The 144,179-nt window shown below is 46.2% G+C and overlaps 1 protein-coding gene across 2 annotated transcripts; it reads left to right on the top strand.

Moving 5' to 3' along the window:
- The first annotated feature begins 58,194 nt into the window (after positions 1-58,194).
- Positions 58,195-119,065, top strand: LOC147700953 (uncharacterized). 2 transcript variants are annotated; one of them, XM_086929783.1, is made up of 3 exons: positions 58,195-58,299; positions 110,487-110,852; positions 116,530-119,065. In XM_086929783.1, the coding sequence occupies exons 2-3, from the start codon at positions 110,516-110,518 to the stop codon at positions 116,979-116,981; spliced, it is 789 nt and encodes a 262-aa protein (XP_086785909.1). In that variant the 5' UTR covers positions 58,195-58,299; positions 110,487-110,515; the 3' UTR covers positions 116,982-119,065. The 2 variants fall into 2 exon arrangements, with proteins under 2 accessions (XP_086785909.1, XP_086785910.1); XM_086929784.1 differs by having other exon boundaries at positions 58,204-58,299; positions 110,490-110,852.
- The last annotated feature ends 25,114 nt before the right edge of the window (positions 119,066-144,179 follow it).

Here is a 144,179-nt window from a genome sequence, read left to right as displayed (position 1 = left end):
GTCTGATGCTGGAATAATCTGTTAGTGAGAGGCCTCCTCTGTCTCTGAAGCGTGCAGGCACACTGCACTGGGGTCTGACGCTGGAATGATCTGTTAGTGAGAGAGAGACCTATACTGCCTCTGAAGCGTGCAGGCACACTGCACTGGGGTCTGATGCTGGAATGATCTGTTAGTGAGAGCCCTCCTCTGTCTCTGAAGCATCCAGGCACATTGCAGTGGGGTCTGATGCTGGAATAATCTGTTAGTGAGAGGCCTCCTCTGTCTCTGAAGCGTGCATGCACACTGCCATGTGGTCTGATGCTGGAATGATTTTTAGTGAGGGAAGCCTCCTACTTCTGAAGCGTGCAGGCACACTGCCATGTGGCACTGTATTAGACCCTGTACGTAGGATGGTAGCATGTAAATGAATTACACAACACACGCAGCTCAGTATTACACATCTTCATTCTCTAGAGTGTAACCTATAACTGAAACATACTGCATGAAGAATTTTATAAACAGAGCCAATCACTTATGTCACTAGACTACGGAGTCCTTTATAACAAACAAGACACTACATCTCCCCCTTTGTTAAATAAAAACATACAGACAAAACATACACACCTAGTAGTTCCTCAACGAGTCGTCAAGACACTCAAATCAGTCTTCCAGATCTTGTATTGTGAGGCTGAGGTCTTCCAGATCTTGTAGTGTGAGGCTGAGGAGACACTGGAGAAACAACTGCAGCAGGCACTGGTGAACTAGCCACTGAGACAGTCCAGGAGTTCTCCTGTCCCTCTTATGGATAGTCTCATTCTGGATGTCTGGAACTAACAGACTGTGAGGCAGGTGCTTGAAATATGAGGAATCCCTCATAATGGCCTTCTGAGGACGTTGAGCATCACCATCTGTCCCTTACTTGTCGCAACTTGCAATGGATCGGCAAAGAATGCAGCATAAGATTTTAGTTTTTGACTCTGCTTGACAAGAACACACCCCCCTTGCTGAAACATAATGTCCCGAGCACATCAGAGCTTATCTCCATAAGTCTTCATTCTGGATTTGGGAGATGAATCAGTGAGTCAAACGTTCTTGACATCAATTGTTCTTTCAGTGATTCACTGGGGCAGTTTGGTACCCATGGCTCTCTCGAACATCAGGGGGCTAGGCTTTCAGCAGTTGTAGAATGAAGGATAGATCTATAGGGACGAATATCAGAATGAAGAATTGACTTGAGCTCAAGTCCTTCTATCCCAGTGCGCTGAACAGCCTTCTTAAGAGTGCCCATAACATGTTCAACAAATGCCTTTAGCCTGTGGCCATAGAACTGTGCTTTTCTGATGCTTAATTTTCGAATGAGTAAAATATTTGCATTCCAGACCATTGAATGGTGAGCCAGTGTCAGATTTTAGAATGGGTCGAACACCACACGTTGCAAATATGCCTTCTAGCCTTTCAATTTCTCAGTCATTAGTGACCGTCAAAAGGACGTCCACTAGATAAAACCGAGAGTTTAATCTTGGATTACCATAAGGTGATTACAGTTTTTAAGGGGTCCAAAGAATTCAACTGAAATTTTTCCCAGATGTGTTTTGGAAGATCCGACATGTTCAAAGGATGCTGTGTTGTTTTGGGAGATGCACAATTACACAAATGTCAAGCTCAGAGCTCTCTCTCTACTCGCTCATCAAGATTAGGGAACCAGACACGGTCCCGGAGGGCACACTTTGTGGTGACAATTCCATGATGACTCTGTGGGGAGCGGGGTCGGGAGAATGAGAGTCGCCACGAGTTGGAGTCTATCTTTAACCGTTTTTATACGGTTTGACAATACCGGGTTAGTCTCAAAAAGGGGGTTCAAGAACACAATATCCAGTAGGGTACAAAACATAAGCTTGGAGTCTCTCCGTTGGGGAACTTCGGGGATCTTCGGTTCCTCTCTTGATTCAATCAGAGAGGGCCGCTGGTCCGGAGATACGCTCGAGAAAAGGAAAAGAAAAGCAGCCACGTTAGGGGCTGGGGTCGATATGTACAACAGGTGAGAGGAGGGTAGGGTAGTGAGGGATCACCAGGGTGCTACCACCATCTATAGCAGTCTATGAGTGTAGGCGGACGGCAATGTACGGCGATAGTGACCACCCTCAGGCTACCCCGTCCCACCCCGTGATTTAAACAATCCCTGAAAACGCCCTCGTACCTTGTGGAGCCACACTTCTCCCCTGGAAGTGTGGCGGGGCGGCTCGTGGTAACGTTGGCCTCCTGGCTTGTCGAGTCTCTGCTCCAGGAGTCCCAGAAGCGGTTCCACGATAGTTCCTCCTTCTTCCTCCGTGGCGTCCTCCTCGTGCTTCGGCTGGCGTCCCAAAGGTTCCGCGCCGACAATCCAAGACGGGGCTTCCTTAAACGCCCCCAGCTCGTCTGATTGGACAGTATCAGATGACGTCCGGTCACCTGATTGGTCGACTGCTGGAGATGCCGGAGAACACGCCCCCAGCGTCACAGAAGCTGGATACAGAGACGAAGGTACTGGAGGCAGAGCCGGGGAAACCCAGGAAACGTCCAAAGGATCCTGCGGACGGGGTGGAAAGGAAGAAACGTTAGCAGGTACACCCCGTCCGTCCGAGTCAGGGAGCTCATCTAGGTCAGGGAGCTCGGCTTCGTGACACATCCCACCCCCAGGATTGACCCGATCGGGGGGAATCGGATAGCGGGACAGAAAGTCAACATTCCCCTGCAAAGAACCCTTTCGGTGACGGACCTCGATCTGGAAAGGCTGCAGGGCCAAGAACCAACGCAGGATGCGATCATTGTTCCCGCTGTTATGTTGGAGCCAAGTCAAGGGAGCATGATCCGTATACAACACAAACGGCCTCCCTTCGAGATAGTATCTCAATTTTTCCACTCCCCAACGGACAGCCAGGCATTCCTATTAAATCGTAGAATACGCCTGCTCCCTAGGAAACAGCTTGCGACTGATAAAGAGCACAGGTCTTTCAGCCCCATTCTCATCCTCCTGGGAAAGAACCGCTCCAATACCAACCCCAGAAGCGTCCGTCTGGAAAATGAACGGTTTGAGGAAATCAGGAGAAACGAGAACAGAGGAAGAAGTTAAAGCGTCCTTTAAAGCTTGGAAGGCTGAAGTCTGCACAACAGAAGGAGTGGGGAGTGCAGCAGACTTGATGTTCTTCCCGAGGAGGTCAGTGAGAGGACCTGCCAAACTAGCAAACTGAGCAATGAATCGGCGGTAGTAACCCACCAACCCCAAGAAGGCCCTGAGTTCTTTTTTTGTAGAGGGGTAGGGTAATGCTTTGATCGCTTCTAGTTTCTCAGTCTGGGGCTTAATCTGCCCATCCCCTAAAAGGTACCCGAGTACATTGACCTGCTGGAAAGCAAATCGGGACTTCTTCGCATTAATGTGGAGATTGGCATCCTTTAGACTGGTCAGTATATTCCCAAGGTGTTTCAAATGGTCATCCCATGTCTTGCTAAACACTACAATGTCGTCCAGGTAGGCCGACGCATAGTGTAAGTGAGGTGCCAGTAGTGTATCCATGACCCTCTGAAACGTTGCTGGCGCCCCATGCAATCCAAAGGGAAGTACAGTGAAGTGGTAATGACCAGAAGGGGTTGAGAATGCCATCTTTTCCATGTCACTAGGAGCAAGGGGTATCTGCCAATATCCCTTGGTGAGATCTATGGTGGTGATGTACCGAGCCTCTCCAAGGCGTTCCAGTAGTTCATCGACCCTAGGCAAGGGGTATGCGTCTTGTTTAGACACCCGGTTAACGGCCCTGAAGTCGATACAAAAGCGGATACTACCGTCAGGCTTCGGTACCAAGACCACCGGTGAGCACCAGTTACTGTGGGAAGGAACTATGATCTTGGATTTCAGCATACTGTCTACCTCGGCCTGGAATGCTGAGCGTCTTGCCTCTGGGATTCGGTAGGGCTTTTGTTTTACCACTGTATTTGGGAGAGTAGGTATACTGTGTTCCGTCAAGTGGGTACGGCCAGGTTGATCCGAGAAGACTTCTGTATGAGACAAGAGCAGGTTTTTAACTTCTTGTTGCTGGGTAGCAGACAGATCAGGATTGATAGGAGCAGCACTGACTGTATGGTTTGTATCGAGTACAGGAGACACCACATTGACTGCCTGGAGGGGTTTCCCTAACCATTTTTTAAGTATGTTGATATGATACATTTGGGTTTTGCCTCTTCCTAACTGTACCAAGTAGGTAGTGCGTCCTATTTTCCTCAAAATTTTGAAGGGTCCCTGCCACTCCTTCCTCATTTTATGTGTAGAAGAGGGTAATAGAATCCAAACCCAATCACCTACATCCAACACCCTCCACTTCGTACCACGATCATATAGGGTTTTCTGTTTGGTTTGAGCCACCGCTAAATGCTCGTGAGCAAGTGTCCTAAGTTTGTGTAGCCTGCTCTGTAGTTGCCTGGTATAATCCAACAGGGCCTCAGCTTCCTGTGCTCCCTCAGTCTCCCAACTATCTTTAGTGATTTCAAGAAGCGTTCTAGGGGGTCTCCCAAACAACAATTCAAATGGAGAGGTCCCTAGACTGGACTGTTTCTGGCTACGGAGCACAAAGAGGGCCAGGGGCAATAACTGGTCCCAGTTCTTCCCATCACCCGACAACAATTTTTTTAATGTTAGCTTAAGGGAGCCGTTGTATCGCTCAACCAAACTGTCTGTTTGTGGGTGATACACAGATGTCTTAATGTGTTTGATGTTTAATTGTTTGCATACCTGTTGCATCAAACGGGAAACAAAGGGGTGCCCTGATCGGTAACGATCTCCTTTGGAAAACCCATGCGAGAGAATACCTCAACTAACCTTTGGGCTATCGCTGCTGAAGTGGCTGCTTTAAGAGGAAAAGCCTCGGGATATCTCGTGGCGTAATCAACCAAGACCAGGGCGTACTGATGTCCTCGGGAGGATTTCGGCAAAGGGCCGATTAAGTCCATTCCTATACGATCAAATGGGACCCCTATAATAGGCATGGGTACCAAAGGGACAGGAGGAGGGGTGTAGGGGTTCAGTTTCTGGCATATTCTACACTCCTGACAATATTTTTGTACCTGGACGTAAATACCTGGCCAAAAGAAATGTCGCAATATGGACTGACTCGTTTTTTCTACCCCAGAGTGGCCAGCTAACAGATGAGCATGACCAAAAAACAATATCTGATCACGAAAATCATTCGGGACCAGCAGTTGAGGTTCAGCGTCAGCCTTGGCGAGTCTATAAAGTAGGCCATTCTTTTCAATAAACGCGGGATAACTTCTGGTGGACAGATCTTGTCCGTTTCGTGCAACCTGCCATGCATTGGTGAGACTTGCATCGTTTAATTGGGCAGTCCTAAAATGGGTGTCCCTGGCCCAGGGTTCTGCGGCTAACAAGGTATCACGGGGAAGGGACAAGTGGTGATGGGTATCTAACAACAAAGTGCTGAATGAAGGGTTATGGGTCCCTATGATTATGGGTTCAGGTAAAACAGCCATAACTCCTATGACAACTTCCATGTTTTTCCCTGAAGGTGTGTACAACGTGACTTTGGCTACAGGATACTCCTTAACGTCCCCATGGACAAAACGGATACTGACCCGTCTCCCCGCAATGAGAGAGTTGTGGTCTACCAGCTCTTCTCTTATAACTGAATGTTTGCAGCCGGAATCTAACAATGCTCTTATACTAGTACCGTTCAAAGAGACCCGTACATAGAAAGTGGTTCCGGTTTCTTGAGCATACAGGATGGACCTCGGGGCATAGCTCACGTCCATAGGTTCGTCTTCTCTTTCTTTTTTTTCCCGACAAAACCGAGCAATATGACCCCACTCTCCGCAGTCATAACATTGAGGTCCTGAATTGGGAAGTTCAGGTCGTTGGAACCGCACCTTTGGTGGTTCTGGGATAGGTTTTTGGAATTTTTTATCATTTTTGACAGGTGGCAAGACTTTAGCGTTTTTTTCTGGTTCCCTCATATAAGGCTTACCCTGAGCCCGGGCGTAACAAGTCGCCATTTCTATAGCATGCTCCAACGTTAAACCTGCATGTTGCTTAAGCCACCTATGAGTGCTATAGGGAAGGGCCTCGATGAACTGTTCAAGATATACTTTGTTCATAATGGCATCGATGTTTCCTTCATGGGGCTTTAGCCATAAGTCCGCTGACTCCTTTAACTTGAAAAACAAGGTTTTGGGTAAATCCCCGGGTGACCCTTTCTCTTGACGAAACCGAAGTCGATGGGTTTCCTCGTCTACCCCCAACCTATCGAGGATATACGGTTTCACGACCGCATAAGCAGTTGTTCCATCCCGGTTCACTGTCTGATAAGCTGCCTGGGCCTCACCAACTAACAAAGGCGCCAAATAGAAGGGCCACCTATCCCCAGTCCAGGAACTGGCTCTTGTCGCTCTTTCAAAGTTCAAAAAGAAAGTAAGGGGGTCCTCGCCTGGACTAAATTTCTGTAGCGGTACAACAGTGCCCGGAGGTGGAGCTGTAGCCCTTCCCTGTCCTAACACAGTCATTAGTTGTGTTTGTCCCTCCGCCAATTTTAGAATGTTATCGGACTGGGTCTGAATGGCTTGGGAAAACGCAGTCCGGTCTGCTTCCATTTGGGTCAAAAGATTCTCCATTCTGTATCGGATGGCGTGGTTCACTGGCTGATCCGAGTCACGGCACCACTTGTGGGGAGCGGGGTCGGGAGAATGAGAGTCGCCACGAGTTGGAGTCTATCTTCAACCGTTTTTATTCGGTTTGACAATACCGGGTTAGTCTCAAAAAGGGGGTTCAAGAACACAATATCCAGTAGGGTACAAAACATAAGCTTGGAGTTTCTCCGTTGGGGAACTTCCGGGATCTTCGGTTCCTCTCTTGATTCAACCAGAGATGGCCGCTGGTCCGGAGATACGCTCGAGAAAAGGAAAAGAAAAGCAGCCACGTTAGGGGCTGGGGTCGATATGTACAACAGGTGAGAGGAGTGTAGGGTAGTGAGGGATCACCAGGGTGCTACCACCATCTATAGCAGTCTATGAGTGTAGGCGGACGGCAATGTACGGCGATAGTGACCACCCTCAGGCTACCCCGTCCCACCCCGTGATTTAAACAATCCCTGAAAAAGCCCTCGTACCTTGTGGAGCCACACTTCTCCCCTGGAAGTGTGGCGGGCGGCTCGTGGTAACGCTGGCCTCCTGGCTTGTCGAGTCTCTGCTCCAGGCGTCCCAGAAGCGGTTCCACGATAGTTCCTCCTTCTTCCTCCGTGGCGTCCTCCTTGTGCTTCGGCTGGCGTCCCAAAGGTTCCGCGCCGACAATCCAAGACGAGGCTTCCTTAAACGCCCCCAGCTCGTCTGATTGGACAGTGTCAGATGACGTCCGGTCACCTGATTGGTCGACTGCTGGAGATGCCGGAGAACACGCCCCCAGCGTCACAGAAGCTGGATACAGAGACCAAGGTACTGGAGGCAGAGCCGGGGAAACCCAGGAAACGTCCAAAGGATCCTGCGGACGGGGTGGAAAGGAAGAAACGTTAGCAGGTACACCCCGTCCGTCCAAGTCAGGGAGCTCATCTAGGTCAGGGAGCCCGGCTTCGTGACAGACTCATGTGCCACTTCAATGACTTGCTGTCGTAAACTTGCAGGAATGACAATTCTTGACCCTCAAAAGATAATCCCTTCTTGTGTAACTGACAGTGCATCATATACATTCTTGAATTTCTGATATTCACTGTCGTTATCAAAAGGTCGAGCATGTGTTTGCCAGGACTGATGAATAATAATCTCTTTGAGGATGAGCATATTCCTATCTGCATTGGTAACAGCACTTATTTGCTCCACAGACACAGCTTCAGGAGTGCAGGATCTTATAATGAAGTTAACGTAGGCTTAGGCCACTTTTGAATGGGTGCCATAACACTGTATGTGCACTTGAAAAAAATAGTTGGCAGGATTTTGATCTTTTCTTGGCCTATGCACAATAATGCAGTCATAATCTTTCAGTCGCATCTCCCACCTCTCAATGCGAGAGGACCTTTTGGTCTTTGGATTGCCAAAAGTAGATAGCAGTGGTTGGTAATCAGTAACCAGTGTAAACTGTTTCTCATACAGAAACCCATGAAAGTGTTCGTAAGCCCACACAACAGCTAGGCTTTTTTTCTCAGGTTGCGAGTATGCTAGTTCAGTCTGTGACAAATTTAGGCAAGCATAGGCTACAATATGCTTTTGTGTGTTTGCATGTCTACTATGTTTGGCAAGAATTGTGCCCAAACCCACTTGGCTGGCATCCACAATAATCTATGTATGCAATTTTGGATAAACATAAGCCATTTAAGTAGCATTTTCAACTGTATGCTTAGTTGTCTTGAAACTGTGATCACATTCACGCAACCACTGAAATGAAACGTTCCGTTTAGTTAACTCTCTCAATGGGGAGCTCACAGTGGCAAAGTCAGGAATGTACCTGGAACAGTAGTTGGCCATACCAAGATAAGAACGCAGCATGATTAAATTTTAAGGAGGGGAGGTGGATGACAAATCCTGAACCTTGGCTGGATCTGGAGTAATTCCTCCATCCAAGAAAATGTGCCCAAAGAATTTCAGTCTTGTTTTGTGAAACTCGCTCTTTTCAGCATTCAACGTAAGACCTGCATTAGCCAGTTGGTGGCACACTTGTGTAAGGGCTCTTATCATGTTCCTTTCCTGTGGCCCCAAATACTAATATACCATCACTATAATTAAAAGCATGTGTGGCAGGCTGTATAATGCAATGAATGACATCTTGGAGAAGTTCAGCAGCTGAATCCACTCCGAAACTCAATATTTTGTATCTGAACAAACCAATATGAGTTGAAAAGGTAGTAATATACCTGCAATTTTCTCAAAATTGAAGCGGATTATATCCTTTGTTCAGCTCAAGACAATTGCACCGTTCAGCTGGGTAATCATATCGACAATGTGCGGAGCTGGATGTCGTTCTCTTTCAATTGCCTTGATTGCTTGACGCTTGTCAACATAAATTCGCATAGACCCTCCACTGTCCTTTTTAGGTACCACCACTATCTGCGACACCCATGATTTATAATGGCAGCATTTAAACTAACTATTATTCATCACAGGCATAGCAAAGAATTATGTGCCCATGACCTGAACCATTGTGCTTCTGTTAAAATGTAAAATCTGATTGTCTCGTTTTTTTAATCAAGCTATGCCTCATCCATTTTTCACCTCTGCTCTGCTTCCAGCCCGGATCTATCCTTGACACAGCATCTGTATAAACAGGAGTAAAGAATCTAGATTGGGGCATTATAGGCTGTGTAAACATGCAGACTCAGTGCAAAAGAACAGCTGGAATCTGCTCGAGGGTTTTCAGACAATGGTAAAACCTTAAGTAAAGTTAACCCAGATAGCATATCTTGATGTGCAGCTTCAGTGCGTGACAATTGCACAAGGCACAAAGGCTGTCGATTCTTACCGTTACCTCCTTTGTGTGTTTTTCCCAAAGTTCTATTTACCTCTGGGCGTCCCTTGTTTGTGATCTTTTGCTATAAAAACCCTTGTAACCATCGTTTGGCGCGCTTTCTCCCTGAGTATCTCTATGGTGCTTGTCGGATGAGGCCCCATTCATGAATGCTAAATAAAGGACTTATGGTTTGTACTTCGCTCCAGTGTCGATTCCTCCTTACTTGTTAAGAACTCGTGGACTAAAGGGTGACAGTCGATTATTAAGAATCTACTTCCACAAACTGGCGCCTGAAGGCTGGGCTCCATCAAGGGCTTGCAGTCAGACCAGGGGAGGAGATCGTGTCTGTAAGATGAAGTTCGCTGAGGGGCGTGCCACCTGAAGAGACTAATGTTTCCTGTGGTCCAAGGTGATTTTTCAGCTCTCCTACTCAGATCCTTCTGGCGGCTGCTGGTCTTGACTGGGACCTTCGGACGGTCATTTTCTTTGGATCAGGGAGGATCGACAGGAGGGAGTTGAAGACTACACATATGGTAAATCTGTATTGAACCTGTTCATTTGGTTAGAATTGTTTGATATTTGCTTGGAATTTATTTGTAATTTGCTTGGTATTTCTTTGGTATCCGTTCGGATTTGCTTGGAATTTTGGGGGGGAATTTATTTGTAATTTGCTTGGTATTTCTTTGGTATCCGTTCGGATTTGCTTGGAATTTTGGGGGGGAATTTGGAGTCTGTTTTGAAACTTGCTATTTGTTTTGACTAACATTTTTCCTTACAGGTAATGTGAGAATATTTTTTATTTCGCTCTGTTTATACGTTTTTTTATATCTTATATAACATGCCTGTACTTATTACGCTTAGGAAGTTTTGTTGCTGCTGCTGCGATAAGCAGAGCATTTTGGAAGCAAGTCAGCCCGCGCCACCAGAAGGTACGCCGCATTTTGAGATGTACATCAAATATGGTATTTGTCACATCATGTATAATGCATTGTGGAACAAATATACAAAAGGGGTTCCCCAGTTGCAAACCCTCACAAACTTGAGTATTTAGAGAAACACTTGTTTAAAAAAAAAGTTATTCCAGCTATGTTTGACAGTTTGCCTATGTGGAGGAAGGAAGTAAAGGAGCGGCAACTCAAGGCAGAGATGGTACAAAGGAAGCAAGAAAGGAAGACAGAGTATCAGAAGTATAAGGAATTGAAGGATAAGGAAGTTCAGGAGAAAAAGGAATGTTTCGATAGAGAGCATAGATTACTAATATCTGAAGAATATGTAGTCCGACCAACAGTAACAGCACAAATCCACCAAGAAGATGTGGATTCAGACATTGAAGGATTATTGATTGAACGACCCCCACTCCCATATGTACCTTTGACACCTTTTCCCCCTGGACCACCAAATGTCGTTCCCCCTGTACTGTTGTATGTCGTTTTAGATTCCGAAAGAATTTTCCTAATTAATGCCCTTATATAGGTACAATTGCATTGCCCTTATATAGGCATAGAAATCCAGACCTTATTTAGGGATAACCTGTGCTACCCAAATACAGGCACGCTACTTCCATCCGTTCATCTATGTCACAACGAGGTATAGAAAAAACAGATTCTCAAGTTGTTAGGGACTTCCCCTTGCTTGAATATTGATTTCTCCAAGAACTCGTTTATTATGCATGAACAACTATTCCATAGGGATTGTTCCATGACGTTCATCTGCCCGACTTTACGTCAAAGCTGGCATTCCTAAACACCTTCAAGGTATAAATATACCTTCACTTGCTATGGCAAAGTACGGTGTGGTGTGGTTTGGTGCAGTTCGACTACCTACTTGCCCGACGCAGTTCGCTACAGCAAGTGCCGAAGGAAGCCTACTCTCCAGCTGATGCACTAACAAGAAGCTGACATCCTCCTGCTGAGAATCCAGCTCCAGTGTTTCTGACTCCCCTTGCGGGGTGTTGGGAAATCGAGTCCCAAGACAGATATACCAACCTCTTTCATTCTAAAGGTATGGAGCAGATTAGAACCTAGAGAAACCTTTGGCAATTCTTGGCAGAACTAAAACTTATGCTAAGCAGCACTTACTTCTTCCATGGTACTAGACCTGCGTTAGGTACATTGGGGTAGGCGTATTTTAGAAGCACCAGTTGAGTATTTTAGCATGTTTTATTTATGTATGTATTTTTACGTGTCATAGCACCAGACAATGCTATTACAGTATTATTGTATAATAGTATTCTTGCTGTACGCATTATACTTTGCATTCTGTGTAACGATTGTAGCAGTTCACCTCTCTTACACGAGAAAGAAGACTGTTCAATAAACCCTTTTATTGAAAACGCCCGTCTCACTATTTCTCTGCAACTCTGTAGAAACGGAGCATGCACGATTGACTGAGTGAAATAGTTATCTATTGTTTCCACAACTCTGAAGATATTTGTTCCAGTCCTAGGGAAACAAAGTTGTCATGTTTATGCGGTTGTCAGAAACTAATCCCTTCTTGTTTATTCGAGAACGTTTCTAGTGACCTCTGAGTTAGTCGGCACACAGAATTAAGTTTAATATACTCAATAGAGACATACTCACCTCAGTCCTATGTCAAATCTATAGTGTATATTATTACAATGTGCAGAGCCTATTGGGAATTTAGGAACTACACTACATGGCGCCCAACGGTTTGGTAAGGCACTAATTTAACACTAGATACTGAAGCAACTCAGTCTTGCTTTTCTCAGAGACCCCATACTCATAATATTCCAATAGATGTCTGGAGTGGGTAAGGGATAATATCCGCCGTAGCTGAGTGGGACGAAAATCCTATATATTAGCTTTTTGGTTTGTTCAACGTTGAAGGATACAGTGCTCCAAAATATTGTGCACCTTATCTTTGTTTCCTTGAAACTTGCTCTGCAAACTTTCAGTCAACAATATACGGATAGCAACAACACCGAAACAGGTGGACCTGTGGCTGATTCAGTCGATCAAGCCCTTAATCTTTCAGGTTTCCAAGAAACCAACGTGGATGCTATAGCAATCCCTCTAAATTTAAGGAAAGTCATCACTATAAAATGTATAAAACATGGCCTATCATCGAGAGGTGGTAGGGCAGTTTTTGTGATAGAGGCACATGAATATCACCAGATAGAGGTATTCTATTCATGGATGGTCTTCCCTGAAACAAATCCAGTAACACATGCGTTTCACTTCTACAAAGAATATGAACCACCAGAGGAATACATTCCTTTTGAGGATATTGAAATTCCACTCGCATATCAGGAGCATGAGCTCTGGTTTAAAGGCACCCTAAAACATTTAAATCACATTACCAGGCTCGGTCCACTAGGTAGACCAGGAGCAACATGGTCGGCTCTAGCCGGCTACACACCTGACCCTGACATTGAAGCAATGTCAGACGATGAATTACTAAGTAATATACAAAATTTAATAGAATTATACAGTGAAACCCAAACTGTCTGAAAGTCCTGAAAAGGTCTTTACTAAAATCACTCCTACTCCTTCTAAAAAGAAGTGGGAAAATAGCAAACAAACTTATAAAGAGAAACGTTCTCATTCCGGAGGTAGGTCTCCTCAAAAGGAGCCCTCTAAAAGGAGGTATAACCTCAGGAATAGGGATAATTTGAGAAAACCTGATACACATTCCTCTCGTACCTTTCAGACTTCGTCACAGAAATCCGAAAGAATAGGACGGTCAGAAAACAAGGAGGAACGCGTGAAGTCCAAAGACCAATAACACGTTCAGAAAAATAAGAAACCTCAATTTACCAAAAAGAAGGTAGCAGGTCTAAAAATCAGACATGCTCAGGATCTTGAAGACAATTCTCAAGAACGGAGAATGGGCTCAGACAATGTTGCACAGCGCAGCAGAAGTCACGATAGCTCGCTAGAAAATGAAGGATCTTCTGGAGAGACTGGACTTGAATTAATTAATTCAAGTTGAAACTGCAGATACCAGGGTTAGCTCCCATACAACATACCAAGAAAAATCAAAGCACTCTTTTGGGAGCGACTTTCTAAGGGTTATGACATTCTTCTAGCTGAACAAGACTGGCCACCACAATTTGTCAGGGAGTGCCCACATGGCGAAGACATCATTATGCAAGCCTTCTCGAACCATATTCCAATACATTTAAAGTATACATATGCCAGGAAATGGGCAGTCACCCAGGGCCCAGCACTATACAAAAATCATGTAGGATGGGATGAGGATTCACCGCACCATAAAATATAGTTAAAAAAAATCAACCAACTGCACAAAGCTAGTAGTACCCAGTTAAGCAAGAAGCTAAAAAACTGGTCAGGGAGATATTCGATGAACTTGAATACCAAGGGGTGATTGAAACATGCACCTCGTCAATGAACAATCCTTTGTTTCCTGTAACCAAACCAGACAACACATATCCTCTAGTATTGGATTACAGACACCTAAATTCTTGTTGCAAAACCTTTGTAGTACAAAATGCACACAGTACAGCACTGATGAATAACATGTGCAAAAAATGTAAAACCACATTAGATATTTCTAATGGTTTCTTCTGTCAAAACGTTGCACCAGAAAGCAGGTACTTGACCGCTTTACATCCAAGATGGATACAATGGGTTAATTCTCTTGCTGCAACAAACATGGAATACGTTTTTGACCCCTACTTGAAAACTCAAGAATTTCTACAATACGAACAAAAATGTCCTCTGCCCACTGAGATTCTGCATCTAGAACATTACGGATGTATAATTTATACAGACGGATCACCACAGCCTGCAATTGGGGGAAAACAAGCTTATAGTGCAGCATGTGCGATTGTTAAAGGTCGCTGGCGTAATGGTAAATTCCGACCTATGGTCACTAAAACTCAATCTTTAGGAGATTGTACAGCTCAGTGAGCTGAACTACAAGCATTCAAAATGACGCTTGAAAATACAGATCGCGAATTCCCCACACTCATAGTGTGCGTTTCGTATTGCCGCGTCCAATCTTATAATGAATACTTGCAGACATGGGTTCAAAACGGTTTCAAAAATGCGAAAGGTGGCACAATCAAGCAAAAGATGCTTTGGAAACAAGTAGTTCTATTACAGAAAGAACTACAAAAGACTCACGTGAGCCATACACTGAGTCATCAGCGTGATGGCGTTCATGTTGAAGGGAATTCATTGGCTGATGAAGCCGCGAAGGCAGCTGTGCAAACGCTTCCGTAGCTGCAATCACTCATCAAAAACAGAAATAGATGGCGAAACAATGCTAGCTGTCAATGCCATGAGCAAAGGCAGCGGTGCAGCATTACCTCTAAACTATCCACTCGAATATTCATACATAATTTATGCAAACTCCGTCCCTTTTGCTTGAATCCCTGGAGTGGGGAAAGGGTAATTCCAAACAGGGAACGTAGAGGAGCTTTGATACAAGAAGCACATATGGGAGAGGTTCTGATACATCAAGGGATCTCAAAATCTCTAGTAGAATTAAAAGACATATACTGGTGACCAGGGATGAATGCCCACATTTACGAATTTGGAATTAATTGCGATGTCTGTTACAGAGATCATAGCATAGAGAGCCACCAGATGCCTGACTACAGTGTAGCCAGCCCAGTACAGACACCATTGTTAGACAGCATTACACTTTCTACACACAGACGTCACCATGGACGAATGTGGTCCCACAACTATTAGGACAAGATTCATTTGGATGTGGCCTCAGCGCTGGGCTGACGCCTGAACTGTCATAAAAGATTTGCGAGTCTTTATCGGCACATAAGCAATCGGCACGCTACATTCTGACCAGGGTCCTGCGTTTAGCTCCTGAGCTTACAAGGAGGCCATGGCCAATCTGGACTTTGCATTGCGGTACTCAAGTCCATTCCATCCTGAGGGAAATTCGGTTGTGGAAAGACAAAAACGTGACATAAAGCAATCTATAACAGCAAGGGTATTAGGCTCGGGTGACGGGTGGGTCAAACATCTAATAAGTGTCCAACGTAGTTTAAATAATCTGACAAGAAATTTTCAGGGTGAAATCACTCCATATGAAATCGTTTTTGGTACTAGAATGATTGTCGAAGACTTTGATCGTCATACTTCAGTGGTAGAACAAAAAACCCTTTGGTATCAAAGACCGTTTGTCTGTTTTGCAGGAGTTAAATGAAACAAGAAGAAGTCTAAGCAACATATTACAGAAGCCAACTACCACTGAAGAACAAGCATTTGCAATGCAATAGGTCTCGCAGTTTTTGGAGTTTGAGCCATTGGCATTGTAAATGGCAATGTCTTTTATTTATGTGTTGGTTTTTAAAACGTTTTAAAAACCAACACATAAATAAAAGGCAGTGCCATTTACAATGCCAATGGCTCAAACTCGAACAACTGTGAGATCTATTGCATTGCTAATGCTTGTTTATGTATGGTTCGCTCATTAATGGTTAACTTCGAATTACATCTGTAACATAAATAGAGGTTTCCTTAGTAATTGGATGACAGAAACAACATTATTGTAGACTACATAATGAAAATATATTTTTAATTCACAGGTCGTGACTTTACAATATCTGCATTTAGTCGGTTAGATCACTCACTCACTCACTCTCTGGGATAGGTGCACGCCCCACGGAGGCAAGTGACGCCCAAGCACGAGGGGACAGGCTGTGAAGTGGCACTGTGGGGCAGTACGGATACACTGTCAGTGGTCACGTGTCCAGTAGCCTCTGTCTCCTTGTGATCACTGCCTGCGGGTCGGTAAAAGCGCTCAAGGGTTAACACCCCCACAGAAAGTAAGGCGTTGCTTGGGTCGGCCTTGCACACAAGTGTGTCTCGGGGTTTCTTCCTTCTGGGGTCCGGTGCAGAAGGTTTTAGTGGCAGGTGGCCCCTCGATTATTTCATGCCCCAGCCTCTCTCTGCCCCCTCCCCACGCCCCCCCCCCCCCGGCGTGCACACAGCTGTACACAAGGCTGGGTGAACAGAATGGATACAGCTCCGCTAAGAGGTGACGTGTGCACTATAAACGCTGTGCACTCACTGCACACTGCAGGACGTGCACAGGGGTCACAGCGCACAGTTGCACAGGCTACATTCTGATTTACACCGTGCAGAGTGCACGCTGGGCACCGCACACATACGCAACAGACACGGTTTGCTGAACAGTGAAAACGTGTTTTTTATTAACAATGTCGAGTGTCATATGCATTTAATATTTCTATATTGCACAACCATGCTCTAATATATACTGTATGTATGCTTGAAATACACCTGGTGTACATATTACCAGAGACAATGGTCCTTTGCTAATAATTGCCCACAATAAAATCAATTTTCCATGCTAAAACCGGTCTTTTAGGTGTGTGCTTGTCTCCTTACGAACTGCTCGCCTATAGCTCATCTTTCCAATCATGTGTTCGCACTCTTTATTATCCATCTCTCCTGTTCATTCAGTCATTCACTGTGCCGCCTATCTGCCTTTCATCCAGCTTTCGCTTAATTCCCTCTATGCTTTCATCAAGCACTGCTCCCTGCCATCCGCCTCGCCATTCATTCGTCCTCCTTCCTGTATGTCATCATCTACCCATGCATTCATTGACCCTGAAGTCTATCCATTCTTTCATCCTTGAGTGGCCTGTCCTGCTGCTTCTGTCTGCCCATGTGACCCGTCCAGCTCCTGTCGGCGATGCACCCATACATTCACCCATACCGCAGACTTTCGGCGTGTAGTCCATCTGTGAACGATGTGCGCCTCTGCCTGTTCTAGATATCACTGCAGGTGAAAGATACACGCACGTACAGGCGCACGCATTGTCTGCACACTCGCACGTACAGGCGCACGCATTGTCTGCACACTCCTTCACGCACAGGCGCGTGGCGTGACAGTACAGCGTGCACGTGAAACCATGCACGGATTGACTGCACCTGTCCCTTCTCACGCACAGGCACATGGCGTGACAATTCCACGTGCACGTGAAAGATACACGCAGTGCCTGCACCCTCCATCACGCACAGGTGCGTGGCGTGACAGTACAGCGTGCACATCGTGCACGTGAAACATGTACGCATTGCCTGCACCCTCCCTCACGCACAGGTGCATGGCGTAACAATACCGCGTGCACGTGAAAGATACACGCAGTGCCTGCACCCTCCCTCACACACAGGCGCGTGGCGTGACAGTACAGCGTGCATGTGAAACATGTACGCATTGCCTGCACCCTCCCTCACGCACAGGCGCATGGTGTGACAATACCGCGTGCACGTGAAAGATACACGCAGTGCCTGCACCCTCCCTCACGCACAGGCGCGTGGCGTGACAGTACAGTGTGCACGTGAAACATGCACGCTTTGCCTGCACGTTCCCTCACGCGCAGGCGCATGGTGTGATGATACAGAGTGCACGTGAAAGAAACACGCATTGCCCGCACCCTCCTTCAAGTACAGGTGCGTGGTGTGATAATACAGCGTGCTCGTGACTACGAGAACTGATGTAAGCCAGCCTGTTTATCTGCGCCGCGCGCCTCGTGAAGAGCGCCGCGCGGCCCTCTGCAGACTCCCCCTGCATTCCAGCAGGCGCCCGTCGCGATCCGGTCTGCATTGGCATGCTGTGGAAACAAGACCTGGCCGCGCGCACGATATCTTATGGGGAAACGCTGCGCGTGGCCAGGTCTTGTCTCACTTCATCGGTCTCAGACTGTTGAGGCGACTACTATAGTTCTCGCTTGCGAGAACGCGCTTTCAGCGCGTTTGTCGTAGGCGAGACCTAAAAACTACCTGTCACAGCAAGGCCTGTCTGGATTCCAAAGATTGGGGATCTAGTCAGAGAGAAAATAGCGGATAAGAAGGAATTTGGGCCTTCTTACAGAAAACCAGTACCTGCCTTAACAATCCACGGATCAAGGACAGTGTTACTGCCGCCCCTTGCTGGAAGAAAGGAGAACCGGTTCATATCAATTGGCCTGGTAAAACCACACCATGTCACTGATAATAAGTAGTAGGCCCAGTGGACTCCAAAGGTGTAGCAGATGACCAAATCTCACTACTATCCAAGAGGTTCAAACTGAGAGACTCATCACCTTTGAAGAATCTGCAGTAAGAAAAGAAGGACTATGCAACAAAGCCATGGAACTTGTGCCTCTTGAAACCCAAATAACAGTTTGTCAAGAAACTCCTGTCTACCAAGATGTAGCATCTGTCTATACTAATATGTCAAGGGACCAAGCAGCTCCAGCGATTTCAAATAATCCGGATGCAATACCAACAATTGACAGAACTGCCTCTGGCTATTTCATCGATTTTTTTTTTCTGAGGATCCAAGTAAGCCAGAAACAACGCCAGCAAATAAAACTTTCAAGGAACAAGTAGCTGAACTTTTTCACCAGCTTGCAAATACATATCTGGTATCCCCATGGTTTGAACTTTGGATTGTGTTAGGCGTGCTTTTTCTCCTACTTTGGCTCATTCTTGTTTTAAGTTTGGGAAAGCTGATAGATGGAAAATATATTAAGATGGACACAGCAAGTAAGAACATCAACTTGCTCCTGAAGCCACACAAATCATCTCATCGTGAATAAAGAGACCAGTCATCAGTGAACATCACAGCCGTTCCTCTACCTGGTGGTATAGCATGGGACAGAACTGATTATGTCATTTATGGTCCGGTAGAGCTGTTGAAGATTCCACACCAATTTAAGGTTTCCTTGAGTGATTTTGTTTCACCCAGCACATTTTCTGATAATTGGGGCTTTGAGACTGTTAATAACATGATGGCAGACTTAGAAATGTCAGCAAAATTTACAAAACATGAATACTTAGAAGGTTCATCAGATTATGAACAAATGTGTTGTTTTTATCATTATGCTCATCATTATTTGCACAAATCTGCGAACCCTAGAAATGTTTTTACTTATAATCAATGGGAACATTGTCCAACGCCACCAAAGGGTAGCTCAAAAACATTTTATGAAAAATTTCCATACTTCTCAGGTTTTAATGTCACAAATCCAGAAACATTTTACTTTAAAAATGTTAATAAGACAGGAATGAAAAGTATGTTGACCAAAACTAAGCAAATTTATTCTGTGGCCTTTTATGCTCAATAGTCCACATTAGGTTTTGACTTTTAGAAAGACAACATTGAGACAAAAACTGTCTGGGGCACAAAAGACTGGCAGGTGCAAGGTTTAGAAGCCTTATTCATAGCCTGCAATGTTCCAGAACAAATAATGTTCTTAAATGAAACTGTTCAACAGACATCTTGTCTTGGCCTTGCTAAGATAAAAGACTTAAACAAACCGTCTGAGATTCTAACTTTCATTTAGAATCTCAGACGGATAAAGACACGGCCCAGCTCATCACGGACCTATCTGCTGTAGAACTAGAACAACTGATAATGACTCCCACACATGAGGCAGGGCACACGCTTGACGGTATTTTCTCTAACAACCCTTTCATTACCGTGAACAAAGTACTACCTCTCATTTGGTCTGACCATTCCGATATACTTTTCGATATCAAAATCAAATCAAAGTTAGGTAAAAACGTTTCACACGATTCTCTTTTAACCACCAGAGACTGGCGAAACTTAGATTATAACCATCTTGATCTGATTCTCACCGATGCTTTCGTACACACAGAGGGGGAAATAGACCCAAATATTGCGGCCGCCACTTACACCTCCATTCTGGAAAGGACGTTTCAAACTCTAGCTCCGCCCAGAACCTCCAAACGTAACAGAAAAATTCCTTCTGCTCCATGGTTTACAGAACAACTTAGGCTACAGCGTCAATATTGCCGCAACCTAGAGCGTAAATGGCGCAAACACTATAACACATCAGATAAAACAACCTACAAAGCTGCACTCCTTGTTTACAAGCAGAAAATAGCCAGGGAAAAAAACATCTACTACACCACCCAAATAGACCAGGCGAAATGCCGAATGAAAAAGCTTTTTGATGTAGTGAACCACCTCGCAGAACCAGCCCACCCTCCAACCGAAACTTCACAAAGCCTATGTAATAAATTAGCTGACTATTTCTCAGACAAGGTCACCTCTATATTTAAGGACTTCATTCCCAATCCAAACACCAGGGTGCCTATGAACACCCAACCAGAGCTGAATTCAGCTACTTTCATGGAATTCACCCAGGTACACTCTCACCGTATTCACAAACTTATCTTATCAACCCAATCAGGCTCCCCTTTGGATCCTTGTCATCCCTCTGTACTTCATTCCATTTCAGATACCATTGTCACACCATTGACTCACATTTATAACACCATGTTTTTATCGGGTATATACCCGAACATCTGGAAAAATACTATAATAAAACCGTTACTCAAAAAGCCCTCACTTGATCCATCCGAATCTTCCAGCTACCGTCCCATCGCTTCATTGCCTTTTCCAGCCAAGATCCTTGAATCTGTCATGAATGAACAACTATCTGACTACATACAAGCCAATGACCTATTAGATGACACCCAGTTCGGTTTCCGACAAGGTCATGGGACAGAAACGGCTCTGATCAAGGCCGCCGATGAAATCAGAACTACAATGGACAACGATGGTCAGGCTATTTTGATTTTGTTAGACCTATCGGCGGCTTTCGACACGGTCGATCACTCTACTCTGATCGGCCGTGTCGAGGCCTTCGGCATCAAACACAAGGCCAAGAACCTCATAGCTTCCTTCCTGGCCGACCGCAAACAGGCAGTGAAGATGGGTCCATTCACCTCACCAACATTCAAACTCCCTTGCGGTGTCCCTCAGGGCTCCTCGCTAAGTCCGACCCTTTTTAACATTTACGTGTCGGACTTGGCGAGGGTAATAAAAGCGTATAACATCAACCTGACTACATACGCCGATGATACCCAGCTGGTATTATCCATTCACAAAAACGGATCCACCATAGCGGCCAACTTTAAGGACGGTATGCGAGCCATTAGCAGTTGGATGGCCTCCAACTGCTTAAAACTGAACTCTGCCAAGACAGAGGTTATGCTGTTCGGCAAGGTTCAGCCTGCCTGGTCCCCCCTGTGGTGGCCAGAAGAGATGGGCACTCCACCTGAACCGGTTAGCAAAGTGAGGAACTTGGGAGTTACATTCGATGATAAACTCCTTTTTCATCACCATGTGAACTCTGTTGTTTCATCGTTATTTAACATCCTGCGAAAAATCAAGAAGCTCTTGCCATACCTCCCCATCACAACAGGCAAAACGCTCATCTCAACTTTGGTGTTTTCTCGCACCGATTACTGTAACGCCCTTCTCCTCAATGCGCAGGAAAAAGTAATTTCCAAATTACAAATGATTCAGAACGCTTCTGCCAGAGTTCTACTTGGCATTCCAAAATTTGCCTCTGTTACAAAACATTTGGCCCAACTACACTGGCTCCCGGTCAGAAGACCTACTAAGTTCAAGTCCTTGTGCATTGTATACAAGGCAATAAACAACATGGGACCCAAATTTCTCAGAAACTCCTTAAAGCCCCTCCCAACTCGCAGAACGCTTCGTTCCAACACGGCTCTCCTGCTTCAAACCCCCAGAACAAGGAAAGTAAACTGGGGAGACAGACGCTTCAGTGTTGCAGCAGCAAGATTATGGAATTCCCTTCCTCTCATTATAAAATCTAGCCCCACATTGCTCACTTTCCGAAAGCAACTTAAGACTTGGTTGTTTTCTCAATAAGCCCTCAGCTTATTAGACTCAGAACCTACTTGTCCTTAAGATACTGGTACTATACATAGCTCTTAGCGCCGAGACACCCAAGGGTAATTGTAGCGCTTTAAAAGTCACATAAATAAATAAATAAATAAGCCCACACCTGATAGTAATGGAACTACAGATGAGGAGGTACACGTGAAATATATTTTACAACAGAACAGAACTAATCATGATAGGAAAAAATGGTTAATCTGGCCCACAGACACGAATAGCTGTCAAGATAGATTCCTGAACAAGACACAAGGGTTTACAGTAACTAGGCCAGATCCAAGATATGTCCAGAGACAACATCCAGGGATGGTAACAACTTACAGTGTCTGAAAATTGTGCCTTGAGTGGCTACAAAAATCCGCACTCCCAGGTATAAAACAACACTTAACTTTACTTAAAGATGGCGTTGATTTGAGAGATTTCTTACAAGGACCTCGTAATCCACGTCATGAACGTTTCATATACACCGGTATTTATGCTGCTTATAATGCAGCATGGAAAGTCAAGCAAATGGAAACTGCAGAACGAATACGAGAAATTGATCGTAATAATTTAGAGAAAGCTCTCTCTGTAGTTGACAATGGGTTAACGACTCTGTCATCCAGAATTTTTTCTTTGGACAGCATTGTATCCTCTGCCATAGACATAATGGAACAGGACTTGCTCATGTTACAACAGAGACAGTCTCAATTGCGTTCTATAATGCTGCTAGGCTGGACGTTACAAAACCTTCATTCAGGCTATGTGACTTGGCGTCTAATCAAAACCACGTCATTTAACTTTACAGATAAACAAATCTCTTTGGCACAGAGGGGAGCAGACTATACAGTGCTGAGCTTAGAAAAACTGGAAAGATTACCATTAACCGTTTCTGAGAAACCAGCAGTGGAATGGATAATACATGAGACCATCACAATGCTAGTGACGATTTTCCAGTTTCAGTATTGCTTAAAACACATACCAGCAGGCCTGTATTAAAGGTTGGGTAAAAAATACATAAAGTCGACCTGGGATTTACCATACACACACAAATGTTGAAGTGGGGAAAAGGAGGTATTTCTTAGTGGTAAAAATTGCAAGAGCACACTGAGCGGTACACTTTTATGTCAGGGTATTAATTTACATGGAGCCTGCGATGGTGCTTCGACCAACTTACCCTGCCACCTGCAAGGTTCTCCGGCAGCAGTGATAGATCCAATGTTTAGGCAGCTTTCCAATGGGAGCTACATATTGTTGAATGATCACAGCTGTTGTGGAATGATGCCAGGAATAGCCTATCTCGTTAGTGTGTCAGCCAGGGTCACTTTATTTAAACAGTATTGTTTCCTAAAACTAAGACAGAGGGGGAGTCGCCGCTATGGCCTTCACTGAACATCTCTTCTATACGAATCGATACTTTAAGCAGAATGAAAGCTATTCTTTTACAAACAACTGTGCCACTGACCTCGTCCAAGAGATGTATGATCTGCAAGTTGCAAGGTCCTCTGCAGAGATACATGCCCTATTATCAACTAACTGCCCCATACACTTCGCAGAAATGTTAGGTCATATCTTAAACATTTCTGATACCAGTGGTATTGTACATGTATTTTAGACGATTTTTTCGGGACTGTTAGCACACTTTGAAGCAGTCCTAGGCATTTTTCCAAACTTCGTGCACTCTGTGTTCGGCAGCCTGCCTCTTGTTTTGGGACTCGTAGCAGGGATACTATTTTTGTTCCTTCTGCTCCGTTATGGCAAGTCCAGCTACCAGCGATACCCAGATTACCATGGAGAACACTCTTCTGGCAATACAGTATTGTGAGCGCATAACACAGATTCTTGGCTTGGCTCGTTTGAGAGATCTGAATACCACGTGGTTCCTATCATTCAGACCAATCTGGCACAATTGCATCTTACCTATTCTACGATGCCTGATTTGTGGAGAGGAATGCGTGTTGGATATTTGTCACTTTAGTCAGCTCTGCCAATGGACGTAGACACTTTGCTTGGTTTGGTAACGGCTCATGCATTGTTGTCCCCAGCGCTTACCAATCCTGATGACGGCATTCATTTAGGTCTCACCAGCAATTCCAGGTGAAGGTGAGATACGTGGACCAACAGGCACACAGATACCATCAACTGCGAACATTGCTAATGCGGCTGACGGTGATGCTTCTCATCTGTGTACGATTGATCTACTTAATGAAGTGGTTAAACTTTCACCTACTGTGGTAGACTATTTCTTTGCCAGCTTAGAAGATTTAATGTTTTCTCCCGACACCGAGAATAACTTTTGAAATTAGCACACAGCGTTCTATCAACTTTGAATTCGACCTTCGTTTTTCAAAACAAAAAATTCTAACTTTGTAACTCTACTTTTCTACGATTTGATTTGACTTTTTTCCAAAATTGAACTTTGGCACAAGGCAATCTGCTTAAAGCAGAACTATTCTTAGAGAACAAGAATTCTTTGAATACTTCCTAAAAACAATATATATATATATATTTTTAAACATTTTTATTTGCATTTTATTATAGAACAACATTACAATCACGTAATCTTTGGTCATCACTCCCATCTTTTCCACCCACCCAGCACCACAGTGCAATTCCCATCCCTTTCCAACAACACAAGTACTTTCTGTAGAGCTCTTTTCAGGTTTGAATCTTTAAGTCCCACACGTTCCCTCATTTGGTGCCTTTGTTCCCTTGTCTCTCCCTTTCCCTTGTGTCCTATTTCAGAGCCCTTCATCTAGTCCATGATATCGTCTCCATTTGCCCCATACTCTGCCAAACTTCTTGGGGCATCCTCTTGCCTTATAGGTGACCCTTTCAGCAGCCATGTAGGTATCTAGCCCCCTTCTCCATTCGTCTAGCTGCAGCGATGCAGACGCTCCCCAGTGCCTGGCTACGTCTCTCTTAGCTACCACTAGGGCCAAGACCAGTAAGATCAGTAGGGGACGGGTGAGGTCCACATCGTTGGTCATACCCAGCAGGACCAATTTAGGATCCAGCTGCAGGGGGGTCTCAAGCACCTCGCCCAATTCACTCAATACCTCCTCCCAGTAGGACTGAATCGTCGGGCAGGACCAGATGGTATGGTAGAAGTCACCTCCGGTACAGCCACATCTCAAACATCGTGTGTCTCCAGCCCTACCCATTTTATGCAGTCACACCCTATCGTAATATGTCCAATGGAGGACATTATATTGGATAAGTCTTAACCTGGACTTAATAGCTACTTCTCTGGGATGCATTAATACCGTATCCCAGTCTACAGTATCCATTTCCCCCACTTCGCTTTCCCACTTCCTTCTGAGGTTACCCATGTCGTCAGTCGATTTATACATCAACGTTCTATACGTGAACGATACCGCCCTTTCTGGGATTTGTTCCTGCAGCAGCCGGCCTGTAAGAGGCGCATATTCCGGAAGCGTTTCCAGTTGGATTTTCTCCGCTCGCCACGCATGGCGTAGCTGTGCATATTTAAAATATTGCATGCGGTGCAGCCCAAATTCCTTCCTCAGTGCTGTGAAGGACTTCAGTTCCCCCCAAGCCATTACGTCCCCCAGTGTTGAGATTCCTATGTCATCCCACCTCTGAAACCCCTTCAATTTATGCAGTTCCGTCAACCAGGCACAGTGCCACAGCGGCGTCTGGCAGGTAGGCTTTTTCTCCCACCCAGTACTCTTAGTTGCTCTGCTCCATGTCCCAGAGTAAGCCTAGTGGCCGGGAGCAGTCACGCCCTCCCTCTACCCCCATATAAATAATATGTACAGGGTCGAGTGGCCATGCTGTGCCGTTTGAGGGCATACGTGGGGTGGTCGGCCGGGGCGTGAAGCCAGTCATTAACTGGGGCTAGGTGTTTTGCCCAGTAGTAAGCCTCAAGATTTGGAAATGAGATCCCTCCGCTATACTGATGGCATTGTAGGGTTGACAGTGCTATTCGCGGCGGTTTCCCAGCCACAGGAAAGTTCTCAATTCCGCGTTTATTCTCTCAAACACCTTTCGTGGAAGAGGGTAGTACTCATTTTGGAGTGCGTACAGGAACCTCTGTAGCGTTATCATTTTAAACATGGCCGCCCGTCCTAGTAGGGTAAGAGGGAGCAGCCGCCACTGGTTTGCCTCTTCTATAAAATTCTGCAATATACGTTCTATATTCTGTTCATAGGATCTGCTGCTATCCAGCGTCACATATACTCCGAGATACGTAAACCCTACACTTGTTGTCTGTAGCCTTTCAGACAAGACCGTCCATTGTTCCTGCCCCCGGGGGTCATAGAGGACCGACTTTTGCCAGTTTATCTGATACCCCGCATGGGCCCCGTATTGTTCCAGCTCCGCAAACAATGCCAGAATCGTAGCATCTGGTTGGGTGATGTATAGGAGGACATCATCCCCATAGTGATATCTTCTCCTCAGCGGAGTCTGTCGACCCCAGTTTAAAGCCTTTAATGCCCTCATTTTGGCGAATCGCGCTCGCGAGCACCTCTATGGTGAGTGGAAAAAGGAGGGGGGACAGTGGGCACCCCTGTCTGGTCCCTCGTCGTACCGGGAAGTCCTGAGATAAGATCCCATTAACCTTAACTTTGGCTCTAAGCTCGGTATATAGTAGTTGTACCCATTTCTGGAATTTGGGGCCAAGGCCGAACGAGCCAGTACACCCTCGAGAAAAGGCCAGTGGACAGCGTCAAAAGCCTTCTCGGCATCCAAGGACAGGAACCAGTGCGGCGCCCCTCTCTCGCCCACCTCCTGTAGCCAATTGTGAGTGCGTCTGAGGTTTAATCTAGTGGCCCTGTCGGGAAGAAAGCCCGTTTGGTCCAGGTGAATTAATTCGGATATTACCGTACGTAGTCGGAGTGCTAGGATAGTCTCCAATAATTTCACCTCTATGTTCAAGAGAGAGATGGGGCGGTACAATGTACAGTCGTCCGCCAGTTTCCCTCCTTATGTACTGGAATTATTATTGCCATACGGAGATCTGGCCGCAGTCTCCCCTCCTGCACCACTTTCTCGAATAGTCCCAGCAGATGACGGGCCAATAGGTCGGCCGTCTGTTAAAAAAATTCCGCAGCGAACCCGTTCGGGCCAGGGGACTTTCCTGCCCTCAGCTTAGCCAAAGCTGCCTTAATTTCGTCCTGCGTAATGCCAGCCTCCAGGTCTCGTTGAGCGTCAGCAGTCAGTGCCGGTAGCTCGATGTTTGTCATGTAGTATAGGGCGTCCTCCTGTGTCCCCAGGTCTCTAGCTTCATAGAATAATTTGTAATGGGTGGCAAACGCCTCCGCGATCTGAGCTTCGGGCCTTACCAGTGTCCCCTGAGAGTCTCTAACCTGTTCTACCCACCGGGCGTCTCTTTCCTTCCTACTGAGCCACGCCAGTAACTTTCCAGATTTGTCTCCCATGTCATATAGGCGATGTAGTGTCGCCAGTGCCTGGGTTTTAGCTTCTCCCGTAACTACTTCTCTATATTGGTGCTGTACATCCGTCAACCTCCTAAGTGTCTCTGTCTCCCTTGTGGCCTGATACTCCCTCTCCAATTCCAATATCTGCGCCTCCAGAGACCCAATTTCATTTTGTAGCTTCCGCCTCTCCTCGGCTAATCTGTTCTGCGCCCTGTCCCTAAGAACCGCCTTAAAGGCCTCCCAGAAGACCGCTTTGGACGAAACTGTGCCTTCGTTTTCACTATATAGACTTTTACATCCGCCCGGATACCCTTCAATATGGTCGCATTTTGTAGGTCCCAGGCTGTCAACCTCCAGGACCCCCTCCTCTCACCATTCCTCCCACGTACCCTCCTAGAAACAATATTGACCTTATCCACAAACAAAACCACTTTATATATTCTGCTATGGGATGGTCTTGACCTTTTTCTTCTGTATTTAAGAGCCATTTCATAAATGTAATTTCCATGAATCATTCAGTTAGCATTACCAATATCATACTATATGCTTAAAATGAAATCATTGCTTTCAAATGCGTACAGTACAAATGCTCATTTTCGTGTACAACCATTTCAAATGTTTTTTATGTATTTTTGGGTGGGATTGTAAACACATGCTTTAGATCGGGGGGGATCGGTGGCAGTTATCCTCCTCGATCTAAGCGCCGCGTTCGATACGGTGAACCACAGAATTTTACTGTATCGACTCCTTAGCCTAGGAGTATCAAGGAGAGCGATAACCTGGCTTAAATCTTTCCTGAGTGATAGATCATTCCAAGTTTTTGAAGGGGATGTTGTCTCCTCCAGTAAACCCTTGGGCTGTGGAGTACCGCAGGGCTCATCTCTGAGCCCCCACGTTATTTCACATATATGAGGCCACTGGCTGAGATCGTCCGTCCATATGGTATTAAGATCATTACATATGCGGACAATACCCAGCTAGTGGTCTCCCTCACACAGAGAGACTGTCTACAATCAGCGCAGGATGATTTGGCGGGCTGTCTTGAGGAAGTTAAAAACTGGATGACTGCTTCATGTCTCAAACTTAATGGAGACAAAACAGAGATTATGCTTCTTGGCTGCTCTGTCTCGCTCACAATTAATTCTATATGGCCCCCCTGTCTGGGTCCGCCACCATTGCCCAAAGACACCATAAAAAATCTTGGCGTCTGGCAGGACAAGTCTCTAACCTTCGACAGCCAGGCAACCAGGCTATCAGCCATCTGATTTGGTCTTCTTAGACTTAAGAAGATTCTCCCTCTTTTACCCTTTGAAGCCAAACAAATTGTAGTTCGTTCAAGGCTTGATTCAGTCCCGCCTTGACTTTGGCAATTCTCTTTATATAGGAGCCCCTGAATACACTCTACGGAAACTTCAGCTGATTCAAAACTGTGCCGCGTGCACGTTGCTTCAGCTCCCCCGTAGGCTCTCAGCCAAGCCTGGGCTGAGGAGCCTACACTGGCTCCCTGTTAGGGAGAGAATCAACTTTAAATCCTTGTGTATCTCCGATCAGGCCTACTGGAAATCAGGCCAGGTGATCCACCACTCCTTAATAACTCCTAATAAACAGCTTTGTTCTACCCATGCTTTTCTGGCTACAGTACCCAAGATTAGGAGAGCAAGATCAGGAGGTAGGTCATTCTCCTATAATGCGGCCAGGATGTGGAATTCACTCCCCCTTCATCTCAGCCCCAATTCCAATCTGTTCTCATTCCGTAAACAGTTAAAAACTTTCCTTTTTAAATAAACACGACTAACTCCCCCCCTGACGACTGGTCTCATCAGGTAGCACCACTTTCTTCAGCGCTTGGACGCCTCAGGCAGCTATTTGCGCTTTACAAAATACCTTATCATTTCATTTCATATGTTTTAAATGCTTAGAATTTAGTAATGTCAAACATAATAAAGTGGAGCGGGTGTTATATAGCATTTTAGGACCCTAGTGTAATTTTCCCGATTCATGCCCTGATAAATCACCTTGTTCTTATATAGGCATAGAAATCATAACCACGACTACGACTCTTTGATGACGTTATTATGTCCAACTGTACTTCAAACTTGGCTCCTTCAAGGTATAAATATTCCCACACTTGCCATAGCAAACACATGGTGGTTTGGAGCAGTTCGACTATCTTCTTGCCCGACACATCTCGCTACAGCAAGTGCCGAAGGAAGCAGACCCTCCAGCAGATGCACTGAGAGAGACGCTGTCTATTCTCTTGCCGAAAAATCCAGCTCCAGTGTTTCCAAGCTCCCCTTGCAGGGTGTTGGGAAATCAAGACCTGAGACAGAGAGATACCAGACCTCCTTCATTCTAAACCAAGGTACGGAGCTGATTAGACCCTTAAGCGAAATCTTGGATAGATTCTTGGCAAAAGAATACTAAAACTGATATGACAGACCCTCTGTAATGTGCTTTTTGCTGATGCTTCTTCAATAAAAAGAATTATTAAAAAAAGAATACTAAAACTTATGCTACACCACACTTACTTCTTCCCTCGTACTAGACTTAGGTAAGGTACATCGGGGTAGGCGTATTTTAGAAACACCAGTTGAGTACTTTTAGTCTTCATTTATTTATGTATGTATTTTATGGCTTAGAAACCATACCATGCTTTTACAGTATTATTTTATAATACTCTTCTTGCTGTACGCATTATACTTTACAGCCAGTATTACGATTGTAGCAGTTCATTTCTTCTGCATGAGAAAGAAGGCTGTTCAATAAATCCTTTTATTGAAAACGCCTATCTCACTATTTCTCTGTACCTCCTGCCACCGCTGTCTTCGCGCCCGGAGGCGCTACAAAGCGGAGCCTCGACCTCCGCGTCGCGGACGCGCGCGGACGGCGCCGGGCGGAGCCCGGGCAGAGGGCGGGCCGTCTGTGGCCGTCCGGGGACGACGAGGGACGGGACGGGCCACTCCCTTTGGTCCGCACAGCTCTGATACCACAATTAGGCATTTGCTCAGGTCAGTGGAGCCCGTGAAACATACTCTCTAAAATCCCTACGACAGCTCGCTGGAGGATTGGTAGAAACCAACGCCACACAAAGTTGTGACGATAAGGAAGGAGACCACAGGGGTACGATGGCCACTCACCCCAATACACGCTCGACCGGGATTAAGCCTCCCAAGAGAACAACCCCTAAGCCAACAAAGGGGGAAATAAAGGAGGCAGCCCAAGTAAAGGGGAACAAACCCACAGCTATCGATCTAATGCTAAAAAAAGTCACAGGGGAAATTGAACGAATGGAACGGAGCTTATCCTCCTCACCCAATCTTATTGCCATCACTCAAACACCCCCCAGAGATACATTACTGACTGATAGCTTAAACACCCAGGGCAGCATGTCTCAAACAAACTATGACACAGCGGAGGTCCCTTGTGCCCAAACCTCAGGGCCACAATCCCCGGAATTTATAGACACGGCCCCCCGGAAAGTAAGGAAGCGAGGAGGGAGGAATAAGGGCCAGCAGAGGCAGAGGAAAGCACCAACAAGAATTAATTCCCCAATAAGCCCTCAAGATTATAACTCATTAGGAAATAACCCACGAGTGGACACTACTCCCCCAGGGTGGATTGAGCAAGTAGTAATAGATATTAAAACACAGTTAGAATCCTTCATTGCGGCACAACTAAAACCCATTGTAAGCAAGGTAGATAAAATAATGTGTGAGTTCTCCAAACAAACCAAGGTATTAGAAAACGCACTTGCAAAAACCTCGGCTGATCACTCACAATCAACCGAGGTAATCACAAATAATAAGGTAAACGCACATAGGGCTCAGAATAACAACTGTGTTAGCCATGATCAACAGGCTATAGTTCAGATCCATGAGGTCTCCAACTCTGCCCAAAACCCCAAAGGGGGTACAAATGATAATTCTATAGGGAGACAACAACAGGGTGCGAATAACACCCAGAGTGAGAAACCTCCCATACAACCACTAATGCAATGGAGACAAGATGAGCGCCCACAGAGAGAAGGGAATTACAATTACTGTGATACAGACCTAGATCCCTTTAACAACATTAATCCTCAGGCACCTCACTTAGATTTACCTCCCGAGGCGACCCCCTTCGTAATAATCTTCGCAGGGGTACCTGAAAATAGGCCTAACGAGAGAGAAACACACCCACAATTGCTCTCAAAAATCTCTAAATGGTTGAACATCCACAGACCCCTAAATAGTGGGAAAAGAGGAGAGATTCTAAGTGTAAGAAGGGTAAATTGGGTGGGGGGGAGAGAGAAAGATATTAGAGGAGACTGTATAGTCGCAAACTTCACGGATACTAGTCTGGTAGAGTACATCCTGAAGAACTCCAACAGGAATCAAACCAGCACAATTCGTGCTCTCCCACTTGGATATTTCTATCCAAGGACACGAAACAACAATCGTATGGAGGACGAGGGTGGATGGTCGCTGGTTAGATCACACCGCCCACGCAGACCTAGACTAGCAAGCCACCTCGAACAGCCCTACTCCCACCGTGATCACCCTCAATGGAGGAATAGATATGCCCCATTTCAATCTCTAGAGGACATAGATTGACTCAATGTCACTCCACCCACTCCAAAGAACTTTATTGGAAGCCCGGCCATTAGCAGCTATCTCGGCCCACAAGTAGGGACCACAGGGGGGAGCGAGGAGAGTACATTAACTAGGGGACTAGACTCACCCCGGCCTCAGAGGGAAAAGGAAAAAACTGCCAAACTAAAACTAAAATTACCATCAGATGGGGTGGAGAGAGCTACTGAAACCCATGTGGCATTAGGCAAAGGAAAGAGGGAGGGCCTGACTATCCTATCGTGGAATGTCGCAGGGCTGGAAGCCAAATTAAAAAACAAGGAATGGCTAGAATTTACCAAATGTTTTCATGTTATAGCGCTCCAGGAAACATGGGCAAGAGACTCGGGCCCATGCCAACTGGAAGGCTACAAATGTTTCTTTAAACCCGCACAGGGTACTAACTCGGGAAGAGCGAAGGGAGGCCTCGCTCTATATGTAGACTTAGACCTGAAGGGTTCTTGGTCATATAATGACTGCTCCTCAGATAATATACAAGCAGTTAGACTTACTCATCAGGGGGAGTGTCTACTGTTCGTGAATTTTTATAATTCCGGACCAGTGGAGGGAAACTACCCAATCTTAGAGCAATTGGAGAGCTGTCTAACTGAGGAATTAGATCAAAGGATGACGGGGAGTGAACCAACTGTTCTGTTGATGGGGGATTTTAATTGCCACTTATGCCCTAAACTATCCCCCTTAACTCCCGACTGGTCAGGTTGCCCTTTAGAAAAGGGCCCCCACTTCTCACATACCAAAGAGGGCACATTATTGATGAAGTTACTAGAAAACTTTGCCCTCACTAAGGTTATGGATCTAGCCGCTTATAAGGCTGGTGAATTCCTAATACCAACCTTTAAGGGTAAAGGAGGGGGCTCTATAATAGATTACGTTATGATATCCGCCTGGGCTAGGGAAAGGATCATAAATACCAGGACAGAGTGGAGTCCCTTTAGTGACCACAACCCTATTATAGTAGAAATTAAAGGGAAAGATCTTATCAAAAAAGTATCAGGGGTGATCCAACAAGTGGAAATCCAACCAACAGATCAAGGGAGACGCCTTAGGTGGTCAGTGATTAACCCTCAAGATTTTTATGCTAAATTAGTCAGTGAAGGGAAAGACCACATAGAGGCTTGTCTAGATGTCACAGTAGAGGGCAGAGGAGTAGTAGAGGCATTTGAACTCTTAACTAAAATTATAGAGAAACTCCTGACAACCAAGAAGCCCGTAAACCTGCAATCCACGCCCCGATGGTTTGATACCAATTGCTCTAAAGCGTTAAGAGACTTAAAACAGAGCCTGAAAATGACACCAAGGGACAAAAATGAAATTACTCGCTGTAGACAAAACTACAAAACCCAGGTTAAGATTAGAAAAAGCACCCTCCAAAAGGAAATTTGGGCAGACTTAAGGGAGGCCGGTGAAAACAAGGATTACATCCAGTTCTGGAAAATAATAAATAAACCATGTTTCCACGACTCAACCTCCCCAGTCATCAGCTCAAACATTTTGCCGGAACAATGGATAGCCCATTTCAAATCCCTGTATAACCAGCAGGATGTAGACATTGGTGACGGAATCTGGAGGGGGCCAAGGGCAGAAAAATTCGAATTATCTCTGGATGAAACTCTTAAGGCAATCTTAGGGTTAACACGAAATAAAGCCCCGGGCCCAGATGGAACCCCCCCGGATCTATTTCTTAGCAATATGGATCTTTGGGCCCCAGTGGTAATGAGAGTATTGAATGCTGCCATCAAAACAGGCCTGCCGAGATCATGGTCCACTGCGGTGATTGTCCCGATTTACAAGAAAGGCTGTAGGGACAGCCCGCAGTGTTACAGACCAATATCGCTCATCGACGTCTCTGCTAAGGTACTGGGGAGGGCACTTCTCAATCGTCTACAGGATTGGACAGACACACATAATATCCTGGTGGACACCCAGTACGGGTTTAGAACTGGGAGATCAACCACCGACCAGTGCCTCAACCTGTACCTGCTTACTGCTAAGTACACTAAAGCGTCTGAAGGTACCATGTACATGGGGTTCATGGACTTAGCAGCTGCGTTCGATAATGTTAACAGAGTCAAACTATGGTCGATCATGTTTAATCTGGGAATTGATCCGGACCTCATCAACATCTTGAGGGAACTCCACTGGAACACCACTGCCAAGGTCCGCTACAGCGCGGGGGGGGTGAGTACCGATCCCTTCCTGTGCTCGGGCGGGGTCAGGCAGGGGTGTATCCTGGCACCTTTTTTATTTTCCCTCTATATAAACGGCCTGGAGAGCGACCTTTTAGCACTGGGAACTGATTGTCCAAAGGTGGGCTCACGTCACCTGCCAGTACTTTTGTACGCCGATGACGCCGTCCTCTTGGCCCGGACGGCGGTCGGCTTGCAGCGCCTAATTAAGGGTTTTGCAGATTTTATGAGAAAATTGAACCTATCTGTAAACATGACAAAATCCTTCATTATGATAGTGGGGAAGAAACCTCAGAAGAAATTTGTATTTAAACTGGGGGATCACGTCCTGGACAGCGTTAAAACATTCCCATATCTGGGTCTTTTATTCGACGAGAAGTTGAAGTTCGCCCCGCTGGTAGAGGAAAGGGCGAGGAGACTTGTCTCAGCTAATGGAGCCATATTAAACTTTGCTCGTCGAATGGGAAGGTGGTCCCCAGAGCAGGTGCTGACCCTGTATAGATCAGTCAGCATCTCAAAGACTATTTACGGATCTGAAGTCTGGGGTTTCAGAGATGCTCAACTAATTCAAAGCGAGGAAGAGAAATTTTTAAAAAATCTGTTAAAACTTCCGCCGAGCACCTCCGCTGCAGTAACACACAATGAGCTGGGAATAACATATATAGCGGACTTGATCAGACTGAGACCCATATTGGCCTGGATCAAAATTTGGCTAAATCCTAACGCGGAACTATCAAGACAGATCATCCAGGATTGCTTGACGAAAGAAAAATCCCTCCAAATCCCCTGGCTGAAATATATCAAAGATACCCTGGGGGAAATAGATGAACAAAGATTATTTCTGGACCCATCCTTGGTGGACATATACACTAGTCACTCGGTACAAGGGCAATTGCTGGACAAATTCAGGGGCAGGAGGAGGGAGCTTGACTCTATTAAATCCTCGGTAGTGGCTCATTCACTAGTCTCGAATCAAGTTGGCATGGAACCTTACCTCTTTTTATTGCATAGTCAGCACGAGAGGTTTTTAATGACCCGTTTTAGGCTCAATTTGTTGCACCACAATTTAGCTCACCCATCAGGGTTTACTCTAACAATTGAGCAGAAGGGTGCCTGCGGCTGCGACAATAGGTCTCCGCAGGACACCCTTCATTTTGTATTATTGTGTCCTTATTTTAAAACACCCCGTCAAAGATTTTTAGTAGGGATTTTAAAAGACTCAAAAATCATCCACGCCAAACCTGCCTTACTGTTTCTACAAAGAGCCACCGAAATGCGAACCTTATGTGCCATTATAAGCTTTCTTAAAGTTGCTTTTAAACTGAGAAACACTATGGGCTGTTGAAATTGGTAGGCAATGGAGCTATCTATTATGTGATTTGGATTCTTTGTATGTCATTTGCACTTTGGCCCTATAACTCTCCCGTTTAAATGTGATGCCCCTTGCCTTTCTTTTTTAATGAGATGTCGTTGAGAAAGTTTATGATCATGTTTTTTTTATTGTGATGTATTTTCATGATGGTTTTTAACCTTCGAAATAAATAAACAAACTGAAACTGAAACTGTACCTCTGGTGGAACGAAGCATGCACGAATGACTGAGTAAAATGTCTATCTATTGTTTCCACGACTCTGAAGATACGCTTTATCTTGGGGAAACAAAGTTGTCATCTTTATGTGGTTGTCAGAAACTAATCCCTTCTTGTGAATTCAAGAAAGTTTCTAGTGACCTCTGAGCTAGCTGGCACTCACAATTAAGTTTAATATATTCGATAGAGACCTAATAGACTTAAGTCCTACGTCACATCTATAGGATACATTATTCCAATGGGCAGAGCCTATTGGGAATATAGGAACTACACTACAGTGGTGTATTTAAACAGTTGGCCATGCATTTTAAAGTTTTACATGTCATGGTAGTGAAAAACTCTTAAATTCGTTTTTCACTACTGCAAGGCATATTTCTCACATAGGATAATATTGGAGTTGCTTTATTACACTTTATAAGTGTAATTAACAATGGGAAGATAAAAATGGCTCATGTTTGGTGTCTCTGGGATCCTAATTTAAAATCCAAACCGACTGTGAACTCGGATTTTAAATTACTATTCTGAAAATGGCACTTCTAGAAAGTTGCAATTTTCTTGCCTTAGGCTGCAGGCACAGTGGCTGTCTTTGATCACAGGACTGTATTGGCAGTTGGGCTTTTTTTATTCGTACTAGACAGCCACACACAATGGGAGATTAAGTGTGCCTGGATGGGCCATCACTGGCAGGATGGGAGGGAGGCGTTGGGTCCAGCCTCACTTACTCCACACAAAGGACTGCATATTCCTCTGTGGTGACTGTGGAACCAGTGCTAGAAAAGCATCCGTGCACTTTAAAGGCATGACTTTAGAAGCTTTTCCCCACTTCCGAGGCACAACTGTGTATAAAAGAAGGACCTCAGGCACCAACTCTTCAGTACACTTCTGGACCTGTGGATACTCTGCCAGGAAGAAGGACTGCTGTGCTGCTGAAATGACTGCCAGTCTGCTGGACTGCTGCTCTGAAGGAGCTCCGCCCAGTTGGGCTGAACTGCTGGCTACTGCCCTCTTGCCCATGGAGGAAGAACTGGACCTGAGTTGAGGTACAACTGGTCCTTGTACCCAGGACCCCAGAGTGACTCTAAGGGCTAGTTTGCTGGCCTCCTGATCTGAGTCTCACGGACTTTAAAGGCTCCCTGGACCAGTCTTTAGCAAGTTCCTGACCCCCCTCCCCCGCCTCCCCCCCCCCCCCGGGCCTCGCCTCCCCAAGTTTTGCTTTTCAGGTCTTGGACCCTCGTTGTGGCTATCAAGGTCTTGAAATGAAGCTTTAGGGCTCTCCATGACCGCAAACTGGTCTGTTTGCACCGGAATCATGCCGCACGCTCTGAACATCAGCACAAGCCGACGCTATCCTGTCTCTTTGCACAGCAAGCATAATTTACCCCTGGAGGACCGCCAACGCAAAGCACCAGCCTGCTGACCACGATGCCTGGCCTGCTCCTCGTGCCATACCAACCACTGCTTGCGATGCTTTCCGTGCTCCCTGTGACCATCCCCAACACGAACTGAACTCTTGGCACGAAACTTAAGAAGGTAAAACTTCAGCTGGACTTATGTGGGACTGCGTCTGGGATTGCGGTCGGCCTGAACTTTTGACTTTGACCCATTCCAGTATGACTAGATAGCCGAGGTTGGTGCTTTAGCTTTTTACGCACTGTATTGCAGTTTATTCTTTAAAAAATTTATAACTCTGATTTAATTTTGTCGTTTTGGTCATGTTTTACGTACTAAATTAAACTTTCTTTTTCTAACATGGTGTGGGATCTTTTTGTGTGGTGTTTTCACTGTTTTACAGTTTGAAGTGTACACAAATATTTTACACATTGCCTCTATGTTAAGTCTGACTGCCGTATGTGAAGCTACCAGGGGGTTGAGCACAGGTTAATTTGGGGTTTGCTTGTGCCTTACCCCAACTAAAACTGTGGTTACTGCTTGACCAGGGCTCACACCAGTCAACCACTAACCCAATTTCTAACATCTGTGAAGAAAGGCCTTTTCATCTCTGGGACATACTGGCAAACCGAAAGCTGCCCTGGGACAAATGCTCAAACTAGATCCACCCCTTTCCTCTAGTGCAATCTCTCCATTTCTATCCCTCCATTATCTCTCTTCTTCTTTCCTCTCTATTTGATCACGTTCTATCTTCCCCCGCATTTCTATCTCCTTCTCTCTCAAAGCCTCGCCGCACCTGCTGCACTTAACATTGGGGGGCTGGAGAAAATGGCAGAGGCACCAGGAGCGGCCCTGGGCATTTCAAAATGGGCTCCTGCCCACCGGGATCCATTCTCTTCCATCTTGGAACAGAAGTTACAAACATTTGGAGCATTTCTAAGGTGGGCAGGGTTGGATTAGAGTTCGTGACTGCCCACAAATGTACATGTTTGAGCATGAAATGCACAGAAATCTGCAGTAGTAAAACCATTTACTCATGCAAGGAATCCCTCTATTAGAACTGCTGACAGACATATATTGAGGTATTTTTGGACGTAAACAAATGTCCATGGCCTAACAGTTGATATACAGAACTATGTATGATAATCGGAGAGCACCAGATTTCAGAGTAGTGCTCATAATTACTTGTGCTTCATAAGGGAACTTTTACGGCAGAACATTGCTTCATTTACTCCTGCTAGAAAATTAAAAAAGGATTCCTAACAGGCGATATTAGTTTTTCTACTACATGATAGACTGCCACAACAGTATACCCTATGCAAGGGCTGAGGCTCTGTTTACCTTGTAATGTTATGAACACCCACAAAAATGTAAGTTTAGAGCCTTTCAAAAATTCCAGTCCAACATTTTTTCCATTTGGTGCTCTATTCCACTATTTAAGGTGGCCACCGGGTACAAGGTGGTACCGCTACAGAGGAGCAGCGACAAATGAGACAGGTAGAAGGCAACCACTACCACATAACTCCCTTACTAACCTCCATGGTTCCTCACTTAAAGCCTAGCCCATTAGTTAATGCAACAGATCAAACACACAGTGAGTAGATACTTTTCTACTTCATTGAGTCTTTTTTATAGCTCTTTAATAGGACAAAAGCACCCCTTGGGAGAAAAAAACATGCAGACCCACTCATAACATGGAGTGTAATTACTTGGATGCACTCTTTGTAATACAGAGCTGATAGCTAGGGCTGCTCCAATAACCTCGTCAAGGGTAAGGACAAGAGAGAAAGTTCCAAAACCCTCCTATTGATGACTGGGAATTGCAGCTTAAACACGGTCCCTTCTGGCAGGACAGCGTGATGTCTCCTCATTCAAGTGTGACAAAATGGTGTGTTAAGAGTCCCTGCTTGTGCTGCATTGGCCCTCACCTGCAAATTTCCAAATGGCAGGGTGTGAGAAGTTGGCCTGATATGTAGTGCTCACTATTCTAGTGATCACTTTGTATCATTCCAAACGACCCTTATTGATGATTGGTTGTAAGTCAACCTTATAGACCAGCTATCCTAGTAGCATGGACAAGAGCAGTCTTTAGGCTAAACTCTAGAGGGCGTGTTAAGCCAGCTGTTATACCATCACATACACCCCTTGAACACCAAGTGAAAGGACACCACACAAGTTGTTATGAAAATAAAAGGATATTTATTTATAACAAGTCTACCCTGAATTCTTTATGAGTCAGGGAGCTAAGCACAATACAAAACTCTTAAGAAAATACTTTAAGTTGCACAATTTACACAAATGCCCGAGGGGCACGAAAAACCATATACACTAAAAGTGGAATGCGAAATAGTAGCAGGTAAGTAACAAGATCCAGAGGCTTTAGGATCGCTAGGACTACACTACTGAACCCTAGGGTTAGGAGCAGGAGGCCTAGGGAGATCGGGTGCAGAGTGTGCACTCTCACGCGGGATGCGGGACAAAGTCTATGGATGCTAGTATTTGTAAAGTTACTGTTTACGGACGAATCCGACTAGCTAGACTGAAAACGAAAAAGGATCTGGACACTTAGATAGTGAACCTACGTTGGAGCACAGAAATTCTCAGGTTACCTAGCCCAGTGGCTGTGGCTGCATAGGGTTCAAAAGACGTCGGGAATCCTCGTTGAAGTCTATGGAGCCTGAAAGAAGAAGTTGCTGGCAGGCGACCAGTGAAGATATTCGGAGGGATCCAAGCCTGGATCGATGATGGAGATGACCTGAAAGCAGAGGGGACTCAGTTCTTAATCACTAGCCAGTGATTAGGTGGGCACCAGGATGGCACCGGATGAAGTCACCTCGACCAGGTGAGTGGGCGACGCTGGACTCTGCTGTCCCTCGGACCAGGAGGCGTTGTCGGCGACCAGGCTGGAGGTGCGAGCTGTCCCACGAAGGTGTCTGCTGTCGGCGATGCTGAAACCAGGATTGGAGCAACAAGCCTTGGCAAAGGCAAGCCCACGCGGTGGAGTCAAGATGGCGTCTGGAGTGGACCAGGAGGGTCCGGGGTGCTCCTCTTTTGGAAGGGAGCAAGGGCCAGTCTGGAGCAACCAGACCAGCGATGTAATCGTCGTGGTTCGTCGTCAGGAGGGCCACTAGCCAGCAGGCAAGTGACCGGACAACGCAGTGAGCAGCAAAGAGCAGAAGGGCCCCACACAGATCTCGTGGATGCTGGGGGGCTGGACTTCGGTGCTGGAGCTGCTCAGGGTTAGGGCTTCTCAAACCCCAAAGCACTCACTCGAGGATCCCTCGGAGGTCGTGCTGGATAAGCGTTGTGCAGGTTCTGAAGATGGCCGGTCCCTCAGGTCTCGTCACACCCACGAATCTCAGCTGGGCTGATGATGCAGGTAGAGGTCAGAGATGGCAGGGAATCCGGGTCTCGTCGAGCTGGTCAGTCTTGATACGGAGGATGGACGTGCAGCAAACCGCAAGCGCTTAGATGGTGCCCGCTGATGCAGGGTGGCTACTCCTTAGCCACAAGGGAGAGTCTTCAGAAAAAGTCAAGAGTTCCTTTTGTGGAAAGTAGTCAAGATTGAGAATTATCTAATTTGGGAAGGGGGCCCGCTCCTACCTTTATCCTAAGAAAAGGGGCTGGCACGCGACTAGGTCCTGCCCATGGGTAGGACCAGGAGGGGGGTGGTTACACCCCTCTCCTTTGTCCAGTCTCTCCCCAGCTCAGGGGCTGAGGTGCCCCTGGAACTGGTTTGAACCGGCATATGCACAGTGAGCACCGGGGTGCCACTTGCAGTCACCTTCCTCTCAGCCCTGCCTACCTGGGATACACAAAACTCTGTCTGGGATGGTGCTAGCACCGCCCCTGACAGGAAACCCTTTGTCCGAGCTCTCCTCGCTGGAAGGACTCCCAACAGCAGGAGGTCAGACTCGTGTCTGTGGTGGCAGCATCCATTTTGTGGAGCTGAGGCTGTGTTAAGCTTTAACCGGGGTTCACAGTTACATACATGTCGTGTCCCTCTAGAAGGGTGGAATGCTAACCCCGTCGCCAGAATTGGCGAGGGGTTAGTATTCCAATTCGTATGACACCTTACTCGACATGTTTTGATAAAGCGATACCAAAGTTTGCAAATAACCGCGAGGATTATAAGGCACTTAAGAGTACATGGTACGCGTTATCATGGAACAGCTATTAGGACTTGGTTCCGCAAGCTGCAAACGGGCTCAGCTCATGCCAGAGCACCATCTCACATAATTCCAAGCACTCTGCCTTCAGGATTGATAAGGCCTGCCATAGGAGTGACTGATAGGAATACATGTGTCCATTTTAGGGTTAGATATAGGAATACTATATCTAAAGCAAAGTGTGATTACACCACCTTGCCCCAGCTGTCGTGCAGCCAGTTGTGTCAGATTTGGATGGCCAGCCAGGGGTGGCATAATACATGCTGCAGCCCCTGGTAGGCCCTGGGTACACCTATGCCCTGGGTACCTAAGGTACACTGTATAGGGACTGATAAGGTGACTCAGTATCCAATTAGATATGTACCTAAGGTACATGGAATCCATTTTACAGAGAGAGCAGGAGGCCTGGGGTCCTGAATAGCAGGGCCCCAGGTCAACTAAGTCGAAAAACCAGCAAAACACCAGGCAAAAAAAGTTGGGGGCAACCATAGTCAGATATCCACCTTCCTACACAGAGCTGTTACCTTCTAAAAGAGTATAAGCGGGCCCTGTAATTCTAAACCAGCTACATTTATTGTTCCTTATTTGTTCAGTGCTGAAATTCCTATCCACAGGCTACCATGATTTCCTGAAATTTCTAGGCAGGGGTACCATGCCTTGGGATCCACCCGGCCGCTCAGAAACTGCAGATCTTCCATACGCTCCACTTGCAGCAGAATCCTTTAGAGGTCACATGTATTCCTTGTGGTACTTACTGTGAGTCTCCCATCTTCAAGATACCCATTGTCACGAACCCCAGTAGATGGCACCTAAGCACTTTTCCCTGGCTGCCTCATAGTGTTCACTGCCTCATAAAAGCATATGTAAGCCATGGTGGAACCAATTAAATGTATTCAATCTTTATTCATATATTCAAATCCATAAAGGATACAAATAACATCATACAAATAAAATTACGGGGCAGACACACTGTAAATCACTGGCAGAAGTATGCCGACCAGTATATAAGGAAGTAGTTTAAAAACAACCATACGACTGGACATAACTACGTTGTAATCACCATTGACTGGATAAATATATGCAGTTAATCATTCTCATACTGTAGATGTTTTCCTTTGTTTTAGTGCATGTAATATATTATCTAGAAACTGCAAAGCAACTTCTATAGTACTTAAATTACATAAAAAATTAAAAGCATCCTTAAAACAAATGTCTGTTAGCAATAAATAATGATTTGGAAAATCTTTTTCTAATATCCGGATAAAAGTTAAAAAAAATAAAAATAAATCTTGAGTAGATTGTACAAATTTACCAATGCCTATAACATTATTAAATGGTGAACAGACAGGTGCATTACGTCTCCCTAGAAAATCACTAATTGACTTCTTTTATCTCCCTTGTTTCTGATAGTAACTGATAGTAACTTTTGTTCGATGTTATGATATATTGTGTATTCTTTTTAGCAGTAGCTCTAGGCTCTTTGATACTGGAGAGTCCAAGGTGCATTAAGCTATTTCCATCAGGGTTGAGATTTTTCTGTACTTTCAATTTCACTTGTTTCATAGACTTAATGGAGGTCTCTATCATGGCTATCTAATTGTTATGGAGGTCACAGTTAGTTCTTCTGGGGTTAGAAGCTCCATTATATCGAGTGGGTCCTTTGAGACAGATGGAGTGAGTTTAGTTTTAGGTGCTGCGCCGAGCATTGCAAGATTATACAAAACTGACGATGGTGAACGATTAGTTGAGCCGCTGGGCTCAACAGCATTAACTTCAGTTGTTGCCTATCATAACACACCTTTTGTAGCCACAAGCCTTGCCTCAACACTGACGATTTCCTCGCTCAGCCTACCCAAGATAATTAGTGATATCATTGGACGTTTTTGCAGCCTTGGAGTTGTTAACCTTGTGTATGTTTGCGCTTCCCCATGATTACACTCAAGATCTCTTAATGCAAGATAAGTATAATAAAATTGTTTCACCACAAACACCTAAATCCACCAACCAAGAAGGGGGCCAGGCCCAGCCTTTGCTGGCCACGGACTGGTACAGATGACCACAGGCTTCGTCCGGGGGACCGCGTCACACACCTCCATGTAGTTGGGCGCATTGGCCAGAGTTTATATAGCAAATTGTCAGTGTATTCTTATAATATTTTGGCGCATGAATTAAATTGTTCAGTTATCTTTTTTCTCCCTGTATTCCACTCCACTTTAATTTTGGAACATCACTTATGAGTGCCCTGATGAAGGTGTAATCCTTATTGTGGTGGTCACCAGAACGTGAGCCGGAGCAGGTTACAGTAGGTGTACCAGGATTTCAATTTCCGATTGAGAAACCTAGTTAATATATACCACAATGGACAAAGTAATGATTGATTAAGACATCTGAATTATACTGAATAGTTCTATATTAATATATTTTAAAACATCATACCCATTCAATACTGAGAAACATATGAAGCATTAGACTGCTCCTATGTATCCTGATGTATTGTCTCTTGCTCCTGTAATTTTTCACCTTTATATGTATTCTGGATAACACAAGAGATATATTATATTGTGGGTTAGGTGATATTAGTATGTGTATGGTACGAGTAATTTTTTTTTTTATAAACCTTTATTAACAAACATGGATATACAATAGAAAGCATGCAGCCACTTAGGGTCGGCTGTCAACATTTCCAAGGAACAGAACGGATGAGTGAGTTACACGGCAACCCGAGGGCCCGGCAGCAATTAAACAAACATGTCATAGCCATACATTGCATCACAGGAGTAATAAGGTCTTTTTCTTTTATGTTTTTTGAAAACCAACAAACCAAGAAACTAAAAGAGAAATAACTGTGGAGGCTAGACACAAAGCTTATACACAAGTGATCCTTCTGGGGAGGGAGTACCGCATCCAAGGCTGTTACTCAGTAACAAGTGAAGTTGAAAAGCTATAGGGAGAGCAGGCGGGAGGGGGAAAGGGGAAAGAGAGCAAGCCAGCAATATTTGAACAAAAATCCAGACAAGAAGGAACATCACCCTAAGGGGAGTGCAACACCTCCGGTGGAGGCACAAAAGGGGTGAGTACAAATCTCACCACGGTACTGATTCCACTGAACCACACCCTCCCCCACTTCTTGGGCCTGCCCCAAGCGACGTAGACTGTTTTTTCACAAAAACATGCACCAGTCCATGTTTCTGGACCAGGCCGACAGACTGGTTGCCCTTGACGACCCCCACAGTTGCTCAATGTCACGCTTGGCGACCATATTATCCAGGGTGGCCCACTGCATCTGAGCCACGTTGTAGTCATTGGGCTCCCACACATTTAGTGGACACCTTTGGGCCTCAGGCAAAACCGAAACACCCGTCACTTCCTCCATAACACCATGCACGCGATTCCAAAAAGACACCACCGCCAGACATTCCCACAACATATGAAGGAAAGTACCCACCATTCCACACCCGCGCTTACACAAGCCATCCGAAGCATACCCCATACGTAACAATCGAGGAGCCGTCATATACACTCGGTGTAGGATTTTCAATTGCACCAATCGCAGAGGGGCCGGGATTGCCACCTCCTTCGGGGAGGATATCGCCGCCTGCCAATCCTCATCGTCAAGTTCCAGTTCATCGCTGGTCCTGGCCGTACGGAGCTGTAAAAGAAGGTCTGCTCGGTCATTTATCAGTTTTTCATATATAAGGGAGATCGTACTGTCCGGGACATGGCCGTCGAGCACTCTGTCCTCCAGGGGTGAGGACTCCGGAACAAGCGTGCCAGTCGGAAAGACCGAGGAAATGGCGTGTCGGACCTGCAGGTACCGAAAGTACTCTTGATTGCTAAGTTTATATTCAAGTTGCAACTCATCAAAAGTCTTTATCCTGTCCTTCCGCCGAAGGTCCCCCACCTTACTAATACCCATGAGGTCCCATTTTTTAAAGCCCTTGGTGGTCCACAAATTGCCTAACCTCTCAGCAGCGTAGAGTGGAGTCGCTCGAGTGATAATGTCCGACCAGCCCATAGCAGCATTAGCGTTGTACCAGACCACCTGAAATACTTTGTTGGCAGGGAGCCAGGGGTAAATGATATACAGCAAACAAACCAGAACAGAACCGCCCTGCTGCGATAGCTAAAAGTGGAATATGGTAGAGTGTCGGCTCCCTTTGTCCTAGGGAGGGGTACGCGACAAGGGTGCCCTCTGTCTTCACTGCTTTTTGCCTTGGCTTTGGAGCCCCTGGCCGCTTGGTTGCGGTGGGAGCCATCACTCAGGGGTATCAGGTGGACTCCCGGTTTTGAAGACCGCATCTCACTTTATGCGGACGACATTCTCCTTTACCTCACTTCCCCTCGGAAATCTCTGGGGGTGTTGTTCGACGTCCTTAGTTCCTTTGGGAGGAACTTTGGTCTAGTCATCAACTGGGGTAAGTACTGTGTTTACTCGCTCACGGACGACACACCACCCGTATCGCGCAACTGCCCAATACAAATTTTGCCTTCTGGGTTCAAGTATTTAGGTATATATGTCTCGCGTGATCCTGCAGTCGGGTATCGGCGCAACTTACTCCCCCCGCTTCTTCACTTAAAAGCAGATGTGAAAGCCTGGAGCAGACTGCCACTGTCCCTGGTGGGCAGAGCAGCTCTCTTTAAAATGAAGTCCCTTCCTAGATTTTTATATGCGCTTCAAAACACCCTGGATCTTGTGCCTTCCAGCTACTTCCACGAGATCGAGAGCCTCCAAAGAATATTGCTGTGGACTGGACGTCCCTGGATTGCCTTGGCCAAGCTTATGCTGCCTTGGTACGATGGCGGTATAGCGTTGCCTGATATCAGATGCTATTACTGGGACTCACAATTAAGCTCAGTCAATCATGCGATGTATGGCCCAGCTTCTAACCCGGCTTTTGCTATGGACAAATGGCTGCTGCCGGGCGGAGACTACAACAGGGCATGTTTTCTTAAATTAACTGAAAGAAAAAGTCGAAAAGCAAATGACAGAATTGTTTTATTAGTTCAAACTGGTGAACCACACCGGAATAAAGGGAGGCCACTTCTCCTCAGACCCCGGCCCCTGCCCCATCTTGCATACATTATTAGGCCAGCCCAGTGAGACACCGGGAATGACACCTCCACACCCTTCGTAACAAGCATTAAAAATGCAATAGGTCTCGCCTTCAGTTAAGTTGAAGCCATTTACTTTGCTATACAATACCATTAGCAAAGCAAATGGCTTTAACTTAATCAGGGCGAGAACTATTGCATTTTCAATGCTTGTTTAATATAGCCACTTTTCCTTCTTACCATGCATCCATACATCCTTCCTTCCATCATTCTATTAATCATTCTCCATCATCCACTCTTCTCTGCATTTGTCTCACAAGGGAAAGCATTGGACTGGATCATCTCGTTCCTCGCCGGAAGAACCCAAAGAGTCCGCCTTCCCCCTTTTAGATCAGAAGCCACCGAAGTCATCTGCGGCGTACCACAAGGACCATCACTCAGTCCTATCCTCTTCAACGTATACATGAGTCCCCTCGCATCCATCGCGCGCCAACACAACCTCAACAGCTGTTTAAAACTAAACTCGGACAAAACGGAAGTCCTCGTCTTAGGGTCATCCCCCTCTGCCTGGGACGACTCATGGTGGCCACCGGCCCTGGGATCCGCACCCACACCTACGGATCACGCATGTAACCTGGGCTTCATCCTGGACTGCTCCCTTTCGATGACCAGACAAGCCAACACCGTCTCATCTTGCTTAAACATCCTACGCATGCTCAAAAAAATCTTCTGTTGGATCCCCACCGAAACAAGAAAGACGGTCACTCACGCACTGGTCACCAGCCGACTGGATTACGGAAACACCCTCTACGCCGGAACCACAGCCAAACTACAGAACAAACTCCAACGCATCCAAAACGCCTCAGCCATACTCATATTGGACATCCCTCGGCAAGCTCACATTTCCAGCCACCTGAAAGACCTCCATTGGCTTCCCGTCAACAAGAGAATAACGTTCTGTCTCCTCACCCACGCACACAAAGCCCTCTACGACCTAGGACACGAATGCTTCAACACGCGACTGTCCTTCTACACCCCCTCCCGCCATCTACGATCGTCCAATCAAGCCCTCGCCGCAATTCCGCACATCCATAGATCCACCATGGGGGGGGAAGATCCTTCTCCTACTTAGCGGCCAAAACTTGGAATTCTCTCCCCACCCACCTCCGCCTTACACAGAACCACCCCTCCTTCAGAAAGCAACTAAAAACTTGGATTTTCGATCAGTAAAGCACCCCCTCCCTCAAGCGCCTTGAGACCCTCTGGGTGACTAGTGCTCTATACAAATTTTGGAACTTGAACTTACATCTATCCTTCTCCCAGTACTTCTATTTCTTCATGTGTCCCTCCATCCACCCACCCATCCGTCCATCCTACTGTCTAGACACAAATCTCTGAATCCACCTGTGGCACATCCGCCATCCAGGAGGGTCACTCATCCGAGAACAATTGTTCTGGAAAAAAAATGTGAGACTCAAGCGCCCCTTGCCAATGAAAAAATGAAATAGATCTTTAAAAAGGTAGATAACATTAAAATTGGAATGGCTGGAGTATACATTAAAACTGCACCAGTAATGATACTATACCAAGGAAACAATGGTTTAACATCCATTACAATGGTAAAACAAAACATTTGGTCATCTAGGCACTGTCCAGACCCCCAGAGTAGCCCTTTATTCGAGGTTGTAATTCCACAATCAGGAAACAGAAAAAAGCGCTAGGTATGCAAATTTACTCTAGCAAACTAGCGAGAGTGACATCACAAGTTTGCCCACTTATCACATCCTGGCCCCTTGACAACCACTGACTCTCCCTAAACTAAAAGGCTAAAGGGGGGAATGGGTGGAGTTTAGAGAACTTAAACAGAATTCCTAGAAGTTTGTTTACTTTCTGTCCCTGATGCTGCACTCAGGATTTCTGAGACTAGGGGTAGGTAGAGAAGTACCAGGACTACCAAAGAGAAAGATAGGGGTAGCACTAGCAACAACTACCCCTCTCTACTCCTATTTAACGCTCATGCCCTTTTAGCTTTAATGAAGCCAAGCAGAAGTTCTGATCCGAGGCTGTTTTTCCGCCCGGTCTGGCTTTGTCCCCAGTGTGTGCAGCACATGTCTGTCTTCCCTGGGAGCCTGGAATGGTTTAAGTGCGGTGGAGGCAGGAGACATGCTTATGGCTCTGTGGCACTATGAGCAATGGTTATTACTACTGCCCAAATCACGGAGCCTATCCATGATAAGGTTGAGCTAAACTCACCATGGCTAATATCTGTGACATGCCACTCGGCAGCCGGCACGTCAACCCACCTTGCTGGCTCATTTCTCAAGTTGGTCAATACGGTGTTCTCAAAAGATCACAGGCCACTGCTGCGTCGCTTGTGTTCCGTTTGTCTAATATGGGAAATCTCTGGAGGAAAAATCAGCCAGACAATTTACAACTGGTTTCAGCTGCAGCATTTATATATACATGTGACCATATGCCTGTGCTCTTCGAATTAAAACCCTGACAGACACCACCATGTGCCACAAACAAATTCCAAGGTACAACAGACTCCTCCACAGTAGTCGAGCGCTTGCCCCAAGCACCCTAAAGCCAGGAAGCAACTGTGTCCAATGGAGACCATATGTAACTGGTCGACTAGAATTTCTACATGAGCACTGTTAGAACTGGCTATTTCTGGTAGGCTAAGGCTGACGCCAAAGCCAGGCAGAAACCACCATTCTAGTCAGGGCAAGGAAGTAACACGCCAAGATAACCACTGCTCACCCCCTTGGTAGCTTGGCTCAAGCAGTAAGGCTAAACTCTGAGGCAATGTGTAAAGCATTTGCGTCAGCGCACAACAGCAACAACATACTAGGCACACCACAAAAGAGACTCCACACAAGGTTATTATAAAAATAACTTTTGTATTGTAAAAACACATCAGATAAAATCGCACATATACATTGTGCCAACTGGCACGGGCAATATTCACATGGGATTATCACAAGACAGGGCCACATGGGCCACTGTCATATTCAGATATAGCACTTCTAGATAAAATGTAGAATATAAAATCACTTCTAGGATAAAGAATGAATGTAACATAAAAGAATAATCAAAGAGAACAACCAGTAACCACTGGTAACAGGAAACAGGACCTTACTAGGACCACCTGTACTAGAAAAAGAAGAACCACCTAAGTATCACACAGCATTTAGGGGTCTAAGAAAGAATACCTTACTCATGATGCAATAAACCTACATTCAGAGGAGTAGAAAAGACAAACACCTAAGAATAACCACATTTAGGGGTACACCAGAACACATTACCCATGATGCAGGAACCACATTCAGAGGAGTAATAAAGAAGAACACATGATGCCATAAAATACATTCAGAGGTGTTCAGAATAGAGCACATGATGCAATAAAATACAGTCAGGGGTGCAGCGCAAGAAGACACATGATGACTAAACATTCAGAGGTGCAGCGCATGGAAAGAAAGGCACGTAATGCATAAACCTACACATTCAGAGGTGCATAATAAATCAATAGCGCAAAAACTCACATTAGCAATAACTATTAAAAAGCATAGAAATCACATTGCGCCAACACTACATAAGCCACCACCTGTGGCAGTCCCTAGGCCAACTGGCCTTGTGGGGCAAGGATGCCCTGAGTCCAAAGTCAGGGTGCGCTGCCATGCAGCGCCAGTTTCAAAAGTACAAAAAGCCTAAACGTGGCAGCTGCCCACAAAGTGCTGGGCAACTGTGTACTAACAAGCTGTGGCAGGGCTCTCAGTAGCCCCTAGAACAAATCTGCGCCACCTGAGCCACACAGGCTCTAAAACAAACATGCCCCCAAAGCGTCGGAGCCCACTGGGCTCTGGAAAGAAGTAGGGGGGGGTTGGAGCCATCTGGCTCAGGAATTCATTGTGCCCCCTAGAGCCCTCGTGGCTCTTAACTAAAATAAGCCCACGAGCCTCCGTGGCTCTGTAAACAAAATGCGGGCATCGTGGGAGCCTTCACGGACTCGTGGACAAGGGCGCCATGAGCCTCGCAAGGCTCTATGTAAATAAAAACATGCCCCTTCGTTGGAGCCTCCACAGGCTCTGCGTGACGTTGGGGCGGCCCACTGCCATCTGGGGCCGCCCTTGAAGCCCTCGTGGCTTCTCCACATCGAGCGCGAGCTCGCGCTACTGCGGGGGTGGGGCGGACACCGACAATGTGTCCCGGCGTCTCTCCCCTGCTCTGCCCCACTCCGCCCGGCCCCAGCCCAGACTCACCGGGCCTCAGGGGCGGCTCCTCCGGGTGGCGGCTCTTCTCCGCTGGCGGTGGGGGCAGGCACCGACAATGTGCCTCGCGCCCCCGCCGCAAGTCCCCGCCTGCCGCTCCTCTCCTCACTCGGGGCTCCCTCTGCACACGGGAGCCCCAGAAGCCGGCCACACTCCTCCTCTCTTCCTTTCTCCGCGGCGGGGGCAGGCACCGACAATGTGCCTCGCGCCCACTCCGCTACCGCTCCGCCATGCTTCTCCTCTTTCCCTCCCCTCGCTTCCCGGTCGCCATTCCTCGGCACCCGGGCTGCGGGGCGGGACTTCCGGCCGGCCGCGCTGGGGTTGGCCGGCTGGCCAGGTACTTCCGGGTCGCCGCGGGCAGCGCGGCGGCCCGATTCAGGCAGGCAGGCGGGCAGGCATTAAAGATATCGGCGTGGGCAGCCGAAATTAAATAAAAGTACAAGTAAGCGAGGTGGGCACTCGCAATGTAAATAAAGCGCTCCTAGCGATAAATGACGACCCACAGCGCAATAATCCAAATAAAGCGCTCTACAGCGCTAGAAATCAGGTAGAGCGCTCCCAGGCGCTCAGGGGGAAGCACAGCGCTTCCTGCAGGCAAATGCAGCTCCTCCATGCTGCAACACGGTCCCAGAGATTCCAAGGGGGCAAGCAAAGTCCCCCCCACAGCCCAGCAAGGCAGAGGGGTCCCCCAGGAGTCCAGGAATGTCCATCAGAGGTCCAGGAGCTGGGCAGGGCCCAGGGATTCCCTTGAGCCCCAGCAGCAGCATGCCCCTGGCAGATTCAAGTCAGAAACAAGAACATTTTGGAAGGGGACACAGTCCCTTCTTATACAGTGAAAAGTCTTTGAAGCCTTTGAAGTCTCAGTGTGAGAACCTGCTGGACTGGTTTAGAGGGAAGTCCCCTTCAGTATCAGGGGCAGAGGTGACAGTCGCCCAGCGGGAGGTGGAGCCAGCTTTGTAGTTAGGCAGGCACAGCCCTTCACTATCCGGTGCCATCTCCTCCCACTTCCCTGGCAGCAGATGCTGCCTTTCATCCATGGGCTGACTCAAGACAACCTCCCGGGCTCTCCAGCCCCTGTCATCCTCAAACCAGACAGTCAATCCACAAGCAGGCCCAGGCACTCTGGGCCAGGCTCACCAGCCAATCACACGCTAGCACCAACGTACACAAATATGCCAACTTCCAAAAGTAGTACTTCTAGACTAGACACAGTCATGCCGCATACATCATTTTGTAGCATTCACTCTCACGAGTTCATACATACCAAACTCGCCCCTGCACTCCCCACACATCAGGAACTACCATGGGCATACATATTCCCCATTCATTCCTGTGGGAGGGCAGGTCACTCACCACACATACAGAGAGCTCAAGCACTTTACACTGTACCACAGTGAAAAAGTGCGCAGAGGCCTAAAATCACCAACACCAGGTTCCATAAACAGGCTAGGAAAAAGCAAAAAGTCTAGGGGTGAACCTGCCCAACGGGCCGGGTCCAACAAGCACCAGTTACGTTACAGAAAGACACACATATATAGGAATGGGGGGGGGGGGGGGGGGGGGGGGGGGGGCAACTACGCTAGTGAACAAGATGGCCGCGTAAGCTCCCGGCTCCGCCGACCTCCGACTCCAGCCAGAAGATCCTGTTATATATCCTGTTTTTGCGCCCTGCCTCCGTGTGTATGAATTAAACTGGAATTGAAAGGTGCAATCCTGATATTTCTACCAGTTTGGTAGACAAAGATACGTTGTGTGGCAGTTTGCGGCCTAGACCAGCCTGGAAGCCGGGGTCTCGAGTAGTGGCCCAGCCGGGTTTCAGTTGAATAACATCGGCCATAGTTGTGTGACAGGGTCCAGTCTTCCGAGGTGGGGAAAAATGTTCCTAGACCGAAGTTGACGATGGTTCGGCTGAATTGGTGAACACTGAAGGAGGGGTGACGACGCACAATTGGAGCGGTGGACGGGGGTCCCTGGCCGGGCGGCCCGGTCAGGGCTCCGCCGGTGTTCGCTGGGTTGGGATCTCCGCCTGCGGTGGCTGAGTCCAGATTGTTATTGTCCCCAACGAGGAGTCCCCCTCTGCAGTCGTCCATTCCACATCCACCTATTCCCCCCAGGGATACCGGGCTCCCTGGGGGCGCGCGAATATGACCGAAACCGAGCGAGGAGTTGTGGAGCGGGCAGAAAGTGCCCTGTCACTACGAACTGTGTTGGCAGCCATAGGGTCTTCAACATCTTCAACAAAGCTGACTCCATCATCGCACCTCATCTCCGTGATGTCATCAACTGCTCGTTCAACTCTGCCACCTTTCCAGAAAGCTGGAAACACGTCGAACTCAGGTCCCTTCTGAAGAAACCCACAGCAGACCCATCTGAACTTAAAAACTACAGACCCATATCCCTCCTCCCATTCCCGGCCAAAGTCATTGAGAAAGCCGTCAACAGCCAGCTCGCCGCCTTCCTTGAATCCAACAACTCCCTCGATCCATCTGAATCCGGGTTTCGAGCCAAACATAGCACCGAAACCGCCCTCATTGCAGCGACTGACGACATCCGAACACTACTGGACAACGGAGAAACAGTGGCCCTCATTCTACTTGACCTCTCCGCCGCTTTCGACACAGTCTGCCACAGCACCCTTATACAACGCCTCAGCAACATCGGCATACAAGGAAAAGCCTTGGACTGAATCACCTCATTCCTCGCTGGGAGAACTCAAAGAGTCCGACTTCCCCCATTCAACTCAGAGGCCACTGAAGTCATCTGTGGCGTACCACAAGGATCTTCACTCAGTCCCACCCTCTTCAATGTCTACATGAGTCCACTCGCCTCCATCGCGCGTCAACACAACCGTAACATCATCTCTTACGCCGATGACACCCAGTTAATCCTTTCCCTCACCAAAGACCCTAACACCGCCAAAACCAATCTTCACGAAGGCATGAAAGAAGTAGCCGAATGGATGAAACATAGCCGCCTAAAACTCAACTCAGACAAAACGGAGGTGCTCATCCTAGGACCTTCCCCCTCTGCCTGGGACGACTCTTGGTGGCCTTCCGCTCTGGGCACAGAACCCACACCCACAGACCATGCACGTAACCTTGGCTTCATCCTAGACTCCTCTCTCTCGATGTCCAGACAAGTCAACGCAGTCTCATCCTCCTGCTTCAACGTACTTCGCATTCTCAAAAAGATCTTCCGCTGGATCCCCCTCGAGACAAGAAAGACTGTCACCCACGCACTGGTCACGAGTCGACTGGACTATGGTAACACACTATACGCCGGAATCACAGCAAAATTACAGAAAAAACTCCAACGCATCCAAAACGCATCAGTGAGACTCATATTAGACATCCCTCGCCAAGATCACATCACCGGACACCTAAAAGACCTCCACTGGCTTCCCGTCAACAAAAGAATTACATTCCGCCTTCTCACCCACGCACACAAGGCCCTCTACAATCTAGGACCCGAATGCCTCAACACTCGACTGTCCTTCTACAAACCCACCCGCCAACTAAGATCGTCCAATCAAGCCCTCGCCGCAGTCCCGCGCATCCGAAAATCCACCATGGGTGGCAGATCCTTCTCCTTCCTTGCTGCCAAGACCTGGAACTCACTCCCCACTCACCTCCGCCTTACTCAAAACCACATCTCCTTCAGAAAAGAACTTAAAACCTGGCTATTCGACAAATAATGAACCCCTTCCCCAAGCGCCTTGAGACCCTCTGGGTGAGTAGTGCGCTATATAAATGCCCGAACTTGAACTAGGGTCACTCCATGTATGTGTTGAAGCCCACATTCATAAAATGATTGCGTGTTTATCTGGAATTGGGCAGACAGGACCGGACCCTGGTCCACTACAAGAATCGGAGCGACTCGAGATACCCAAGAAGGCCACTTCGATGGAGGAAGCAGACCCCGTACTACGGGAGGCGTTGGAGCCTCCGTTCAGTGTTTTGGGTGATGAGAGCAAGCTTGATGCCGCAAATGTACTGTCGGGCCCTCGATCGATGCGGACTATGGAAGGATCAATTGATGCCCCCTTTCCGGAGACTTTTGAGGGGAGCTGTTGTTGGTTTGGAACTCCGTCACTCCCCTATACATCGACACCGCCAAGATGGCGGACGACACAACCTTGCGAATCCAAGATGGTGTGGGGAGTTTTTGGACCTAGAGGGGTTCCCAACATTTTCATCTCTCTGCCATGTCTAGGTTTGAACTTTGCTACAGCTTTTTCATGCATTGACTATCCTGTGGAAGCGACAGTTCGTCCGGAAGGGACTCATATGTCTGATCGGAAGGGTCAAGGATGAGACTGTGTGATTGAGTTTGACTTCGAGCATTGCTGGACACGGGGTTTGCAATTGTGATGTTTTTCCGGAGGTTGGGCGGTGTTTGAAGTTTCCCCTGTTGCGCTAACGTAATTGCAGCTTAATAGACCTCACAACCGTAGTCTGGGGATTCTTGGCTCTGGTGGGGGGGGGGGGGGGGGAGGAGACCAGGGTCGTGTATGATGATGCCCTCCATTTTCTATTTTTCTACTTTTAGTAATTAGTTAGTTGGGGTGACAGGCACACTGCTAGTTGGGGTTAGGCGATTGCCATATGCAGGGGTGTAGGGTGGGGGGATGGGTTTCTTGGGTTGTCTTATTTTTTTTGTTTTATAATTTCTATTTCTTCTCACTCTCCTTCTCTTTCCTTTTCTAAGTATAATTGATGAAACATCCTGATTTTGTTGGTATTCCAGTATCCGGTGCTCATGCTTCTTTTATTATCCTGATTTTGCGGGCGGACTCTGAGGGCTTGCGCTCAATGCAAATTGAATATCGTATTTTGGCACATCCTGTATCTCATACACTAGTGCAGGCGTCTCAACCATTCTGCATTGCTTAGTATCTATCCTGTATTTATGTCTGTTCGCCTTATTATCATGTCTGATTGTATGGCACCTGATATGTCTATTTCTTTTTCTGTTTTGAACAATAAAAAGATTTATAAAATAAATATATAGGAATGGGACGAATAAGTAATTTGCCTGAGACAGGATGTTGAGCTGACGCCGAGACTCAAACTCTGTTCCACAGGTCCAAAGTGGCAGCTCTGGTCATTATACCACATCCTCTCATTTCCAACAGCAAAGGGTGACAGAGATTAATCATTTCCCGTGGCGGTCTGATTTTCGGAGGCTTGGAAGACCACGGCGAGTACCACTAGAGCAGAAGGCACCTCTGCGGGCAATAAAAATGTGCCTATTTCATTACCCACGACTGCCCCCTCGTCTGCCGAAAGCGCCTTGAGGCGGCCCAAGGCTAGTGGTTTATGAATCGATTAATTCCATGACCATACGATTTGACGTGGCAGCGCATAAACCCACTGAGTTGTCGCTCTCTTTTAGCTGGTCGGGCGCAAGTTGGTCTTGAAATGCACTGTCCCAATTTTGATTTTTTTCCCCACGATTTAAGGGACAATGCAACACTCCACTAGTTTTAAAATATCTACGTTTTTTGTTATTGAAATACAAATAGTTCCTGAACTGTATTTTGTCGTAGACCATATATGTACTTGACAAACCCGTGATCGGCTTCCCCTCCTTCCTTTCCACCCAAACACGTCAACGCCGCACTGTGTGTGTCCTTGTCTATATATAGCTGCACTCCCCTCGTGAGCGCTCCAGCAGGTGCAATAACCCACAGAGCCGCCGGGTTTGTGGAAGGAGGCCAGGGGCCAGTAAGGGAGAGGGGGCGACGGCTGAAAAGATAAGCAGATCATAGTGAGGGGGAGGGAGGCGAATGAAAACAAGAGAGAAGGGAAGAGCACGTGGAGAGAGGACATGCTGTTGAAAGCAAAACACGACCCAGTGTGAGGAGCAGGAGACAGATGGGTGAAAAAGAGAGAGTGGGGACTAATGAGGGACAGGGGACCAGCTGAGGAGAAAGAGAGGAGGGACAGGCGAGGAAAAGAGACTAATGGAAAGAAGAGCAGTGTGCAGGCACTGGTAAGCGCGAGGGACAGACGGTCAGATATTAACGAGGGAGAGATGGACTAATGGAAAGGAGAGCAGTGTGCAGGCACTGGTGAGCTCGAGGGACAGACGGGCAGACATGAGCTGGGAAACACAAGGATAGCTGCAGCCAAAGCAGTAACCCACTAAACTATCTACATCAATTACAAATCTGTGACCTGGTGTTTTAAGCTGTGCTCTGAGCTGGCCCATTCACCTTTGTGGCTGAAGAGTTAAACCTCCTGTGCCTACGTTGAGCAGTGCACACGATCCCTCAGTAAATGCATTAACAGCCAGAGTTATTTTACCACATCTATACCTTGGAAGTTGTGGGCGATGTGATGATGTCTGCAGCAGGTGCATTACCCCACTGGATACTTTACAATGCAGCCTGACTGTAACAAAAAGGTAAGCCAGCACAGGTTTACAGTCATGTGTGTCCTTATGGGCAATTTATAGGTGGACTGTCGGACGCTGCATACCTATCTCATTTCCAGCGGCCAGTGCATACTGTGAACACACAAGCATATGCTGCTAGTTCTGGCTACACGGAGAGAGACACTAAATAGTTAAACTACGACTGCGAAAGAGGATCGCGCTGGAGATTGTCTTTAGGGGGCCATGTGTTTGACACACATGGCCCCATAAAGATAAGAAACCTTTTGCGACAAAAGGAAAGCAGGCGAGCCCGTCCAAGTTGGCCATTTGAAAAAGCCAAAGGTACACATCATAAAAAGCCCTTTTCCAATGGCTGGCCACCGTTTAGCATAAAATGTGACGCCAGCCAATGGAAAATTGGGATGGGCTTAAAGCCCTTTACAGAAGTCACTCAAAATCATTAAATCTCGCCCAGTGAGCGCAGCCACGCTAGCCGAGACCTAAAAATGCAGGTAACAGAGGCACATCTGCCTCAGGAAAGGCCGTTTAAGCCACTAATAGGACTCTGGCGGCATCTTAACAGCACAGACACATCCCAGATTGGCCTCCAAGCTGCCCAGAAAAGCGTCCCACAGCGCCAACGGAGATACCGGCCCATCGCCTTACCAATACGACCTTACATGTTAGAAAACGACACGTTTCAGCTCACATCAGTCCCTCTGTCTTCGCCTGAGATAAGAACCTCAGTCGGAGTCACCGAGCCATTCGTGAAGCTTGCGATCCAAGCCTCGCTCTGACGCAGACGTTCAGCGTATTAGGGTTGGCTCCGGTAGTGCAGTAACCCGACAGTTGAATTCGGTTGCAGCGAGCTCCAATAAAGCTTGTCGATGCTGCAAAGAAGATCTCGCTCGGTCTGTGTACCCCGTGGCTGCTCTCTGAGAAGTTGACGGCACTTGCGTTTCAAGCCTCGCCTTGGCATCGCTTCCGTGGGCGCGTCAGTGCCCTGGAAGTGACGTCATGCCGCGTCCTCGGTCGTTTGAGAGCAGTGGGTCCTCTCTGGTCTTTGTGCGGCATTTCTACCGTTCCGGGGCGCTGCAGGGACTCGGGGTAGGGGAGGTAAGAAGAGCGGGGTAGACGTCCTGTCACTAATGTGCATGTAATAACAGCTCTGCGCATACTGTCCCACACTGGATGACGTCTGAGCTCCTAGGGTCAGCATCTAGTGGCCACAAGAGCTGAGCATGTATTACCTCCTTGCCCCAGTGAGCGTGTTCTGTCAGCTCGTACGAGACTGCTCCTAAAGTCACCAGCATTTGCAAGATGAGGATTGTAGCTGTACTTAACGTGAGCCTATGGTACCTGCTGTGATCTGAGCTTCAGGTGTCACCCTCACCCCATAGGTTAGGTAGGGAGTGTCTGCACCTAATATTCCAATATAGCGCCTGCCCCTAATCTGCACATGCAGTAGCTTACCCTGACATGAGTTTATTTTGCCTGCCCCAATATTCTTTATTCGGTATGCTCCTAAAGCGAATATATTGCGTTTTCCAACCCAAATGTATGGTGTCTGTTCCTCACTTCTGTGTAATGCCAACTTCTAGCCTGTGTATTGTTGTAACTAGATTTATCTCCTTTAGGTTGCTCAGCCAGTATGAGTGAGATGTTTGCATGGAATGTTGGTGTGTGTGATGTCAGAGTGAATAGAATGTGTGTGTGCCTGGTGCGTGTGTGGAGAATGTCAGTTGGTGAGTGAGGGCTGAGCAACATCCATCAAGCTCCTGGTGGGACCTAATATTTATCTTACTGAAACCAACTAATAAACATCATACTTGGATCAATTACCTGGCTACCATCTACATTATATCATCATTTACTACAACATTTTGGTGACGAGGATGGGATCTCTGTCAGGTCTCAATGGTAGCATTTATAGTGTCATCCCTATATGGTGTTGAAGTGCACACTTCCTGTATGTGTGTTCTGATTTCACATTCTTTATTCTTAGAATGTTTTCTGTTAAGTAGGGGGTTGCTTGGAGTCCTGGTGGAGTGTGGGCGAGCTCTTCGGGGCAGCAGTGAAGAGCGGAGTACAGCTGTCGTGCCTGTTTCTTAGAATACAGAAATACTACAGATTGGGTGCTGAGCATAGCCCTGAATATTTATGGACCACATATGTTTCCACCAGAATAATTGTGAAAAGTGTCTTAAGTGTATCAAACGTTACATTTCCATAGCCATACGGATACAAAGGTCCATTAATTGTAAATCAATTAATAGAGTGCTTACTACCCTGACCAGGTGTTGAAGTCCTTGATGCCATCATTTATCTTCCCCCCTCACTAACATTCAATGCCTGTTCTTCGCTGTTAGGGTCAAGAATTATAGCGCACGATCTGCCGTCCATCCCACCCAGTACTGAATGGACACACTCCACTACATACAGTTTAACTACAGCTGGTCTACTCATGCGGAAATGGTTTCATATCTGGTGGTTAATCCAACGGTTAATGTTGGTTATTGCGTTTAGTTATGTGCTCTCAAGAAAAATGGGTGTATTTGCTTCAGTTACTTTGCGATAATTCTATTAATACCGGTTAGGTGTGATCATTAGTGAGGGTTATGTGGTCTCAGGTAAATGGCTGATGAGATACACAGGCTGGCAGTATTGGGCAATGTTTGTTTTACTATACTATTTTTATAAAAGTTTTTTTTGTTTAGTTATTAACTAAAATTATTTATTTGACACTGACTGAGAGCATATTGTCAATGCACAGTCAGAAATACTTGTTTTGTTACCTATTCCTATTTTAGCTCTACAGCACAGCAGAACAACCACTGAGATGAGAGGTACTTGCACCTAACACCCCGGATGTATGTTGTGAATGTATGTGGTCAGTGCAGTATATGCATTATACAGATAAGGGAAGCAGAGTGATGAAGGCCTGTGGGTTTCATTTTGAAAGTTCCTGGCCTGTGCACCAGATGTAAGTGATTTTATTTTCCCAGGCAGTAGAAGTGTATTGCTGACATTACTGAAACTGAACAGAGGAGAGCTAGACACTGAAGTAGGAACAATGGAGACATGGCTCCTATAGAACTTCAATTAGATAATTTTGCTGAGAGGGGCTCCTGAATAACTTTCTTGTAGCACTGCCACTTGGTAGGGGCTGGGGATGCAGTTTCTGTTGAGAGTGAGAAGGGTAATGGTGTGCCAACCTCTTGTCGATTTGTAGATTATTGTCTATGTGACTGTTCATAGCCAGCTACAGCTAGAGCACTTCTCTTTGTGTCTCTTTTGTTGGTACTCCAGGCTGGGTACTACCCTACTGCGAGGTGCATCACTATGCACAAAGGTTGGGCTCTAGAGCGTCCTGGAGAGACAGTTGAAAAGAACAGTTCTGTGTATGTAATGCTGACAATATTATACATGACGGCGTTAGGGAACCACAAATGTCGTTTTGTTGTCTTTAATGCTGAAATTATCATTTATATTATTGGAAAGAACTTGGAATCACGTTGCAGCAGGCACACGTTTGTACTACTATTGACTTTTAAGAGGAAGTAATATCCAGATATCTAATATTGAGTATCCTTGTAACAAGTACTAGACAAGACTAGACAACAGAAATCTAGTACGACAGTCCAGCTTTAAAAAGTTGCAGAACATATGCACAGGCAGGAGCCAAGATTCAAGGAAAATTCAAAACTGTTACAAGCAGTCCAAATGTAAACCTAGAAGACAAGAAAATGTAGAGCAAGATAGTTCGTAGAGTATCGGGCAGCGCTAACTTCGCTGCTATGACTATAAGTGAGATCAAAGCTGCGGGCAGTATCACACCAGTGGTGGGATATTTCTTGTGCTTCCTCAGCAGTTTGGAAAAAGAGGCTATTATTGTACACAACCAGGGGAAAATATTCCGAGATCCGAAGTGGCATCCAAATTACTTCCAGCCAGTGTACTCCCATAGTAAATAAACAGAATAGCCTCTTTCTCAATTTTTTCTTAATACACTTTTTATTGAGGTTTGCACTTTTGCACAACTTATCAGAAATACAGTATCATCATGTGAGTTACAACTGTTACATTATGGTACATTATAGCAATCTGCAGGATCCAGTCCACTCTGTGATTAGAGGAATCAACAGATCTAGGTGGGACAACGGGGTGCTCTCTCGTCAGGGCTTGGAGCAAGCATGCTGATTGCACGACTGATGCCTTAAACCTTTTCAATGTGAGACTCTGGTGGTGAGCTGTGAGTTATGTGTGCCTTCGAAACAGTAATTGTGTGGGGGAAGGTCAGGTAGCAGCACATGCATGGGTGGTATGCAGTGTAGTGTGAAGGTGACAGGGAATGGGTGGGGCTGGGTACGTGGCAAGATAGCGACTTGCAGTCATGCCATTTCCTGTCTGCCCATGGCAGGGATTGTGTAGGTGGGCCAGGGGCATGTGCGTTCTCTGGGTAGTGGTCTGGGACCGGCTGAGTACAGTGAAGGGGGGCAGTATTGGGTGGTCGAGCGGGTGGGGGTGCGTCCTTGCGTGCTAGTTCTCGGAACTTCATGAACATGGTGTCCCACACCGCCACAATGGGCATTTTGCAAAGGCGGCTCGCCTTCTCGTAATGTAGAGTGGTACTTTCGGCTTCTTCCCAAATGTTAGACGGGGACCCGGAGGGTCGGCCGAGTACAGGGGGAGAGGCCTCCGGTGAGGGCCGTCTCCGGCGATCGTACAGACAAGTAACTTCCCCCCCACAGATGGACACCACACAAGGATGAGTTCAACACACTTTATATAAGATTCTTGAGGCAAGGTGGTAAACGATACAGGGGGGTCAGGACACGAGGATCCTCCAATTCTAGTCTCTGTAGGGGAAAGGGGTAGCGGGACAGTCTTAGTACCGGTCCGGTACCGGTGCGGCAAGAGGGAAGCTCACAATCCTCGAGCTTGGAGGTCCGCAAAGATGGGCCGCGGCAGCTCCAGCAGGCTAGGACGGTGGTTCACAGCGAGGAGGGCCGCGGCAGCGCCAGCAGGCTAGGAAGATGGTTCACAACGAGGAGGGCCGCGGCAGCGCCAGCAGGCTAGGACGATGGTTCACAACGAGGAGGGCCGCGGCAGCGCCAGCAGGCTACGAGATGGTGCTCGACGAGAAAGGCCGCGGCAGCGCCAGCAGGCCAAGACGATGGTTCACGTTGAAGAGGGCCGCGGCAGTGCCAGCAGGCTTCGGAGATGGTTCACAAGAAAGGGCCGCGGCAGCGCCAGCAGGCCTCCAAGGATGAGTTCCTCACGGTGTCTCTCGACTCCAAGATACAACTGCCTTCCTGCTCTGGAGCTGCCCCAGTTATAGGTCTGGTCTCCTTTGATGTCCGGACCCTCGCACTTGGAGGTCGGGAGGTCTGGGATGAGGGAGTCCAGACACCCAGCAGGGGGGTGGAGCCAGCGCCCGGGGAGGCCAGTGGCGATCGACACCTGGCGGAGGGGAGCCATTGACACTCCTTCTCCCATTGACCTGCCAAGTGGTCTCTTCACCCCCTAGGTGGATGGTGGTGCCTCGATGTCGGGGCCTGGCCAGGCCCAGGGTTGGGGTCGAGCCGAGGCCACGCGGCCTTGTTCTGTAGTGTCCAAAGATGGTGGCTGGGCCGGGGCAGTGGTGCTGACGGGAGCCCGGGCCAGACGATACTGGGGTGTTCGGGGGCTGGAGTTCCGTTGTGGACGGGTCGTGGGTTGCCCCAGCGGGTTGCCGGGATGGTTCTTGTCGGGGATACAGGGAGAGCAGAGGTCCGGGCCCCGCCATGCGGGGAGGGAGCGGGCCGTCCACGAGGCCTGTCCAACACCAATGGAGAAAAAACTTTTGTTGCTGTAGCAGGGACAGCGGCTGGGAAGCTCACCAATGTAGTGTAAAGGTGTGCTTGGCCAGAAACAGGGCTAGCCTCGCAAAACAGGCTCGGGCTTCGCTGCCCATGTGTTCGAGTGAGTGAGTTCAGTGACTGTGGTGAGGGTATCGCGGATGACATGCCAGTAGTGTGGAAGGGCAGGGCCCTCCCAGAGCATTTGTTGTGAATCAGCGGTACGGGAATGGCTTCTGGGGAATGTGAGATTGGCTGTTGGGAATATGAGTGTAACCTCGACGGTCTTCGGTAGGCCCTGTGTAGCCCGTATATTGAATACTCAAGGGCCAATATCCATTCTGAGACATGGAGCGTGCACCTAATATCGTCCTCTCGCACCTGTCTAAGGGGCTCTGGTCTAGAGGGATCCCTTTGTGTTCCATGAGGGATTAGTTTAGCCGTGCAATCAGGTGTAGCCCGGAACCCATGGTGCACTGGGTGTGTGACTGCATAGGAGGGGGTTTCCTCATCAATGGTGTGTCATAGGAGGCGGCTTGTTGACAATAGTTAGCCATTCAGGAGGAATTGACTGAGGGGGATATCATAGTTTTGTTGAAGCTAGTCGAATGTCAGTAGGTGATGGTTACGGAATAGATTTCCTATTGTTTCAATAGATCGGCCGTGCCAGGTGGCTATGTCCTCCAAGGTGAAGGAACCAGGAAATCGTGGTAGCCCTCCTAGAGGGATCTCAGGAGCCGCAGGACATGGCGTGTCAGGTGTCAAATCCAAATTAGACATCCGCGAGCTACAATGACCACAATCGATGCATTTTAACTGAGGGCAGCAGGAGTTGGCGTAGAATATTTTCTCAGTACGAAAACAACAGCATGCTGAGCAGAAATGAAAAATTTCGAAAACAATGTTTGTTCAGTTTACCAAAAAACCTTATGTTCTGAGATCTGATGCGCACTTAGGCTGGAGGATAGAGTGGATGGGGAAGTGCAAATAGAATCCGTGACAGCAGTATTAAGGTTCCAGGTTTCACTTTTATAAATCACAGCCTATGTTGCTTTATTGAGAGAAATAGAAGGGTAGTGCCTAGCAAACAAAATAAAATGCATGCATGTACCGGCTTAGAAATTGTACTACAGGACTGACAGGCAGTTCAGGCGCAAGCAGGGCTTTTACTCTCGAAAAGAAGAACACCAGCAAGGACAAATTTAGTGCGCTGCTCAGGGTGGATGTGAGAGAGACATGGTTAGACAGAAACACAAGTAACAAAATCAACACACTGAAAAAACATAGTAAAACAGCCAAATATCAAGACAGAAAAGAGTCACAGATGTGCAGGAGAAACAGAGAAACTGAAAGGCAAAGCACAAGCCAAACGCACCAAGAAAGCCACAGAGAAATGGAGGCGGGAAAGGTGTAGGCTGGCGTGTAGAAATACAGTAACAGAAAGATAGAAAACGGTGAACTGAGAGGGCAAGGAAAGAGGGCTGAGTCGAGAGTCCAAAGGAGCACCGATCAAGAAACAAAAGTTCATGTGTTGCAGAAGCTTTAACCTGGCAGACTGTGCAAAGCCATTTAATAACTAAAATCAACTGAAACTGAAACAAAAACACATGCACTCCATGTAAAATTGGTGCCAGCGCCGAGCATACAACATCCTGGTAGGTAGCAGCTCTGCCGAGGCATTGAGGCTTCGTGAATGCAGGAAGCGGGCTCCACTGTCACCCGGTGCCAGTCACAGGCACCTCAGAGCTACCCTTAGTGCAGTGGCAAGGGCAGTCCTTTGCAACCAGTTCAAGCCATTGAAAAACAGACCCTTTAGATGCAAAGTCCTCAGCGGCTGTCCCTTCTGTGCCAGGCTACACCCACATTGTTGGTATGGAGTTAAAGGGCATAAATATTTGAAAGAAAGAACACAAGTGCCATGGGACAGGAGACGAAGAGATAGAGACATAAAAAAAGAACAGAGCTGATACGGTGTAATGGAGCGCAGGATTACAGACACTCGTGACACAGAACAACGTTAAAGCTTTTAATAAGCAGCGAATACAGGAAACAAGTCTGCTCGGCTGACAATCACCAAAGATCTGCCAAGCCCTGGAACCCCCAGCATGTCATTCCCTTAACATTCTATGCGCCTGCATGCCATGCCCTGAGGCGTCACACACACCCGCTTACAACGAGCAACACAACCCCCACCCCCTTATTGCCAAATAAGAACAACGGCCTCATCCCCTACCCTAAAAGTATAAAATTGCAAAGATGTACAAGTTTGAACAATCATAGGAATGAGGAAGAAGAGAGTAAAAATAATCTCAACACATAAAATCAAGGAAAGGCAGACAAGGAAGAAAGCAAGAGGAAAGAAAGAGAAATTAGGATGAACTAGAAGAAAATAAGTAATGAAAAGAGAGAAAATAAATTACCTATGTACCCAGTATTTCATAACCACTCACAAATCGATAAAAGAAAGAAATCTTTTGTTCATCTACCCCACAAAATAATATATATATAATATAATCAGCCTTGTGAAATTCTTCGTCTCTTGCACCCTTCCACTGCTGAAGAATTCACCTTAAAAACCTTCTGGCCCCACACTTCTGGAGTCCTGGTTCCACTGATCTCCCATGTATTTGTCACTTCTTTCTGCTGTCCTTGCACCAGAAAAAACACCATCCATACTTGCACTATTCTCCTCGTTGCCTTTCAACCCAGTCACACCCATGCAGCTTCAACCCCACTATTTTGCACAACTTGAACACCATATAGGGCTGACAATATATATGCCACCATTGAGGGCTAGCATATATATATATACACTCAAGTTAGAAGTTGGCATTATACGGTAGGGAGAAAAATACACTATACATTTGGGTTGGAAAACATAATATATTCGGTTTAGGAGCAGACCAAATAAAAAATATTGGGGCAGACAGAATAAACTCATGTCAGGGTAAGCTACTGCATGTGCATATTAGGGGCACAACTCCAAAATGAACATGACACCCCTGCCAATCAAGGACCCAACCTAACTATTAAGCCAAACTATAGGGGCTGTAAAGGTGACATCCCTGATCACCTGCTGATTGGTGATGGAGGAAAACATTTGTGACAGCAAAGTGAAAGAGCCAATACCAATCTGTGCCCGTGTGATGGTAAAAAAACTGTGATGACACTTATCTGACATTGATGAAAGAAGAGCCTAAAATAAGGACTGTAGATTTGCAGATGCAAGCACAAACACACCACCCAAAAAAACAGTCAACCGTGCGTTGCACGCTGTCTTTTTACGAAACAATCTGCTTTAGATCTTGTTCTCCTTGATATTCAGTATCTAAAAAGAAAATCTTTGTTGTGCTAAACTCAAACATGAATCTGATGTCATATTCATTTTTATTGGAAATGGAAGTAGGCATTGTAGGACTTGGCCTTTTTGGCTAAAGTTCCCTAAACATTTTTGCTTCCCCCGTAGACCGTTTCCCTGACATAGAGTGCCAATTTAGATGCTTTGGGTACTTTACCACTACAGATCAGGATCAAAGTACAAGTGTTCCCTATGTAAAATGTAATTGTAATTGGTTGGCCATGATTGGTATGTTTGCCTTACTAGTAAAGTCCCTAGTGTTGTAGACTATGTGTGCCAGGGCTAGTAATGCAAAGGCATGTGGAGAAGGGAACTCAGGCCTGCAGTGTAGGGCCTGCGCGCAGTTTGCTAAGTTAGCATGTTGTCCTGACAAGCGCAACCACTTGTCAGGCCTGAGTTTCCCTTTTGCATACACATTGGGCACCGGGTAGGTCCCGGATAATCCCTGGGCAGGGTGCAGTGTAGGTAAAAGGCAAGACATATACTAAGGTGTGTTATGTCCTGACAGTGAAAAACACTCCATTTCGTTTTTCACTGCTGAAAGGCCATCCTGCCCATAGGACAGAATGGGGAGGCTGGGTGTTGTGTTTGTTAGCATAGTTTCCTGTAGGTTTATAATGGAGAGACGAAGTTTAGTATAAATGAACTCACAGTGTCAAAACACATATTTCTGTGAAGGTGGTTTTGTCACTGTGTGTTCAGAAACCTCTACTAAAGAAGGAGCAACTGAAGAGACTGCTGTGGCAAGACCAATCATTGCTTCGTGATCTGGGGCTGGTCTGCAGTTTGCTGTTCTAACCAGGGGAGAGGCTGTTGGGACTGTGCTTGGAGGCGCTGGGTACCCCTTCTTGAAGACTGTGCTGTGTCTTGTAACCCCAAGGGCCCGAGGTGAGCTGGCTCCCTGTTTGGGAACACAGGAACATAAACGTTTCTGGAGAAGTCCCAAGCCACGCGGTGTGCGCGTGCTTTTGCAGCTTGAGACCCTCAGAAGTTGTGTCTAGTGATCGTGGGCACGCAGGAGTAAGCTGAGTCTCGGACGCGCAGAGTGCGGGTCGTTGTGCAGTCAGGGTGTTGGTGAGGAGCGCCTGGTCGCTGTGTGCACCGAAAGAAGAAGTGAGACTCGGTTGCGCAGAGTGCAGGTCGAGGTGCAGGCCAGGTCATTGGTGAGGAGCGCCTGGTCACTGTGCAACAGGAGAAGAGGTGAGACTCGGACGAGCAGAGTACGTGTTTGGGTTCAGCCAGGGCGTTGGTGAGGAGGCCTGGTCATCGTGTGCACCGGGAGAAGAGGTGAGACTCGGAGGCGCAGAGTTTGTGTTGTGGTGCTGCCAGGGCATTGGTGAAGAGCGCTTAGATATCGTGTGCCCCGGGAAAAGAGGAGAGACTCGGACGCGTAGGGTGCGTGTCGAGGTGCAAACGGAGGCGTTGGTGAATAGTGCCCAGTCATCGTGAGCACCAGAGAAGAGGCGAGTCTTCGACGCTCAGAGTGCGTGTCGAGGTGCAACCTGAGGCGCTGGTGAGGAGTGCTTGGATAGTGTGTGCACCGAATTCGAAGTAAGTCTCCACAGTGCTGAGGGCGGGTTTCGGCGTCCACTGAGACCGCAGGAAGGAGGGCCAAGTCATTGAGTGAAATAGCAGTGGCCCGGACCTGTAGCCCCGGAGGAGCTGAGCCGCCGGCCCGAGCTTGCCATACCCCGTGACGGAGTTCTGGATCAAGGCCCATGTCACTGAAGTAGGAGAGGAGAGTGGGGTCGCACCCCCCAGGTAACATGGATCACCACCTTGGGTGGGGGTGCGGGCCCGGAGGGACTCTCTCTCGGCCTTTCGCGTCTGTCAGCTGCGCAATCCTGTTCCTTCGGCTCGGCTCTCGGCCTGTGTTGGCCCAAGGAGGGGCAGTACTGGGGCCTGAGTGAGAAGCAGTACTTTTGTGTCATCATTGATCCATATTGGGGGCATTGTTAACGGAGCACCTAAACTGTCGTATTACACTTTGCATTATTGCTGCTATCGAACTGTCGTATGACTCCTGACCTAATTTGTGCCTGCCGAACTACATGCTTGGTGCGCTACGCACTGCGTTATTTTTCCCTTGCAGAGTACATGGTTGTAAGGTGGCGCATTGCATTATTTCTTCTTCGCACATTACCTGATTATAAAGTGGCGCAGTGCATTATTCCTTCATTGCACAGTACATTATTGTAGCGTGACTTATTGCTTTGCTTCTTCCTGGTACAGGGCATGCTAATAGTGATACGCATTTCATTATTCCTTCTATTGCAAAGTACATGACTGTGGTGCTACTTAGGGCATTGTTTCTCTTTTGCATAGTACAAGAGAATATTGTTACGCATTGCAGTATTTTTCTTTTGCAACATGTGTGTTTCCAGCAATACGACTTGCCGAACCTTTTGGAAACGATTAGAAGGGAGCTACCTGTTGGTTAGAAGCAGTGGTTGGGATTAGAACCTACCAACCCACCGGAAAGAGTACTACCCATTCTTATATGTTTATTTTGTATTGTGTGGTCATATTGTATAACTTCTTATATAAATATTATACTCATTTTTTTTTTATCTCTGCTGCATTATCGTTGCCTGCTCGATTTCTCATTGTGTGCATTGGACTTTGCTAGCGCTTTCACTCCCCATTGCTCCATAGCGCTTTGTGCCCCAACCTGATTCGGTGTTGTTATTGTTGCCTTCCATTTTGTTGGTTGTTGTCCTGCCTCAGAGCCCGTCCTCTCCACCCCGCACCCGCCTCCCAGCTGCTCCTCCCACCCACGGACTTCTAAGGCTCTCCACGCCCTCATTTGCGCTGTGACCGTCCTGATACCATCGGAAGCGGTCGCTCCCCACGCTCCCTGTCCTGCCTGGGTATCGTTGGAACTTACTTTCATTGCCTGCTTACAGTTCGAATTGCTACCTGCCTAGACCGCTGCCTGCTCAATCATAACAGCGTGTGCAATTTAATTTAAACAGCGCTTTACTGTTATTTTATCTCTGCTGCATTATCGTTGCCTGCTCGATTTCTCATTGTGTGCATTGGACTTTGCTAGCGCTTTCACTCCCCATTGCTCCATAGCGCTTTGTGCCCCAACCTGATTCGGTGTTGTTATTGTTGCCTTCCATTTTGTTGGTTGTTGTCCTGCCTCAGAGCCCGTCCTCTCCACCCCGCACCCGCCTCCCAGCTGCTCCTCCCACGCTCCACCCCTTCCTCTCTTCACTTATGTCAGAACAGTCCACGCGTAGCGTTCACGCGCTGCGGACGCGCCCCATGCGCGCCGATGGTGCGCCAAAGGTAAGCCCGCCTACGCCCGTACGCGCCTGGACCGCGCCCAGCGCCAGACCCCCTGGCCCCCGCCGTACCCAGCCCACTAGACACATATGATGCCGCAACTCTCCTCGCCCTCAACCCCGGACGCACACCACAATGCTGCAAAGCCACCCCAGGACGTACCCACGGCCCATTCGCCTGTCACACCTGCAAGTTCACCTGCTTCAGGACCCTCACCAAATCCACTTCCTCCAAACATTGCTCCTACTCTAACCACCTGAGGTGCATCCTGCTGAACACCCGCTCGGTCCACAGACACGCAACTGAACTCTGGGACCTACTCGACACTGCGTCACCGGACATCGCCTTCCTTACAGAAACATGGATGAACACATCATCAGCACCCGACATCACTATAGCCATACCGGACGCTTACAAGATCATCCGAAAAGACCGCACCAACCAAACAGGAGGAGGCATCGCCATCATCCACAGGAACACCATCAAAATCACGACCAGCATCGACGATAATCTTGCAACCGCCGAACATCTCCACTTCCAGATCCACACCGACCCTAGGACCACACTTAGAGGCACCCTCATCTACAGGCCTCCAGGAACCCGCACTCAATTCAGCGATGACATCACTGACTTCGTCAGCCCACATGCCCTCGCCTCCGAGAACTACATTCTATTAGGAGACCTCAACTTCCACCTTGAAAACAAACACGACAGCAACACTAACTCCCTCCTGGACAACCTGGCCAATCTCGGACTCAAACAACTTGTGGACACCCCCACCCATGTAGCCGGACACACGCTCGACCCTATCTTCACCTCCAGCAAGCACATTTCCTTCGACCCCACCACAGCTCTCCATTGGACGGACCACAGCTGTGTTCACTTCAGCTACAAAACCACCATGACCCACAACCGCCCACAACCTATTCCTCGGAGAAACTGGAACAAAATCACCTCCGACCAACTCCTCACATCACCCTCCCACCCTCTCATTGGACCCAAACCAAGTGGCCACCAAACTCAAGCAATGGATCACCCACAGCGCTGACGAATTAGCACCCCTGAAAATGCACCAGATCAATTCAGACAGCAAAAAGGCTCCCTGGTTCAATGATGACCTTATAAAGTCCAAGAAGCTATGCCGCACCCTAGAGAAAACCTGGAGAAAAAACCCAACCATCGACAACATGGCCACCCTCAAGGCGGCCACCCGCAAACACCACCAACTGATTCGATCCACCAAGAAATCAGCTTTCAAGGATCGTCTCGACAACAACGCCCACAACAGCAAGGAACTTTTCAACATCGTCAAAGAATTCACCAACCCCGCCGCAGCATCTAACGACATCACTCCCTCCCAAGACCTCTGCGATGCGTTATCCTCCTTCTTCTACAACAAAATTGCCGACATTCACAACAGCTTCGAGAACACTCCCTGTGAACAACCCTCCCCACCCTCCTCAGATCCCACACCGCCAACTAACAACCTCAGCGCCTGGAACCCAATCACCACCGAAGACACCATCCGCCTAATGAACTCAATCCACTCTGGCTCGCCAACCGACCCCTGCCCCCACCACATCTTCAACAAAGCTGACTCCATCATCGCACCCCATCTCCGTGATGTCATCAACTGCTCGTTCAACTCTGCCACCTTCCCAGAAAGCTGGAAACACACCAAACTCAGCGCCCTCTTGAAGAAACCCACAGCAGACCCCTCTGAACTTAAAAACTACCGACCCATATCCCTCCTCCCCTTCCCCGCCAAAGTCATTGAGAAAGCCGCCAACAGCCAACTCGCCGCCTTCCTTGAATCCAACAACTCCCTCGATCCCTCTCAGTCCGGATTTCGAGCCAAACACAGCACCGAAACCGCCCTCATTGCAGCAACAGACGACATCAGAACACTACTGGATAACGGAGAAACAGCGGCCCTCATTCTACTCGACCTCTCGGCCGCTTTCGACACAGTCTGCCACAGCAGCCTTATACAACGCCTCAGCAACATCGGCATACAAGGAAAAGCCTTGGACTGGATCATCTTATTCCTCGCTGGGAGAACTCAAAGAGTCCGACTTCCCCCATTCAACTCAGAGGCCACTGAAGTCATCTGTGGAGTACCACAAGGATCATCACTCAGTCCCACCCTCTTCAACGTTTACATGAGTCCACTCGCCTCCATCGCGCGTCAACACAACCGTAACATCATCTCTTACGCCGACGACACCCAGTTAATCCTTTCCCTCACCAAAGACCCTAACACCGCCAAAACCAATCTTCACGAAGGCATGAAAGAAGTAGCCGAATGGATGAAACATAGCCGCCTAAAACTCAACTCAGACAAAACGGAGGGGCTCATCCTTGGATCCTCCCCCTCTGCCTGGGACGACTCTTGGTGGCCTTCCGCTCTGGGCACAGCACCCACACCCACAGACCACGCACGCAACCTGGGCTTCATCCTAGACTCCTCTCTCTCGATGTCCAGACAAGTCAACGCAGTCTCATCCTCCTGCTTCAACGTACTTCGTATTCTCAAAAAGATCTTCTGCTGGATCCCCCTCGAAACAAGAAAGACTGTCACCCACGCACTGGGCACAAGTCGACTGGATTATGGTAACACACTATACGCCGGAATCACAGCAAAATTACAGAAAAAACTCCAACGCATCCAAAACGCATCAGCGAGACTCATATTGGACATCCCTCGCCAAGATCACATCACCGGACACCTAAAAGACCTCCACTGGATTCCCGTCAACAAGAGAATTACATTCCGTCTTCTCACCCACGCACACAAGGCCCTCTACAAACTAGGACCCTAATGCCTCAGCACTCGACTGTCCTTCTACACACCCACCCGCCAACTTAGATCGTCCAATCAAGCCCTCGCCGCAGTCCCGCGCATCCGAAAATCCACTATGGGTGGCAGATCCTTCTCCTTCCTGGCGGCCAAGACCTGTAACTCACTCCCCACTCACCTCCGCCTTACTCAAGACCACATCTCCTTCAGAAAAGAACTTAAAACCTGGCTATTCGACAAAAATTGAACCCCCCTTCCCCAAGCGCCTTGAGACCCTCTGGGTGAGTAGTGCGCTATATAAATCCCTGAACTTGAACTTGAACAGGGCTATCTCAGACGGTGTCCTAACTTACCCTAACGTTGAAACGAGGGGTTGGGGACTTCCGCCTCCAGCAGTTGGTGGCAGCGGTGAGGGATAAGGACCCCCACTTTCAACAGGCTTGTATAAGAGGAGTTTGTTCTAATGATAGGTTTCTTTAATTTCAAAGAGTAATTCAACAAAGATTGTAGAGGTATTAGAAATTCGTTCTCACACACGCAAGACTTTAGGTTTTAAGGTGGATATATTGATCACTCTTCTATCACCTATCAACAGTTTTATTTTTTGGGGGGGGTTGTGGGGGGTTTGTGCTTGCATCAAACAATCATCACGGTTTTTTGACCATCACAAGGTCACAGATTGGTAATTGGCTCTTTCACTTTGTTGCCACAAATGTTTTCTCTGTCACCAATCAGCAGGTGATCAGGGATGTCACTTTTTCATCACTCATGATTATTACAGGTTTCTCCTTAGATGTGTATAATTATACCTCTAGACATGGGGAACTTCTAATGTGATGATGTACACCAGTGTATGTATGGTGTTACATCGGTCTTTGGTTTGTGTTTATACAGCCTTGAGAATGTTGCAGGACGATATCCCAGTATATGCGACAAAACATGTGTCGGCTGAAGAGAAACTATAAGAATAAAGAAAGAAAAACAAGAAACTCAAAATACTGTGTTAATGTTAATGCATAGAATGTGCAGATAAATGTTTAGATACACTACAGACGTGGGCTGAGGATTTCCTTTGAGGGTGATGTGTGTAAAGGATGAACTATGATGATGTGAATAAATCTCTTGATCACCAGTGTGAGAAAGAAGAAGTTGTTAATCAACTGGCCATACAGAATCGCAAAGCTCTACATCGCCAAATATTGGAAGACTCTACGCCCTGACAGGTCAAGGTCGAAAGGGAGGTCCTGTTCCCTCATTCTAAGTTGTTCCAATGGCAGTTCTTTGTTGCTGTCGAAGTCTTCGGTAGGTCTATAAGAGATCCAGATGGGAATCCGATACAGAGGAGAGTGCATCGTTCGCATTTAAAAGTAGATGAACCGCAGGTCCCAACCATGGCGATGAATTATAATGTCCTCCTAAAGGTCCTTCAGCCTGGCCAAACCCCTACCCAACCTCTTCAGTCCTTTAATGAGGCCTTCACGGATACGCTGTTGGGCTCATGGGTAAATCTATGTTCCAGTTCCCCGGTCGACAGACCGGTTACTCGTCAGCACAGACCAGTTATGTTATGTTAAAAGGATTTTTACTGCGCACGGTCACCAGACGGTTTCATGGCGCTCATAGACAAAGCAGGGAGGATAGGCAGTGAGGTTTATTCATAGGCTAGCCTAAAAAGATGGGTTTTGAGAAGTTTGCGGAAGCATGTGTAGTCAGAACAGAGTCGTATAGAAGAGGGAAGGGAATTCCAGGTTGAGGGGGCAAGGAAAAACAGGAGCCACCATGTTTTTTCCGTTTGAACCTGGGGACGATTAAAAGGTTGTGAGCAGAAGACCGAAGATTCCTTGAGGGATGTGACGCTTGAGGCTGAGGGAAGTGAAAACTGGGGCAAGGGCAAGGAGTGACTTGAAAACAGTGCAGCCCAGTTTGAAAATACATCGGGAGGCTACCGGGAGCCAATGTAATCTCCTCAGCAGGGGCGAGACATGTTGGTACTTAGGCTGTTGAAAGACCAGTCTGGCCGCCTGATTTTGCACCAGCTGAAGCCGATGGAGATGGTAGGCAGGGATCCCCACATACAGGGAGTTGGCGTAATCAATACGGGAGGTGACAAGGGCCATGATGACAAGTATGAGAGCCTCTGTGGTGAGGAACCTTCGAATTTTACAGATTCTGCGCAGATGGTAAAAGCATGCAGAAGTCACGGCGTTAATTTGAGGTCTCATGGACAGATCACTAGAGTGAATAACGCCAAGGCTCCTTACAGTATTGACGGGACAGTGTTGGGGGGGCCTAAAGATTGGGGCCAGAAACTGGAACTCCAAGGATTAGAGGACCCTCCTGTTAATACCAACTCCGTCTTGCTGGGATTGAGCTTCAGCTGGCTAAAATGCATCCACTCAGAGATGGCAAGCATAGTGGACTGGAAGTTGGTACAGGAAGAAGGAGAAGAGTCGATGGGGAAGATTAACTGCAAGTCATCCGCATAGTTAAAGATGGTGACTGGGGTGTAACGGAGGGAAGCTAAGAGGGGTTGCATGTAGAGATTAAACAAAAGGGGTGAAAGAGCAGAACCCTGGGGGACACCACAGGTGAGTGAGGAGTAGGGGGCAGAGAAAGTTGATAGATGAACCGATTGAGAGCGCTGGTGCAAGAAGGAACTGATCCAAGTTAGGGCCAAGCCCTGAATGCCCGCGTTTCTGACCGGGTCGATGAAGATGACGTGATCGACCGTGTCGAAAGCTGCCGGCAGATTTAATAGGACAAGGGCCTGAGCCAGATTCTTGTCGGCACCTTGTCTCAGCGCATCCATCACGGCCACAATGACAGCTTCTGTTGAATGGGCCGGTCTAAACCCGGCCTGCTGGTCATCATGAGTTGGTCTGTAAACCAACGCTGAGCATCATGCGGGCGTTTGGTTTTGATGGTTCTCATCGGGGCAACCACATTGCTCGCCTGTGTCAGCCAATTATCAAGAATGGCTGTTTGAGTGTTTATTAAGGTGGAGTCGTTGGGGATTGTAGTAAGCAAAATAGAGGGAAAATGAGAAATATCGGCTCGCTTCCAGTTGCGTGCCGTGAAGTTGGTGGTGGGAGGGGGACGGGTAGGCAGTGTGAGTTTGAGTGAGAAGGAAATAAAAAAGTGATCCGACCAGGTACAAGGATAGACTAGGGAAGGGGAGATGTCAAGATTGGCCGTCCAAACTTGGTCGAGAGTGTGACCTTTAGTGTGGGTAGCTACTGAGATGTGCTGTTTACAGTTCAGGCCATGTAGCAGATCTGTAAATTCAGCAGACAGATTGCTTTCCCCGGGGTCCTTTGGCCAGTAGTTGAAATCGCCTATTATAAGGATTTTGGCAGAATTAATGACTAGCTGGGAAATGAGGTCGCCGAATTGTAGGGAAAATGAAGGCATGTTATCAGGAGGACGGTAAACAAGGACACAAATAAAAGAGAATTTAGAGGAGCTGAATTTTAGCGTAAGAATATCGGTGTTTGGAATGGAGGTAGTTGCTAGGTTTGAGAAGTGGAATTGGGAGCGAATGATCGCAGCAACCCCCCCACCCATTCTACCCGTCACCCTATTGGACTGTAGGATGTAATAGCCTGGGGGGATGGCAGCGAGGATGTCGGGGGTGGAGTCGTCTGTTAACCAGGTCTCGGAAAGAAGAAGGATATCAATATTACTGTTGTCTAACAGCTGGAAGACTTCAAGTTGATGCTTGGGTAACGATCGAGTATTAAGGTAAACAACAGAAATAAGATGGGACACTGGTGGATCATCCACAGGTGACAGTGGAAAAGAGTTGTTACGAGAGAAGGGGGCAGGCACGTCTGGGAGAGTGGAGTGTGAGCAGTGAAATTTAAAAATACCACAAGCTTGGGCGGTACCGGCGGCGCAGGGGTCAGGGGGCCCAGGGCGTTGGAGGGAGTACAGTTCCTGGAAAGAGTATGTGATGTGACAGGCATAATGCGTGGCCGCTGGACGCGGCCGGGCGCAGACGGGTTTATCTTAGGCGCAACTTCGGCGCGATGTCGGCACTCGTCCGCTGCGCTTCCGCCAGGCCACCATTTTATACAGGTGGAAAGGTGAGCCGCTAGACCGCTAACCTGCAAGGTGGAGAGGCAGGGCGGAAGTGGTGCGAGGGCTGGAAGTGGCGCTCGATTCAACGACCCTCCGCACAAACGGCACAATGCCGGGGCGGAACGGGGTCAAGAGCGTGAGGAAACAGGTAGGAGATTTGCCAAGCCCGGTGCCCAGTAACATGAAACAAAATACACTTTACACAAAGGTTTCAATTTCAAAATGCAGCTAGGTAATCAGCTTGGTGAGGAGGTTAAAAATACAGCAGTAGCGCAATCACACACTCGCAGCCTGAATCGCCGTGTTTGTCTGTGGAGAAGTGATGCCACACTGGAACCTTACTGGAAACTTTTACATTTTCTAGTTAGCCCTGCCTCAAACCCCCTGTGCCTGAGATATACACGGAGGGCCAGAATTCTTAGTACTCCTTCAGATGCAGCTCGTTCTAATTGCCCAGCCTCATGAAACCGAGACTTCCCATACACAGTATCACAAAATTTGTTATTTGGACTGGCCTGGCCACAATTGATTGCTATGGTCGGTCTATTGACATGAGTTTGGTGCTTCAGCACCATGCCTGAATGAGCTCTACAGGCTTCTCCAGGGAAGTCCAGGCTTCATTAATGGATGTGACATTTATTGGCTCTTGTCTGTTTCGTGAGAAAGCAGGTTTGGCGCTGGAGTGATTCTAAATGAGCTGTGAGACAGCTCACTCTTTCTACACATGCTAGACAGTTACCCCGACAACTTTTGTATATTTCGAAGCTATCCCAGGGTCTTCCAAAACCATCGCATCAGGCCCTGGCACAGGCATAGCAAACTTCTTAGCCTTTCCAGGCCAAGGCTGTGGGTCCCAGAGACAGTTCTCAGGACAACAGGAGCAACATGCAGCTCAGGCCCCAGCCGCTCAAAGACCCACGACTTTAAAACCCCTTTGGTATGCCCTTTCTGACTGAAGCCACTCTTTAGGAGGCCGGATCAGTCATTTTCTGAGTAGGTGGCAAGCCATTATGTCTGACAGATGGGTCGTCCAAATTGTCGAATGGAGCTACGCCCTCCCATTTCTTTATACCCTGCCGCACCTTCCACTGCCATCAGAGAGGCTGACATAGGACCACATGTCTGTTTTGCGATAGGATGTGCATTCCCTGTTTGGCCAAGGGGACGACAGAGAGGGCTCCGCACATTGAATCATGAACTGGGTTTTCCTTCTGCTACGTTATTTTACCAAAGAAGGACGGATGCCTTTGTCCTATCTTGCACCTTTGCCCTTTCAAAACCTTTCTGCAAAAGAACACGTTCAAGAAGCTCACATTGGCTCAGGTTCTGTCTTCCCTGGAGACTGGCTTGCAGTGTTGGACCTGCAAGACACTTATTTCCACATTCCCATTCTGTAGGCTTCCAGGTGTTACTTAGAGGTCACAGTAGGCCGGGAGTATTTTCAGTTTGTTTGAGTTCCTTTTAGGTTTCACCAGTACCCTTAGGGTAATCACAAAAGTGATGGCGGTGGTTTTAGCTCACCTTTTCGGAGGTCAGGGGTTCCAGTCTTCCCCTTACCTCGACATCTGGCTGTTAGAGATAGAGAGGCAGGCTCGCTACAGGCAGACATCGTTGTGTACCACCCAGAGACAGCATTGAACTAACATCGTTCAGGTTCTCTACCTACATGTCAAAATTACATCTGACTCCTTCACTGATGCTCCCATTCATCTTCACCATCCTGGATAGGGTGCAGCTTTGTGCCTTTCTCCCAGATTGGAGAGTTCAGGACATTCATGCTCTAATTCAGATTTTTCATACTTTATCTTGGATTTCTGTGAGGAACACTGAGGCTACTGTGACTGTTGGCCTCCTGCATCCTACTGGTTGATGTTGCCAGTTGACACATGCATGCTCTGCAGTGGGATCTGAAGTCCTTGTTGGACTAGGCAACTGGGAACCTATCAGATTCCATCAGGTTTCAAAAGAAACTGTAAAAGATCGCAATAGAGGCTGTTTGACTGTGATTGGGCCAGACCCCTCTCCTTATCACAACAGAGGCTGACAGTAGAGACAGACGCTTCGCTGCTGTTGAGGAGGCTATCTGGGAGAGGTGAAGATCGGAGCGCTCTGTTGTGTGGTGGATACCAAACTGCACAGAAATCTGTTGTGTTTGAGCTTAATTCACCTAGTGTTGAAGGCCTACTGGGCAGCCATCAAAGCCAGGCTAATACAGGTATTCAGAGACATTACCAACACCATGTGATATTGCATCTAGCAGTTTGAAGAGGGATTGCAGTGTCTGTGCGAGGAATCTTCGTCTCTGGAAGTGGCTGACTCTCTAGTTGTGCACCATCTAACAAGATTGGAAAATGTCAGGGTAAACATACTCAGCAGCTTAGCGGATCACAAATGTCAACTACATTCAGAGGTGGTGCAGAATATCTTCCAGCATTGGGAAGAACCCTGGCTAGGTCTTTTTCCCCACCACTGATAACATGCTCTGGAGTGCCCGAAAATCAAGACATAGAGTGGAACTTCAGACTCTTATTTACCTATTCACCTCTACCGGTTCGTGTTCTCAAAAACATCAGGACACACCAGGATAGTGTGGTACCCGAGACTCATGGGCATGAGCATCCCGTCCTCTGATCTAGCTGCTTCTTCGGTAAAACCTTTTGTCACTACAGCTGGATAGGATCTTGCACCAGGATATTCACAACTCACACCTTCAGGTGTGCAGATTGAATGTCAGCTGTTGATTCCAGTTGATCTCCTTCCTGAGCTTGTTGATGTCATCCTGGCTGGTCCGCACCCTGTCACAAAGTCTGTGTATGCTGGCTTCTGGGACAAGTTTGTGGCTTGGTGTGGCAAACTCCAGACCTCCCAATGGGCCCATAACTGGTCAAACTGTTGGACGTTTTGTTGTTTGTTTTATCTACGGCCCAGCAAGGGTTGACGCTTTCCAATTTTTATGGTTGCTGGGTCTACCTTTGTTGCTCAAATCACCTATTTGGCTGAAGTTTCTTTAAGAGTTAAATCATTTGCTTCCACCATCACCCTTTGTGATGCCACAGTGAAACTTTAATCATTTTCTTTCTTTTTTTGATGGCGTACCCCCCTTTGAGTCAATACACAGTTGCCCACTATGCCTTTTGAACCTGAAAACGGTGTTGTGGGTGGCACTTAGCTTATTGCGTAAGCAGCTGCAGGCCATTTTGTTTCAAATACCTTATACAACCTCTATCCAAGACAAACTTGTACTGAGGTCTCGAGCTGCATTCCTGCTGAAAGTAGTGCAGGCTTCCACCCTTCTGGCTTTCTTTGCCCCACCTCACTCCTCGAAAATGGAGGAGAGACTCAATCTCTTGGACCCCAAGAGAGCCCACATTTCTACGTCGATCATACCAGAGACTGTCAGGCAGAAAATCATCTCTATTGTGGGCTTCACCAGAACAATTAAAGTTGTATTGTCCTCTGCATGAAATATGCTTTGCTTTAGCTAAGGAGCAGCTACCTGACTGATTAAGAGCTCATTCCACACAAGCCAAGCCTGCTTCTACTGTGTTGGCACGCGGAGGGCATGTCAGGCTGCTACTTAGGCATCAGTGCGTACGTTCACAAAGTACTATTGTCTTGGCAGTCTGGTCTGTTTGGATGCACATTTTGCCAGTTTGGTTCTGCAGGATGTTTAGGTTTGAGCCATTCCACAGACACACCACCTAGGGAGGCATTGCTTTGGTGTCAATTCACAAGGTGAGAAATCTGCGGTTAGAAGAACCCATCAGAACAATAAGTTACTTACCTTCTTTAAAACTCTTTTTGGTGGATATGCTACCTAACTGTCAATGTTCTTCCCAATTCCATGTCTGTGGTACGGAGTCTTTTTCCATCTAAAAAGGTTCAAATCTCGACACCTGCACACTGGTCTTATGGCTTTTCTGATGGGCTTCGCACCTAAAGTAGCGGACAAGCCTAAGGAAGCAACTGACATCAGCATGCATGTGTGGCACCTATAAGCAGCTCAGTAGTTGCTTCTGGAGGGGAACAATGTTAATGAGGAGTTGCAGGATCTATCTGTGCGCTGGAGTACTGATTTGAGGTTTCTGGATCCAGTATCACTCCAGGGAATATTCACAAGGTGAGGAATCTGTGTTTATACAGTGTTTCCACAGGAAAGAGCATTATCAAAGGTAAGTCATTGTTAGTTTGGCTGTACACAGTAGATTAAATTGAGGCATCCAAGGTTTCACTTTTTCGATGTGATTTGAATGAAATGAGACATAGTGAATTTACAGTTGTATAATTCTGAGCATCATAAGGATGTTGGGGGTAGTCCATGCCAAGTTCAAAGTAATAGTTCACTGAAAGGAGCCTCATTTAAACAAGGATGGGCAAGATTGGACCTTGAGCTCCTTGAACTACTCCATGCAATGTTGCTACAGGAGAAAGCAGGGGAGCTTCATTTGGAGTTCCATATTTCTTTGCAGAGAGAAGATGAGAACTATTTAATGTTAGTCTTCAGTACTAATACTTTTCTGGAGTGTGTTGAGGTAAAAGTTAGAAAAACGAAGGGTGAGAGACTGCCTGTTTTATGTTTTGAGCCCCATGAAGAAGAGGCGTTTTGCCTCGAAACGCGTCGGGCAAATGAAAGACTGCAGGAGAAAGGGGAGTCCAGGGGCTGAAAGGCTATGTCTAGCTGGATAGCATGGAGCGTGTGAGGGTGACTGCTGGAAGCGCAGGAGCGCATTTGCTTAAACTTGGATAATACACGGCTGCCCCTGGCCGTGCAGCAGAGCACCATCCCTGGCTGTAGTGGAACGTAGCACAGCGCAGGGAGGCCCCGCGTTGCACTCTGCATCGCGTATAATAATAATAATAATAGGGGCATTTGTAAAGCGCTGAGTTACGCGCACCGGCGTGTCCCCGCGCTGACAGTGAGAAAAACATAAGACAGGGAAAACAGTGCTGGCAGATCAGGATTATCTAGTAAAAAGGTGAGTTTTTAGCTTAGCTCGGAACTTCATTTCCACTGGTATGTGGTTCAAACGCCCGAGACAATGATGGCCCCTGAACCCTCGAGCTCTCCCCCTACTCAAGGGCATAATGACTTTGGCACAATCTTCAAACAAAGCAGGCAACCTGCTCAAGGTACGATTTTTACTCTCACCAAGGACTACGATAACCATGATTCCTACACGCCACGCCCACTTAGGGCGGTTCCCTCTAATTGAATAAAAGTTAGAAAAACGAAGGGTGAGAGGACTGCCTGTTTTATGTTTTGAGCCCCATGAAGAAGAGGCGTTTTGCATCGAAACGCGTCGGGCACTTGAAAGACTGCAGGAGAAAGGGGAGTCCAGGGGCTGAGAGGCTATGTCAAGCTGGATAGCATGGAGCGTGTGAGGGTGACTGCTGGAAGCGCAGGAGCGCATTTGCTTAAATATATATATATATATATATATATATATATATATATATATATATATATATATATATATAATATCGGGCAGCATTCTGAGAGCAGTATAAATAATCTCAAAATGTTACACTTTGCAAATGCATTATGCAGGTTGAGGTCACGGCTTACTGCAGTTGCTTAGTGCTCTCATCCTAGTAATAAAGGCTTTGCTTTACTGAATCATAATAATATACTTTTGAGCAACTTATACATATGGGTACAACCATGCTAAACTTTCTACATTAGATAGGCATTTGTCTCTTTCTCCAAATAACTTTTCTTAAGTTGATCCTTAGATTTAGTGCATTCAGTGTTATTTTCAATTAGAATAATTTTGTGATCAGACCATGCAATACAACTTGTGCTTCTCTGCTATGATATAGTCCAGGATAACTCCTTCCATATATGTAGGTAAGAAGAGAGGATTAATTAACATTCAGTATAGAAATAAATGGCTCACTTTATAATTCCTACTGGAATTTGAAAACTCCCAGGAAAATGTTTGAGCTGAAAGTTTTGGTAAGCATTTGCATGTGATTGAGACACTAGTAAATTCCAGGTGACTTGAAGGGACAGATTACGTTGAGTCTTGTAGACATGAAAATAGACAGTCGGATATCTGTAGTCAGGCTATGGAATGATGGGTTTTGAGTGGAGAAGGGTATAAGGCAGATGTTTTTTCTATAAATAATTGGTATACCTCCCCATTTCTTGCCATCTTAGTCTAGGTGATTGCTGGAGATACACACTTGAAGAATAAGTCCAGTAGTGAGTTGAAAGGAGGTGTTAAACGAGAGTTTGGTTGAAATTCGCAGCTAAACGTTATGGTAAAGAATCGTAACATGAAGTGCAGAGTAGTGAGATGTAGCAGAGCGACAGTTAAGAATCTTTTTGGTGCAATGTCTTTGTAATGAAGAGTTCCGCGTACCACGTTGTTACACAAGTTGTAGTATTTATTGTAAGTCCAAGGTCATACACCTCGGCCATGCAAGCGTGTAACCTTGTGGGTATACAAGGAGGGAAGGAGCTGCTAAATGGGTCTTTGCACAAGAGTTTTATTGGGTGTTCTGTACAAGAGAGTGGTTTCTACAGTTCCAGTCTTAGATATAGTTCCCAGGTACTGGCTATAACTTCCTGCTTTGATTTCTTCGGGAGGTCATCTTGGCCGGTCCTCTCGGCGGGCCCGGTGTATGCAGGAAAACAAATGAAAAACGCGGCAATTACTTCACTGCCTGATTTTAAATGATTATGGGGGGAAGGGAGTGAGGGTAGCTATTGGGTGTAGAAGAGAGCGAACCACCGTCACCAAAATAACTGCACAATTATGGAGCCCAAGGTGCGGTGAAGTGCACAAAGCAACTGGTGTGTCCTGGAGCCTCCCACTTCCACCTTTACCGGGTTCCCCCTTTTGTAAAGTTTAGAAGGTTACGGAAACGACCCTGTACCTGCTTGAGCCACGCGTCTCCCTGCGCGTGGCTGGGCGGTGCATGGGACCGGTGGCCTCCTGGCTTCTCCCGCGGCAAGGTCTCTCTCTCCCGCTCCTACGGTCCGTGGATGCCTGGCTCTGCTCCGCGTCCTCCACACCTTCTTCACGTCTGCTTCTTCTGCGTGGCTTGCTCTCTCCACGGCACCACAACAGCTCAGCGTTTTCCGGGTCCTCCTTTTCTTTGGCGTCATCGCTTGGGGATAGGCTGTTCTCCATTGACGTCAGAGGGGCGGATTCGCGGTCAAGAGAATCCAGACTTCCCTTAAAGGTCCCAGACCATTCCTGCAGGAAAGATGAGAAGTCTGTTACGGGGAAGGATCCTAATGGGTTTGTGACCCGGTGACACATCTCCCCCCCTAGCTTTTCCTATTTGGGGGAAAGTGGATAACGGGACAGGAAATCTACGTTGGTCTGTGACCTGCCAATAGCCCTTGGTGAGGTCAATAGTTATTATATATTGGGCCTCACCAAGGCGCTCAATGAGTTCATCTACCCTCGGGAGGGGATAACCGTCCTGTTTGGAGACTCTGTTGACAGCCTGAAATCATTACAAAATCTGGTACTCCCGTCCAGCTTCAGGACTAATACAATCGGAGACGACCAGTTGCTTTTGGAGGGGACTACTATACCTGCTTCTAACATCTTCTGAACCTCAGCTTTTAGCAACGCTCTTCGTGCTTCCGGGACCCAATACGGCTTTTGTTTCACAGTTACCCCAGCAGGGGTAGGGATCGAATGTATTGCTAAGTTCGTTCTACCCGGCTGATCCGAAAAAATAGGAAGATGTTTCAGTAGGACGTTTCGTAGTTCTTTTGACATATCGTCGGTCAGATCCGGACTTACAACAGAGTGCTCCACTGTATGTTAAACAGGTGTGGTGAGAGAAACTGAGTGGGAGCTTCGGGGGGGTGGGGGGGGGTCTTAACCACTTTTTTAAGATGTTTATGTGGTATATCTGGGTTTTTGTGTTTGAGAGTTTCAATGCATAGGTGGTTCTCCCTATTTTCCTGACCACAGGGAAGGGTCCTTGCCACTCCTTTCTGAGTTTATGAGTGGATGAGGGTAAAAGGACAAGGGCCCAATCACCTATGGCCAGTTCTCTCCATTTCTTGCCTTTGTCGTAAAAGGTTTTCTGTTTAGTTTGGGCTTTCTCGAGAGTTTCATACGAGAGAGTTCTTAACTTATACAATCGTGTTTTTAACTGTTCGGAATAGTCTAGGAGTTCTTGGGCATCCAGAGCCCCTGCTTTTTCCCAGCTATCTCGAGTTATCTCTAGCAGTGTGCGAGGTTTCCTCCCAAAAATGAGCTCAAAAGGGGACGCGCCCAGACTACTTTGGGTTTGGCTTCTGAGAACAAAGAACGCTAGGGGAAGCAATTGGTCCCAACGTTTCCCGTCTCCGGTTAGGAGTTTTTTTTAACGTAGTTTTTATGAGCCCATTGTACCGTTCAACTAAACCGTCGGTTTGTGGGTGGTAAACTGAGGTGCGAAGGTGTTTGATGTTTAGTAGGGCACAGACCTGCTTCATAAGACGGGAAACAAATGGAGTACCCTGGTCGGTGACCATCTCCTTGGGGAACCCCATTCTCGTAAAGAGCTCTACCAAGTGCTGTGAAATAGCAGTTGTGGTGGCTGCACGTAAAGGGAACGCCTCTGGATAATGGGTGGCATAATCAACGATAACCATTACATATTGGTAGCCCCCTGTTGTTTTGGGAAGGGGCCCGACTATGTCTACTCCAATCCGGTCAAAGGGCTTCCCTATTATTGGGAGTGGTACCAAGGGTACTTTGGGGGGTATATAAGTACTACGCTTCTGGCATATATGACACTCTTGGCAGTACCGCTTCACTTGTGCGTATATACCAGGCCAAAAGAAGTGTTGGACTATCGAGTCAATTGTTTTTTCAGCTCCGGAGTGCCCTGCTAGAAGATGGGCATGAGCATAAAACATGACTTGGTCACGAAAGTCGGTGGGGACAAGTAGTTGAGGCGATGCTTGGTCGGAACCTAGCCTATAGAGGAGCCCCCTTCTTTTCTACAAAAGCAGGATAAACGAGTTTCCCTTTTGTTTTATTGTCCTGGGCGTTCTGCCAGGCTTGAGCCAAAGAGGCATCATTCAATTGAGCGGTTTGGAAGTTGGAATCGATTGCCCAAGGTTCTGACACCAATAACCACGCCCTGCTGGTCTTCCAGTGTTTACTCTTCTGTAATGCTTCTGTCAGGAGGGTGGAAAAACACTCATTATCTGTGCCTATGATAAGGGGTTCAGGCAGTTCAGGGAGGACTCCTAAGTCACATTGTACCCGGGTGCTATCTTCGGTGGTGATCGTTACTCTGGCTAAAGGATAGGTGCGTGTGTCCCCATGTACACATTTGATCCTGCCTGTGCGTTGTGGTAACAGGAATGTTTTATCAATCAAATGCTTCCTAACTACGGAATGGCGACACCCCGAGTCTAGTAAGGCCTTAGTCTTTTGATCATTAAGGAAGACACTTACATAAAAAGTGGGACCAGTTTCCTGTGCATACATGATGGTGGGGGGTAGGTATCCCACTTCCATTGGTTCTTCGTCTTACTCTTTCTTTTTCCGGCAGAACCTCTCAATATGCCCCCATTCCCTACACTCATAGCATTGTGGATTGGTCATAATGGGGGGTTCGACCTTCCGGAGGTCATCTTGGCTGGTCCTCTTGGCGTGCCCGGTGTATGCAGGAAAACAAAAGAAAAACACGGCAATTACTTCACTGCCTGATTTTAAATGATTATGGGGGGAAGGGAGTGAAGGTAGCTATCGGGTGTAGGAGAGAGCGAACCACCGCCACCAAAATATCTGCACAATTATGGAGCCCAAGGTGCGGTGAACTCCACAAAGCAACTGGTGTGTCCTGGAGCCTCCCACTCCCACCTTTACCCGGTTCCCCCTTTTGTAAAGTTTAGAAGGTTACGGAAACTACCCCGTACCTGCTTGAGCCACGTGTCTTCCTGCGCGTGGCTTGGCGGTGCATGGGACCGGTGGCCTCCTGGCTTCTCCCGCGGCGAGGTCTCTCTCTCCCGCTTCGACGGTCCGTGGATGCCTTGCTCTGCTCCGGGTCCGCTGTCTCTCAGGTCCGGGTCTGCGTCCTCCACACCTTCTTCACGTCTGCTTCTTCTGCGCGGCTTGCTCTCTCCACAGCACCACAACAGCTCCGCGTCTTATGGGTCCTCCTTTTCTTTGGTGTCATCGCTTGGGGATAGGCTGTTCTCCATTGACGTCCGAGGGGCGGATTCGCGGTCAAGGGAATCCAGACTTCCCTTAAATGGCCCGGACCATTCCTGCAGGGAAGATGAGAAGTCTGTCACGGGGAAGGATCCTGATGGGTTCGTGACCCGCTGACAAAGCGTTACTTCTCTCGTGGTCTCTCCAAGTATCAACTGCCTTTCTTTTTCTCCGTATGGAATATTTACACATCACTCAACTAAACATTCCATTACAGAGGATGCCACACACCCCTGCCCCCTTTAAACAAGACCCATATTACACCAGGTAAACTAAGCTGAAACAAAAGAAAAACTTAACTAAAGGCTAATTAAACATTATATACAGCTCTAAAAGAAATATATTACAATACCAAAACAATAACATGTACAATTTAAAGTCCTCATTTCACACAAAGTCTTTGAGGTGAGAAGGCTTCCTAGGTGTTCTAAAAATTATCCTTGATGAGAGCATAGTCTGTTTCACCACACCTATTTTTATATATATATTTTATTCATATAACTCCCATACCTTCTCACACCACTCCCATCAAAAGCATACCCCCAAAAGTTGCGCAACCCTATTTAAGTTCCATACTCTAGGATCCTTATGTTTAAAGGCATTGCGAAAGACTTTGACAACTCTCAATCATTCTGGGATTCCTGATCTGTGCTAGGTCACCAATTTTTATCACAGTTATTTTTCTACAACTTTGCGATTGTTAAAAAAAATCTTCCTCGTCTTCTCCTCATCGAATTTTCACCAGTCATTATCATTACCATTACTCTGACAAGCATGAGATCACTTTTCATTCACCTACACAGGGACAAATTGTGGTGTTGGCTTTTCTCTTCCTAAATAGGTCAACTGGAGCATTCCCCGTAGGAGAGTGAGGAGTTACTCTATATATTTTCACCTTGTTCATCAGTTACTTCTACCCACAAAAAGTGTTGGCCAACGCTCTCTGAATGGTTTCTTTCACCACTTTATTAAACATTTTTACCATTCCATTCAGGATGATAAAGTGGAGTGTTTTTATGTCTGTTTCTTTCTGCCAAAATGTTTTCCATTTCTTTAGATACCAGCTGAATACCATGGTGTGTCAATATGTTCCTCGGGAAAACTTCCTTACAAAAAACCTCCTCTAAAAACGTTATTATATCTTTAGACTCAACTGAACAAGTAACCTTTATTTCCGGCCTGCATGAAAACCTGTTACTCAAAACAATGACAAACTTACCCACACTTGAAATCCTGATGGTAGCTACTATATCCAAAACCATTATTGCGGGTAATCATGGGTTGAGTTCTTCATTTCAACCCCTTAGCACTGTTTAGATACTCCCTATATTCTCTCACACCTTTGTCCACTTGGGTATACATTCCAGGCCACCAATATTACTCCCTGATTCTTTCTTTTGACTTGGTTATACCAGGAGGACTTTTGTGTGCTAGATCAATCAAACTCTTCCTGAAACTTAGGAGGCACTAACCTCAAACCACTAAAATCAAACTCATCTTTCTGAGTCAGCGCATCTCTCGTGTTTCAAAATCGTTTTATTTGTTCTTCACCTTTCTCTTTTAAGGACCAATCATACACTTTTTTGTCACACAGCATCACCAGAGTAGCACCTTTGTTCATGTCACCTATACGCTCATCCTCTTCAATGCAGTCTTCTCTTGCAGCATGTAACACAAAGTCATCATCATCACCAACATCAATTTCTTCAGTGTTTACATTATTACTAACAAGACAAGAACAGGAACCTTCCAACCATTTTCCCCCCATGTAAAAATGTGACCTCAAAATCAAACTTGTGTAAGGACGCCACCCGTTTTCTAATTCTCCTAGAGATTACGCCACTTCCTTCCATCTTGAACATTTCCTTGAGTGGCTTGTGATCAGTCTCAACTTCACACAAATTCCCTCAACTTATTGATGGCCGAATGTCCTGCTAGCAGCTCTTTTTTAATCATGAAATAATTCAACCCCGCACCACTCACACACCTAGAAATAAACAATATATTGTATTCCAAAACACAAGAGTTTTGCAATAGTATTGCCCTGGTACCTTTGGCACTGGCATCGGTAATTATTACAGACTTATTACCTGGCTGAAAGCTTTGATGACGGTGTGCCTTACTCAACATGTTTTTAAGAGTAATAAACTCACTTTCACATTCATCAGACCATTGAAATAAAACGTCTCGATCCCTAATGAATGTGATCTTACACACAGAACTAACCCTCCCTTACATATCAGATTACATACAACTAGCCCCACTCCTCCTATGGCATTCCATTTGGAGGAGAAACAAATTCCCTCTGACTCAAATGATAATTAAGAGTTGCATAGAGATGGAGAAATGGAAAAGATCTAAGTGGCTAAGCTATCTTAAGACAACTTTAAAAGAGATCAGTCTTCATAACTTTTCAACTTTTTAAAGATCCTCTGGTCTGTAAGAGGGTGTCCAAACAGAAAGTTATTGCTATGTTTATGTTGATGGCTGAATATAAGCTTAGGGAACACCATAAAGAGAAACATGTAGCAGAGGTCTATTATCTTAACCCACCATCAATGGAGGGAGATTTATCTTAACTGGTCAACATAAACAGTTCACAACATAGATTCTTACTGTTAAGATTTTGTACCAACTTGATTCCCCTAATGCTTGGCTACCCTGAAAAAACGTATAACCACTCCAATCTAAGTTTGTGCCTGTGTGATAACGTGTCCCTTCAGACTGAACTGCATTTGGTTTTCTTTTGCAAACTCTACGAGAGTGAACGGAAGGCCTACTTGAAGCCAATTTTAAAGAAAATGGGATTTAAGCAGTGTAGGGTAGCACTATCCTTTTTAAAAACACTCCAAGGTCCTTTGGTTTCCTTCTCTGTAGCAACTTTCCCATGGGCTTGCATGAGAAAAAGGAAGGGGATGACATGCAGTAAATTGAGTTTGATTAGCAATCTCAATGTAACTAGACCCATGATATGAAATGTTTTTTCTATATTTTTATCTCTTTTTTTGTCTTTTATACACTCTCATCTCAGCTTAGGATTGTGAAGAAATATTCGACATTTTAAATGATAATATTTTGTAATAATATGTTCGAGGCATATGAGCTGCAAATTCTACACTTTGCATTAGATCGCTACCTGGTGTTTGGCTCGGATGATTGCATGTTGTTGTCGTCTTGGAAGAAGTCTTTGTAGTCATGAGATAGGGGACTCCTCCCTTTGACGATAGTGCGCATGGGCATCGGCACCATCTTTAGATTGTTTTTTGGTTTTTTTCGCCACTGGGTTCGGATGCAACTTTTCCACTCCGGTTCGAAAATCTACTTTCGACGCGCAAACCTTTCTAAAAACAAACTTTAACATCGATATACATAGACTCGACTTCATCATTTCAATTCCGGTCGTCGACGAGGGCCGTTGGGCCTACCCACTTGGTGAGGCCTACAACTCATGGAAAGGACACCATTCAAAAAATGCCCTGTGTGTGGAGCAAAGTTTCCACACAGCGACCACCACGAGGTGTGTAACCTGTGTTTATGACCTGAACACGACGAGTCGAGCTGCACAGCTTGTGCATCCTTTCAATCCAAGAAAACCATTCGAGATTGCAGGGCCCGTCGACGCAACATGCAGAGATCAGCTCCGGAACCGGTGGATATCTTCGATGAAGAACCATGTGTCCCCAAGGGAGATTCCGATGAACTCCAGATCGTATCTGATGCAGACGACTCTGATGACTCCATACCATCAGGTCAACGTGTGAGTACGACTGCCCCTACCCCTAAACCAAAGGCTAAGGTCAAAACTCCACCTTCGGGCCCAGACCGAGACATTGCTTCGAAATCCCCGCCATCGAGCCCGGCTCTGAAGAAAATATTAGGGCCTTTCGGTAGCTCCATGCAGAGCAAACCGCATGTGCCGATACTACCAGCTCCCTCGAAACCGAAAAAAATCCTGGTTCCGAAAAAAAACTCTGAAACCGTCGACACCTAAAGACAACACGGCACCGAAACCAATGAAGCCTGTTTCCACCCCAAAATCTTCGGTGCCGAAACCTACAAAGCCTGCTTCCTGTGCCTCCAAGCCCTCGAACCACGCCTCGGCTCCGAAAACGATACCTTCGGTGCCGAAAATTACGCCAACGAACTATACAACAACTCCTAAGGCTAAAGACAAGCAGAAACCAGGCCCGGAGCCAAAAAAATCGGCGCCAAAAGCAATTTCTCAAGAAGAGGAGCTTTTTAAACCTGATCCTTTGCAAAAAAGGATATGCATAGATCCAGAAACAGGACATGTTTCCACTATGCCACATAGGAAGAGGAAGATCGGTACAGCACCTTCAACTCCAGTGCCTGTCAAGAACAAGGACTCTGCCACATCACCTATGCACCCTTCTTCTCCTGTACTTCCTCTTTCACCTTCTATTCCTTTTAATACCTCACCTCAAATTTCACCTGTTCATTCACCTCAAAATTCTCCACTTCAATCTTCACCTCCACAGACACCTTCTCAGAATGAAGATGAGTATAACATAGAGGATGGGGGAGACCCAGATGAGCCCTTTCCATATCCTACTAATATAACATACTGGGAATATCCAAACCCACAAGATGTACCAGAAATCCCTGACCCACATACATATCCATCAAACCATCTCCTCCTGAAGATCGTATTGGGTTTGGACATCTAATTAAAAGGGCTGCCATCTATCATAATGTAACAATGCACTCAGATGAAGCAGAGGAAAATTTTTTGTTAGACACTTTTGAGCAATCACAAAAAACTGTTCAAATATCGCTCATGATTAAAGGGGTCATTAAGCATGCCCCAGAAGTTTTTAAAGATCCTGTACGAGCTAGGATCATAAACCCAAGAATAGAAAAAAGTACAGGTCCGCTCCTGGGGATCCTGCTTACATTAAATGTCAGCTACCCGTAGATTCCTTAGTCGTGTCAAACGCTAGAAAAAGAGCAAATTCACAGACATCAGGTGAGATACCACCTCCTGATAAGGAATCAAAAATAATACATGCTTCAGACAAAAGGATAGCTGCACAAGCTAGCAATACATGGCGTATAGCTAACACACAAGCCCTCCTCGCAAGGTACGACAGGGCTCATTATGACCAGTTAGAGACCCTTTTACAACATCTACCTGACCAATACAAGGCACAAGCAAATGACCTTATACAGGAGGGTAAGCTTATTTCAAATGCCTCAATCAAGTGCGCTCTTGATGTAGCAGACACTGTATCTAGAGCAATAAACACTAGCGTCCTCCTTAGAAGATATGCGTGGCTACGCATTTCAGGGTTTAAGCAAGAAGTGCAAACAACCATTTTAAATCAACTATTCAACCAACAACAATTGTTTGTTCCAGAGGTAGACGTAGCACTTGAAAAAATGAAAAAAAGACATTGATACTGCAAAATCTATGGGACCTTTGCAGTCCACTCAACCAAGCGGCTCCTTTCATCGCTCCTTTTATAGAGGAGGCTCCAAACAAACTGGAGCAGACAATTCAACTTCCTTTAAAAACTATACGCAAACCTCCTCCAATAGAGGATATTTTAGAGGAGGTTACAGAGGAAATAACAATAAAGGAAGAAGTCGAGGTAATAACAACAATCTATTCTCTTCCACCACTAAACAGCGACTTCCTTCAGCTCCCCCAACAGCATATCACTCCTGTAGGGGGGAGATTAACACCGTTCCAACCTGTCTGGAATTCCATCACAAGAGACAAGTGGGTAAGACAAAGTATCCAGTATGGTTACTGCCTACAGCTTACAGCTACCCCTCCACATATACCACCCAGACAGGGCCCAATGTCCACAGAACATCTAACGCTGCTCCAACAAGACGTTCTCTCATTGCTGCAAAAAGATGCAATAGAGCTAGTTCGGTTAAAACATCAAGGAACAGGGGTTTACTCACTCTACTTCCTAATACCCAAAAAGGACGGAACACTAAGACCAATTCTAGACCTAAGGCCTCTCAATCTGTATATACAATCAGATCATTTTCACATGATCACTTTACAACAAGTGCTCCCATTGTTTCAACAATGCAATTTCCTAACCCCACTAGACCTCAAGGACGCTTACTTCCACATTCCCATACATCCTTCTCACAGGAAGTATATAAGATTTGTACTAGAAGGACAACACTATCAGTTCAAAGTCCTTCCATTCGGGGTCACAACTGCACCAAGAGTGTTTACAAAGTGCCTAGCAGTAGTAGCAGCACATCTCAGAAGGCAACATATCCACGTCTTCCCATACTTTGGCTCATAAAAAGCCAAATTATTCAATCAGTGTGTCTAACACATGTCTCAAACGATTCAAACACTGCACGACTTGGGGTTTACAATCAACTACACCAAGTCAAATCTCCAGTCCTCTCATGTACATCAATACCTAGGGGCTACCATAGACACCAATACAGCTCTAGCTTAACCCAGTCCAGCCAGAATACAGAGCATTCAAGCCTTAGTTACAAGGTTTCAAAACCAGCACTCTCTCTCAGCCAGAGTGTTCATTCAATTAATAGGCATGATAGCATCTTGCACTTTTTATTGTACCATATGCAAGACTACAAATGCGCCCATTGCAGGAATGTCTAGCACATCAGTGGAATCAGGCACAAGGACAACTAACTGACCTGGTGTTGGTGAACAGCCGCACACATCGCTCTGCAGTGGTGGAACACCAAAAACTTGTCCAAAGGGCGGCCGTTCCTCGTGCCAGGTCCACAGATAGTACTGACAACAGACGCATCCCTGACAAGATGGGGAGCACATTTGCTCCACCACACAACTCAGGGACGATGGACCGCTCAACAGAAGGTGCTTCACATCAATCACCTAGAGTTTCTGGCAATTTTCCTAGCACTGAAGTCCTTCCAAGTGCACATACAGAACAAAGCTGTCTTAATCCGGACGGGCAACATAACAGCCATGTACTACATACAAAACCAAGGAGGCACACATTCCCTGCAACTGTCCCAGCTCGCACAAAACATTTGGAGATGGGCCATTCCACAAAACATATATCTGCTTGCAGAACACCTTCCACGAGTTCACAATCAGATAGCCGATCTGTTAAGTCTACAGACACAACAGATTCACGAATGGGAACTACATCCACAAGTTCTTCAACCATTGTTTCGCAAGTGGGGTCATCCAGACATAGACCTGTTTGCCTCACATGAAAACGCAAAATGCCCAACCTTCGCCGCCAGGTTTCCACACCCATTGTCCAAGGGCAATGCGATATGGATGAACTGGTCAGGCAGATTTGCGTACTCTTTTCCGCCAATCCCACTAATACCACTTGTGGTACACAAGCTCAGACAACAGTCTCCCAAACTGATCCTGGTAGCTCCCACATGGGCACGTCAACCGTGGTTCACCTCACTGCTAGAAAACTCTCTAGTTCCACACCAAAAACTATCTCTGACACCATCCATGCTAACGCAGAACCATGGAGACATCAGGCATCCAGATCCAGTTCAACTGAATCTGGCGATCTGGCTCCTGAAGTCTTAGAATTTGGTTACCTTAACCTACCACCAGACTGTATGAATATTATTAAAGAAGCCAGAAGACCTGCTACTAGAGCTTGCTATGCTGCTAAATGGAAAAGATTTGCCATTTACTGCACTAATAATCAAATTTATCCTTTAGATGCTTCCATCCAAAATATTATCTGTTACCTTCTCCATTTGTAGAGATGTAATCTGGCATACTCATCTATCTGATTACATCTTGCAGCCATTTCGGCATATCTACAAAACAGACAACATATGTCGTTGTTTAGAGTACCAGCAATAAAAGCTTTTATGGAGGGATTAAAAAGAATTATTCCTTCTAGGTTACCACCCTCTCCAGAGTGGAACCTAAACATTGTTCTTACCAGGCTCATGGGACCCCCTTTTGAACCTTTACACAAATGTGAACTGCAATTTCTCACATGGAAAACAGCTTTCCTCATTGCTATTACCTTTCTTAGAAGAGTTAGTGAGATTCAAGCTTTCACTATACAAGAACAATTCTTACAATTACACCGTAACAAAGTGGTTCTAAGGACTAATCATACATTTCTTCCTAAAGTAATTACTCCTTTTTATCTAAACCAATCTGTAGAGTTAACCAGTGTTTTTTCAAAACCCTGATTCTGTAGCAGAGAGAGCTCTACACACACTAGATGTCAAAAGAGCTCTTCTCTCTCTACTGGGAAGAAATAAGGAGCTCTGGACCCCTTTCCACTGGCCGCCTGAGCTGGGCAACATTCCCCCACCAGCCTCCCAGGTAAGAAACCTAGGGGTCATCCTGGACAATACCCTGTCTATGAAACAGCAGGCAAACAAAGTCGCAGGACTCTGTTTCACCATAATCAAGTGGCTAAAAAAAATATCATCTGGGTGCTGCCCCTAGACACGCAAAAAACCGTGGTCAACGCTTTAATAACTTCACGTATTGACTACGGAAATGTCCTCTACCTTGGTTCCAATTTAGCAGTAATTAAGCGACTCCAACTAATTCAAAACGCTGCTGCAAGACTCCTGTGTAGGATTAAAAAGTCCGAAAGCGTTTCAAAACACCTGAACGAATTGCACTGGCTCAGGGTTGAACATCGGATAAACTTCAAAACATTGAGCTACATGTTTAAAATCAAAAACAAAACGGCACCCTCCTAACTACAAGCCTTAGCCTCTCCCTACCTGCCAAAAAGAAGTCTTCGCTCTCAAAGGGCCTCGAATTTTGTCATCCCCCCGATTCAAACTACAAAGATCTGGTGGGAAATCCTTTTCTGTTAGAGGACCGATACTATGGAACTCACTCCCCCTTCATATCCGGAAAGAGGACAGCTACATAAAATTCCGGAAACACGTAAAAACCTGGTTGTTTCAGAAACAACTGTGTTAAACTATTAATCCAGTATTTTCCTTGACCATCCATATGTCATAGGTGCCGGGAAACCCTTGTTGGGTAGCTGAGCGCCATACAAATACATTAAATAAATAAATAAATAAATACATTCTCTATTACATTGATAGGACAAAATCCTTCCGCAAAACAAAGCAACTATTTGTAGCTTTCTCTCCACCACATAAAGGCAACCCCATTTCTAAATCAGGAATTGCAAGGTTGATTGTTAAATGTATACACATATGCTATCACAAGGCAAAACACACATTAACAGTTATATAATCCACATTTGTAAAGCGCACAATCACCCGTTAGGGTCTCTAGGCGCTAGGGGCTGTCGGGAAGATTAAGCAAGCTATTACCCAGAGTCACATGGTGCTTGGCTAATATGCAGCCGGTGCCGGGGATCGAACCGTGATCCCCAGATTCCAGAGTCAGTCGCCCTAGCCGCGGCGCCACACCTCTTCCCTAGAAGTTCCTCCTAGAGCGTACTCCACACGCAAACTAGGAGCCTCCATGGCTTTCTTAGGGAACATTCCCCTAGAAGACATCTTCAAGGCAGCAACATGGTCTACAACACACACCTTCACTAAACACTATTGGGTTGTTCTGCAAGCCAAGCAGCAAGCTGCGGTAGGCCAAGCTGTCCTCAAAACTCTCTTTCAAACTACTGCAACAGATACAGGTGACCACCGCTAGGGGAGACACTGCTGCACAATCGATGCAAAGTGTAGAATCTGCAGCTCATATGCCTCGAACAGAAAATGCTACTTACCAGTATGCATCTGTTCTTGGCTTGTAGAGCTGCAGATTTCTACACGCCCTCCCGCCTCCCCGGGACCTGTATCTGTTCCAGTTTTATCTTAATTAGATATACACGCATGGACATCCTTTCTTTCTTTCTTTCTTTCTACTAACTCCATCATTTCCCATCATGGCGAGAAACAATCTAAGGATGGGGCCGATGCCCATGTGCACTATCGTGCAAGGGAGGAGTCACCTATCTCGTGACTACAAAGACTTCTTCCAAGACGACAAAAACATGCAATCATCCGAGCACAAGACCAGGTGGCGATCTAATGCAAAGTGTAGCAATCTGCAGCTCTACATGACAAGAACAGATGCATACTGGTAAGTAGCATTTTCCTTTAAAATCTTTTTTTTATAGATCGATTTGTATGTGCTTTTATGGTTATTTTTTAACACGACAGAATAAAGATGATGATGATGATGAAATAAAACGCCTTTCTTTAAAACATCTCTCATATTTTTACACTTATCTGCAAAATTAGGAACAGGTTTGCTATAATATTCACTTACGCCAAGAAATTTGACAATTTCATCCTTTCACGTGAGCCAGGCATATCATTTAGGATCCTAATTAAATCCTTTTTTGGTTCAGTACCCCTTGCAGAGATTGTGTGCCCAAGGTACTCAATCTCTGAAGGAAATTACATTTTAAATTTCTTAGCTTTCAACATGAGGCTGCTGTCCCTCAAACGCGATAAGACAGCACACACCCTCCCATCATGTTCATCCACATTCTTGTAAAAAATTAGAACATCATCTTGGTGATTCATGATGTAACTACACATGCAGATAGGCTGAGTTAAGTCCAGCGTGGTAAAACAGAGCACCCCCTTTATCATAAATAGCAGTTTCAGTATATTTGGAAGGGGATAGTGATCCATATCCACATACTTGTTAAATTCATGTAAGTCCACTCACAGTCGGGCGTCCTCATTGGCCTTGCGAGCCATGACAATGGGGTCAACCACTCCGTTGCTTTCACTTCCGCTGTTAATCCCCTTTTAAAAAAAGTTTTAGTAACTCCACTAACGGTGCCTCTCTTACTACTATTGGTACATTCCTGACTTTACCTATGTGAGGCACACAGCCATCTTAAAGTTTAATCTTATGCACACAGCCTTTCAAACAACCCCAATTCTCTTTTAAATACCTCTGGGAAATCCTTCTCATACCCAGATTGTCTAGAATGACTTGCAACAATGTGCTCCACACCTGCCCTCTCTTCATCCCCCCCTTCAAATTTATCAACACCTCACTATCACAGACATAATAAATCTTTAAATTCCTTTGATGAAACCAGATTATGATAGAATCATCCATCATGGAGGCATACACTTTCCCAGACGTGTTTCTTCCTCTAAAACATATACAACGTAGAAAATAACCCTCTGACTTGATATGTTCGCCATCATACCCATTATGGGAAAATATGAGGCTAAAGCAACTTTACTTTCCCTTTCAACTCTCTCTCATAAATATCTTTGGGCATTACCTTAATCTTCGCACCTGAATCAAACAACATTTTCACTGTTACATTCTCAATTTGCACTTCCTCTATTGAAGCTGGTGAGTCATGACTAATGGCTTAAAGAACTAGCTGCTTACAAGCAGACTCCTCTTCCTCATCAAACATTACCTCCCTGACCTCTTTCCCTAGAGTAGCGGATTCAGATACTTTCGGAAAGTGTCCCTTCTTAACACCTACTTTGCACACAGCCTTCCGTCCAGGACACACTCTAAAATTAGCATATGTCAAGTCATACCACATTGAAACGGCTCTCTTGAAAGTTCTTACTGCTTTTCACTTGAAACCTCTCTGTTTTCTTAGACTTCTCCACCTGTATTTTGTCATTCTCACACTTTAGTCCTTCACAATGGTGACTACTGCATACTTCCTTACTTATCACACCCACACAAGCTTGACTGTTTATAAGATTTAGCTACAGCAACAGTCTCAGAAAATGAGTGATAGTTTTGTTGCTAAAAGCCTTCTTAAGCACCCCAGCATAAACCAATCTCTCTGACATTCCTCATTGCTGTTTCCAAAATCACACATAGAGGCAAGGGTCCTCAATTCTGATATATACTTCGCCACGGATTAACCTTTCCTCTGCATACGTTTTCTGCAGCGATATCTCTCAAGAACAGTTGCCACCTTTGAAAGAAAATGTAAATCACATTTTTTGACACACACTTCATACTCATTCAACCCAGCTGTGTCCTCAGAAGACAAATCAGTTTAATATCTCTTGACCTTCAGAACTTAAACAACGTGTCAGAAGAGATGCTTCCATAACACGCTTAAAGACGTTCCACACACTCCAGCATATTGCGAGAAAACCTTTTCCCACTTTCTCCATGGTAGAACTGGTTCACTAGGGTTTGGGAAAAAAACGGCGGCTGAGCAACAATTTGCATGTTGAACATTAAAATGCTGTGTGACTTAGAAATAGTTAAAAATGGACCTGCACCGGTATCTGTTTAAATACCCGATTTCCAACCTAGAAAACAAGCATTAGAAATGCAATCGGGCTCGGATTTATTTGAGTTTGAGCTAATGGCATTGTAAATGCCAATGTCTTTTTGCCATGTGTTATGGAGTGTGTGCATGTGGTGTGTAGTGGAATTATGTGGGTTAGATTGTAATTTTACCAATGGTTGCATGCTGTGCTTTAGATGAATATGTTTAAAAGTAAAGTGTATCATACAGCGATTGCTACAATAGTTAATTTTGGATGCGTTAACAATTGATGCGTGGACTGATGGCTGTTGGTGTGTGTGTTTGGTGGAAGAGTGCACTGGCGCCTGGAGGTGTGTGTGCCTGGTGGAAGGGTGCACTGACGGCTGGTGGGTGTGTGTTTGGTAAAAGCGTGCAGAGATGGCTGATGGTGTGTGTTTGGTGAAAGCGTGCACCGACGGTTGCTGCTGAATGCGCCTTGTAAAAGCATGCACTGACGGCTGCCTGGTGTTGTACGCCTGATGGTGTTTGTGTTTGGTGAAAAAGTGCATTGATGCCTGGTGGTGTTTGGCCCTGGTGAAAGCATGTACTGACGGCTGGTGTTGTTGTGTGTGTGGTTGTGTTTGTAGTGGTGAGTCTGTGGGGGTGAGTCTGTGGGGGTGAGTGGTGATGAGTGTGGTGTGTATGAGTGGTGATGAGTGTGGTGTGTATGTGTGGTATGTGTGTGTCGTGTATGTGTGTGTGGTGTGTATATGGTGTGTGTGTGGTGTGTGTGTGTGTGTGGTATGTGTGTGTGTGGTGTATGTGTGTGTATGGTGTGTGTGTCTTCTTGTGTGTGGTGGTATGTATGTATGTGTGTGGTGGACTTACTTTGAGTGTTTGTTTCCTGCACACTCACACACTGCCCCTACACATTCACACACTGCTGACACTGCACACTCACACTGTTCACCCTGCATAGTCACACAATGTTCATCCTGCAGACTCATCTTGCACACTCACACAAAGTGCACCCTGCACACTTACACACTGTTCACACTACTCACACTCTGCAATAAGTGTCACTCTGCTGTCACTCTGCAATCAGTGTCACTCTGCTGTCACTCTGCAATCAGTGTCACTCTAGTGTCACTCTGCAATCAGTGTCACTCTAGTGTCACTCTGCAATAAGTGTCACTCTAGTGTCACTCTGCAATAAGTGTCACTCTAGTGTCACTCTGCAATCAGGGTCACTCTAGTGTCACTCTGCAATCAGTGTCACTCTAGTGTCACTCTGCAATCAGTGTCACTCTAGTGTCACTCTGCAATCAGTGTCACTCTAGTGTCACTCTGCAATCAGTGTCACTCTGCAATCAGTGTCACTCTAGTGTCACTCTGCAATCAGTGTCACTCTGCAATCAGTGTCACTCTGCTGTCACTCTGCAATCAGTGTCACTCTAGTGTCACTCTGCAATCAGTGTCACTCTAGTGTCACTCTGCAATCAGTGTCACTCTAGTGTCACTCTGCAATCAGTGTCACTCTGCAATAAGTGTCACTCTAGTGTCACTCTGCAATCAGTGTCACTCTGCAATCAGTGTCACTCTAGTGTCACTCTGCAATCAGTGTCACTCTGCAATCAGTGTCACTCTGCTGTCACTCTGCAATCAGTGTCACTCTGCTGTCACTCTGCAATCAGTGTCACTCTGCTGTCACTCTGCAATCAGTGTCACTCTGCAATCACTGTCACTCTGCAATCACTGTCACTCTGCAATCACTGTCACTCTGCACTCACTGTCACTCTGCACTCACCGTCACTCTGCACTCACTGTCACTCTGCACTCACTGTCACTCTGCACTCACTGTCACTCTGCACTCACTGTCACTCTGCTGTCACTCTGCAATCAGTGTCACTCTGCACTCACTGTCACTCTGCTGTCACTCTGCAATCAGTGTCACTCTGCACTCACTGTCACTCTGCTGTCACTCTGCAATCAGTGTCACTCTGCACTCACTGTCGCTCTGCTGTCACTCTGCAATCACTGTCACTCTGCACTCACTGTCACTCTGCACTCACTGTCACTCTGCACTCACTGTCACTCTGCCCTCACTGTCACTCAGCCCTCACTGTCACTCGTCACTCAGCCCTCACTGTCACTCAGCCCTCACTGTCACTCAGCCCTCACTGTCACTCTGCACTCAGTCTGCAGTCACTGTCACTCTGCACTCAGTTTGCAGTCACTGTCAATTGCTGTCACTCTGCACTCACTGTCACTTGCTGTCACTCTGCATTCACTGTCACTTGCTGTCACTCTGCATTCACTGTCACTTGCTGTCACTTTGCATTCATTGTCACTTGCTGTCACTCTGCACTCACTGTCAAAAGCCCTCCTACCCCAAATAAAGATCAAAAACTGATTTTAACAGTGGGTCAAATATGTGCAGCAGTGGCGTTCAGCATTTGTCCATAAGCCGGATTCATGGAAGTTTGTTAGTTTAACTGCTAACCAGGTAAAAGAGTTCGATTCTGATCAATTGCATATAAAATCATTTTACCTTTGTTGCCTTAAAATCTGGCGCGGTTTTGCCTCTTGGGCCTACTTTGGACACCCATGTTTAGAACGTGCTGCACAACTCGCACTCGTCGTGCACGGCTCGAAATTAAAATTAGGAACATAGAATAATAAGCCCAGAAGCCATGCCCACTACTCTAGTTAAATCAACTTCTCGGTTTGGCACAAATGGCCATCTTTGCCTCCTTGCAAGGCATAAACTTAAGAATGTAAATGCTGCGTTTATGTAAATTTGTTTTTTTCTTCAACATTACTAATCCTTTCCCAGCCTTCACAAATAAATACGTCTAAAATGCCGTGGAATTATGTTGGTTTTAAGTACATTGTATGAGAGCAGGAGTTGTTCGTGTAGGTATTATAAATACAGAGCTGGGTGCCTGCCAGAACGTGTTGAAAAAGAACAGCTGAATTTAACCCTCAAACTGCCTGGATTGCGCCCAGAATAAGACAGTTCTGTATTTCAAAGGCAGCTGAAAGTTATTAATGCTCCTCCCTTCCAATAACACCATGGTGTGGTTGGCTTCCAACTTGGGTATGGGGGGGGTAGGGGCGGGGCACTTGGTATTTTCTCTTTGATGGTACGCAGAAACTGGTGGTTCTGTCTTTCGAGAGTGACCTGAGGCGCCCTTTTCAAAGTGAAGCTGGACTGCGCGTGCAGTAAATGGGGAATGTATACAGAATACCGGCCTGCTTCAAGGCGCTACAATAAAATGCCGCTGCCTGGAGGGAGGGTGGGGAGTCTCGCGGCGGCGGTTGCTCTCATCTGCGGGTGTGACAGCGGGTGGACAGGGGGCGGGTGGTCGGTGGAGGGCAGCGACCAACTTTTGGCGGGAGAGGCTCAAGCGAGGGCGCTATACTCACCCTCAGGGGGGGAGGTCTAGGGCCCCTCGGCAGCCTTATCCTATAGACATATGTACTGGGCCCTGGAAGCTCCTATATGAGGATGGCGAGGGGTTTCGAGGCGCTTAAACGTAGTCACTCGCGCATCCCACCATCAACGGGGCTCCTACTTCGTGGCGTCAAGGACGCATGGCGAGCCTCTGGTAGCCTCGGCCACACGTTGTGATCTTGGGCAAACCCCCGTCCGTTTATTTCAATTTGTAAAGGTGCGGAGAGAGCTTTAAAACCCCCCAGGATGCAAACTCGGGCCACAACTTGACAAAATGTCGTCGCTTTCACATTGTCACGCAGCCGTGCTTTGTGTTCGCCGGTGCCCTTTGAGTTTAAACGCACCCAGCCCAAATTAGGCGCTTTGTGTTTGTTTTTGGCTTCATACACGACGAGAAAACTTTAATTGTGCCCGAAGGCTGAGGTGCAGCTGCTCTGTTTCACACCAGTCAGTCAAAACTCTCACCCATTGGAAAAGAGGTAGGTGCTTGTGGCCTCAGTGCGCCTCAGACCACACAGTGGAGCCGCTGTACTCCGTGCCTTCAGCCGCTGCCACCTCTCATTGAGTACGTGACCTTTGCCCTCCTCGAATCTACACGACCCGCAGTCACTACATTCCTGACAGACATTCAGTCAAAGATTTGTAGTGGCACCACTCACCGGTGAGGATTTCTACGCGCTGACACAGTGTAGATGGAAATTGGTGAACGTGCACCACGCGTCATCAGCTACTCACAGTTTCACTAATATCTGCCAGTAGGGAGCGCAGCTGCGCTGTTCACCAGCGGCGTGGTCAGCTCCAGTCACAAGCGACAGAACGAATGAACAAACCATGCCAACTAACCACCAGGTGATTGTACGCCACGGAGCACACGAGGGGGCAGCTGCGCTGGTCGCCACAGCTGTAGCAAAGTTTCACTATTGCACAGTTCACGAGGGCGCAGTCTCACTAGTACCCAGCTCACGAGGGGGCAGCTGCGCTGTTCTGTCGCCATCAACTGCACCAAAGTAACGTCTGTATTTCGATAGCGCCCAGAAGCAGGAGGGCTGTCGTTCGATACTGGTGCTTCTCGTTTGCATGGCAAGTGGTAGGCAGGGTGGGCCGAGCTTCGCCGATACCGATGAGGGAGGGGGGCGTGGGCCCCCGTGTCTTGCTGTCTCAGCGCCGGATGAGTGAGGCTAATGAAGCCCTTTCCCGGCCTGGCATGCAGCAGCAGCGCGCGGAGCGCTGCTGAATGGTGAACGCGCCCGGCCATCTGGATTCACTTACGGAGGCACCCTGACAGCTCCTAATTATAATTAATGTACTTCTTTGCGCGAGCACGCACGAAAAATGCCCAAAATGGCGTCCGAAAACTACATTTACCCTATCACTTCAAGCCTATTAAAACGACAACACAAGGAAGACGAATCACTGGCCAGATGACAGAACACTCTAAGGAATGTGTGGAATTTCTCTCGCCAAAGCCCTAGGAGATACTTTTTTTTCTCTTCTTTAACATTAGGATCTCGAAACTCCTCCCACTTACGTGGGCGGAGGCCTCGCCCTAAAAAAACGAATTGCTGCAAGCTGAATATGCGACACCAAGAGTACTTTTGAACGTCAAAAGAAAGTCCGGTATAAAATGTTTATAATTATTTTATGTACTTCTGCTAGTTTGAAAAGATCAAAAGTTCTGAGACACTGGAACCACAGTCCATTGTGCTTTGCACTAGTGGGTTTATATTTCATCCTCATTGCCAAATGTAATGAAGAGTCCGTTTACCATGTTGTAACACAAGTTGTAGTGTTTATTGGAAGGCTAGGGAAGTGATTCTTAGCCTTTTGACCTCTGTAGACCCCCACTTAATCATTACTGAAACTTGGGGACCCCAAGTTAATCATTATTACAGTCAGGGAACCCCCACTGACTAATTACTGTAAGCAGGTGATTCTGGCCTAAGCATTTTCGATAATTTGAACTACAAAACCATGCATAAAGAATACAGAAACAAGCATTTATACATGATTAAATATTTTATTTAATTCACAAACGGATATTAAAAAATCTAAGCTTGAATTGGAAGGTTGGAGCGTTTCTAAATTCAAATAAGGCTACTCATCGTCCATACTAGATTCTGTTTGATGCATTTGCACTGCTCCCATGAATCAATCTGAGGCTACGACCTTACGTTCTAGCTTCCAGTTTTCAATTCCTTCACATTTACACATTTTAAAATTTTCAGTTGTACATTTTGCTGCTTTATTTATGTACAATTTATTAATCTGTTAATAATTTTTACTTTTCTAAGCAGTTTCGGAACCCCTGAGATTAATTTGCAGACACCCAGGAAACCCGGGCCCACAGGTTAAGAACTACTGGTCTCGGGCAATACACCTCAGCCATGAAAGAGTGACTCCTCTCTTGGTCTCTTCCAGCATCAACTGCTTTTCTTCTACTCTTTATGGAATGTTTACACATAACTCAACTAAACATTCCAATACCGGGGACGCCATATTGTTCATTTTGTAGTCAGGGGGGTCTGGGGAGAAGGCATTGTATCTGGATGAGCTTGTTGTTGAGTTTAGCAGGGGTGTGGAATTCCTATAGCCCGTTGCCCAGGACATATTGTTTAGGGTCAAGGACAACGAATTTCATGTTTATTGTGTCCTTGGAAGAAGTAGGCCCAATCCCCTGCAGCACAAATCCTTTGGCTGCCAATTCACACTACTACATTATGGATCAGAGAAGGGCATTGTCGGCAGTTACGGTAATATTTGTGTCGATACGTTAATGCTATTCAAAATTGTATTTATGGTTCATTAATGAAAAGCATTTATTATTAGGATGAGCACTAGGGGTGGGCGGCCAGCTACGCTCCGTCTGCGGAGTGTGCGTAGTGCCGCCTACTCCGCATTTTGCGGAGCTGGCGGAGCCAGGCGGCACTCCGCAGACGGAGCGTAGCTGGCCGCCACCCGCCTCCCTCCCGCCCTCCCTAAATACTTTGAAAGAAAGAAATGAAATAATTTAAAAGCACTTACCTTGCCGCCGCTGCCCGCCGCGTCCCCGGGGCTCACTTACTTCCGTCTTCCGTCTTCCGTACTAATGCGCAAGCAGGCGGCCGCGCATGCGCATTTTCACGAGAAAATGCGCATGCGCGGCCGCCCGCGCATGCGCATTAGTACGGAAGACGGAAGATCGCTAGCCCCGGGGACGCGGCGGGCAGCGGCGGCAAGGTAAGTGCTTTTAAATTATTTGATTATTGTATTTCAAAGTATTTAGGGAGGGCGGGAGGGAGGCGGGTGGCGGGGCTGGCGGCCAGTGGTGTTTGCGGAGTGGGGCTACGGGGAGTGCGGAGGTGGGTGTAGTTTCTCGCCCACTTCGCGTAGCTCCGCGAAGCCCCACTCCGCGAACTCCGCCCAGGGTTAATGAGCACTCACAGGAAATGTTGTAAGCTCGGACTGCACTACTGACAGTGGTTCCAGTATAAAAATGTGTACACACGTTTTCAAAGTTTAGCAATATGAGGCTATGTATAATGCTCACCGAATTCTCCCCGATTAGATGCAGATATTTGCATTAGCTTGAAAGCAAGATTGATGAATCTTCACTTTTAAAACAAAATGTTCACAAACAAAAAAAAACAGGGAAAAAAAATGCTAAACTACAGCACACTTTTTGGTACCATTTCCTTGCAGCATTGTTTAGCAAAATGTGCTGAGGCATGCTAGTATTTCCAAAAATCATTCATAATGGAAATCCAGTGTAACCAGTTTCAATAAGATTATGGGAAGCATAAAAATAAACAAGTATTGGCAGAGCCAGAAGGTCTAAAATCGGTAGTCAGCCTTTTGTTTTTACAATGCATGTCTTGATTTGGCATGGTTTAGGTAAAACCTTATAGGTGTAGGAGCTACCGGGCCCTCCCTATTTTAAAAAATATTGCCAAAAAGCAAAAATTGTTTAGGTCTCAGAAAGCACATGTTACCACAGCAGTTCCTCCCACTGAAAAAACGACTTTATGTGCCTTTATGCTCCTTGTGAAAGAGTAGAATGCCATCACTCACAGTGAACCCAGTCGATAGATAGGCAGAGAGAGAGAGACAGAATTTTAATAAACCCAAAACAACTTATTTACAAGCCCCTTGCAGCGCCATGCGTCACTTTTAATATGGGAAAAGAGACGTACCGGGGGCGCGCGCAAGCCCCAAAGGGTCTTGGTTAACATCAGACTTAATTTGGGGCCCAATTATTAAAGAAAGTCGCAAAAATGCACCCATGTTATATATCTTTCCAGATTTACGGCTTTCATGAATTCACAAGAATTTACAGAAACATGGCAACAAATAGTACTCCTAGAAAATGTTTGTGAACTTCATTTTAGCATGAGCAAATATGCATGTGTAGGTTTGCTCAAGAATGAATGAATGAATGAAATTGGGATTTGTATAGCGCATGGCTGCCCGGAAGCGTCCCAGCGCTGTGATTGTAGACCAACAACTGAGGGTAGAGGCTGAGGGGGAAGAGAAAAGGTTATTGTGGGAAAAGGTGAGTTTTGAGGAGTTTTCAAGGAAAAATCTGTCGAGTGTTTGCAAGTTCACTTTCCCTTCAACCACTTTTTTCCCAGCCTTGGAAGAAGTTTTACTTCTGCCGTTGTCAGGAGTACATTTCCAACCTTCCGCAGTATGAAAAAAGATTATAGAAGAGCTGGTGGAAAGCCTTAAAAAATGCAAGTTATTCGTTTTGCACATACTCAAAAGGGCATTCCAACCCTGGAACTATTTCATACCAATAACTTCAACCCAGTGTGTAGATCTGCAGAAAGGTAGCAAAATAAGGGAATTGCTAGCATTCAAGCCCTACTATGGTAAAAATGTAAAAAAATGTAAATTGATACTTGTATAGCGCACTACTCACCCGCAAGGGTCTCAAGGCGCTTGTACGAATACTGCTGTGGAAACCATCCTGGCTTTCCCTGTGAGGCGTCCACTCCTGGGCACCCCCAAGGTGGAGGCCAGGCATCCTTAGCGTTGTGGGGGCCGTTGTGGAGATTAAGCAAGAGTTGCAGAGTGGGGCTCCATGATTGGAATAGGCACCGAGGTGAGAATTATCAGGTCCGTGGAATTTTTTAGCCCAAGACCCGCCGAGGCGGGGAATTGAACCCTGGTCCCGGGCCAGACCTCTGCATCAGGGTCTGCCGCTCTAACCATAATCGAAGAGGCTATATCATAACTCTTGTATAATGATATTGCTGCTATGAATTGTTGCCCCACTACATGGTATGAAAGGGATAATTGGATTTTGTTATAGGACAAGAAGATTTTTGAAGCAACCTGCCTCATGGACAAATTGATATTCTATTAAATTCCACACCGTGGTTTTGAGATATTTCTTTTAGCCTAAAGTGAATAATTGTTGCTCTGTGGGAGGAGTGAATGTTCTGTATATTGGCTGTCTGGGCAGGTGTGCATTTGTATCCAGAGAACAATTGTGGACAGAGTATCTACTCACTGTTCCATATGAACAATCTCAGTGTTGTGGATTAGGAACAGAAGGGAAAGTAGGGCCTAGTGAAGTATCCGAAGGCTACCATGATTTGGACCAGGGGTTGGATCTTTTTTCGTAGCGCTTTAACGGTTTGATTTCAGGCAGATCGGGAGAGGATGTGTGTTGAAATGACAGATTAAGAGTTTGTAAATAATTTTTACCTAACATTAAACCAGAGAGGGAGAAAAAGCCCTGTACTGATTAAAAGAGAAGTAAGCATTGTTATGAGTTAGTATGATCGTAAGGTAGCCGATTCACCTTGCTGTAGATTACTTAAGAGTCAGGCATATGCCCTGGAAGTATGAGGGGAGATGGAGTAGTGGTTTATTTCTCTTTGTTTGTTCATTGGACCTTCCTTGCTCCTAAATAATCCTAGAGTGGAGTATCACCTTTAGGTGTGAACGTAGTGCTAGAGGGAGCATCTCCTGTCATAAAGAAGGAAGCTTGGGTCTGGATGCTTGAAATAGGTATTGTTACTAGATCAAGTGTGGAAGTGCGCTGTATCGACCGCAGTGTCAAGTTACTTGCACAAGTAGAATACAGTCTGTGTCCTCTGAAATCAGCTTTTCTAGCTGTGTTGAAGTGAGAGAGTGAGAGAACTTGGGGTAAACTAGTCCGCTTCAACAATCTCCTGAGAATGATTGACATACTGAGGTTCATTAGTGAATAATTGAGTAATACCAGGTCATCTGTAGGCTAACTTATTATGTGTCAAATGGGATGTGTATCCCTTTTGAAAAGTCTACACCAGGAGTTGGTGTAGCGGTTTATATCATTATTGACTCTGAGGGATTCAGACAAAGTGAATAGAACTTTTTCACCCCTAAATCATATGCCTTAATCAAGACCTTTCTCCTGTTTTACACTGTTACTGTGATTTTGTTGATGCCATGTCTGGCAAACAGATTGTTTATTTTAAATCCATGCAGGATACTCTTTTGTTGCCACAACATGGATGTTTTTGAAGAGTGATGTAGTCCAAGTGTTTGTGTCCGAGGACGTCTGTCTCGATAGATCTATGTTGTGGTTTTGATAGTACTCAACATATAGCCATCCATCTGAGATTTGATTGTGTTGAGCTTGAAAGTTTCTTTTGAGGTTTTGGAGAGGTTTGATGGGTGTGCGCCTGTTTAAGAATATTTGTGTTATAGTTAAGTGTGCATGTATTCTGTCCATGATGACAAATACAGAATGTTCTGGTGAGAGAAAGCCGGGGCCTGTTGCGCAGAGATAGATCATGTTTGTAACCAGTTGTCACTTGCATTTTAGGATGTTTTGTGCCTTGAATATCTAATCACATCTGCTGTGAGCATAAACCGCACAATATGGCAGAAGTAAAAAAAAAACTCAACCTGGAAAATCTGAGTAATGAAAAACAGTTAAAGTATTTTTTTCTTAGGAGACAGCTGAAGTTGCCAGGTATGAAAATGCCAGTTTGAGGGCACTGACCCTCAGTGCTGCTTGATTTTGCACTTTATTGATTTTCGACGAGTCCAGAATAACCATGTTGGGACAAAGAGATGAACTGGCAGATAGATTACTATCATTATTCAAGATCTAAAAATAGGAAACATGAAAGTATAATGGAAGAACAAGACAGGAAAATGAAACGCAGTTTTCTATTCATTTTGTTGTGCAGGAGGAGTCCATCGCTGACAAAGCGTTGTGACAGACTATGCACATGAGTGTTACTTTAGATGATACATTTTAGTGCATTAATGGCACTTTATTCAATGCCTTCTACTTATTGTCGAAGGTTTTGGTAATAATTGGGTGGTATTTTGGATAGGGATGTTCAAATTTACATGGCTTGCTACAGAGGCTATTAGTACCATGCCCAGGTCTCATCTGTTGACTCCAGGGCTTGAGGCACAGATCTGGCAGGCAAAAAGGTTGAGCTAGAGGATGTGTGGGTGGCAACAAGGTCTGCTGATTATCATATATATTTTCTCAGGGAAGATCCCACTTGGTTGATCAGGCATAGGCCAGGATGGCTCTCCCTGATCAAGAGGGTGGAGTCACTGATGATCATAGGTGTTTGCCACCCAAACCAATGTTATGGGCCTCTCAGGTTGCCAAGACCCTGCCTGAAGGTCACATCTGCTCCCTACAAGTGCTGCTGCGAAAAAAGGTTGAAGGCTGCATAGCCGACTGAGAGTCGGATGCTCTCACCCTGTTCAAATTGTTTTGTAAGTTTATTAACTTATTTTTATTAAGATCAGGGCTTTGTGGTGGTTGAGTCCATTGAGTGCGATCTAAGTGTTCTGTATTCTCCCTCGCCTTTGTCAATATTTGTTTCAGCCAGGTTGTCACTATTGTTTACAATATACTTCCTGAGCCTTCCACACCATTAGAATTATGGAACTCTCCTTCAATTGCAGCAAGTCTGTATATTACCAGACAGTCTGCATTGAACGTCATGTATCACTCTTCCATATGAAAGCTTGTCCTACTCACAAATTATCTACACCCATTTTCTTTTATTTGACTTACCAACACTTAAATGAAACGTGTTGTGGAGGAGTGAAGCAGTTTTTGTGTATTGATTAGAGATTGTTTCATGTCAGTAAACATTGTACTTTTTACCCAGCAGGCCTAACGGCTCCATCGGTGGTCGGTATGTCACGGCGGAGAAGGGAAGCAGCCGGTGGGCCCACATTGAAGAAAAGGAAAGCAAAACCTGCAGCTCAAGGGGAAGAGGAAAGAGAACTCAGTGCCTCCACGGAAGATGCTGTTGTGGGGCAGGGGATGGTGTACATTGATTCACTGGGCATCTCCTATCAGGACTCCCCTAATGCTACTCAGTACCAGCTCCCCAAGAAGGTGCCAAAGAGCACTGTCCAAACACAAATCAAGCTTATAGATGAGAATGGGGTGACCACAGTGCAAACAAGTACAGAGGACAGTGCCAGTCACGAAGAGCAGGCGGCGTCTACCTCAACTGAAGACACAGAATGTAAGGCTCTGCGCACTATTTACCATTGATTATTTTTTTATTGGATGAATAAGAGCAGGAAGGGCTTCTGGCCATGCGGTCTGCTCTAGTGGTATATTTATACAGTTCATAAATCATACTGTCTGGTTATTACTATGGGTATGTTTAGACTAGAACTGTACTTGCCTTGGCATTCATTTCTATAAGTTTAAGGTTATAGTGTTATTTGAAGGTCATCGAATTTTTTGAGGAGTGCAATCAAACCCAGAGGTCTTCATACTAGAAAGGAATAAGGCATAACTGAAGAATAGGAATGTGCCATGTTTTGCCTTCAGTACCCTGGTGATAGCCTCATCATTTGCAACAGTATTGATGCACCACTGGACTGTACTCTACTGCCATTGTCTCATCTAAAAAGTGGCTTTTAAAGTGAAGATTGATTTTTGACTTTTTTGTGAATTTCAAGCTAAAACTAAGCGTAGTAAATAGTTCTTAAAGGTTCTGGGTTAAAAGGAAAATTACATCTTTTATCATAAGCGTCCGCAGTTTTATCCCTAATTGATCAATTGGTTTCCCCCTGGAATCCTCTTTTCCTCTCATGGTGGGGTCGACTTGATTCCATCAAAATGATGGTTGCCCCTATTCTTATTTATATATTTTCCATGTTACCTGTTCATATCCCTGCTCTCTATTTTAAACATATTGATTCCTCTCTCTCAAAATTCCTCTGGAAAAATAAAAAAGCTAGAATCTCTCTTGTTGCTCTTCGTAAGACCAAATCGAATGGTGGCGTTAATTTTCCAGATTTTCGTCTTTGCCACAAATCCTTCTCTCTGCGACAAGCTTCCAGATGGCTCTCTTCAGATCCTTCCTCCTTTTCTCCTCTTTGGCTCAAAATTGAACAAAACCTATTACTACCCTTTTCCTTTGAGGAAATATTGAGATTTTCTACTAAAACTCCTTATACTTCTCTTCCTCTGTTTAAATATACTTCTTCTCTTCTAAAACCTCAGATTTTCTCGCATGACATCTCGCGGGAATCATTTTTAACCACTCCCATTTGGTATAACTCTCTTATACTTTTTATTAATAGACCCATTTGTTGGACATCTTGGAGATTGAGAGGTATCATTTGGGTCAATCATCTCTTTGACGGTGTCTCACCTCAATCTTTTCCCCAATTTCAAATTCTGTTTCGAAGTCCTCACTCTTTTCTACGTAAATTTACTATTCTTATGGAGTTCATTCTTGATCGTTATTATTCTCTTCCTTCCTTGACTCCGCCAACTCCTCAGTTCCTTCTTCTTGTTGTTCTTTCTACCCTTCCTAAAGCCTCTCTAATTTATAAATTATTTTCCTCTCCTAACCCAGACCGCACCAAAACTAAAGTGGAACTTTCTTGGGATAAGGATTTGGATTGTACCTGGTCCGTTACTCTTTGGGATAAAATCTGGTCCAGATCTTTGAAAGTCTCTCGCTCTGCCTCTCTCACCAATCTTTATTCTTTCTATATCATAGACTTTATCTTTCTCCTCTTTCTCTTTCCCGTTTTACTTCCTCCTCCAATTCTAAACGTTGGACCTGTGGCTCTTTAAATGCTGATCTCCTTCATCTATTCTTTCTCTGTCCTGCTGTCTCTATTTTTTGGAAAAGAATTTGGTCTCATCTTTCCCGCATTTTCACATTTTCTATTCCTTTTTCAATCATTCATCTTTTTCTGGGCAGTCTTTCAGAATCTTTAGATCTTCCTATACACTCACATGGTCTTTATGATCTCATGCTTGCACTAGCATTCCAACACATTTCTTCCAACTGGAAATCACTTACAAACATTTCAATACAAAATTGATGGAACTCCTTATGTCATTTTCTCAGGCTTGATGTTGCCTTTGCTTCTTCTTGTAAGCCAAAACACAATGTGAAACTTTACTGGTTACCTCTTACAACATACCTAGACCAATTAGCTTGTAAGGTACCCACTCATACCACTTCAGAGAATTTTAAACCTCCTTGAAGAACTTATACTCTCTCCTTTTTGTATTTTGTATGGTCGATTGCTTTCTTTTCATAGCTTTATATGCCATTGTTCTTTACAATTTTATCCTGTTATAGCATTGTTCTTCCGTCCCTTCCCTCCCCCTTCCCTATCGCCTTAAAATCCCATAAAATGCTTTTGTTTCTCAGCTATGACGTTAGCAATGACATTACTTCAGCCTTTGTTTTTGCATTTTCTCTCCTTGCTGATGTCTATTGTTGTTTATCATTTTTGCTCTTCAATAAAGCTTTCAAATATAAAAAAGAGATGAAGACTGTGGGCGAGGTGCTCTAGAATAACATTCCTTGTGGGATTGTTTCCTGACTTGGTTTCATCTTTACAGGGACGATGAGCAGACTCAGCTGCACCTTAAACCCACAGACTTTGGGGCCATTTCCATTGGTGCGCCTATCTACCTATCTCTCAGTGGTACACTACCATTCTATTCACCTAGATTTGTAAAGCTCATTGCGACTCAGAAGGGCCTCCCAGCACCAGAACAGCAATCAGGTCCCCTGTCCTGGGCGAACAATTAGCTGGGGGAATAGTTTAAACAGGTTTCTGAATTTGGGTTCCGACTCGGGTTTCCTTCTTTCCAGAGCTTGGGGACAAGGAAAGCAACGGAGGGGCCGCCACTTCTTGCTTTCTCTAACCTGGGGACTGTTAGCAGCTTCTGGTTAGTTGAGCGCACAATCATAGTCGTGCTCTGCTTCCTGTGTTTCCTGTTTAGTCTCCTGCTATGCACTACCGTGCTGTGCCGTACCATGCTGCTGCTGAGAGGACTGAGCGCAAATCCGTAAATTTCAAAAAGAGAATAATGACTCCACGGGGTTTCGTTGAGGTAGTTGAGCGAGGACCAAGTCTATGGGCTCTTTGAAGACTGAGAGAAGTAGAAGACAACTTGTCCAAAAGCTTTGGGAGGAAGGATGTGAAAAAAGTCACAGGGTCATCACCCTCCAGGGATTCTGGCAGGCCATAAATGCGGAGATTATTTCTTCTATTTCTATTTTCTAATTCCTCTGTGTGCTGTTGAAGAGAGAGAACTGACTTTTCCAGAGAAGAGATGCGCTGAGAGTTGGTTTGTACCTCCAATACCTGCTGTTCCACAGAAGTAATCCGGGTATCCATAGACGACCATTTTTCTTTCAAAAGTTGCATATCTGTTAGTGTCCTCTATAAATGGACGTAATGCACGTATTTCCTCCAATATGAGCTCCATGGAGATAGGGGAGGAAGATTTGTCAGGAGCAGGGGGAATCATGCTTCAGTTGCTTGGACGTAGTAGGAGGAGAAGATTTGTTAGAAGTAGCTTGGGAAACAGAAGAACGATTAGGCGCAGCTCCAGCCATTGATATTGCAGCAGTAGAGGAATGTGAAGATGAGGAGGAAGTCGACTGAACCTCTGTGGAAGGTACAAAAACGAATTTTGGCGTGTGCAGCTGAACCATAGGAAACAAATTGCTTCCAAGACGTTGGTATGCAGTAAATTAGATCCAAAACAACATCTTCACGTAAGTGCAAAATTACAAAATTGGAGACATATAGAGCAAATTTGAAAAGTCAATACGCACAGATGTAGTTCAGAAGCAGAGCGCAACCAAACCAGTTCAATCCTGGTAGAACAGCAGAAAATAATGATATAAAGCGCTGAAAAATATTGTATAGACTCTTGCATATGGTAATGAGAAATGCTCCCAAAGATACTCCAGAAGAAGTATATTTAAAATGCAGCACACATGCTGGTCATCACAAATATAGGTTCATAAAGTAAGAAAACAGGTGTGTAGAACCAGTAATTATTACAAAAAATTGCAGACACTCAGAGTAGAATTGAAAAGTCAATATGTATAGATGTATTTCAGAAGCAGAGCATATCCATATCGATGTAGTCCAGGTAAAACAGCAGAATTTAATTATATGAAGCGCAGAAAAACAGCAGATAGATTATTGTATAGGAGAATGAGAAATGTTCAAAAAAAGACTCCAGAAAAAACAAAATTAGATGTAAAGTGCAGCGCTCATGTTGGTCATCACAAATGTGGGATCAGAAGTAGGAGAACAGGTCTGCAAGAGCCATTAATAATGGGGCTGAAGATCAAGTGACTCTAAAATGGAGGCATTGTGAGTTAATAATTCGAAGCGTTCCACTGTGAAGGGAGGAAAGGCTGCACTGAAAAAGGACAACTCCTCTGCTGTGAATCACCAAAATCGTGATTAAAAAGCAGCGTCGGGATTTCCTAGCATGTTGAAATATGGTAGGTTAATAGGTCAATGAGGGGCCATAAATCTGAGGATTCAGATGCGCGCGTCAGTAATGGCGGCAGCAGCGGCGTTCGTCATGAAGAAAACGAACCGCCGCAATGAAATACAAGCAGGCAGACGGTCTCTGAAAACAGAAGGGCTCACCAGATTCTGTAAGCGTTCCGACGCTTAGTACAGTAAGTAGAATTCGGAAATCATGTCGGAGAGCGCATTGGAGACAGAAAAACCATCCCAGTGTAGCAGAGGAAACACTCTAGGGGGCCATCCCATATGGCACCTTAGCCACGCCCCCCACAGTCTTCATCTCTCACGGCTCCAACTTATTCAAACCCTCCTACGCCAACCAAGAGCTGTCCAGAACACAGTGAGCAAAACATTGCATTATTACAGGCACAGAAGAAGGACTTGAGATATAAGGAGTGTGAGGGAGGCTCTCCTTCTCTGTTTTTTGAATGAAGTGTGCACAGCTGCTGTCTGTTCTGCACCACATCTAGGAGAGAGGAACCTTCTCTTCCTGTGTTTTCTGTGGATGAAGCTTTCACTGCTGCTTCTAAGCTGTACCTGTTAGTGTGTGTGTGTGTGTACCTTACTTTACTGCTGTCTGTGGTACATATTTTGCATATACAGGTTTTCCCTCCCTTTCTTTGTATAAGTGAAGCTTTAACTGCTGCTTTCTAAGCTATATGTGCGTGTGTGTCTCTGTGTGTGTGGCTTACTTTACTTGTGTCTGTGGTTCCTATTTTGCATATACACAAAGTTTTCCCTCTCTGTTCTTTGTGTAAGTGAAGTTTTCCCAGCTGGTTTCTAAGCTATATGTGCGTGTGTGTCTGTGTGTGTGTGGCTTACTTTACTTGTGTCTGTGGTACCTATTTTGCATATACACAAAGTTTTCACTCACTGTTCTTTGTGTAAGTGAAGTTTTCCCAGCTGGTTTCTAAACTGTACCTGTTTTGTGTGTAGCTTACTTTACTGATATCTGTGGTACCTATTTTATGTAGTAAGTGAAGCTTTCACTGCTGCGATGCCTATTCAGTATTGGTGACATTTACACTGCTGCTGTCCGAGCTTTACCTGTTAGTGAGGTTTAATTTGCTGCTGGTTATGCGATATGCATTCTGTGTATGTAAGACGCCTTTCCTTCGTATTATTCTGCTGTGTCTAATCTGTGTAAGTGGAGCTTACCTTGTTGGTCTGTTTGCATCTCGGAGAGAGAGACTCACTCTCCCTCTCTGTGTGTGTCTGGCTGGAGCTGGGGCAAGCCTTTTAAATCTGTGGGCATTCTCAGTACTTGTTAATAACTGTAGTTCGTTCCACCCTGGTCTCGCCTCTTCCGTGTTAATAATGTACAGTAATGTGGGCCTCTGGACCATACATATCTCATTGTCTTCTGTCTTCTTCCAGATGTTGTGGATTCCATGCAGTGTTTTACATGCCACATAATATTCACAACCATGGCTTCCAAGTTAAGGCACATGAGACGGGACCACCCTGAAGTCTTTGCTAAGCATGTGAATTACGGCCCACTCACCTACCAGACTTCTCGCCAAAAGGAGCGCTCCCTCCACCCACCCCCAAGCAAAGGCCAGGTGATGTGTCTGGAGTGTGGTGAGACCTTCAGCAGCCGGAAGCTGATGCGGGCGCACAAGAACAAGCACAAGAAGAACAGCGCCTTCTCTTGCGTCATCTGTGGCCGCCGGTTTGAGCTGCTCGCGACTCTCCGGAAGCACCAGCGCTCCCACTCCTACGATGACCGGGACAAGGCAGGGGGGCCTTATATCTGCTTGGATTGTGGGGCAGTGTTTCCTGCGAGCAGGGGCCTGCGGTTGCACGAGTCCATCCACAGCAAGCCCTAGATCTGGTGGCCATTGCACGAGTGCACGCACACGCGCCAGATTCCGTGACCAGTGTAAAAGGAATTCACGAAATGATGTAAAAAGAACTTCGAGAGGTGATACAGAGGCGGTCCCGCTGACCGGGCTCAAAGCACACGACCATGAGTTCCTCCTGTTTCAAGTGAACTCACAGGTCATCGTCTCATAGACCTCAAGCATTTCAAGAAGCAAGAATTACACAGAAAAGCCAAGTCAGCTGGATAATGTGGTAGCATTTCTCTGGGTAGCACTGAAGCTAGAGATGGTTAAAAATGGCTGACTCTTTGCTGTGCCCTCTGCTGGTGCAACAACCTCACCATTCACGAGCAGAAGCAGCAGGATAAAGTTCTGATCCTATGGAATAATATCATCACATTAGCTAATAGACATGGTTTTCCCACCAGTGACCAAGCACTGCACCATGGCAGTCACCCCAAGCGTGGACAATGTCTGCCTGCGAATCCTAACACTGGGGTGTCAACATGAGTCTTGAAAAGAACAGGGGTTTGAACCTTACTCAAAACAAATAGCATTATTTTGTTTCTTTGGCAGCAAATACCAGTGTAAGCCAGATTGAAGACTGTCATTGCATTAGTGAAGACAGCCAGTACTCTCTGTCTGATCTTCACAATATTCATGATTTCTGCCTCTAGACCCAAAGTTTGCCTCGTGGGTGAAGGAGGAAGAGTGTGTAAGGTCACATGGCCCAGCAACTTTCCTTCTGTACCAAGGAAGAGCTTCAAATGCCCACCGTAACCGCTTCAGTGGAAGACAATCTTCCAGTCCCATATGTCATTGTTACATCTGTTGACATTTTTGTTGACCGTGATCAGCCTTCCTTGCCCATCCACAGATCTGTGCCATTGGACCTATATTCCATCTGCTTATCTGTAACTTGACAGATTTTCCAAGATACGGCCTTCATCAGAAGGACTTGGTCTACATTGGCAAAGGCAGGAAGCAATTCTCCATTGGTGGCAAATGGCACATTACACAGCAGTGGCCTTCAAAATTAAATGGCACATTATTCATTGTGTTTGAAAATTGCTTGTGAGAAGGTGCTGCTGAACGGTCTTGAAAATCACTTCATACATGTATGTATGTTATGTACATAACAGGACGAGCACTGTGCTTTTTGAAGTACGTTCTTTTCACGTTAAGAAAATCTGGAATATCTGACAAGGTATGGGAGAGTTTAACTTGTAGCCTGAGGGTCTGTGCTTACACCGCCCAATGGGCATTAATTGTCCAAATTATATAATGTGCGAAGGTGGGTATTTAAAAAGTCTTTCCGCTCTTGTCTTGCACAACCTTTATCTTTAGGCAAAAAATGTCATTTCAAGAAATTGTTCAAAACTCTCAACTCACTCTGGTGTTGCAAATATTCAAAAAATGTGAGTAATCGAATAATTATATATTTTATTGTATTGACATCATGGATTTGGCAGCACATGCAAGAAAGTATCATTAGGACCTAGAAAAGCAGCTTCCCAGCTCTGCTTGTTTTTTGGAGCAAAGGAGAGGCCACTCCTAAATGTCACATTTTGCTAAAGCCTTACAGCCATTTGGCGTTATCATGGAGACCCTCCTGCTAACCTGCTCATGGACCTGCATGTTATTCCAGTTTTTTGTTTCTTTCGGAAACTTATTCTACATGAAAGAAAATGAATAAATCTGTATAATAATCTGTGTTGTTCAAATGTTGCACACCTATCGGTATCCAGACATTTTATATATAAACCAACCAATGCTGTTCAACGTATCTCTGATTTATTTATTTGCCCCACACAATTTTAGAACACTAAAAGCCTGCCACTTTTTATCCGGAAAAGTGAATTGAATGCTTGCACGAAGGACATTTCACAATGTGTTTTAGTGGGAAGTTTGTTGAATGCTTTAGGTAGGTGCACAGACAGCTTTAGAGGGAATTCTAATGACTATTTAGGAATCTGAAAAATCAAGTGCGTTGGATTGTGTTTGGTTATGTGTAAACTTGTATGTGTTTTTATGTGGACCTCTTTGGAGTTCTGTATCATAATTCTAAATAAACGTGAACTTGAACTTTAGAGGGAATTATACAGAAAGGTTTAGAGGGATATGTGCTTAATGCTGTAGACAAGTGTACTGATTGGTTTATGGAAGTGTACTGAGTGCTTTAACGCAAGTGTGCTGAATTCTTTTATGCAAGTTTTTCTGAATTTGTTGATACAAGTGTGCTAAATGCTTTTATTTTAGTGTTCTGAATGCTTTTAGGCAACTGTGCTGGATGCTTTTAGTCAGGTCTGCCTAATGTATCTGATAGAGACATCTAGCAGCAGATTATCATTAGAATTATCCCCAGACATCAAACTGGATCTGGAAATTTCGTTGTGAAAAATACCGCTGCACATCAGTAGGTGGCATTGTTATGCTCCGTGTGGGGTCGTCGACTCCGGGAGGGAAGTGCGCTGTGCCTATATAGACACCACCCCAGTGAGCTGATGTCGGGTCTTTTCTTTCTGCACCATCAGTGCAGACCAGGAGAAGAGCTACCTCAATCACTTTTTGACTGACTTTTTCGACCTTTAGTAGAAGATTTTTTAAGACCTTGTCTTTTGGTGTGGCAGGGATGTCCACAAGAAAGACTGGTATTAAGCCCTGTGGCGCCTGTCACCGGCAAATGCCGATAACAGGTCCACACCTTGCCTGCCCCTGGTGTCTCAAACATGACTACGATAGTAGATTTTCGACCCATGCACCCTAGGGCCTTGAGGGAGCGCTCCCTCAAGCTCCTTGCAGCTCGACATGCAACACAGCAACGATACCAGTCGAGAGGAAGGTCCCTTGATCGTCCACAGAGCTATCAATCCTCGTAGAAGCTATCTGGGCATTCGGGTAAATACCACAAAAAGAAGAAAAACAAGAAGTTGAAGAGGTCTTTGATTTCTCCATGAATGGATCTGGACCGACGCCAATCAACCCACCTCGACCATCCCCGGTGCCAGCCCCAATGCCAGCGTTACCGGCGGCATTCTTAACCCCTGCTCTGTCAATTAGCCAGATGGGCGTCATTCAATGCTGACTCCTGTCCCGACTGGATCATTCCAATCAGGATGGTGCCTGAACCCTATTTCTATGGGCTAGGACTTGGGGAAGATTGGGAGTAACCACTGGACCCTTATGAATAGTAGCCCCTAGACTCCAGTGGTGAATTACAGAGGATTTGATAATTTCCCAGATACTGGCTTGGTCTCTCCTCCCACTGTGGCTACAGAGGAGGGAGACTCATTTGCAATGGTGGTAATGAGGGCAGCCAAGGTCCTAGACCTTCAGTTTCCCTCCGTGGCTGTCAAGACAAACGTTTTGATGGAGGTGCTACAACTCCACCCAACAGGGATGCCGAGAGGCTGAATACCTGGGGAAAGATGTTTTCTCCCACCAGCCCAGCACAGCAGTTGGTAAATACTTCCTGCCTTTTGGGCCAACACTCCCACTCACTCTGGGACTTGGTTGTGCAGGTGCTGTCTCTGGTCTCAGAGGAGGTCTGAGCCAAACTCTCCCAAGCTATTGCTGATGGGAGGGATGTAGATAAGTTTGCCCCTGTGGGCTGGATACAACTGACTGACTAGGCAGAGCAGTTTCATCGTCTGTGTCCCTTCTGAGCCATAACTGGTTTAGAGACACTGTTTTTTTACCTGATGTCCAAGCCTCGCTCATGGACTTTCCCTTTGATGGCTCCTGTCTCAGAGGAGACATGGTGGACTCTAAGCTAGATCGCCTTAAGGATAGCCAAGCTACGGCCAAGTCCTTGGTCCTTTCTATGGCCCCTTGTCACCTCAGGCCGCCTTTCAAGGCCAAGGAATGAGCTTTCAGCTCCATCTCTACCCACCCAGCCAACACGGTGTACTAGCTTTGCAGCCTCTGTGTGGTAAAAGATGTGGTACCCACAGACCTTGCGGGTCAGGTAGCCAGAGCCCAGGTCAATCCACCCCCACCTGCTTCCTGGCAGCCGCTGCCTCCAAGCCTCTTTTGTTTGCCCTCCGACCATAATGGCCATCCAGTGGGTGGCAGGATACACCATTGCCTGCAACATTAGAGGTTGATAACGTCCGACCGCTGGGTTCTCCAGGGCTACTCCCTTCCTTTCGTGACTACCCCTCCACCTATGCCACCCACTTTTGACAGGCTGGGCGAGGACCATATCTCCTTACTTCGCCAGGAAGTGATGGCTCTCTTGGCCAAGGGACCCATAAAGAGCGAGTGCCTTCATGAGAAGTAGGTTTTGGTTGCTATTCCCGCAATTTTCTGGTGTTTAAGAAGGATGGGGTCCTTCATCCTATCCTAGACCTGTGCCCTCTCAATTTCATATTGGAAAAAGGAGGAATACAAAATACTCACGCTCGCTCAAGACCTGTCTGCTGTGGACCGGGGAGACTGGATGGTAGTATTGGACTTCCTGGATGCATTCATCCACATCCCTGTCCTGGCTGCCCACAGACAGTACCTACGGTTCACGGTAGGTGACGAGAACTCTCTGTTCACTGTGCCCCCGTTTGGCCTTTCCAGCATTGCTCGGGGGTTCACTAAGCTGATGGTTGCTGCAGGTCATCTGCGGAAATCAGGGGGGCACCAGTCTTCCCTTATGTTAATGACTGGCTGTTACAAGCTGGCTCACCACAGGCAGTTGTCTTCCGCCTCCATACTACTTGCTTGGGTCCACTTTTGGGGAAACATCCTTTACGACACAGCTTTTACCACGCAGTACCTTTTCAACACATGTTTTTCAATGCAAGTCATTACAACGAATTGCGCTGGGGGGTGCTCTAGGATAAGTAATAGTTTAATTTGCTATCCAACACCTTCCCTACTATCCATGGGGACTGGAGTTGGAATAGTAAATTAAACTATTCACTATCCAGCACCCCCCAACGCAAGTCGTTGTAACGAATTGCGTTGAAAAACCTGCGTTGTAAAGGCATGCGTGGTAAAAGCATACGTTGTAACAGCGTACATCCACAATTTTGATGTGCTGAAGTCACACCTGACTTCCTCTCCGACTCTCCCTTTCAATAGAGCTGTTATGGACACTGTGCAGTTTCCGGCTTATCTTCCTGAACGGCGAGTCCAGGATATTAAGGCTATGATACCGAGGTTTCTGCCTTTATCCTACATTTCAGTGAAACTGACTCTGAGGCTGCTGGGCCTCATGACCTCCTGCATCCTGCATGCCACACATGTCCGCTGGCGTATGCGGGCTCTGCAATGGGACCTGAAGTTCCAGTGGGTTCAGCATTAGGGTAAGTTTTCCCGGATGGTCCAGATTTTGGAGGGTCCTGCAAAAGATCTACAGCGGTGATTAACAAACTGCAGTGTGTCAGCGGCAGACCCCTGTCTTTCTCAACCACATCTGACACTAGGGACAGATGCGTCACTCCTGGGTTGGGGCAGCTATTTGGGAAAGATGGAGATCTGAGGACCCAAATCCAAGTGATCCGACTGGCATTGAAAGCCTTTCTACCCTTCATCAAGGGAAGGCTAGTGCAGGTTTTTACCGATCACTGAACGCCGGAGCAGACAAACTTAGTCAAAGCTTCCTAGTGCATCACAAATGGAGTCTCCCCCAGAGGCGGTGCAAGATCTTTCAGCAATGTGAAAAATCTTGGCTAGATATGTTCCTCACCGCCAAGAAGGTGCAATGTCAGCAGTTCTGTGTGCTCGAGTTTCCAATTCTTGCTCTGAGGCCGTTTTCGTCTCGAGTGCTTCCTATATGTCTTTCTGCCCATACCACTCCTGCCTAGAATTCTGAAGATCAGGCACAACCAGGCCCAAGTAATCTTAATGGCTCTGGTTTGGGCTCAGAGAGTCTGGTGCCTGAGCTCTTGAGCATGGCCATCGGTCCTTCGATCAGGTTGCCTCTCCGGGAGGCACTTCTGTTGCAGCAGCAGGAGAGCATTCTCCAGCCAAACCTGTCAATGCTCCGTCTTCATGCGTGGAGATTGCATGGCTACAGTTGAAACCTTTTGCCCGAAGTCTGTAATGTAATCTTGGCAGCCAGGCTTCTCTCTCACAAGATGGGAATCGCCTGCCGTTGGGACTAGTTTGTGGCATGATTTGCAGAAATAGGTTGGTCCTCATTCTGCTCTCCTGTCTTAGGTTTATTGTTTCTCTTGCCCAGCAGGGCTCTGCATTGGGCACCTTAAAAGGGTATCTTTTTGCCATCCCGGTATTTCTTCGGTTATGTCAGCCATCCCATTTCATATCCCCTATTGTGCTTTGGTTGCTGAAAGGTCTCCCTTCATCATGCCTCTTGGGACCTCAATTTAGTCTTAACCTTTCTGATGTGCGTTCCCTTTGAGCAGCTATGCAACTGTCCTATCAGAAACCTTACTATCAAAATGGCTTTTCAAGTGACAGTAACATCTGTCCGGATGGTCAGTGAGCTCCAGGCTTTATCTAAACTTCCGTACCTCAACATCTTCCAGACAAGCTGCTCCTTCGCACTAGGGCTTCATTTCGTCCAAAGGTGGTCATCCCTTTCATGAAGAGCAGTCCATCTCTCTGCCTACCTTTTACGTTCTGCTCCATCCCTCTAAGGAAAAGGAGAAACTCTACCGGCTGGACCCAAAAGGACTTTGTTGTTCTGCCTTGACAGCACTAAAAAGTTCTGGGTAGACGACCAACTCTTTGTGTGTTATGTTGGAGCCCAGAAAGGGAACGTGGTGCTAAAACAGGCTATTCCCCGATCGTGCTCCATTTCAAAATCTGCTATGCATTGCCAGAGAAGCAATTGCTTAAGGGTTTGCGTGCTCAGTCCGCCAGAGCCAAGGCTATGACCACTGCGTTAGCATGCAGAGTCCTGGTCCTGGACATATGCTAGGTAGCAACATTGGCATCTTTGCACACATTTACCAAGCATTACTGCCTGGACAATCAGGTCCGTAGGGGCTGGCAAGTTGCCCACTCGGTCCTGCAGGATTTTTTAGTGTGAAATAGTTTTGCTTACCCTTCTACTGGGAGGTATTGGTTGGGTATCTATTGTAAGGTTAGGAATCTGTGACTAGAAGCCTCTAGCCAGTATCTTACCTTTGGTAACCCCTTACCCGATAAGAGACTTTATCTAGCTGCAGATTCCTTAGCGACCAACCCACCCTCCTGCTGAATGAACAGATTTATAGACCCAAGGGTTTTCCCCATCTCAGGTCACTAGTTTGAAACACCAGTGGGCAGTACTCTTCATAAAAGTTGTGAAAAGAAACTAACGTTAGCACTCTGGGGTGGCGCCTTTATAGGCACTGCGCACGTCACTTCCAGCACGGACGACCTCAGGTGGACCCGAATGACCCCACCTACCAGTGAACCGGGGTACTGCTCACACCTTGGGATAAGTCTAGGATAGGGAATCTGTGGCTAGCAGTGGCGGCTCCTCCACTGGGGCATGGGGGCGTCGCCCCATTGCTTTCTCGCAGTACAAGAAGCTGAAACATAATATGGTAAAACTACCATTTTATGTTTCTTCTTCTCGTTCTGTGAGAAAGCAGTAGTGCCTGGTTGAGGGCAAGTGGGTGGGTGGGTCGGTGGTCCTGCTCGAGGGCAGGGGGGAGTGGCTTGTCCACTGTTGTGGGCCCTCCAAACCAGACATACACACTCTCTCTTTTTAGGTCTCGTCTGAGCCAGCGTATGCGTTGCTCTGCGAGACATTTAGTAAGGGGGCTTTTAAAAGTGCTACCACACGCTTTTGCTGGCCTAGCGATGCAGTTACACGTGCGTGCAAGCGCGCAGCCGGCAGCTTTTGAGCCCGCTCAGGTGCTATCTGGAGCGCGATCACTTTTGCTGCTGCTGCGCGTGCACCACTTGCGTGCTTTTAAAAAAAAAATCATTTTTCACGCGTGCATGCACACAACATGCTCACCACTCGCATTTACTCTATTTTCTATTACCGCACACAGCTGTAAGTCTCCATATGGGCGACTACACTCTTCCTTTCATTCAGTTGCATATAGAACATTAAGCTCTCTTAAGTACCATTTTTATGTAACTCCTCCTACTCCACACAGGGTCAGTGGTTTTGCAGACCTTAGTGTTGTGGGGCAGCAGACCTTAAGTAACATTTCTAATGTCCAGTTTTTCACTGGCGTCTATCCCAGGCTGCACTAGCTACTTATAAAACATTTAATTGAAAGATCCTTAACAGCATCCATGAAATACCGACCTACCCTACCCATCATTCACTCCCTGAATACAATTTTCTGGTTACCAGCAAAAGGAATGTGTGTGTCTTGGTGTGATCCTAGCCCATCTGTTTTGACACTACCATTACACCTCTCTTCCATAGTCGACCACAGTTGTTTTCGTATAGAGCTGAAAACTTGGCTTTACCCTCAGTAAGCTTGCTTTCAGTGTTCTTGTTGCAGTCCGCATTGCTGTTGTTGCCTAGCGCCATGAGACCTTCCGGTGAGATGTGCGCTTTACAAGAACATTTGACATTTACTTTGACACTTTGTGGGTCCTCTGAGCAGCTTTCAAGTTCTCGCTCAGTGTTTGCATTGCTTTCTCAAGGGACATACATGACCGTGGACATGCAGCCCCAGGGATAGCATGCCCCAGACATATGTGTACATATGCAAGCCGATTGCCTCTGCTGGGGGCAAGACAGTGCCCATCACTTCTTTAAACTTTCAGCCAGACATTTTAAACAGCCCAAATGGTTGCCAATTCCTCACAGATTTAACAGCATCTTTATTTTCTTTCACTTGGACCCCATCAAGAAAAGCCCACTCCTGACAGAACCAATATCATCTGATTCCTTGGTTATTTTTAGTGTCTCTTCAGCCTTCTTTGCTTAGCGTGGGTCACCTCGTCCAATAAACGGCCCGACACTCGTGCTGCGCCAGACAGTGTTTGTGTATTAAATGGAATAAGCCCCGGGTAAGACAGAATCTCTCGTCTAGGACAGCGTTTCCCAAAGTGTGGTTCGTGGACCCCCAGGGGTCCGTGACACATTCCCAGGGGGTCCACAGGACTTAAGTGCCTAACGAAGGTATATAAACAAAACGCTTATGAGGTGTGAATGTACTTGGCGCCGGGCAGCAAGACTGCAATACAATCTGGCCCCCAGGCGCACAGTACATGAGAGGTGTGAATGTTGCTGGGGCCTTGGCAGCAAGATTGCAGTGAAATCTGGCCAATCACCCTTCAGCTATAGCTGCAAGCTGAAGGGTGATTGCCCTTAAATTGTGTTATTTACTTCTGCCCATCACCCGATGTCGAGCTCGCACAGGAGTGCGTGTGTTTCCTGTTCTGTTTGTGACCAGGCCCAGGGCATTTTGCTGTCTGTCCCCATTTGCCCTGAAAGCAGCTGCGTGGCGAGATAGAAGAGCATTGGAGGCTGGACCTGCATGTAAGTGTTTAATTTGTGTGTGCGTGTTTGTGTGTGCGTGTTTGTGTGGGTATATTTGAAAGCAGTCCAAAATCTGTGACGCATCCATGCCCTGAAGTTAATGATTCATTCATTTTAATCTTTTCCTTTCCTTTCGGGACTGCAAAAGCTTCTTAAACCGTACCCAGTAGTGACTGTATATTTCCAGGTACAATCTTCTTTACTGATGACCCTTCCCCTTTACTTCTTGTCTTTTCATCTGCTGCACACTTGACTATAAATTAATATAACGAAGGCCTAGGATTTCATGGCTTCAGTTTTGATGCGCTGTAGCAGTTTCCACAGACAACCACTTACTTCACATTCCTCAGTTTGATCCAGCTGAGAGTCGGAGTCAGAGGTTAAGAATAGCACTTTCATAAACGTTGTGGTGGGGACTTCCCTGTGCGCTAATTTTAGTTTAAATTTTAAAAGTGTTATATAACGCTAGCTTTACCGTAGGTATCTGAGCGCTTTGCATACCTTCTCTCTCTTTAAAAAGTGCAACTATCAGTAATAGGACTGAGAGCAAACCTGTGGAACAAGATGCTCACACCACACGTGGGAAAGCGTGACATCTCCCAAGTGTCCCCGGTGCAGTACCCGGAAGCGACATTAAACGTGCCCACAGAAAATGAGTTAATGTTCATTATTGCACATTTACACGTGGGTTTATCATGAAGAAAATACACGAGCGCGGTGAGAAGCATCAAGTCGAGTGACATTCAACAATTATGAGCACAGTTCTGTCTCTCTATCTGCGGGTTTCCCTACAGGCCAGTCTGACACATGCATCATAAGAATAATTTAAACAAGCATTTACAATGCAATAGGTCTCGCATTAGAAAAGTGTGAGCTATTGGTATTGTAAATGACAATTTTTTTAATATGTGTTGGCTTTGAAAATATATAAATTAATAGCATTGTTATTCAGAAAGCCAATAGCTTACACTTTCCTAATGCGAGTCCTATTGGCTATGGCAATGCTTGTTGGTAGCAAGAAAGGACAGTGCTGTTGTGGTGCTGAGTGATGTGGTGGTGTCCCCCAGAGTGATGTGGTGGTGTCCCCCAGAGTGATGTGGTGTGTCCCCCAGAGTGATGTGGTGTGTCCCCCAGAGTGATGTGGTGGTGCCCCCCAGAGTGATGTGGTGGTGTCCCCGATTGATGTGGTGGTGTCCCCGAGTGATGTGGTGGTGGTCCTGAGTGATGTGGTGGTGTCCCCCACAGTGATGTGGTGGTGTCCCCGAGTGATGTGGTGGTGTCCCCGAGTGATGTGGTGGTGTCCCCGAGTGATGTGGTGGTGTTCCTGAGTGATGTGGCGGGGCCCCTGAGTGATGTGGCGGTGTCCCTGAGTGATGTGGCGGTGTCCCTGAGTGATGTGGCGGTGTCCCTGAGTGATGTGACGGTGTCCCTGAGTGATGTGGTGGTGCCCCTGAGTGGTGGGGTGGTGTCCCTGAGTGATGTGGTGGTGTCCCTGAGTGGTGTCCCTGAGTGATGTGGTGGTGCCCCTGAGTGATGTGGTGGTGTCCCTGAGTGATGTGGTGGTGCCCCTGAGTGATGTGGTGGTGTCCCCGAGTGATGTGGTGGTGTCCCCGAGTGATGTGGTGGCGTCCCCGAGTGATGTGGTGGCGTCCCCGAGTGATGTGGTGGTGTCCCGAGTGATGTGGTGGTGTCCCCCAGAGTGATGTGGTGGTGCCCCCCAGAGTGATGTGGTGGTGTCCCCCAGAGTGATGTGGTGGTGTCCCCCAGAGTGATGTGGTGGTGTCCCCGAGTGATGTGGTGGTGTCCCAGAGTGATGTGGTGGTATCATCGAGTGATGCGGTGGTGTCACCGAGTGATGCGGTGGTGTCCCCGAGTGATGCAGTGGTGTCCCCGAGTGATGCGGTGGTGTCCCCGAGTGATGCGGTGGTGTCCCCGAGTGATGTGGTGGTGTTCCTGAGTGATGTGGTGGTGTTCCTGAGTGATGTGGTGATGCCCCTGAGTGGTGCCACTGAGTGATGTGGTGGTGTCCCCGAGTGATGTGGTGGTGTCCCCGAGTGATGTGGTGGTGTCCCCGAGTGATGTGGTGGTGTCCCCGAGTGATGTGGTGGTGTCCCCCAGAATGATGTGGTGGTGTCCCCCAGAGTGATGTGGTGGTGTCCCCCAGAATGATGTGGTGGTGTCCCCCAGAGTGATGTGGTGGTGCCCCCCAGAGTGATGTTGTGGTGTTTCCCAGAGTGATGTGGTGGTGTCCCCGAGTGATGTGGTGGTGTCCCCGAGTGATGTGGTGGTGTCCCCGAGTGATGTGGTGATGTCCCCGAGTGATGTGGTGGTGTCCCTGAGTGATGTGGTGGTGTTCCTGAGTGATGTGGTGGTGTCCCAGGGTGATGTGGTGGCGACACCACCACATCACTCTGGCTTTTAGATCTTTTCTTCTCAATTCAATAAAATATTTTTTTAATTAAAAGAGTTCTTAGTTTTAGAATAAAAAATTCCCCCTGTCAAACTATACTAACAAGTAAACTCAACTTCTGAAAGTGTTCCCTTCCTAATGTGCACAGCCTTTGGCCAGCCGGGCCGTGTGCCTAACCCACAATTAAGCCTGGGTGGAGTTTGCTTCTGCCACTCCTCTATTATAACTTTCCAGCATGCTGCAGACTTCTGTACAGCACAGCTTAAAGACATAGGCAAAGTCAATATCTCTGGCTAAACACTTATAAGGTCCCAAAGGCGAGACCTATTGGCTATGCCAATGCTTGTTCTTTCAGCCCCACCTCGCCCCTGCTTCTAAATTTAAAGAGGACTGTAATGGAAATACTCATCTGATAGACTCACAGAAGTGAGGACTGTACCACTGACCCTCCCGGGGGAGACTAAGCTGGAATTCAAAAAGTGTTTTGCTTCGAGAAAAGAATCACTTGCATATCACTGATCACCAGGTTGACAAAGTAATATATTTTTGTTTGGGGATTAGTTTGCACACAAACAAAGACCTACTCCCCTGCTGACTTTGAACAGGGCTGTCTGTCATGCGAGGTCAACCTCGAAGCTGGTGAACCGGGTTTGAGTCTCAGCAGGGACGCTCAACATCCTGTGATTCTGGGCAAATCACTTAATCTCCCAGTGCTTAACAAAAATGAATGTGTCCATCTGTAACGAAACTGGTGGTCATGTAAAGTGCTCTGATACCTGATATCCTCGGGTCTACTTTGCGCTATATAGAACTCTTAAAAAATAACTGTATGAAGGTACACCGGTCTGAACCTTGAGGAACCAGTCGCTAGGGTCTTCGGGGAGCTACGAGTTGCTCCTGTGTAAAAATCTTATTTGTGTATGCCAGAACGGTTGTGGGATATGCTCCCTTATCAGGACCACTTAACCCCTTCCATGCGGCCGCGATTCCCCTGGTGTGCTGTAAACAGCACGAACAGGGGCGGGCCGTGACGAACCCCAGCCGTCATCAGCACACAAGCACCGTAGTGCATGACGGCTGGGGTTCGTCATCAGCATGGAAGGGGTTAATAGACACTGTGTAGCCTTTGTGGTTTGTTGTTGGCAGGGGATGGAGGCAGTGGGCACCTTAACAGGAGAGGGTCTCGCCAGGTGCCATGAGAGGCCTCTCTAAAATATGCCTTAACTGCACTGCTCACCCATTTGTGGTAAAATGTTGTTCTACTTTCTGTGACTAAAGATTATGCCTACCAGGTGTTTATGGTAATTGGAATAACATTGTGCCATGATCTTGCTGAAACAATATGCATCCTGTGCAGATACCATACTGCCATTCTTGCACTTCCATGAGGAACTCCTACTATAGGGCTTGATTTTGCTGTATACACTGGGCTCATCGATTTGTGTACTATCTTGTTAGAATTTTCACATTGTTTTGCTACTTGGGGCATGTCTTTATTATAAAGTGCTTCATAAATGTATAATATTTTCAGACCTTTTTAAACGGTGTGTAGGTAAACATGCTAATAATTCAGTCATTCAGCCTGTTTCTGCAAGGAAGGGTCATCACTCGTAGCCTCTGAAAGGAGAATGTAGAGGTGCTGCTATGGCTGAGAGCAGGAGGCTTGTACCACTAAATAATACACCACTGTATGCATACATGGCCATGCCAATGGTCCCAATTCAGGCTGTCTCCCACCTGAAATTGCCTCTGCTTCGATAGTCGTAAATGGAGGAAATACATTCTCCAAACATTTTTTTATAAAACCCACTTTCCTCTTCTAAAATGTTGGTATGTATGTGTATGCATTTAACTATTCTCAATGTCACATCAGCTGCTCATGCCATGTCCCATGGCTGCCATAAACCACACAGGAAACTTTTGTGACACTCAGGTGTAAATTGAATCTCAACTTCAAACCAACGGTCAGTGTGTAGCAGACAAAATGACTTTCTGAAGTGTTCTCCAACCCTGATCATATTTTCCCATATTATTGTGCGAATCTCTCGGTGCAATCAACAATGGACTGCTTCCAAAATGGAGGCCAAATTAATGAGATATGTTTAATTAAACTGAGCAAGTGGAATTATCTTGAAGCAGTGTACATAAGATTCTCATATCAATGCATATGATTTGCTAGTGTCCTCTGCCTTTTCAACCGTGTTAAAATCTTCTTACAGGTGCTGTTTCATCTCTAAACGTCAAAGCATATGTAGTCCGGAAACATCCGATGAGGGCAACCTGTAGTAGGTAAAGTAGTGAAGGTCTACCACGTGCCTCACCAAAAAGCTTGGATAGAAATTGATTCCATAACCTGTTGTGAAATAGACTTGTCATTTGTATCCCAAACATAAGGAAGATGGATCGCTGGCTTAACCTCAAGCGGAAACCCACTGAAGAAATCAATGATGGGCCATCATGGTCAAAACAAAGTGATTTAAGTGAAAAGAAAAGGAAGTGTCACAGATACGATGGTGAATATTTACTAATGGGTTTCACACGTTCAGGTTCAGAACATGAACTGCAACCACAATGCGTGCTATGTTATGAAATGTTGTCAAATGAGGCCATGAAACCTTCTAAATTACGAAGACACTTGGAAACTAAGCATAAAGAACATGCAACTAAATCCATAGAATTCTTCAAGAATAAAGAGCAAGAGCTCCTAAAAAGTAGAAAAATAATTAAGAAAACTGCAACAGGATCTGTTAATGAAAATGCTCTGAAAGCTTCATATGAAGTGTCCATGCTCGGAGCAAAAGCAGGAAAACCTCATATAATTGCTGAAGAACTAATAGTATCTGCTGCTAAAGCCATGGTGACAGCAATGGTTGGAGAAAAAGCAGCAAAAGATTTACATTTGGTGCCATTATCTAACAACACTGTAAAAAAGCGAATTGACAACATTTCAGACAACATAAAGGAACAGTTGATCGAAAGAATTTGTAAAAGTCTGCATTATAGCCTGCAAGTAGATGAAAGTACAGACATAGCAAATAAATCTCATCTCCTGTGCTACATTAGATACAATTTTGAGAGGAATATTATTGAAGATTTACTGTTCTGCCGCTATTTGATACACACCACTGCTGAAGAGGTCTTCAACTGTTTCGATGATTTTTTGACATCAAACGGAATTCAGTGGTCCAAATGCTTAGGAATCAGCACAGATGGGGCATGTGCCATATCTGGGAGACTAACTGGACTTGTAGCACGAATAAGGGAAATTAACCCTTCAGTTGTATGGCATCATTGTTGCATTCATCGAGAATCATTAGCCACTAAGAAGATACCAGAGGAATTAAAAAAAAGGTCTTGAATTAGTCAGTCAAAATTGTAAGTTTTATTAAAGCTAGGTCACTAAATTCAAGGTTTTTTGAACAGCTTTGTCAGTCCATGGATAGTGATCATCAATCATCATCAGCTTTTGCTGCATACAGATGTCCGATGGCTGTCTCGTGGTAAAGTTTTGTCTCGGCTTTTTGAATTAAGAAATGAAATCAGAGTTTTCTTCACTGAACTGAAATCTCCTTTTCCACTTCACAAGCGTTTACATGACTATACTTGGCTAGCTATGCTGGCATATATGGCAGACATCTTCACCCATTTAAATGCACTCAATTTGGGTATGCAAGGAGTAGGTATCGGAACATCGGCAATCCTTTAAAAACTTTTTTTGAATGTGAGTGGCGGCGGTGACCCACTTGGGTTTGACTAAACCACCAGTCCCAAAAAGCATTGCTTCAGATGGTACACCTGAGCACAACGTCACATATTACATCACTCATGACATGGTCAGTGACATCACTCATGAGATCACTGGTGACACCATCCTTGTGACAGACTGACAGACCTCCTTTCAGTGTAATGTAACCCTTGAAACACATATTCAGAAATAGAAACTAACATTTTCAAAAAAATAGAGATACCCATACCAGTTACAATAACCAATTCAGTAATTCCACCATCTATATACACATCCTCTCATTAAGCAACAATTCTATATAGTCACTCATACATATACTCACTCATCATATGTAGTGATACACATATACATCCTGTTACACACCGACAGTCAACCAAAAGTTACTCACACACATAAAGACACATGCAAATAAACTATTGAACATCCATTTATTTGCATATACAACTATACACACACTACCACCTTACTTCTAAGGAAACTTACACATACTTACTCTCTTAAACAATCACTTATAGAAACACATACTTATTTAAACAGGAACTCTTTCAATCTCTCACTCTCACATATACTCACTTATATACATCAATACTCATATATACTAGATTAAAACATATGTAGTTACTCATAAAGACACTAGTGAGGCAGGCATTCACTCACTAACACACACATATTCACACTCATCCACCCATACAGTCCTGCACATACGCTGTCTTCAAAACACATACAAACAGTGAGTCAGTCACCAACCCATGCAGCCACTTATGCACAAAGTGAAACACTGATACATATATTTAAATTATTTAAAAATTACTCTCTAATATATGTTTTCACTAAGATACACTTTATAAGCCAGTTAACCAATCAATATTTTATTAAAAATAAACATCCATTTACACACTTATTTAAACATTTATTCGTCCATCGACCTTTACAAATACATATATAAAACATATTGATATTTCAGAAAGACACACATTCACTGGATGGTGTCATCAGTGATGTCATGAGTGATGTCACTGACCATGTCATGAGTGATGTAATATGTGACGTCATCAGCAGTGCATTGCAGGCGCGCAAGTTATAGTAAGTCCAACTAACTATAACGTGGGAATTTCAATGGTTTTATGTCAGTAAAATTTCCAGCTAACTATAACTGGTGTGAAACTTATGGTTTTTTCAGTGAATTTCATAGGTTTTTTAAATGCTAATTCCTAACTATATATAAGGCCGCAAACCTATGTTTTTTTCAGTAAATTTCAAAATGTTGTTAATAGCAAATATCTATAGCTATGAAATGTAATATTTTTGAAAATGAATGAATCCTATATTATATTTGCATTTAAAACAATTTTTTTAATGTGTATATATATATTTTTTTTTTTGCCCTGGAGCGCTCCCGTGGCGCGCCCCGGTGACCGCCCCGGAAAGCGTAGTCTTTTGAAGCGCCCCAGGGCGCGCTCCGGAGAGCGTCCCGTTAGCGCTATTGCCGCGAACGAAAACATCATCGTGACGTATCGCGTAGCCGCGTCCACGTGATACGCACAGCGTAAGCGCACCCGGAAGCACTTGAGCGAATACGATCGCGCAACGTAAACATCCGACGCGCTTACGCGACGCGACCCGGGGCGCGCCCGGGGGTGCGTCGCGTAAGCGCGTCGCGTAAGCGCGTCTGGTCATGTGACCTGAAAATAACACTTATCATTGGTTCAGGACATTTTTTTTCCCAAATGATGAAAGACCCCACCTTTTTTCCTTATTCTGACTTTGTCCTTTGACTGAGGAAGACCTGTTTTGAAATCTTTTAGGTATATTTTGTACTTTGAAATGGCTACAGTAGCAGCATCAGCTGGAGCATCTGCACCGCCACCACCACCACCAAGAGGACCTCCACAACATCACATTGGTGGTCAAGAAGAAGAGGAGGAGGAAGAGGAGGAGGGGACGAGGAGGAGGTGGCTGGAAGAACACAATACCCCATACCAACCCAAGCCACACATTGTATGGGAGTTTTTTTCCATCCCTGAGGGAAAAAAGAAAGTGAATGCGGCAAAGGTGACTTGCCTTATCTGTGACATGGAACTCTCAAGGGGTAACCCAAATAAAAAATATTCATTTGAGAACAATATCGTGATAAGGCACATGCAGCGCAAGCATCCTAACAACTATGCTGCCGCAGAGATGAGAGAACTGGCCAGCAACCCTCCCCAATCTACACCCAGCACCTCCAAACGAAATCAACCCACTCCATCGGGACCAGAGACAAGGGAGACAATCCCTTGCATTCAACCACGATTTGGAGAATTTAGGGTCACCTGTATTTTTTGTGGTAAGACCATCTCCTATGGTGTGCAGAGCCTAAAGCTTATCCTCCTTGCTGGTGACAACCACAATTGCCCCCAAAAACCCTAATTTTTTCCTGATTTTTTTTTTGCTCCTGTTGAGCCATTTTCAATTCCCTGTTTTTTGTTTCTCCCCATAAAAATAACCAAAAAAAATACAAAATAGTTCATAAAAGCCAAAAAGAAGTACAAAATGTTAAAAAAACATTAAAAAAAATATAAAACAACAAAAAGAAGAAAAAAAACAGTTCTTTTTAGAACTACCTCCAATTTCTAAAAAAAGGCTACATTTTTTTAAAACTCTGTCATTCATTTTTCCCCATGGCACGCTCCCTGGTCCGCTCCCCAGTGCGCGTACCGGGCGCTCCCCCCGCGCAAAACCAAAAAAAAAATGTTTTCCTCCCGCGGGGCCCTTTTATAGCCCCCACATCAAACCTAGGGGGTCAAGGGGGGTCTACTCTGCCCCTTTATGGTCATTTCCCCCTTTGTTTTTCCCACCTCTTGTGTCTCGATCCTACCGAGACACAAGATGGCGGCCGCTCCGGACTGTTTCGAATGTTTACAGACGCCCGAGAGCCAATCAGCTTTCCGTGCACACCTCGCGTGGCGCGCCCAGAGCGCTCCCCGGTGCGCGTACCGGGGCGCTGCTATAGATATATTTATTTTTTTGAACCTAAATTACTCAAAAACCACGGGAGCACATATCTTGAGACATAGCAAAGGCACATCGGGCTACCAGTCCCTACAATTTTGCCAAGTTTGGTGGAAATCCATTCAGCCGTTCGGGCTAAAAGTGAGGTCGACCGCCCTATGGAAATTAACATGGGGAAAACACGTTTTGGGACCCCCTTTTATCTCGGCCCCTGCTTGACGAATCCCCCCAAACTTTCAAGGAAGGACCAGAGCTCCATGAGGCAAATTTGAGGAAATTTTCAGGCAGACTCGTCAACCGATACTGGCGACTGCCAGTAGGAGATATATATATATATATATCCACCATCGCTGGTTACAGAGTGCGAGCTGTTGTCGCGGGCGGTCTCGTTACAGCCACCAGCCGGCTGTCAATATTCACTCCACAAAACACCAAAATGTTGATGAAAACAAGACTCCCAGAGCTGCGATTCTGAAAATTTATTTGGCAGATGACATAAACTTCATATACATATAAACAAAGCACCCAATCCAGGAACCTTCGAACTCCACATGAACCGGAGCGCTTCAAGGTAAGGAAAGAGGAGCCGACCCAAGGTTGCAGTGAGCAATTTAGTTTTTATTCAGTGAAGCTCGCCCTGCCATCATAACGTTTAGGCCTTCACAGATGCCTTGGTCACATGACGCAAATGAGGGAGGGGGACTTTTTAAAGTGCTAGTGCAATTGATAGAAGGGAAGCAATTGGTCAATCACAAACTGGACTTGTCAGCCACAGACAGAGGACTCAATAACCACAAAAATGTACAATATTCCTCTTGTTGCAACACATCAACTAATATGCATAAAATGTAAAAAACACACTTGAATCTTCTCATAAATGAGGTCTTAAATTATCTAAAATGTAGATAAAATCGTCTGTTACCAAAAGGAATAATAGAACTCAATGGCATAAAATACACACACATATTAAAAGCTCGTAATTTATCAAATATAAAAAAAACGACTTCAGTAATGTGCAAAATACGCCAGGCAACAAAGTGCTAGTGCAACAACAAATATCTGACATCACATGAGATGGTATCAAATAAGTTTAGTAACATGTAACATAGAATAGGCAACATTGTTCAAATATGCAAGTGGCTTGACTGTTTTTAACAAAATATAGCCCCAGTGGGCTGATCTCCATGTGTCAACCTATTTGCAAAACCCTGAGAGTGCGGCAAATGTGTAAAAGTGAACGTGAATAACATTTTATATAATGTTTTTTAATTGCTTTAAAATAGTCAAACACATGGTGTTAATGAATTGTTTTTTAAATGAGCACGTTGAACAAGTGACTACGGCTTAAAGAATATATATATATATATATATATATATATACACACACATTAGAAACGATGCTTCGCAATACACCTAACCCCGCCGAGGGGTAAGAAAGCACTAACAAACACCAGGTATACAATACAACATAGTGACTGGGAGTTGTAATGCAGCACCTCAATTAAACTACTTTCGTACTGTGCACGTACAATGATATGAATTCATATTGTATCGTGCTTATTTAAATATTGTCCGTGTATCTAGATAGGTGACATGGATCAAATGAACTGGGAGTTTCAACCTTTGCTGTTCCTCCTCATGTCGCATGCTGCATGTGAGCGATCACGTAATAAAAATGCTGAATATTTATTTTACCGGGGACCATTCTTTCTGACTAATCCACATCTACATTTGTGGGAAAAAACAAAATGTATAAGAAAATAAAAGTGTGCTCACTGAGACATTGACTTTCTCTTGTGGAGAAGTGTGGCTCAGTGGTTAGAGGCGGCAGACCCGGAAGCTGGGATCGACCGTGGACCAGGGTTCGATTCCCCGCCTCAGCGGGTCTCGGGCTCAAAATTCCACGGCCTCGACAATTCTCGCTCCGGTGCCTACTCGACTCACGGGGTCTCACTCTGCAACTCTGGGAAATAGCTTGCTTAATCTCCACGACGGCCCCACCCTGTGGACACCCTGCCGGGGCCTCTCACAGGGGAATACCAGGACGGGTTCCCTATGCAAGCGCCAGGATGCCCTTTGGGTGACAGGTCGCGCTATATAAATACACCTACATTTACATTTACATTTACATTTACATAAGCTGCGGCCATGTAAGCAGTAAATAGTCAATTGTTCGTCAACTACATTATGCTTCAGAACATTGTAAGCATCAGAAAAACTCGCCCAAAAAAAAATCTAGTTATTTCTACCCCTTTCCTTTTCAGCCCGGATGCAAGTGCTGATTAATTTGTAAAACAGCGTGCGCCGGTGCCCACAGCTTTGTTCCGAAGTCCCTGGTTCAGTCTTGTCGCGCCCAGTACCAAGCTGCGCATCCTGGAGTCCACCCTATCCCTCGCTAATACATTACCTGGGCATCACTGCTCCCTTTACTCAGTCATGCAGGTTACTGCTTTCTCCTTTATTGATGGGGATTTCTTCCGGAGGTCTGCTTTGGTTGTTTTTCCCTCGTTCTCGCGTTCAATGACTAATGAGGAAAATAAGTTCCGGACTGGTCCCCAGAGAATAGTTCAGGTGGCCCCCACTGGCAATCACAGTCTATAAATAAAATATGCACCTATCACCTTAAAAGCAATGTCGGACACCCTCCAAATGTTCGCCTTGCTTACTTATCAATTGCAATATAAGATAGGTACATGGTCTCTTCTTTCGTGTGCACGGTCCAGCTTCACACGTATTAGCAGTTTAAAGAGGTTGTGGCCAGTATGTTACTTCAAACCGTGCTGGGTAGTTTCATTCTAGAAGATTCAATTTTCTAGTTGATTGTCACTATCGCAGGGGCGGCTCTAGTCTCATGGCGGCCCTGGGCAGGGAGCATAGGTACGGGGCACCTGAAGAGGGGGTCCGGGCGGAGTGGAACGGGAGGCCAGTGAAGAGGGGGGTCTGGGTGTTTGGAAGTGGAACAGAGCCAGAGGCTGCTAAATCCCTGCCAGGGGCCGCCACGCAAATATGTATCCATCCTCAGAGGAATATTATATTAAGGGTATATATTGGCGTGGAGGCCCCTGGGGTTTGGTGACCCTGTGCAGGTGCACAGCTTGCACATGCCTAGAGCCGGCCCTGACTATCGCGAGCAGTGGTTACCCGTGGTTTGCTTTCGCTAGCTGGGGGTGGCAGTACACCTTCCTTTCCCAGGGTTGCAGTTGTGTACTAGCTGCACGTGAAGGAGTCGGGGACCGGGGCTCGCCTGCACATTTCAAGTCTCCCAATCTCTTCCAGATTCCAAGAATGTTTTTGCACTCCTTGGTGTTTACTACATGCACGTGGAGATGTGAAACACGTATCCATATCTGACAGGGTATTGATAATGTAGCCCAACTAACCCCCTATCCGTGTTCCACATCATTTGGGCCTTGTGTGCACGAGACAGGCTTTCTCCAGCCCACTTGCCAGCTCTGCTGAGTGGATGAACCAGGAGCTGCCACTTTCTGATAAGAGCTGGTGGGTGGTCTGTCCAATTAACCAGGCTTGTGTAACCACTGCTGCAAAGATAATAACACCGGAATAACTAGGCTGCAGGGTGAGGGGTGGGCGTGCAGTAAGTGCTCGCAGGTAGAGAGCTTCAGTCAAGTGCTAGGCGCTGCTTACATTTCCTTCCTTTGCGCAAAAAATAGAATGTTTTATAGATAGCTTTATGTTAAGGGGTTGGCCTCTTTATTAGACTTCCTGTTCTGGTGGATGGTGCAGGGTGGGGGAAATTCTTAATTATAAATGAGCACCCCAAAGAATTCAAATATTTTTATATGTAAAAAAAAACCAAGCATTGGCATAGTTGATGTTGTTGCACCAAGGATATTGTGCTACATAACTAAATACTTATAAGGTCCCAAAAGCGAGACCTATTGGCTATGCAAATACTTGTTCTGTTTGTGAGTTGCATGCCGCCACATAGAGAAAATGGCCTCCCCACAGGCGCCTGGCTGGGTGCCGTCTGCACCAATCACAACACTGCCATTGCAGTGTTGTGATTGGCTTAGTGGAGGGAGGCTGCCTGTGGAAAATGAATGCAGGAGTAGCAGGAGCTGAGGCGGCAGCACATGACCTGGGGGAAGGTACGATTAAAAAAAATAATGTAATTATTACCATCCCGCTCCCCCTCCCCCCCCTGAACCCACGCAACCGCCGCCCACCCGTCTAGCCAGCCACGACTGCAGTACTGACGTAGATTAATAGGCCGTTCCGGACCCATGTGACCAGGCCACATTTGTCAGTCCTGTGGCCCCACTGCCTGCAGTGGGTTTGGGAGCTCCACACCCGGGGCATGCATTTGCCAGAGGGTTGGTGCAGAGGGGAGCTCGTATTTCCTGTGGTCTCTCTTGCAAGGGAGCCCGCATGGCCTGTACTGAACTCAGCCTCACAAACACCCCATGCCCGGAAGCAGGCATCAGGCCCTCTGCTTCGACGCCCAACTTCTGCGGGCCAGGGAAGGCTCTTTTATTCGGGGGGTGCGGGCCAGGGAAGGCTCTTTTATTCGGGGGGGTTCTTATAAAAGGCGCTGTTTAAAGCGGTCTACGATCGAGGGGCCCTGACAGAGTGATTTGGGCCGCAGGGTCAGATTCTCTTCGCGTGCCTCAGCTCAGCAGTGTGTCGGCGGAGCCTGGCTTGGTGCTGCATCAGCAGAGAAGTGCGCGACAGGTCCAGATGGGGGGCATTGACAGAGCTGTTCCAGCCACAGGGGTTGCATTCATAGAAAGCAGTACAGCTCAAAGTGGGGTTCGGCCCAGCTGTGTCTGGACTGGCAGAGGGCGCTGCAGGTCAAGGCTGAGGTGCACTTGCAGATCTATGCCTGGGTAAAGTGTTGGATTACAACAGGGTGCTAGAGGCCAGGGTTTTGGTGCATTCCCAGCATCGGCTGACTCATAGTGCTGCAGTAGTGGGGGTAGAGGTGGTGGTACAAGAGAAGATTTTAGCAGAGGGTTGCTGCAGGCCGTGCCCGAGGTGCATTGCCAGAACAGTGTGTGTTTGTGTCTGCCTCTGTATGTGTCTGTGCCTCTGTATGCGTGTGTCTGTGTTTGTGTCCATGTCTGTAGTGGAACATCAGGTGTACCACCTATCAGTGTAGAGGTACATTAGAAGATTGTGCAAGGGAATGCTGCACGCCGTGCCTTGCCAAAGCACTGTGTGTGTTGGTGTGTGTGTCTATGTGTGTGCCTCTGTATGTGTGTGTTTATATGTGTGTGTCTATGTCCGTGGTGGAACAGTAGGTGTACCTCCACTCAGGATAGAGGTACATTAGAGGAAAGCTGCAGGCCATGCCCAAGGTTCATTGCCAGAGCAGTGTGTGTATGTGTGTGTGTCTGTGTTTGTGTGTGCATCAATGAGTAGTAGTGATCCTGCCAACAACAGATAATCCAATATCATATACTCACCTGGGCCCATAAACACACTTACAATTGAGTAAGCTGCTGAAGTCAAAGTTTATGATTTTTCGCAATTCTAGATTAGTTATTCCTTATTCCTAACTAACCTGATCAAAAAGTTCTTTCATCTGGTTGATGGACCATTAGTTGAACTAGTTGATTGTGAAAATTAACACTAACTCTATCTTATTCATTTAAAGTAAATGATCACAGACTCAGGACGTTTTAAAACCTTTATCTAAATTTAATTCATGTGAATCATCTCAAATAAACAGTGCAGTCACCATCATTTTTAAGAGAGTACATTCAATTAATTAATCATCAAACTCATACTTTGGATTCATGCAATGATAAAGGCTTAGAAAGGGAGAGGACAGAGAGAAAAGAACATCTGTAAATAACGTGAAAATATAATTACCAAGAATTGTGTGAAGACCAACCCCCTGCCCAAAGGGTTGGTAAGGGTCCCCCGGGAAAGACCAGGCGACAAAGTCTTCAGGGCAGGATTCAGGACAGGATAGATGACCTCTCTAATATCGATGTTTGCTTCGCACCCCTCTCTGAAACTTTCTTCCTCCTCGGGATTCTTCCGCGATCTTATCTAACCCAATTAATTAAGGGTAGAAGGTTCTGCATTCGGCTCTTTGTCAGCATCTCACAGCATCTCTCCCAGCATCAGCATCACCGGTTACACCGGTTGGTTGCAGGGTCAAGACTGATTTGCATATGGCCCGGCCCAAATTGGAATGGCGAGCAAAAAAACGATGGCTTTAGGCCCTGATCTCTGTTCTTGGGTGAATGTATGGCATTGTTCTGCATTCTGTCCATCAATTGTTTTTGTTTGCGTTTGTCACCCCGAGTGGGATGGGTATGCTCAGACGTGGGTCCCGTGCTCTCCATGCCATGGAGCCAAGCTATCCTGGCTGATGAGGGCTGAATGCCCAAAACCGGTCCTAGGATGCTTGTTTCCAGTCCAGGGAGGACCTGACCTGGCAGTTCGGCCTGGACTGTTCCCATTGGGGGCAGGGTCAAGAGTGATTTCCATATGGTTGGGTCCAAACTGGAATGGCATGGTGAGCAAAAAACAATGGATTTAGGCCCAGATCTCTGTACTGGGGTGAATGTATGACATTGTTCTGCATTCTGTCCCTCAATTGTTCTTTTTCTTTTTGCATTTGTCACCGGTTACACCGACAGCATCCTGAGCTCTGCAGCATTCAGCAAATCTCCTTTCTAACTAACTAAAACTACCTCAATTATACCTTTCATTCTTCATGTACCACCCTCTAAAGTTTCAATAGCGTAAAAATTCGAAATCTAATTGGTCAGGCAAGGAGGGGGGAGATCATCACACCATGCTTACATGTCACTTTATTCAGTGCAACCATTGTTCACAAACCCATCCCCTTAATTTGTATTCATACTTTATTTTCCCACCCGCATTCACATTTCATCTGCAACATTTGTTTAAAATCTAACATGTAGGTCCATTCAGTTGAACTTTTCACTGTCCTTTCTCAGGCTGGGACACTCTGCGATCATGTCCTTCTTCCAACCTCTGTGTCATCCTTCCGGGTTGACTTTCAGTTATACATGAGAGGCCCAAATGCGCACTAGTGATAAAGTCAGAAAAACAGATGTTACTTTTAAAAACAAATGGTTTCACTGTATACCACCCATCTCTACTCTATTCCCCTTTATTAGGTCTCGCCTGTCGATGCGCATGCGCATCGAGCAAGCGAGACTATGGGGGCTCATCGACTCTTTATCCAACTTGCAAGGAATCGTGGCGATTCCTTGCAGTGCCCGTGACTTTTAAGCTCAATGCGCATGCGCATTGAGCTTAAAAGCGCGTGCACATGGCCCCAGCCGCCTGCCTTGCCTACTCTCCCGCCCCCTCACTTCTTGATTGCACGGCCGCTAGGCCGTGCCTCCCCTACTCCTCCTCCTACTCTCCTCCCCTCCCGTCTGTTCCCGCACTCCTCCCACACCCCCCTACTCCTCCTCCTACTCTCCTCCCCTCCCGTCTGTTCCCGCACTCCTCCCACACCCCCGCTCCGCCCCCTCACTCTCTCTGCCCGCCCGCTCTCCACTCCACGGCTTTCTTTTGGGCCTCCATAGCTACTGCCTCTCCCAGCCCCCAGCCTGCCCCGGTGTTGGCTGCATAAACACCGACCATCTGTCTGCAACTTGAATAGAAAGAATCCCGAAAATGCTATTTTTTGTCCGCTATGCAAGGTACACGGGGCCTGTTTGTTTTGGATCTCCCCGGGCATTCCTTATCTGTCATTCATTCTTCCCCGCTCGGGGATTCCCGCGCTGAAGACGTCACAAGACTTCGCACCCACGGACACGCCTGGGCTTGTCCCGGCACCAGGGCTTGAAAAACACATTGCCACGGCCTGTTTCTTTATTTTTATATTCAGTAACTCGGACTCGGCTCTTTCTGTGTTCCAGTTCTGTAACGTGATGCGAAGAGCTGAACCGGGTCAACATTTATACAAGCACAAAACAGCACCCGCTTCCAATGTTAGAACCATATCCTATATCTGCATATGTCCCTAGTGGCTCCATGTCATGTATGACGCACTTCTCGAATTCCTGGGTTTCTGCACTTCGCACCCAGGCAATTTGAGCAACGCCATTAAAGCAATTTAAAAGGCTATTGTATGTAATGCACACGCAGACAGAGCCAATAGTTTTAGCTTTTGAAAAGTGAACAATTGTTTTATTTACCTTCGCTAAGGCAGCGTGTGCAAAAGCGATCACAAACATCCCTCACAGATCAGTTACAATACTGACAGCACTATCGACTGAGGGAAAACGTGCACCTCATAGGGATCATTTACAATACTGATAGCATCTCAAAACCCTCAGTACGAAGAGCAGACACCTCTGGTGGCAGGAGACGTACTCAAAGAACAGATACAGCACTGGTAGGGAAAGTGCAAGCTTCCTTCACACACAACTCAGTTACAGTGCTGACAACCGTGGTACACATATCCTCTCACACAAAACAGATATGGAAGGAGTGCACACTTTTATTGCACTGTGAACATTCACAAGAAATACAGCAGTGTTTCAAGTACCCTCACACAACGAACAGAAACAGCACTGGTGGCAGGAGTGCACGTTTTCCTCACACAGAGACAGTTTACAACCATGTCCCCTCTTGTGCAAGTATTATCACGCAAGGAACAGATACAGCACTGGTATGAAAAGTGCACGTTTTTTTCACACA

This window comes from Lissotriton vulgaris, chromosome 7, assembly GCF_964263255.1.
Source record: "Lissotriton vulgaris chromosome 7, aLisVul1.2, whole genome shotgun sequence".
Classification (NCBI taxonomy): domain Eukaryota; kingdom Metazoa; phylum Chordata; class Amphibia; order Caudata; family Salamandridae; genus Lissotriton; species Lissotriton vulgaris.
The sequence above is the reverse complement of the archived record's forward strand: the minus strand, read 5'-3'. Positions and strand labels throughout refer to the sequence as shown.

Excerpts from the sequence above, each read along its gene's own strand:
- LOC147700953 (XM_086929783.1), top strand. The coding sequence starts at position 110,516 with ATGTCACGGCGGAGAAGGGAAGCAGCCGGTGGGCCCACATTGAAGAAA. Across the intron at positions 110,853-116,529 it reads CTCAACTGAAGACACAGAAT|ATGTTGTGGATTCCATGCAG; the intron begins GTAAGGCTCTGC and ends GTCTTCTTCCAG.